Below are 144,179 nucleotides of genomic sequence, written 5' to 3'. Positions count from 1 at the left end.
TGCAGAACGTGAAAATCCGATAGTGGGACAATGTAAAAATGTTAAAAAAAAGTTGTAAAAATATTCTTAAAAAAATCACAAAATAATAATAAAAAAAAATATATATATATATATTTATAATTATATTAGTACCCATAAATAAATATTATTCGGAAAAAAAATAAACAATAAAAGTTCATATATTTGGTATCACTGCGTCCGGAACGACCCGACCTATAAAACTGTCCCACTAGCTAACCCCTTTAGTGAACACCGTAAAAAAAAAAAAAAAAAAAAAAGAGGCAAAAAACAATGCTTTATCATCATATCAGCGAACAAAAAGTGGAATAAAATGCGAACAAAAAGACAAATGTAAATAAAAATGGTACCACTGAATACGTCATCTTGCCCTGCAAAAAACTAGCCGCCATACAGCTCCATAAGCCGAAAAATAAAAAAGTTAAAGATCTCAGAATAAAGCAATGCAAAAATATTTTTTTTTTCTATAAAATTGTTTTTATTGTGTAAAAGCGCCAAAACATAAAAAAACGATATAAATGTGGTATTGCTGTAAACGTACTGACCCGAAGAATAAAGGTGCCTTATCAATTTTACTATACGTGGAACGGCATAAATAAACACAAAAAACAACTCCTGAATTGTTGGTTTTTATTTATTCTGCCTCCCAAAAATCGGAATAGAAAGCGATCAAAAAATGTCATGTGCCTGAAAATGGTACCAATAAAAACGTCAACCGGTCCTGCAAAAAACAAGCCCTCATATGATTCTGTTGGCCGAAATATGGAAAAATTATAGCTCTCAAAATATGGCGATACAAAAAACAGGTTTTGCAAAAAAAAGCGTCTTTTAGTGTGTGACAGCTGCCAAACATACCTGGTATTGCTGTAATCACACCGACCCAAAGAATAGTCGTCTAGTCACTTATACCGCATTAGGAACAACGTAAAAAATAAATAAAACCAATTCTTCACCTGCTGCTGATTTGTTCATTCTGCCTCCCAGAAATCTCAGTAAGGCTCGGCGCACATTTTTCCTGCGCTCTACGCTGAGCGCTTATACTGAGGTTTCCGTGTAAATTCCTTATAATGAGGCAGATGAAGGCACTGCGGACGCCATCTGGCATATGATCTGGCGGTGTCTGTCTTTTTAGGCGCATAAAAGTGTTGTTGGCTACAGTTTTGTGCACCTCGGAAAAAAAGGATACCGTTGAACAAAGGCCAGACGGATTCCAGAGTAACTCTGCTGCCTCATTATAGTGAATGGATCCCTCGGGGATTTCATCTCAATTACGTCACACAGAAATTTAAATGGAAACTCACCCATATATGTCCTCTCATCCTGTCCCCCACTTCTCCATCCTGCCCCCCCACATGTCTCCATCCTGCCCCCCCCACATGTCTCCCTCCTGCCTCTATATATGTCCTCTCATCCTGGCCCCACATGTCTCCATCCTGCCCCACCACATGTCTCCATCCTGCCCCACCACATGTCTCCATCCTGTCCATCTATAGGTCTTCTCCACCTGGCCCCACATGTCTCCATCCTGCCCCCCATATGTCTCCCTCCTGCCCCATATATGTCCTCTCATCCTGGCCCCACATGTCTTCATCATGCGCCCATATACAGTACAGACCAGAAGTTTGGACACACCTTCTCATTTAAAGATTTTTCTGTATTTTCATGACTTTGAAAATTGTACATTCACACTGAAGGCATCAAAACTATGAATTAACACATGTGGAATTATATACTTAACAAAAAAGTGTGAAACAACTGAAAATATGTCTTATATTCTAGGTTCTTCAAAGTAGCCACCTTTTGCTTTGATGACTGCTTTGCACACTCTTGGCATTCCTCTTGATGAGCTTCAAGAAGTAGTCACCGGAAATGGTTTTCACTTCACAGGTGTGCCCTGTCAGGTTTAATAAGTGGGATTTCTTGCCTTATAAATGGGGTTGGGACCATCAGTTGTGTTGTGCAGAAGTCAGGTGGATACACAGCTGATAGTCCTACTGAATAGACTGTTAGAATTTGTATTATGGCAAGAAAAAAGCAGCCAAGTAAAGAAAAACGAGTGGCCATCATTACTTTAAGAAATGAAGGTCAGTCAGTCCAAAAACTTGGGCAAATTTTGAATGTGTCCCCAAGTGCAGTTGCAAAAACCATCAAGCGCTACAAAGAAACTGGCTCATATGAGGACCGCCCCAGGAAAGGAAGACCAAGAGTCACCTTTGCTTCTGAGGACCAGGTCAATGCCACACAGAGTTCTAGCAGCAGAAACATCTCTATGTTATGCACACGCGCGGGCTGACTGGATTGTGCGTGATTTAGTGATTCCATTGTGCCATGAACCGGAGAGGGCCTGGAGGGACGTAACTAAGTATCAACCTGATCCAACCAAGGTCGCACGACGGCTAACGACGCCGTGCACCAGGGAGGAACCGAGCAGAGGGACCAGGTGCTACTCCAGGCCAGACCCCGGACACGGCTGTTGACCCACACCGGGGAATACAGGAACAGGCAGGTTAGGCTGGCACACAGACAGGAGGATACTGGCAGGCACGGCTGGTATGCAGACAGGAGGGTACTGACAAGTACGGCTGGCGTGCCGACGGGGAGGTACTAGCAGGTTGGAGCACAGGCTGGATAGGGTCCAGTACAGACTGGGATTCAGGAACAGAACCGCAGATGCGGTAGACAAGCAGAGCAGAGAGGAACCGCCGAAGCGGTGGGCAAGGCGGAGCAGGGAGAAACCGCCGGAGCGGTGAGCAAGGCAGAGCAGGCAGGAACCGCCGGAGCGGTGAGCAAGGCAGAGCAGGCAGGAACCGCCGGAGCGGTGAGCAAGGCAGAGCAGGCAGGAACCGCCGGAGCGGTGAGCAAGGCAGAGCAGGCAGGAACCGCCGGAGCGGTGAGCAAGGCAGAGCAGGCAGGAACCGCCGGAGCGGTGAGCAAGGCAGAGCGGGCAGGAACCACTGGAGCGGTGAGCAAGGCAGAGCGGGCAGGAACCGCCGGAGCGGTGAGCAAGGCTGAGCGGGCAGAAACCGCCGGGGCGGTGAGCAAAGGCAGAGCAGAGGGGACAGGGCTCTGTTCACACGGAACAGACTGTAAGGGAAAGGCAGAACCAGATACACACAAGATACTTGCAATGAAGTAGCGAGTGGACTCTAAACTCACAAACGGAAGTACAGCGACAACGAGTAGGAGTTAGGTGCAGGTTCAGACTCTGCAGAAAAAGGGAAGGTACGGACATAGAGAAAAACAGGTAACAGACTAGGAGAGTGTTCAGACAGGAACTGAGTGTTCAGACAGGAACTGACACTGCAGCGAGATACAGGAGCGGGTCTGGGTATGCGGCCCCCAGAAGGCGGGACGAACAGGCTAGGAGCGTGTTCAGACTGGCCTTGAAATACAGCCTCCAGGAAGGTGGACAGACAACAGGCTAGGAGATAGTTCAGACAGGCCTGGGAATACAGCCCCCAGGTTAGCGGACAGGCAAGAACAGAACAGGACCTGGCACATTCAGAGTAAAGGAGCACACTGAATGTTAGAGTTGCTCAGGCCTCAGCTCCAAGGTGGAGCTGGTTTAAATATCAAGTGACAGACAGCAATAGGCTGGGGACGCATTAGGGGTGTGCCCACAGCAGCTACAAGAAACAGTAAGTAACCGGGCCACCGCCCTAAGCAATCAGAACAGAGACAAACAGACAGGATGAATAGAAGCCAGGCTAGCAGACTGGACTGAAGATCAAGTTTGCGAACTTGCATGGTGAGAGATGGTGCACCATGCAAGCCCGCCACCAGGTATGTTACACTCTACAACAACTGTTAAGAGGAGACTTTGTGCAGCAGGCCTTCATTGTAAAATAGCTGCTAGGAAACCACTGCTAAGGACAGGCAACAAGCAGAAGAGACTTGTTTGTGATAAAGAACACAATGAATGGACATTAGACCAGTGGAAATCTGTGCTTTGGTGTGATGAGTCCAAATTTGCGATCTTTGGTTCCAACCACCGTGTCTTTGTGCGACGCAGAAAAGGTGAACGGATGGACTCTACATGCCTGGTTCCCACCGTGAAGCATGGAGGAGGAGGTGTGATGGTGTGGGGGTGCTTTGCTGGTGACACTGTTGGGGATTTATTCAAAATTGAAGGCATACTGAACCAGCATGGCTACCACAGCATCTTGCAGCGGCATGCTATTCCATCCGGTTTGCGTTTAGTTGGACCATCATTTATTTTTCAACAGGACAATGACCCCAAACACACCTTCAGGCTGTGTAAGGGCTATTTGACCAAGAGGGAGAGTGATGGAGTGCTACGCCAGATGACCTGGCCTCCACAGTCACCAGACCTGAACCCAATCGAGATGGTTTGGGGTGAGCTGAACCGCAGAGTGAAGGCAAAAGGGCCAACAAGTGCTAAACATCTCTGGGAACTCCTTCAAGATTGTTGGAAGACCATTTCCGGTGACTACCTCTTGAAGCTCATCAAGAGAATGCCAAGAGTGTGCAAAGCAGTCATCAAAGCAAAAGGTGGCTACTTTGAAGAACCTAGAATATAAGACATATTTTCAGTTGTTTCACGCTTTTTTGTTAAGTATATAATTCCACATGTGTTAATTCATATTTTGATGCCTTCAGTGTGAATGTACAATTTTCAAAGTCATGAAAATACAGTAAAATCTTTAAATGAGAAGGTGTGTCCAAACTTTTAGTCTGAGCTGTATGTCCTCTCATACTGGCCCCAAATGTCTCCATCACCCCCCCCCCCCATATGTCTCGCCATATTGTGGATTTCAGAACCAAAAAAAGGTTGCTTCTTACCTGGTCCAGCAGCATCTTCTTCTTCAGCCATTTGAGGCGCAGTCTCGCAAGTGCATGACAGTGACGTCATACGCCAGTGACGTGCCCGCCAAAGTCAGCTGCCGGCCTCTGACTGGCGGCTCCTATTGGTGTAGAAGTCCTTGACTAGTATGTGGACACCATATACAGAGCCCCTAAGTTCTAGAATAGCAGAATCCCCCCTCAAGTGACCCGATTTTGCAAATTATACACTTTGGGAATTTATCTACAGGTGCAGTGACGATTTTGACTCCATGGGTCTTTTCTAGAAACAAGCAGCAGTGGATGTTGCTGAGTGAAAATTGCAAATCTGCCATTGTAGTGACCAGTATGTTATACTGACCAGTACGTTATGCCCAATTCATGCTTCTGGAGACATGCACCAGTAAATTAGGTGGGCTCTCATCGCTGCAGAAATGCCAAACATGTGGACGATAACTGCGGTTTAGGCACACACTGGAGCTCAGAAGAGAGGGGCGCAATTGGATTTGGGAGCTCAGAAGTTGCTGAATTTCTTTTGGGAGACGAGGAGCCAGGGGCATACATAGAAATCATGGGGCCCCATAGCAGAAGCTCTAATTGGGCCCCCCTCACCTACGCCTCCACAAAAAATAAATATTTGTCTTTTTTACAGAAGAGCAGATCTCACAATTTTCCAGCCTTTACATAGTAATTTTCCTCCTGCTGAAGTCCTAGATTCCTCTTTCATTGCCCCCATAAAGTATGATGCCAATAAAAGTGCCCCCCAAACACATTCCTCCACATGAGCCTCATGGTGCATTCCTCCACATTAGCCTCCACATGCACAGTATAATGACTCTACTGTGCCCCACCTCAACTCCCAAGGCAAAGTATGGTGACCCCAACACAGTATGATCCCCCAACTGTGTCTCCCACACAGCCCTCCATACAGTATAATGGCATGCACTAGCCCTCCATACAGTATAATGGCCCCACACAGCCCTCTAAACAGTATGATGGACTGCACACAAACCTTCACACCGTATAATTGCCTTCACACAGTATAATGGCTCCCCACATAGCCCTCAAAATATTATAATGGCCCCACATAGCCTTCTATATAGTATAATACGCCCCCATAATCCTCCATATAGTATAATGCACCCCCCATAATCATCCATATAGTAAAATGCGCCCCCCATAATCCTCAATATAGTATAATGAACTTCCCATTGTCCTCCATAGAATATAATTCACTCCCCATAGTCCTCCATACAGTATATTACACACCACATAGGGTAAAATGTAGCCCCCATATAGTATAATGCACCCCACAGTCCTACAGTATTATGGGCACCACGTACTCACTGTTTCTAAAATACTGTATATTTTAAATAAGCCGACCCGAGTATAAGCCGAGGCCCCTAATTTTACCACAAAAAAATGGGAAAACGTATTGACTCAAGTGTAAGCCTAGGGTGGGAAATGCAGCAGCTACTGGTAAATTTCCCCATGCTGGTACGCATGGCTCCCTCATCACCAATCCTGGTATGTAAGGCCCAGTCATCCCCCAATACTGGTACGTATGGCCCCCTCATCCCCCAATCCTGGAATGCTTTGCCTCCTCATCCCCCAATCCTGGTATGTGTGGCACCTTCATCCCCCAATTCTGGTATACATGGCTCAATCACTGCACACATAAAACAAATAAACACTTATACTCACCTTCCTTCCTCACCTCTGCTCCAGCGCTGCATCCTGTCTGCCAGCAGTTCATGTCAGCATCTGAGCAGTGCACACTCTCAGACGGTGATGTGAGCTGCCGGCATATTCACTCCTCTCCACGCCGGAACGATGTGCGTGGAGAGGAGCCGTGGCTCAGCGCTCCTCCGTGCCCGCTACTAAAGAGAATGAATATTCATTCTTCTCCACGCCCAATTGTAAAAATATTTTTTTAAAAATCACTAAATAATAACAAAAAATATATATATTCTATTCATAAATAAATATTTTTCTGAAAAATATAAAATAAAACAAAAGAAAAAAGTGCAAATATTTGGTATCGCCATGTCCGGAAAGACCGGACCTATAAAACTGTCCCACTAGTTAACCCCTTCAGTGAACTACATGAAACCGCCGAACAAAAAGTGGAATAAATTTAGAAGACGGAAATTAATATTTATTCCCTCTGCCTGCACTCTAAATGCTGAAATTGCAGAGATTGCAGCATTTAGTGGGTTAAAGTGCAGAGTGTCAGCTGTCAAATCCAGCTGACACCTGGCGGTGATTACCCGTGCACAGCCCCCTATGAACGAGCGACCGCCATGATGTATATATACTGCATAGTATTGTCCTTCCTGACAATGAAGTATATATATTACAAACTTCGGGAAGGGGTTAAAGAAAAATAAATAAAAATATACCTAAAAAAAGTATTGGGTATTTTTACAAATTTTTAATAGGCTTGAGTAGGATAGGGCCAAGAGAGTCTACCTTGTTGTGGTGGTGGCTTAAAATATCTTTTGGCCAAAACAAAAGCTGATTGCTATGTATGTGATATGGTGTTCGATAGGGACTGTTAATGTGTGATTGGTGAGGACGTGGTGCAGAAGTGGAGTTTTCCAAGAATGGGCGGAGGGACTGTGGAAAGTTTGATGGGTGGAGGCGGAGCTGGGGTGGAGCCTGGGTGGAGTCTCAAGGGGGCATGAAAATTTTGCCAGTATGGGGCTCTGAAATTCCTGGTGGCAGCCCTGTATACAGTGTCTATGAGTACAGGGGAGGAACCAGCGGGAGTAGGTGGAAGGTTCCTAGATATGAATTGTTCTGTATATTGCCTGCATACATTTTTTTGGCATTTGGTAACAGGCTTGATAAAGGCCTATTGTGGGCTGAAACATCACTATTTATTGTATTTTGCGGACTATAAGAAGCACCGGACCATAAGTTGCACCCCAAATTTTCGGTGGAAAACAGGAAAAAAAAAGTTAAATAAAATTGTGTGTCTTATAGTCCATTTTAACAGTAGCTTACGGGAGGGTGGCGGAGGAGGAGCAGGGTTACAGGAGACAGGGTCGCCGCTTCAGGAGGCCAGCGGCAGGAATGGGGCAATGTTGTGGGCCACGGGTTGGGAGGAGGGGGCGTCCAGGCAGTGCGAGGCTGCGGGCCCTGGGCTCTCATAAGATATCGGTGTCGGTGAGTGGAGTTCCCTTTCCCATTGATTACCCTATGGTGGGCTTTGGTAAAATGACCGCCGGACCTCTCCCGAGATCTCGTCTCCCGAGATGTCAATCTGCGCATGTGCTGCCTCTGGCGGCCATTTTCCTGAAGCTCACCTCAGAGAAATCAATGGAAAAGGGGGCTACACTCACCAGCACGATATCTTATGAGAGCCCAGGGCCTGCGGCATCACCCCACTCCTGCCGTTGCCAGCCTCCTGAAGCAGCGAGCCTGCCTCCTATGACCGCTCTTCAACGCAGCCGCCTCCCCCCCGTAAGCTACCTTTGGATTATAAGCCGCACCCCCAGTTTCTTCCCAAATTTGGGGGAAAAAAGTGTGTTTTATAATCCGAAAAGTACGGTATTTTGTTATGCATTCTGGACAATAAAGAAATAGAACAATCACTCTGGCGCCTTGAAAATATTTATTTTTTAAAAACACTGTGTTGGGTTTGAAGGAAGTGTTCAAGACTTATTTATTGATGACCCATCCTTAAGAAAGGTTATCAGTATCAGATCTGCCAGTACGCAATGTTCAGAGCCACGCTGTTCCCATTCCGTACACGGTGTACTTCTGAGGGAGGTGATCACAGCTAATCAATGGGGGTGCCAGGTGTTGGACCCCCATGATGTGATATTGATAAACGATCCTCAGGATAGGTCTGGACAACCTTGTCAAAGCCATGTCAGATGAAACTTGTTTTCCAAGTCCTAATTAGAAATGTGTCACAAAAAGGTAATAGAGTTCAGACTAGGTGAATAGAGTCCAGACTAGGTTTGCAATGTATTTATGCCATTATTTGTTCTTTTGAGCAGTCTGATAAGTGGACTAGTGGATTTTTTTTCTTATTCAGAAGTAAAGTCCTATTGACTCTGAGTAACCGTTAAATTCAATAATTTGCCTTCATTGTTCCGGAAGAACAACCATTTATGTGTCATTCTCTACTTTTTCGTTACTTGTTCAATAATTTACTCCTGTTGCTTGAAATCATTTACTGCAATTATCCATAAGAACGCACTTTACACATAGGCACTTTGAGGTAATTTTTGACAAGGTCATGTGGAGATTTTTTATGTTATTACTAGTAAATGGCTTAAGATTTCCTAGCTGTTTGACATCTACATAGCTGACTATATATTAGGCCTGTTTCCGTCAAGATAAAGCAGGGAAAAATTCTTATTTCCATTGTATTTTCTAATAACATTCTTAGCCAAGTGCTATACAAAGCTTAAATAATTAGATGTCACCAACCACAAAAATTTGCCTCAAGCAACATTCAGAATAAGTAATAAATTTCATTACCCTTGGTTTTCTCTAACTTACCTCAAATCTAATTCCCCTCCATTTTCCTGCTGCCTTTGCATAGGATAATTTCAACATGGAAAGTTCACATTTTATACCAAACAATAAAAATATGTTCATACATGGTAGATTTGCTGTGAAAAAAAAAATCTGCAGAAAATCTAAGTATCCCCAGGAAAATCAAATTGTGAGGATTTCCCTTCTGACTTCAGGGGTCTTTGTTTGCCATAGCTGTCAAATGAGACAGACGTCACCACAGGAGGCCAGAATGCATGGGAACCCTGCTAGAAGCAGAGAAATCACCAGCCATTCTTTTATGATTGTGGACTTGTGGATTTTGCCCCTGACCTGTAAGATTTTGACATTGAATTCAATATAGAGGTTTCACAAATAAACCCGATTTTTTTTTCTGCAGCATAATTTTACATGCTGCATATTAACAAAAAATCATGTAGTAAGTCAATTACTGGAGGGAAAATATTCGAAGATGTGAATGAGAATTTTAAATTCTTTTCCACTTTGCTGCTACATGAAAATTTTGTTCACAAAAATATACAATGAAAATCCAAACCATTTCTGGTACATAAACACAACCTGATTTTCTTGCATATCAAGTAAAATATTTCAAATAACCAGAATTACATAATCATGTACAATGGGTAAAACTTAACACATATCTCTTCACCGTCCTGGATCCAGCGGGACAGTTTCCAATTAGGGGAGATGTCCAGCTGTCCCATAAACTTAGGTCTATGTCTTGATTTAACCCCTTAACGACCGTCATAACTCATTTTTATGGTGATCATTAAAGAGACTTATTCCACAGCACCGTTAAAATGTGTCGCTGTGGAATAAGTGAATAGCGCCGCCCGGCGGTGGCAATTCCTGCGGGTGTCGGCTGTGTGTGACAAATTGGTCTTATCACTTTTACCGTATGGCGCAAAAAATAAAAAATAAAAACAATAACTGAATTGCTGTTTTTTGTTCATTCTCTGTCTGAAAAATCTGAAAAAAAAGTGATCAGAAAATTACTATGTGCCCCAAAATGGTACGAAAAAAAATCTGCAACTCGTCCCGCAACAAATAAGCCCTCATACAGCTCTGTTCACCAAAAAATAAAAAAAGTTACAGCTCTCAGAATATGGTAACGAAAATAACTACTTTTTATAAAAAAAAAAAAGCATTTTTACTGTGTGATAACAGCAAAACACATATAAATCTGGTGTCGCTGTAATCGAACCGACCCGAAGAATAAAGGAGCCTTATCACTTATACCGCACGGTGAACTGCGCAAAAATAAGGACTATTCTGGTACTGCTGTCTATTTCTTCATTCTGCCTCCAAAAAAATCAGAATAAGGCTCGGCTCCGCTGAGCGCTTACGTTGGGGTTTCCATGTAAATTCACCAAAACCGCAATTCAGACAAAAAACCCAGATGGAGCTACTCACTTATAAGGCTGATGGAGCCCCTTTGGACTGGTCTCTGTTCCGGCGGCGTACCATCATTTTAGGCTTTTTTTAGTGCACAAGTGTGGACGACCACAGATCTGTGTGCACTTAAAAAGATGGATGCCACCGGAGCAGACGTCAAACAGGCTCCAAAGTGTCTCCATCTGCCTCTTTGTGGTGGGTGGTCCCGTTGGGGGTTTTGCGTGAATCGCATTCTTGTGGGATTTACACGGAAACCCCGTCGTAAGCGCTCAGCGTAGACTGGCGATCCAGTCTTGTTCTGGAAGCAATCAAAAATTATGTACCCCAAAATGTTACCAATAAAACCCCTAATTTATCCCACACAAAACCAACCCCGTCTCACGTCCGTCATCTGTCACTGGGACTATAGGGGGTCCCACGTTACTGGTAGAACAAAGACTCTGGAAAAGTGACATGGCTCTCGCCCCTCAAATAAAACCCAGTGAATTCTGCGCTCCCAAATCCAAATGCCCCCTCCTTCTGAGCCCCACTCTGCCTAAACCGCAGTAAGCGGCCACTTGTTTGTCATTATTGTAGCGGGGAGAGCGCTTAATTTACAGGGTGTGTGTCACCAGGAGAAATGTATGGGGGCACAATGTATTGGCACTAAACTGGCATATTTGTAATTCTACAGAATATAGCCTGGCGTGGATGCTATATAATAGTCACTGCAGCAGTAAATTAATTCACTGAGATGTGTAGTTTCTACAATGGAGCCACTTTTGGGGTTTTTCTGCTGTTCTGGCACCTTAGGGGCTCCACAAATGTCACCCATAAACTATTCTACCAAAATCTATGCTCCAAAAGCCAAATAGTGCTCCTTCCTGCTCAGCCCTGACGTGTGGCCTAACAGTAATTTCTGATGACATATGGGGCATCATTGCGTTCGGGAGAAATAGCATTACAAATTATGGGGTCCGTTTTCTTCTATTATCCATTGCAAAAATTACAAATTTGGGGCTAAAACTACATTTTCGTGAAAAAATGAACATTTTCAGTATGACGACCTAATGTTATCAAATTCTGTGTAGTACCTGTGAGTTCAAAATGCTCACTATACCCCTGGATAAAATCCTTGAGGGGTGTAATTTCCAAAATTGGATAACTTGTCGGGGTTTTCCACTGTTTAGGCACATCAGGGGCTCTCCAAACGCGACATGACACCCGCAGACCAATCCATCAAAGTCTGTTTCCAAACATGACTCCTTCCTTTCCAAGCCCTGCCGTGTGCCCAAACAATAGTTTTCCCCTACTTATAGGGTATGTCCGTACTCAGGAGCAATTACACAACAAATTTTGGGGTCCATTTTCTCCTGTTACCCTTGTGAAAATAAAAAAATTGGGGCTAAAAGTGCATTTTTGTGGAAAAAAATATGATTTCACGGCTCTACTTTATAAAATTTTGTGAAGCACCTGGCGGTTAAAGGTGCTCACCACACATCTAGATAAGTTCCCTAAGAGGTCTAGTTTCCAAAATGGGGTCACTTGTGGGGGGTTTCCACTGTTTAGGCATATCAGGGGCTCCCCAAACACAACATGGCATCCGCTAATTATTCAAGCAAATTTTACATTCAAAAAGTTAAATGGTGCTCCTTCCCTTCTGAACCCTGCCGTGCACCCAGTGGTTTTTCCACACATATGGGGTATCAGCTTATTCAGGAGGAATTGCACAAGTGGTATGGGGCAATTTCTTTTGTTACCCTTATGAAAATGAAAAATTAAGGGCTGAAAAACATTTTTGTGGGAAAAATTTTAAAATTTTATTTTTACAGCTCAATGTTGCAAACTTCTGTGAAGCACCTGGGGGTTTAAGGCGTTCACTACACATCTAGATAAGTTCCCTGAGGGGTCTAGTTTCCAAAATGGTGTCACTTGTGGGGGGTTTCCACTGTTTAGGCACATCAGGGGCTCCCCAAACGCAACATAGCGTCTGCTAATTATTCAAGCAAATTTTACATGCAAAAAGTCAAATGGTGCTCCTTCCCTTCCGAACCCTGCCGTGCGCCCAAACAGGGGTTTCCCCCCACATATGGGATATCGGCATGCTCAGGAGAAATTGCACAACAAATTTTATGGTCCATTTTTTCTCTTTACTGTTGTGAAAATAAAAAATTGGGTCTGAAGTACACATTTTGTGAAAAAAAGTTAAATGTTCATTTTTTCCTTCCATGTTGCTTCAGTTCCTGTGAAGCACGTGAAGGGTTAATAAATTTCTTGAATGTGGTTTTGAGCACCGTGAGGGGTGCAGTTTTTAGAATGGTGTGACTTTTGGGTATTTTCTGTCATATAGACCCCTCAAAGTCACTTCAAATGTGATGTGGTCCCTAAAAAAATGGTTTTGTAAATTTTGTTGGAAAAATTAGAAAATTGCTGGTCAACTTTTAACCCTTGTAATTTCCGAACAAAAATTAATTTTGGTTCCAAAATTGTTCTGATATAAAGTAGACATGTGGGAAATGTTATTTATTAAATATTTTAGGTGACATATCTCTCTGATTTAAGGGCATGAAAATTTGAATTTTGCTACATTTTCAAAATTTTTGCCAAATTTCTGTTTTTTTCACAAGTAAATGCAAGTCTTATCGAAGAAATTTTACTACTATCATGAAGTACAATATGTCACGAAAAAACAATCTCAGAATCACTGGGATCCGTTGAAGCGTTCCAGAGTTATTACCTCATAAAGTGACACTGGTCAGAATTGTAAAATTTGGCCCTGTCATTAAGGACATAATTGGCTCCATCCTTAAGGAGTTAAGCCATTAACTAGTAATGTGTAATATATGTCAAACAGACAATGTTTTCCTGTCTCCTACAGGCACGGAGAGGTGGCAACTTTCTGTACTCTGTACAACATTACATACATATATTTATTCTATGCTTTTCTTGAAGTCTGATCTATTTTTGGATTTGAACTCACAACCTCATGCATGGCAGACAGCAGCTTTAGTACATTTGTCGTACAATGTGTTGAAAAATGGGGAAAAAAATCCAAATGTGATAAAATGCTGAAAATACTACCATGCAATTCTACCATGTTTTTTTGGGTTTTGTTTTTATTGGTATTCACTGAATGGTAAATGACCTGGAAACATGATTCCAAATATCAAATACCAAACTGGCATAGAATAAAGACCTAGGCAGGAGATGTGATGGGAAAAAAGGGGAAAGCGCTATTTGAGCGTAGTAAGTAGTGGCGTACTAAATATGAAAAAACAAGAGTAAAATCTGCTCACATGAGCTGGTTGTGCGATGTAGGCACAACACTATGAATCACTTTAAACAAGTGGAAATCCTTTCAACGGTATGCTGCTCATCAGAGGACCGTGGCATAAGAGCTTGTGAATGTCTGGTAAAAGAAAGGGATCCGAAGGCGCTTCCGTTGGTGAGGGGGATTCCACCTGATGAAGACTTTTATAGTTGAAACACGTTGTGCAAAGTTTTTTTAAACATTTTAAATTTAGCATGTTTTCATTATAGTATGATTTTACATTTCATCCCTTTCATGTGTATACTTCGTTTACTCTTTTATTGTCTGATCATTATTGCAGCAAATAAATACTAGAATCTTTCAAGTTTGCAGCTTTTCTTCACCTTAATTGTGGATTGGAATCCCCCTCACCAAAGGAAGCGCCTTCGGATCCCTTTCTTTTACCAGACTTACATAGATTATTTTTTATTCAATAGGTAGAAAAAACAGAAATTATTAAAAGAAAACATTAATAATTTGTGTCTCCATTTTCCGAGACCCATTAAGCTTTTATTTCTCCATCGATAGATCTGTGTGAGGGCTTTTTTTTGCGTGGTGAGCTGACAGTTTTATTGATACCAATTGGGGGTACTTATTTTTTTAATAGCAGCCTGAGGGCAGAGAAGAGTGATGAGAAGACTGCCGGAGGAAAGAGAGAAGCGCTGAGGAGATGGCCTGAGGGCAGACAGGAGTGCTGAGGAGATGACTAAGAGCAAAGGTGAGAGCTGAGGAAATGGCCAGAGGATAGAGAGAAATGCTGAGGAGAAAGCCTGAGGGCAGAGAGGAACACTGAGGAAATGGCCTGAGAGCAGAAAGGAGCACAGAGGTGCTAAGGATGTCTCCTCGGTGTTCCTCTCTGCCCTCAGCCAATGTCCTCAGCACTACTATCTGCCCCAAAGGCCGAGGAGACAACCTATGGGCAGTAAGAAGTCCAAAGGAAATGGCCTGAGAGCAGAGACGAATGCTAAGGAGACAGCCTTAGGGCAAAGAGGAATGTGGAAGAGATGGCCTTGGGGCATAAAGGAACACTGATAAAACAGCCTGGAGGTATATAGGAATGCTGAGGAGACAGGCTCGAGGCAGAGAGGAATGCTGAGGTGACTGTTTGAGAGCAGAGAGGAGTGCTAAAGAGATGGTCTGAGGGCAGAAAAAGATGCTGAGGACAGAGATAAATGCTGAGGAAACAGCCTCAAGGTGCACTTATAAGAACAAGAATTTTGGTTTGAAATCTTGACAGAAAGTTAACTGAGCTTATTATATCCAGTGGTGACAGTTGGTCTCCGCTGGTGTGCATCTTAAGATGAATCAGTTTCCAGCCTATTTTCTGTTGCTCTGTTCCTATACTGGGGCAGGACAACGGAATGGTTTACTAACAGTGTGAACACAGACTGAAAGGGGTTGTCCATCACTTTAACATTGTTTTTATGTGAGTAGAGGAGCATGAAATGGTAAATGGGTATAGCTAAAAGTGTGGTTAAGGACATGGCCTGAAATTTTGCAGTGGAGCACTATGTGCACAGCATAGTATTTCCATATTAATCTTCTTTGAAAGGTGACAAGTATGTACAACAGCTACCGTAGTAGTGCGGAATAATGGCAGAGCAGGATCTTCAGGAGGGGAATACATGGCATTACCATGCATTTGCTATTCCTCTCCTGCAGGGGTTAATTGGTGAGAAATTAGCTTTTCCCATCAAGCTCTCCCTGCATATAGAGATGATGGTGGTTGGCTGGGGTGTGTAGCCAGTCAGCTGAACGTCGCAGACGAAGATTCAGTTTCTTCCTTGGTGATGTCTGCTGATAGGTTAAACTATTGATAAATAGTGGAAGCATGGGGATAAAAGATGGCGACGCTGAGGACCTGTGTCAGTCTTCGACGCCGCATTAGCTGGAGCTGCTGTACCGTGCTGGAAGATGGAAGCCGTGTTGGAGGAACTCTGAAGGAAGATGGTGCCCTCTGCAGCGATGCCTGGACCACCTTCCGGACGACGCTGCTCAGACAAGCATGGATTATCAAATCGGCAGGGACCCTGAAGCGCTGAAGGAAGTTATCATCGGAGCAGTGCCAGAAGTCGTGCGGCGCCAGCATGCACAGTGGGTCCTGGAACAAGAAGAGGAAAATATTCTACTCTCCGTCTCAGGTGCGTGGATCCAGGACATCAGGAAGACGGTGAGGACGTAGGGGTTAGGCCTGCACCCTACCACAGCAAAGGACCAGGTCAGGATCAGTTGACCACAGGCTGGACGAAGCCTGCAGAAACCGGTAGGTCAGTAATAAAATCCATGGACAAGTGTTTCCATGGCCTACTAGGGATAGGTAGCGGAGGAGAGTACCAGACGGACGAGTATGCAAAACCTTAGAACGCGCGCAAATACTACAAGCAGATACGTGTTCAATCACATCCCGATGCAACCCCGGCCACCAAAAACGACGAGAGAAGACGTCCGCGATTGCCTTACCACCTGGATGACCAGCAAGCACTGAGTTATGATGTTCTTTAATAACCTAACAGCGCAGATTGAATGGTACAATTAAACCTTCCTGGAGGGCAGGAGGCAGGGGCGTCCCCCTGAGCATCCAACACCTCACCCTCCAGTTCAGAATATAATGCCGAAATGACTACTTCCTTCTTTAATATAGGGGCAGGGTTCTCATGATCACCACCACCAGGGAAGCTGCGGGACAAAGCATCAGCCTTGACATTTTTGACCCCTGGACAAAAAGTGACAAAAAAATTTAACCTAGTAAAAAACAGGGACCATCTAGCTTGCCTATGGTTGAGATGTTTAGCTGACTGGAGATATGACAGGTTCTTATGGTCAGTAATAACAGTAATAGGATGGACAGCCCCCTCCAACCAATGTCGCCATTCTTCGAACGCCAATTTGATCGCCAAAAGTTCCCTATTACCCACGTCATAATTTCTCTGAGCCAAAGACAATTTTTTAGAAAAGAAGGCGCATGGACGCCATTTAAAAGGGGACGGACCCTAAGACAACAGAGCACCAACCCCCACTTCCAACGCATCAACTTCCACAATAAAGGGCTGGGAAACATTGGGTTGACTGAATATACAGTACAGACCAAAAGTTTGGACACACCGTCTCATTGAAAGATTTTTCTGCATTTTCATGACTATGAAAATTGTACATTCACACTGAAGGCATCAAAACTATGAATTAACACATGTGGAATTATATACTTAACAAAAAAGTGTGAAACAACTGAAAATATGTATTATATTCTAGGTTCTTCAAAGTAGCCACCTTTTGCTTTGATGACTGCTTTGCACACTCTTGGCATTCTCTTGATGAGCTTCAAGAGGTAGTCACCGGAAATGGTTTTCACTTCACAGGTATGCCCTGTCAGGTTTAATATGTGGCATTTCTTGCCTTATAAATGGGGTTGGGGCCATCAGTTGTGTTGTGCAGAAGTCAGGTGGATACACAGCTGATAGTCTTACTGAATAGACTGTTAGAATTTGTATTATGGCAAGAAAAAAGCAGCTAAGTAAAGAAAAATGAGTGGCCATCATTATTTTAAGAAATGAAGGTCAGTCAGTCCGATAAATTGGGCAAACTTTGAAAGTGTCTCCAAGTGCAGTTGCAAAAACAATCAAGCGCTACAAAGAAACTGGCTCACATGAGGACCGCCCCAGGAAAGAAAGACCAAGAGTCACCTCTGCTTCTGAGGATAAGTTTATCCGAGTCACCAGCCTCAGAAATCGCAGGTTAACAGCAGTTCAGATTAGAGACCAGGTCAATGCCACATAGAGTTCTAGCAGCAGACACATCTCTACAGCAACTGTTAAGAGGAGACTTTGTGCAGCAGGCCTTCATGGTAAAATAGCTGCTAGGAAACCACTGCTAAGGACAGGCAACAAGCAGAAGACTTGTTTGGGCTAAAGAACACAAGGAATGGACATTAGACCAGTGGAAATCTGTGCTTTGGTCTGATGAGTCCAAATTTGAGATCTTTGGTTCCAACCACCGTGTCTTTGTGCGACGCAGAAAAGGTGAACGGATGGACTCTACATGCCTGGTTCCCACCGTGAAGCATGGAGGAGGAGGTGTGATGGTGTGGGGGTGCTTTGCTGGTGACACTGTTGGGTATTTATTCAAAACTGAAGGCATACTGAACCAGCATGGCTACCACAGCATCTTGCAGCGGCATGCTATTCCATCCGGTTTGCGTTTAGTTGGACCATCATTTATTTTTCAACAGGACAATGACCCCAAACACACCTCCAGGCTGTGTAAGGGCTATTTGACCAAGTAGGAGAGTGATGGGGTGCTACGCCAGATGACCTGGCCTCCACAGTCACCAGACCTGAACCCAATCGAGATGGTTTGGGGTGAGCTGGACCGCAGAGTGAAGGCAAAAGGGCCAACAAGTGGTAAGCATCTCTGGGAACTCCTTCAAGATTGTTGGAAGACCATTTCCGGTGACTACCTCTTGAAGTTCATCAAGAGAATGCCAAGAGTGTGCAAAGCAGTCATCAAAGCAAAAGGTGGCTACTTTGAAGAACCTAGAATATATGACATATTTTCAGTTGTTTCACACTCTTTTGTTATGTATATAATTCCACATGTGTTAATTCATAGTTTTGATGCCTTCAGTGTGAATGTACAATTTTCATAGTCATGAAAATACAGAAAAATCATTAAATGAGACGGTGTGTCCAAACTTTTGGTCTGTACTGTAGGTGCAGTGGCAAAATGATTATTTAAGGAAGAAAAAGCCTGGAGGGAAGCATCCGACCATTTGGAAACATCAGACCCCTTCTTAGTCATGTCAGTGAGGGGTTTCACAATTACTGAGTCATTTTGGATAAATTTCCGGTAAAAATTAGTAAAGCCCAGAAAACGCTGTAGAGCCTTCAGGTTCTCGGGACGGTCTCAATCAAGGAATGCACGTATCTTCTCCGGATCCATCCGAAAACCTGAAAAAGACAACAAGTACCCCAAAAACTGCACCTCCTGAACAGCGAAAACAAATTTTTCCAGTTTGACATAAAGTTTATTATCCCTTAATATCTGGAGCACCTGCTTGACATGCCCCCGATGTGTCGCAATATCAGGTGAGTAAACCAAAATATCATCCAGATAGACCACCACAAACCTCCCCACCAAATGATGGAAAATATCATTTATGAAATGCTGGAATACCGCAGGTGCATTGGTCAACCCGAAAGGCATAACCAGACTGTCGAGATGCCCTTCAGAGTTATTGAACGCTGTTTTCCATTATGTCCCCTTCTCTGATTCTAACCAGATTGTAGGGTCACCTTAAATCCAACTTGGAGAATACCTTAGCTCCTACAATCTGGCTGAACAAATCAGGAATCAGAGGAAGAGGGTATGGATCACGGATGGTAATTTGATTTAATTCCTGAAAAGCTAAACAGGGACGTAGACCGCCATCTTTTTTCTCCACAAAGAAAAACCCTGCCGCTATGGGCGAAGATGAGGGTCTGATGTGTCCCTTCTCCAGACTTTCCGCAATGAAATTCTTCATGGCTTGTCTCTAAGGGACAGAAAGATTATACAGTCTGGACTTCGGTAGTTTAGCTCCGGAGGTCAGGTTAATAGGACGGTCATATGCACGATGATAAGGCAATTCCTGACACCCCTGCTCAGAAAAAGCGTCCTCAAAACTAGACAGAAAAGCTGGTAATATTTCTGTAGAGACAGTAGCAAGGGAAATATCTAAACAGTTCTCATGGCAGTAATCTCCCCATTCAATGATCTCCATGTGTTGCCAATCCACTAACGGATTATGTTTCACCAGCTGCGGAAGACCCAGTACAATTGGTGTGGGAAGACTGTCCAGGACATAGCAAGGGATTATTTCACAATGAACCGACCCCACCCTCAGTTTTACATTATGTACAATCTGAGAATTCTTTCTGTGCAAGTGGTGCTGAGTCGATGGTGAAGATGGAAATACAGTAGGTTTAGCTAAAGAATAGCAAGCAAGGCCATGAGCTTTTGCAAACTCAGGATCAATCATACTGACACCCGCACCACTGTCAACAAGCACAGAAATTTTCTCGGTTTTGCTCTCTAACACCACCTCTGCTGTCAGGACAAAACGGGAACTGCAGGTTGGCAACAAATGCACCCCTTGCTTATCCAACTCCAGGCTACCAACAGTTAATCGAGTCTCCTTTTGTTTAGGAATTGAAGGACAGGTCCCAATAAAATGTCCCCTTTTCACACAAAAAAACATACACCTTTTTTTCTTGCGAATCTCCGGGGAAATGAATGATGTAAAGGCACCCCCTAACTGCATGGGTTCCTCCACCTCACCCAGTACTGGTTCACCACCAGACCGCTCCCCCGGCAGAGGTACATCACCCATGGCCACCGACATGGCTGCCTCCAAGGACTGAGAGGTTTCATATACTGCCAAGGCATCTTTTGAACCTTTCAGAAAGACCCTCACAAAATTGGCTTCTAAGGGCTGAGTCATTCCATTTAGAATCCGTTGCCAATCTACGGAATTCAGAACTGTACGTCTCCACTGACTGATTCCCCTGCTGAAGGCGACGTGGCCTAGACTCAGCTAAGGCGATTTGGTCAGGGGCATCAAAGATGAGGACAAGAGTCACAAAAAAAACCTCTACAGATTGGAGACAAACCAAATCCTGCGGTAAAGAAAACGCCCACAATTGAGGATCTCCCTGCAGTAGAGAGATCACAATTCCAACCCGCTGTTCCTCATTTCCAGAGGAATAGGGACGAAGTTTAAAATACAGTTCGCAGGCCTCCTTGAATATAAAAATCTTGTCCCTAACTCCTGAAAACCTGTCCGGGAGGGCAATCTTGGGTTCAGGCTGGACAGGCCTACCTGCAGAGACCCCCATATTGGCAATCTGTAGCCGCTGCTGAACCTCACAGCGGAGGTCATTCACCTCCAGAGACAGACTGCGCAGCCGCTCTGTGAGCTCTGCAACTGAACGCATGCCAAGGAGAAAGGAAAAAAAACACGCCCAAAAAACACACACAAAAAAAAAAGTGTCCGTTTTGTTTGTTTTTTTTTCTTTTTAAAATGTGCTCGGCCGGCGATAATGTCACGCAAGGTGTGGGAAAGACTAGTGCAAAACAAAGGGAAGAGGGAAAGGGAGCCCAGACACTAGGGAAAGGGGGAAGTGGAGACCTCCTAGGTTAATCTGAATTCACCCTGTTTCCACTAACGTCCCTATATTGGTTTTTCACCAATCGCCGCACGTGAATCTCACCCTCTCTTTCCCTGGCGTTAAGCCCTGGCTAGGGAAGGAAAGGGATGAGCGCTAGTCAATCCCCACTGACAGCTAATGACAACAAAGGGGGAACAGACAAGGGAAGATAGCTTAGCTTTTATTCGACTTCAGAGAGATGAACACCCGTCTGCACAGATTCCAGAGAGGAAGAAGTAATGCACTTGCTCTGAGTTTTCACAAGGGGTAAATGTGAGTATCGCCGGCACCTCCCTCTAGCACACAGCAGGTATTTATACTCCCAGGTCAGGGTGTTAATTAGCCAGAGGAAGGTAGCCGCTGGGTCCTAGAGAGACAGCTTCGAAGAAGTTGTCTGTAATGTCAAATGAAGAGATCTCCTGCAACCAATTGCAGGGTTACTGTCTGTCACTTGTGACAGATAGCCCTTGATGGGGCGGAGCCATGCTTGCCTAATGTATTAGACAAGATGGCCAGTTGAGGTTAGTTGCTTAGGTAACTGAATGGACCGCAGGTATTTTTGGGTTAACGGGCTTGAGCTTTGGCCAAGTTGCAGTTTTGGTGTAAGGAAATAAATTAATTCATGAGTTTTTTTATGAAGTTTGGTTAAGTCTGCACTTTAATGGATTTTAAATAAAGGCTGTGGCCAAAAAATGTATCCACTAAGTCAACGTGAGGTGTGTATTCATTTATCTAGGGGTATGTAATAAGGGTTAAGGGAATATGCTGTATAGTTGCCATGGCAGATCCAGACCTTCAGGAGGGGAATACATGGTATTACCATGCATTTGCTATTCCTCTCCTGAAGGGGTTAATTGGCGGGAAAAGAGCTTTTTCCGAAAAGTTCTCCCTGCACATACAGGGTAGAGATGATGGTTGTCGGCTGGCATTGTGTAGCCAGTCAATTGAGCATCGCAGGGGAAGATTAAGTTTCTTCTTCGGCGACGTATGCTGATAGGTTGCACTACTGATAAATAGTGGGAGCATGAGGATATAAGATTGTGACACCAAGGACCTGTGTCAGTCTTCGACGCCGCATTAGCTGGAGCTGTCCCACCCTCCCTCACTAAATTGATACCTCACGGCCTCGGGGTCAGTCGTTCAGGTAACTGAATGGACATCAGGTATTTTTGGGTTAATGGGCTTGAGCTTTGGCTAAGCTGCGGTTTTGGTGTAAGAAAATAAATTGATACATGAGGTTTTGATGAAGTTCGGTTATTTTTGTACTTTAATGGATTTTAAATATAGGCAGTGGCAAGAAAATGTATCCACTAAAAAGTCAATGTGTCGTGTGTATTTATTAATCTAGGCGTATGTTATAAGGGTTAAGGGAATATGCTGTATAATGCCATAGAATAACATGAATGCCTGACATACAGTATTGGACCAAATGTCAAACAACAACTACTCTTGTGGCATGGTGCATTATCCTGTTCAGAGTGTCCTGCCATGAAGGAATAAACTTGGTCGGCCCAAAGCATGGGTAAGCAATTGAACATGGTGCTCACCAGTATCACTAAATTCGAGTGTGGTGGATATAGACCGTGACTGAACTTTCCAATCCTGCTGGCTTGCAGATAAATATCCAAGAAAACAAAAAGTTGCTTGTAAAAAGCTCTGTCGTTAAAAAATACTTTTTTTCATTTATGTTAAAAAATCACAACATGGCAGTCATTTCTTATCTGATGAGTTTCAACAATATTGGTCTTTCTCATAGCATACAATACTATGCTATGAGAAAGAACCATATGGTCCATTCACAGGTACCAGGGGATCCCAGGGTGTGCCAAGAAAACAAAAACATTCCTCATACCATTACTCCACCTCCACCAGCCTGGACTGCTGATACCTTACAGCAAGGGTTTATCCATTCATGCTGTTTGCAACAAATGCTAACCTTCCTACCAGCATTGTGTAGCAGAAACCTGGATTTATCTGCATTGAATCAAATTTCATAGGAAGACGAAATTAAACATAATTTTGTGCTGCTGGACAACCTCTTTAACTGACCATGAAGACATCAGAAGATAATGAACAGTGTTTAGGGAGGTAGAGGGGGTCCACTCGTGAAAACGTTGCAACTGGGCCTAACACTGTGTTAATACAATGTTAATCACAGGGTGCCCTCTTCTTTTTAATATGTTTTTAATGACCTTGTTAAGAGTACTTTAAAATTGCGTTTAGGCACCCGTTCAGTGGCTCACTTCGGGGCTTACGTCATAACCGCCCGTAATACGGGATTCGGACATATGCGCCTACAGGGCCATAAACTATAATGGTGCCAACAAAGCGAACATGTGCTCTGTCATGCATCATTTTCGGGCTTGTACGTCTACTGGAGGTGGACACTCAGACAGTCTACCACATCTGAGCCTCCGCCTCCATTAGGTGTACACGCCCAAAAATGCTCTGTCGGCACCATTATAGTGTTGACTTTCAATATTTGTAGATGAGACTAAACTCTGTAGGGTAATCATCACAGAGGAGGATAATATATTACAGAGAGACTTAAATAAGCTGGAGGCTTGGGCTGAGAAATAGCATTTGAAGTCAAATGTGGATAAATGTAAGGTCATGCACTTGGGCAGAGGAGATAAAATGTACAATTATGTACTAAATGGTAAAACACTGGATAAAACTGTCACTGAAAAAGACTTTGGCATATGAGAGGACTGCAAACTCAACTCAATTGACCACTGCCAGGCAGCTGCTGCAAAGGCTAATAAAATCATGGGATGCATTAAGCACTTAACGACCACCGATAAGCATTAAACGGCGGATGTTAAGGGGCCTTATTCCCTCATTGCCATTTTAAAATGGCGATCGGGAAAAAAGCTGTAGTGCCCCCCCCCTAGAGTCGGAAATTCTCCGGGGTCTCAGCTACCGGTAGCTGAGACCATGGAGAACATGATCAGGGCCGTTTTTGCTGGTCCCTGATTACATGATCGCTGTTATTCAGAGAATAACTGTGATCATGAAAAAAAAGTGTGCCCACGGTTACAATGATTTCTCTCTCCTCTGACATGATATACATGTCAGAGGAGAGAAAAATTATGCTCTCTGAGCCTACCCGGTACCTCCGCCGTCTCACGGATCTCATGATCCGTCTCCCGGCCATCCATCATCTTCCTTTAAAAAAAATGGCGTGGGCATGCGCAGTGCGCTCACCGAGATCTGCCTGGCCGGTACCCGGCAACAATAGGGAGTTTTTCCTATTGGTTCCTTTTGCTCACTGTGATAGGGTCTATCACACTGATTAAAAGCAAAACAAAAATAGTAAATCAAACCCCCCTTTGTCACCCCTTTAGTTAGATAAAAATGATAAAATAAAAAATATATTATTTTCCATTCTTTGCCGTTAGGGTTAGGACTGGGGTTAGGTTATGGTTGTGTTAGAGTTAGGGTTGGGTTAAGATTGAGGTTGTGTTAGGGTTGGAGTTACGGTTGTGTCGGGATTGATTTTTTCAAAAGTAAAGAAAAAAAAATGATGACGATATGACAACTAGTGTTGAGTGCAAGTGCTCGCTACTTGAGTTTGCATCAGGTGCTCATGTATACACCGAGTATGGTGGGTGACTGAGTCCCCTACCCACATGTTTCACGGCTGTTATACAGCCAGAAAAAACACGCAGGTATTGCCTGCCATACACGGGCAATCACCGCATGGTTTTTTTGGGTGTCTAACAGCCGCAAAACATGCAGGACGGGGTGTTCTTGAGCACCCGCAATAATCCGTGCATATCCAAGCAAGCAATGCAAACTCAAGTGGTGAGCACTTGCGCTCAACACTAATGACAACATATTCAGTATGATGACCTAATGTTATCAAATTCTGTGTCATACCTCAGGGTACAAAATGCTCACTATAATCCTGTCTGGTTTCCAAAATGGGATCCCTTGTGGGGGCTTACCACTGTTTAGGCACATCAGGGGTTCTCCAAACGCGATATGGCGTCCACTCTCGATTCCAGCCAATTTTGCGTTCAAAAAGTCACACGGTACTCCTTCCCTTCCGAGCCTTGCTGTGCGCCCAAACAGCGTTTTTCCCCCACATATAAGGTATCAGCGTATTCAGGAGAAATTGCACAACAAATTTTGGGGTCCATTTTCTCATGTTACCCTTGTGTAAATAAAAAATTTGGGGCAAACAGATCATTTTTGTGGAAAAAGTTAGATTTTTTTATTTTCATGGCTCTACGTTATAAACTTCTGTGAAGCATCTGAGGGTTCAAGGTTCTTGCCACACATCTATATAAGTTCCTTGAGGGGTCTAGTTTCCAAAATGCGGTCTCTTTTGAGGGTTTCCACTGTTTAGGCACATCAGGGGCTCCCCAAACGCGACATGGTGTCCGCCCTAGATTCCAGACAATTTTGCGTTCAAAAAGACAAACGGTGCTCCTTCCCTTCTGAGCCCTGCCGTGTGTCCAAACAGTGGTTTTGCCCCCACATATGGGGTATCGGCATGCTCTGGAGAAATTCCACAACAAATTTAAAGGACCATTTTAACTCTTGTTACCCTTGTGAAAATAAAAAAATGGAGTCTGAATTTAAATCTTTGAGAAAAAAGTTAAATGTTAATTTTTTCCTTCACGTTGCTTCAGTTCCTGTGAAGCATGTGAAGGGTTAATAAACTTCTTGAATGTGGTTTTGACCAACTTGAGGGGTGCAGCTTTTAGAATGGTGTCACTTTTAGGTATCTTCTGTCATATAGACCCCTCAAAGTCAATTCAAATGTGATGTGGTCCCAAAAACAAAAATGGTCTTGTAAATTTTGTTGGAAAACTGAGAATTTTTTGCAAAAATTGTGTTGATGTAAAGTAGACATGTGAGAAATTGTATTTATGAACTATTTTGTGTGACATACTTCTCTGGTTTAAGGGCATAAGAATTCAAAGTTTGCAAATTGCAAAATTTTCACAATTTTCTCCAAATTTCCGTTAATTTCACAAATAAACGCACGTGATATCGAAGAAATGTTACCATTATCATGAAGTACAATATAGAACGAAAAAACTGTCTCAGAATCAGCGGGATCTGTTGAAGTGTTCCAGAGTTATTACCTCATAGAGTGACACTGGTCAGAATTGCAAAATTTGGCTCCTTCACTAAGGGGTTAAAGGAGGCATATATGCTCATGACAAAATATTGTTTTGCCCCTATACGTGTGACCAGGAAGTCCAAACATGTAATACTATGTACAGTTTTTAACACCTGTGTATAGGACATTGCTGAACTAGATAAGCTGCAGAGAAAAGGGACCAAAGGTTCATGGTACTAGCAAGACAATTTATTAAACCTACCCACATGCATTCAAATACTTAAATAAAAAAAAACATACTGGCCATCAAGCCTTCTACACCTTAAAGGGAACCTGATAGCTGATACATGCATGCTGCGGCGTTTCAGAAAAAAACATAGTTTAATAACCAACCACAGAGGACTGAGCTGTATGGGAGCCTAGTTGGACAGGTGGGTCCACGGTGACTTTCCCCCTCCCGCTTCCCTGGCATGGCACGGCTCTCCCTATATATGCATGCAGGGAGATACTTGGAAGGCATTCTCTGTTGTCCATACATATTAGTTTAATTTAGTCAAAAATGCTAGGATCTGACAACAATCTAATTTGTATAAGAAGACCTATAGACTCAGATCCAACAGTACACATGGGGAAAAGTCAAGATTGGCAGGTTGGATTTCAGCATCCACTCGTGCCAGGAGATAAACTGCTAAAAGTGTTTAAATTGCTTGTCTGCCTATCTCCAGTTGACATAAACATGACCTAAAGTTTCTGGGGGGTTGGGAAAGAAAGTAGTCATCAGCTATATTACATGACTATCCAGTCGACCAGTTTTCAAAAGATAACCACTGCTATCAATGACTACAATGGAAATAGCCAAGTCCTGTTCTCAACCACGAGCTGTACCTGGCTGGTAGCTAAGACAAGATCAGAGATCAGGAAATCTGCCTCAAATTGTTTTCATTTAATTGCATTTTAAGACGATGAACACTTTTGGAGTTGAAGAACTTAGGCTACGGTCACACACTGCGTATTTTTGCGCGTGCTTTTTCAAAATACGCAATATGCCTTGTGTCTGCCGTTCAGACACGGTGTAATTTTACGCAGCGCGAAAGCGCAGCTGCGTAAAGAATTGACAGGATGTGACGTCATGGACACCTTCAACAGAATGTCCATCAATGTCGGCGTCCTCATCGAGGCGGTAAGTATATGTATGTGTAATGTATGTGTCTGTGTGTCGTGTGTGTACTGTCTGTGTCTATGTGTCGTGTGTGTGAGTGTCCCCCTAGCAGTGTATGTACAGACAGCTTCTGGCTGCAGTACATACACTGCTAGTTAAAAGAAAAAAACTATGGATACTCACCTATCCGATGGATGAGAGAGGCGTCCTGTCCGGTTGAAGGATGAAAAGCTGGATGGCAGCGCTCAGCTGCGATCCAGCCTGTCATCTCAATGCCATCCCAGCGTGGGAGAATTCTCCTGCTCAAGCGGTGACGTCATTTGCCGGCACCGCATGCGCAGGAGAATTCTCTCACGCTGTCAGTGACGTGCATGAGGTGAGCTGAGTTCATTGAACATGACCTCGGCTCATCTGGATGCCGTCACAGCCAGACACTGAGGAGCGCAAGCATGCCTGTGCTTCTCAGTGTCTGCGGCATGGCAAGCTAGATGGCAGCTTTCGGCTGCGATCCAGCCTGTCATGTGAATGTAGCAGAGCTGGAGCCGTCCTGGGAACCATGGAAAGGTAAGGATGATGTTGCTTCATTATTTTACTTTTATTGCAGAAGACATTGGCTTCAGCTGGAATGGGCTTGACGGTAAGTAAAGTTTAATTTAGAACATTAAAGAATTGTGTCTTTATTTCAATTAAAGGGCTTTATTCTGAGTACTGAGATGCTCGGGCGAGTACCGAGCAGTGGCGAGCATGCTCGCTCATCACTACTTGGCACCTGTCCACACTGCCTAAAGTACCAATACCTGGTTTAAAAACAACAGTATCACTGTGCTTGATTGGCCAGGAAACTCGCCTGACCTTAACCCCATAGAGAATCTATGGGGTATTGTCAAGAGGAAGATGAGAGACACCAGACCCAACAATGCAGATGAGCTGAAGGCTGCTATCGAAACAACCTGGGCTTCCATAACACCTCAGCAGTGCCACAGGCTGATCACCTCCATGCCACACCACATTGATGCAAAAGGAGCCCCGACCAAGTATTGAGTGCATTTACTGAACATACATTTCAGCAGGCCAACATTTCGGATTTTAAAAACATTTTTCAAGCTAGTGTTATAAAGTATTCTAATTTACTGAGATAATGACTTAATCATAGAATCATAGAATGGTAGAGTTGGAAGGGACCTCCTGGGTCATCTGGTCCAACCCCCTGCTCAAAGCAGGATTCACTAGATCATCTCAGACAGATGTCTGTCCAGCCTCTGTTTGAAGACGTCCATTGAAGGGGAACTCACCACCTCTCGTGGCAGCCTGTTCCACTCATTAATCACCCTAACTGTCAAAAAGTTTTTTCTAATATCTAATCTGTGTCTCCTCCCATTTAGTTTCATCCCATTGCTTCTAGTCTTTCCTTGTGCAAATGAGAATAAAGATGATCCTTCTACAATGTGACAGCCCTTGACATATTTGTAGACAGCTATTAAGTCTCCTCTCAGTCTTCTTTTTTGCAAGCTAAACATTCCCAAATCCTGCAACCGTTCCTCATAGGACATGGTTTGCAGACCAGTCACCATTCTGGTCGCTCTTCTCTGAACTTGCTCCAGTTTGTCTATGTCGTTTTTAAAATGTGGTGCCCAAAACTGTACACAGTATTCCAGATGAGGTCTGACCAAAGAGGAGTAAAGACCGATAATGACTTCACGTGATCTAGACTGTATGCTTCTGTTAATACATCCCAGAATTGTATTTGCCTTTTTTGCTGCTGCATCACACTGTTGACTCATGTTCAGTCTATGATCTATTAGTATACCTAAGTCTTTTTCACATGTACTGTTGCTTAGCTCTATTCCTCCCATTCTGTATATGCTTTTTTCATTTTTATTGCCCAGATGTAGTACTTTGCATTTTTCCCTGTTAAAAACCATTCTGTTGGTTGCTGCCCACTGCTCCAGTTTATTTAGGTCTTTTTGAATCCTCTCTCTCTCTTCTCTAGTATTAGCTATCCCTCCTAGCTTTGTGTCATCAGCAAATTTAATCAGTTTACCCTCAATTCCTTCATCTAAATCATTGATAAAGATGTTGAACAATACAGGTCCCAGGACGGAGCCCTGTGGTACCCCACTTGAGACATTCATCCAGCTGGATGTGAAGCCATTTACAACCACCCTTTGAGTCCGATCACTAAGCCAGTTATGAATCCACCTAACAGTTGCCTGGTCCATTGCATACTTGGTCATTTTTTCAATAAGGATGGTGTGAGATACTTTGTCAAATGCTTTGCTGAAGTCAAGATATACTATATCTACAGCATTTCCCTGATCCACCCAGTCAGTGATTCTGTCATAGAAGGAAATTAAGTTAGTCTGACATGACTTGTTAGTTACAAACCCATGCTGACTCTGGTTAATCACTTCATTCTTATCCATGTACTTACATACATGTTGTTTAATAATTTGTTCAAAGATCTTTCCTGGTATAGAAGTCAGACTCACCGGCCTATAGTTCCCTGGGTCCACCTTCTTCCCCTTTTTGAAGATAGGAACAACATTTGCTCTTCTCCAGTCTTCTGGGACTTCTCCTGTTCTCCAAGAATTTTCAAAGATTATGGAGAGTGGTTCTAAAATTTCTTCTACGATCTCCTTCAGTACTCTGGGGTGTAATTCATCTGGACCTGGAGACTTGAACTCATTTATGTTAGCTAAATATTCCCTCACAATCTTTCTGTTTACAGATAACTTGGATTCCTCTATTCCTTTAAAAGGACAGTGAAGATCAGTTGATGTTACATTTTCTTTCTGAGAGAAAACAGATGCAAAATAGGAATTAAAAAGTTCGGCCTTCTCAACATCCTCTCTTACCATTTCTCCATTTTCATCCTGTAAAAATCCTATAGCATCTTTGACTTTTCTTTTACTTTTGACATACCCCCAAAATCCTTTTCTATTGCTTTTGACATCTCTTGCAAGCCTTAATTCATTGTCAGCTTTAGCTAACCTGATACGTGCCCTGCAGGATCTGCAGACTGCATTATAATCTTTTTTAGATATGCCTCCCTCTTTCCATTTAATAAACATTTCTTTCTTTCTTTTTAGCATGTGTTTAAGTTCTGTGTTCATCCATCCTGGTTTCCTTAAATGCTTCCCATTCTTTCTACTTTTCGGGATTGTTAACGATTGTGCTTTGAGAATCTCATTTTTAAAAATTTCCCATCCTTCCTGGACATTTTTGTCCTTAAGGACATCCAGCCATTGGATCCCTCCTATTCTCTTTCTGAGTCTCTTAAAATCTGCCTTTCTAAAATCTAACCTTGAAGTTTGAGTCTTCACATGTCTTCCTCCTCTAGTTATCCAAAATTCTATAATAGCATGGTCGCTGCCTCCTAGGGTCCCAGTCACTTTTACCTCCTCAACCATTTCCTCCCTGTTTATAAGGATTAGATCCAAAGTAGCAGATCCCCTTGTTTTCTCCCCTACCTTTTGGAAGATAAAGTTGTCAGCAAGAGAGGATAAGAATTTGATTGACCTGTTAGTTTTACTTGAGAGAGATTCCCAACAAATGTCTGGATAGTTGAAATCTCCCATGACCACTACGTCGTATTTTTTGGAGAACTTGGTCATTTGATACATAAAGAGTTCATCCATATCTTCAGCTTGCCCAGGTGGCCTGTAGTAAATGCCTACAATGGTGTCCTTTCCGTTGTTCTCTCCTTGTATTCTTACCCAAACAGTTTCCACAGAACTCCCAGTCTCTGAAGCTTCAATCTCTGTGCAGATATACGCTTTTCTAACATACAATGCAACACCTCCTCCTCCTCGTTTCTTGCAAATAAGTTGTATCCTTTTAGCCTTTTATTCCAATCATGTGTATCGTCCCACCAAGTTTCAGTGATTCCAATGACATCATATTCCTTTTCCTGCATTAGTAGTTCCAATTCTCCTTGTTTGTTGCCCATGCTTTGTGCATTTGTATAAAAACATTTTAATTTGTGATTGGTTTCTCTTCCTCCCATATTTTTATTATTTAAATTGTTTTGTCTTTGTTCTTCCTTTCCACTTCCAGTAGCAGAGATCTCAATAGTATTTGTCAGCTGTATGGCTTTTTCTGGCCTTTTGTTTCCCTTCCCACATTGTTCTAGTTTAAAGCTCTTCTGATGAGTGTAGCAAGGCGACTTCCAAATACATGTTTTCCAGTCTTCGTAAGGTGCACCCCATCTCTAGCAAGTAGTCCATCGTATAGGCAATTCATTCCGTGATCCAGAAATCCAAATCCTTGTTGACGGCACCATCGACGTAGCCAGTTGTTCACCTGTAGAATCTTATTCCACCTCATTGTTCCATGGCCATCCACTGGGAGGATGGATGAGAAGACCACCTGCGCTCCCAATTCTTTCACTTTCTTGCCTAAGTCTTCAAAGTCACTGCAGATGGTTTCCAGGTCCTTTCTTGCGGTGTCATTTGTCCCCACATGTATTAGCAGGAATGGGTAGTGATCTGTAGGTCTGAAGAGTCTTGATATCCTGTCAGACACATCTTTAATTTTTGCTCCTGGAAGACAGCACATTTCTCTTGAGGTTATGTCTGGTCTGCAGATAGCGGCCTCTGTTCCTCTTAACAGGGAATCCCCCATGACCACCACTCTCCGTTTTTTCTTCACAACATTCTTCTTTCTCCATCCAGGAGGATTCTGAGGGCTTACAAGGTTATTCATTGCTGGCAAAGTCTTATTTTGCTGTATTTCTTCCTGGTTCTCCTGCGTGAGAGCCTGGTACTGGTTCCTGAGCAGTATGGGTGCTGACTGCCTCTCGATCCTCCTGCTTCTGTGGGTCACATACTTCCATTCCTCTGTTTCGTCAGGTGCAGTTCGAATTTCTTCTCTTTCTGAATCATGAAGAGATAATTCTGCTCTGTCTAAGAACTCTTCACCTTCCTTAATGATTTTCAAGGTAGTTAACCTCTCTTCTAGATTTCGCAACTTTTCCTCCAACAGGGACACAAGCTTGCATTTCTGGCATGTGAAGTTTGGCTTTTCTACTGGCAAGTCTGTGAACATGTAGCAGGATATGCAGCTCACCAAATGGCTCCTGGACTCTTCCATGTTCTTACTGTTAATGTTCTGAAAACAGTGAAAAAAGCTTAAAAAAAAAAGCTTCAAAATGGGCGCGCCGACAGGCGCGCGGCTTACCGATGTCCTCTTTTCAGCTCCAACAGCCAAAATCCAGTGTTCTTTGAGCTCGCGGAGACTCTTCACTTACCCCAAAATGCAGTGGGAATATGCAAATTATCTCCTCAGGACTCCTCCCCTGGTTTTCATTGGCTGTAAGCCATAATCATCAACATTAACAGAAATAAACACTTGAAATAGATCGCTCTGTTTGTAATGACTCTATATAATATGAGTTTCACTTTTTGTATTGAAGAACTAAATTAACTTTTTGATGACATTCTAATTTAGTGAGAAGCACTTGTGTATGTCATTGCCGGAAGTCTTACAAATTGACAAACATTTATGTTAGAAGCAGCGAGCGAATGCCATGTCTAAAGACAGTGTCTAGGGCCCAACTGAAGATGGCTGCTGCCCTTTAAAAGAAACCATCTATACTATTCACTGAGAGGCGCCATGCTGCCCTCCCGTGCTGAAGATAGCTGTGACTTGCCGGTCAAATCTGACCAGCCAGTTTCAGTGCTTAACCCCTTTACCCCCGAGGGTGGTTTGCACGCTAATGACTGGGCCAATTTTTACAATTCTGACCACTGTCACTTTATGAGGTAATACCTCTGGAACGCTTCAATGGATACCGCTGATTCTGAGACTGTTTTTTCGTGACATATTGTACTTTATGATAGTGGTAAAATTTCTTCAATATCATTTGCATTTATTTGTGAAAAAATCAGAAAATGTTGAAAATTTTGCAATTTTCAAAATTTGAATTTTTATACACTTAAATTAGAGAGATTTGTTACACAATATAATTAATAAACAACATTTCCCAAATGTGTACTTTACATCAGCACAATTTTGGAACTAAATTTTTATTAGGTAGCTATAAAGGTTAAAAGTTGACCAGCGATTTCTCATTTTTACAACAAAATTTACAAAACCATTTTTTTAGGGACCACATCACATTTGAAGTCACTTTGAGGGGCCTTTTTGACAGAACATACCCAAAAGTGACACCATTCTAAAAACTGCAACCCTCAAGGTGCTCAAAACCACATTCAAGAAGTTTATTAACCCTTCACGTGCTTCACAAAAAATTTTGGAAAGTGGAAGAAAAAATGAACATTTAACTTTTTTCACAAAAATGTTACTTTAGACCCCAATTTTTTTTATTTTTGCAAGGGTAACAGGAAAAAAATGGACCCCAAAATTTGTTGTCCAATTTTTCTTGAGCACGCCAATAACCCATATGTGGGAGCAAACCACTGTTTGGGCGCACAGCAGGGTTCAGAAGGGAAGGAGCGCCATTTGACTTTTTGAATGTAAAATTTGTTTGAATAAGTAGCGGACGCCATGTTGCGTTTGGAGAGTCCCTGATGTGTCTCAACAGTGGAAACCTCCATAAGTGACCTCATTTTGGAAACTAGACCCCCCAGGGAACTTATCTAGGTTTGGGGTGAGCACCTTGGACCACCATGTGCTTCACAGAAGTTTATAACATTGAGCCGTAAAAATAAAATATTCACATTTTTATCACAAAAATGTTTTTCAGCCCCCAATTTTGCATTTTCATAAGGGTAACAGGAGAAATTGCACCATACCATTTGTTGTGCAATTTCTCCTGAGTACGCTAATACCCCATATTTGGGGAAAACCACTGTTTGGGCGCACGGCAGGGTTCAGAAGGGAAGGAGCGCCATTTGACTTTTTGAATGTAAAATTTACTTGAATAATTAGCGGATACCATGTTGCGTTTGGAGAGCCCGTGATGTGCCTAAACAGTGGAAACCCCTCACAAGTGACACCATTTTGAAAACTAGACCCCTCAGGGAACTTATCTAGATGTGTGGTGAACACCCTGAACCCCCAGATGCTTCACAGAAGTTTATAACATGGAGCCGGGAAAATAAAAAAATCTAACTTTTTCCACAAAAATGATGTTTTAGCCCCAAATTTTTTATTTACACAAGGGTAAGAGGAGAAAATGGACCCAAAAACTTTTGTGCAATTTCTCCTGAGTACGCCGATATCCCATATGTGGGGAAAATACACTGTTTGGGTGCACGGCAGGGTTCAGAAGGGAAGGAGCACTGTGTGACTTTTTGAACGCAAAATTGGCTGGAATTGAGAGCGGACGTCATGTCGCGTTTGGAGAGCCCCTGATGTGTCTAAATAGAGGAAACCCCCCCACAAGTGACCCCATTTTGGAAACTAGACCCCTCAAGGATTTTACGAAGGGGTATAGTAAAAGTTTTGAACCCAGAGGTACGAAACAGAAATTGATAACATTAGGTCATCATATTGAATAAGTTATCATTAGTCTTGAGTGCAAGTGCTCGCTACTTGAGTTTGCATCGGGTACTCAGGTATGCACCATGTATCACGGGTGCTTGAGTCCCCACCCCGCATGTTTCACAGTTGTTAGACACCCATAAAGAAACATGTGGGGATCGCTCGTGCATGGCAGGCAATCACCGCCAGTTTTTTTTGGCCGCGAAGCATATGGGGCGGAGACTCGAGCTTGTCACTCACGCTCAACACTAGTTGCCATATCGTCACTTTTTTTTCCTTTACTTTTGAAAAAATCCCAACCCCAACACAACCATAAACCTAGCACAACTCTAACCCTAGCACAACCCTAACCCTAGCACAAGCCTCACCGTTTCACAACCCTAACCCTAGCACAACCCTAACCCTAGAGTTTATTTTTTACACCTTTCCTCGTGCCATATAAGTGATTAGATGACTTTATTCTTCGGGTCGGTGTAATTATAGCGATACCAGATTTATAGCAGGTCTTTACTATTGACAGCTGTCACACACTAGAAGACGCTTTTTTTTGCAAAGACTAGTTTTTGCATCATCATATTTTGAGAGCTATAATTTTTCCATATTTTGGCCAACAGAGTCATGTGATGACTTGTTTTTTGCGGGACAAGTTGGCGTTTTTAATGGTACCATTTTCAGGCACGTGACATTTTTTGATCGCTTTCTTTTCCAATTTTTGGGAGGCAGAAAAAACAGAAACCAACAATTCAGGAATAGTTTTTTTGTTTTATTTTATGCCATTCTGCATGTGGTAAAATTGATAAGGCAGCTTTATTCTTCTGGTCAGTATGTTTACAGCGGTACCACATTTATATAGTTTTTTTATGTTTTGGCGCTTTTACACAATATAAACTATTTTCTAGAAAAAAATATTTTTTGCATCGCTTTATTCTGAGAGCTATAACTTTTTTATTTTTCGGCCGTTGGAGCTGTATCGTGGCTTGTTTTTTGCGGGACAAGATCACGTTTTCAGCGGTACCATTTTTATTTACATTCGTCTTTTTGATCGCGTTTTATTCCATTTTTTGTTTGGCGGTATGATGATAAAGCATCGTTTTTTGCCTCGTTTTTTTTTTTTTTCTTTTACCGTGTTCACTAAAGGGGTTAACTAGCAGGACAGTTTTATAGGTCAGGTCATTCCCGACGCAACGATATCAAATATGTGTACTTTTATTGTTTTTTTTCATAATACTATTTATTGATGGTACAATATACTTTTATTTTCTGGGGATTATTTTTTTCATTTTTTTTTTAATATTTTTACAATTTTTTTCTTTTTTTTCACTTTCTGATTCCTTTTTAACTTTTACACATTGTCCCATTATGGGACTTTCACTTTTTACATTCTGATCTCCTGTATAGCACAGGAATGCAGCAGCATCCCTGTGCTATACAGGCTGCCACAGCTGCAGAGGGAGAAGATCCTGTGATCGTGCACTGCACATGATCAAAGTATCTTCCTGGTGTCAGGTGACCTGGATGTCGTCATGACGACATCAGGGTCACATGACAACCACGGGACCCGGCCACAGACACCGCGGGACGCTGGAGAGGAGGTGAGTACCGGCGCTTACCTCCTCTTGACACCTGAATGCTGCGATCGACTTCGATGGCAGCATTTCGGGGGTTAATGTGCTGGGAGCGATGCATCGGGTATAGATAGAATATAATATAGTACATAGAATCGCCGATGCGTACTAATACGTATCTGGTCCATAAGGCCCAGGGCACAGATACGTATTAGTACGTACAGTGCCTACAAGTAGTATTCAACCCCCTGCAGATTTAGCTGGTTTGATAAGATGCAAATAAGTTAGAGCCTTCAAACTGCAAACGAGAGTAGGTTTTATGAACAGAAGCATAAATCTTACAAACCAAAAAGTTATGTTGCTCAGTTGAATTTTATTAAATTTTAAACATAAAAGTGTGGGTCAATTATTATACAACCCCTATGTTTAATATTTTGTGGAATAACCCTTGTTTGCAATTACAGCTAATAATCGTCTTTTATAAGACCTGATCAGGCCGGCACAGGTCTGTGGAGTTATCTTGGCCCACTCCTCCATGCAGATCTTCTCCAAGTTATCTAGGTTCTTTGCGTGTCTCATGTGGACTTTATTCTTGAACTGCTTCCACAAGTTTTCAATTAGGTTAAGGTCAGGAGACTGACTAGGCCACTCCAACACCTTGACTTTTTCCCTCTTGAACCAGGCCTTGGTTTTCTTGGCTGTGTGCTTTGGGTCGTTGTCTTGTTGGAAGATGAAATTACGACCCATCTTAAGATCCTTGATGGAGGAGCGGAGGTTCTTGGCCAAAATCTCCAGGTAGGCCGTGCTATCCATCTTCCCATGGATGCGGACCAGATGGCCAGGCCCCTTGGCTGAGAAACAGCCCCACAGCATGATGCTGCCACCACCATGCTTGACTGTAGGGATGGTATTCTTGGGGTCGTATGCAGTGCCATCCAGTCTCCAAACGTCACGTGTGTGGTTGGCACCAAAGATCTCGATCTTGGTCTCATCAGACCATAGAACCTTGAACCAATCTGTCTCAGAGTCCTCCAAGTGATCATGAGCAAACTGTAGACGAGCCTTGACATGACGCTTTGAAAGTAAAGGTACCTTACGGGCTCGTCTGGAACGGAGACCATTGCGGCGGAGTACGTTACTTATGGTATTGACTGAAACCAATGTCCCCACTGCCATGAGATCTTCCCGGAGCTCCTTCCTTGTTGTCCTTGGGTTAGCCTTGACTCTTCGGACAAGCCTGGCCTCGGCACGGAAGGACACTTTCAAAGGCTGTCCAGGCCGTGGAAGGCTAACAGTAGTTCCATAAGCCTTCCACTTACGGATGATGCTCCCAACAGTGGAGACAGGTAGGCCCAACTCCTTGGAAAGGGTTTTGTACCCCTTGCCAGCCTTGTGACCCTCCACGATCTTGTCTCTGATGGCCTTGGAATGCTCCTTTGTCTTTCCCATGTTGACCATGTCTGAGTGCTGTTCACAAGTTTGGGGAGGATCTTAAATAGTCAGAAAAGGCTGGCAAAAGATCTTTAATCCACACATGTGAAGCTCATTATTCTTGGTGCCTGAACTACTTCTTAATACTTTAGGGGGACCAAACAGAATTCTTGTGGTTTGAGGGGTTGAATAATAAATGACACTCTGAATTAACTTTTAACGTTTTAAAAAAAAAAAAAAAAAATTTGCTGCAGTGCATTTCCCACTTCCAGGCTGATCTACAGTACAAATGTCACAATGCCAAGTTAATTCCGCATGTGTCAACCAGCTAAATCTGCAGGGGGTTGAATACTACTTGTAGGCACTGTATCATGTCGGAAAGGGGTTAAACTACACTATTCAATCACAATGACCCCATATTTTGGTGGATAGTACTGAGTGGAGCTGTCTGGGACAGCAGCAATTATCCTAAAATTTGTCTGTGATGTGACAGTACAGACAGACCAATATTTATTTATTTTTTTATTTTACTCACTTATATAGCGCCATTAATTCCACAGCGCTTTACAGACATTATGGCCACTGTCCCCATCGGGGCTCACAATCTTAATTACCTATCAGTATGTTTATGGAGTGTGGGAGGAAACTGGAGAACCCGTGGGAAACCCACGCAAACACGGGGAGAACATACAAGCTCCTTGCAGATGTTGTCCTTGGTGGGATTTGAACCCAGGAGCCCAGCGCTGCGAGGCTGCAGTGCTAACCACTGAGCCACCGTGCTGCCCAGTCAACCAATAGCAGTCGAATGTCCTGACTGAAAATACTGTCAGGAATGACGAACAGTGGTACGTCTGTGTAGTTCTCTGTGTCATCATTGCTGATCTTTGTAGTCTTCCAGAGCGCCTTTGTGTGCTGACCTCCTGCTGTGCAGCAATATTATTGCTGTGTATGATCATCATCACTATTTTTGATGATATTCTCATCAACAGTATTCCCCAATCTTTCCCTAACCTCAAATCCACTGCCTCACCCCACCCCATGTGTCCTGCAGCTGCTGAGTAGTAAAGCACATCACTGATCAGCAGTCGTGATCAATTTTTGCCAATGGACATTGTATTCCTGTAATTTTTTCCATCACATCCCCTTCCTATGTGCGTCCTGTGAACTCTGAGTGCTGCTAAGTGACATACAGTAGTACATCACTGATTGATCCCAACTGGAGTGCTTCCCTCTGCTAAGCTCTGAGCCATTTCTATGACCAGGTTTAGTAATTCTTTTTCGTTATTCCTTTTTATTTTATGTAATTGTATATATTGTATTGTTTGTTCCCATTTTGTATGATCTTGTATATTTTTGCCTATCTTTCTGGAATAATTATATAAAATTTAATAGCTCTGTCCCTCTTGCTCTGTAAACTGCACTCCTGAAGCCATACGCTACTTGTAACGGGTGTCCATTTGGCATGTATAAATGATTATTGGTGGCAGCTAGTAGTTCTTTTGTTATTGCGGACCTAGCAGTGACCGTATATGGGGTATTTACACATATTCCATGCCTTGAAATCAGAGGTATACGAGCCATACGCTCACTGTTAGTTCCCCAATAATCAGCCTAGTAGTGAAAGCAGCCGGGCTTCATCCATCACTCATCAGCCAATTGCGTAATTGTCCTGACGATTAGAGGCAGCAGAGTTGCGTTCCCTTGACAACTGGTAGCAACGGTGGGATCTGTGTGACCCCCATCGGCTGTATATCCGTGACAAGGTCCATATCTTTGGTCCCAGGGATTGAGAGCATGTCCTATTCTAATAAGATGTAGTGGCTCAGACTTGGCCATTAAAGTACTGTATATGTGGATTTGTGACACACAAATGAAACTAGACAGACATACTTTGAATACCTTCAAAGTTCCTTCTGAGTTTAAAGAGGACCTTTCACAAAATTTTAGGATATGAACTAAACATTCCTACACATAGCAGCAGTAAGGTAGTTCATAATTTTTTTTATTTTTTTCCACTCCATTGTGGAGGTATAAGGCACCAAATTTATTGCTGCCTTAAGGGTTAGTTTATCGTTCAACAGGATGGTTTATTTCAGATAACTACATGGGTGTACACTTTCCACCCACTATGATGCTGCCCAATCATATCAAGGCAGAGTGATAACCTGTAGAAAGTGTACACCCACAGTTCTGACCTAAATAACCCGCCCAGAGCGGGAGCTTCAGAAGGGGATAGCTCCAGGTTTTCGTGGGCCCCAGGCGAAAGAGTCTCAGTGGGCCCCTTTAACACATATCACGATTCATGATGCACAAATACGGTGGAGAAATATAGGTATATAACACAGGGCCCACCCATCCTTCACATATGCAGACATGCACACATATACAGTACACAGACATGCACACACACACACACACAGTGCGAAAACATGCACACACACAGTATGCAGACATGCGCACGTACACAGTACGCAGACATGAAAACACACAGTACGAAGACATGCACACAGACAGTATGCAGACATGCACACACACAGTATGCAGACATGCACACACACAGTATGCAGACATTCACACACACAGTACGCTGACGTGCGCACACACGCAGACATGCACACATACAATATGCAGATACGCACATACACAAACATATACACAGATACGTACACATACAGTCATACGTACATATTTGAACATAAATTCATAAAAACACATATAAAACAGACATAAATATTAGTAATGAGCGAACGTACTTGCCACTACTCAGTACTGAGCATCAGCGCTCAGCGAGTATTTCCGGGTTGCTCGGGCCGGAACTCGGGTCCCCGCCCTGCAAGTTTGGCGCTCTTTAGAGAGCAAATGAACATGTAGGGATTGCTTGCCACGCACTGTAATGTCGTAGCCATGTTGGTTGTAGGCATTACAGTGATTGGCTGGCCGCACAGCTTCATCAGGTCTATATAAGACCTGGTGCCGCTATGCTCGTCACAGTCTACCCCGGAAACAGTAAGAGTAGGGAGAGCTGCTGCTGAGTCAGGGACAGATTTGCTTGTTTATAGTTAGTATAGGTATTCCACAACATATCTATATATCCATCTGAACTAACAGTCCTTCTGAGGACTAATCCAGCTGCATATATTCAGTGGTGATAGCAGGAGTTAGGCAGGCAGGCAGTGTATGTGGCAGACTGCAGTGCATATAGTGCAAGAGGGTCCATTGAACGTTCTGTCTGCTGCTGTTCTTACAGATATTTGTAGACATAGCCCCAGGTATCAGGGGCCAGGGCAAATTTTTTTTTTATCTGAATCCTGGTTATTTGCTTAAAAACCAAGGCAGGCAGGGTATGTGACAGCCTGCAGTGCATGATACACCAGAAGTGGGTCCATTGCATGTTCAACTTCTGACTGATCCTGCTGTGACAAATATTTGAAGACATAGCCCCAAGTATCAGGGGCCAGGGTAAATTTTTTTTATCTTAATCCCGGTTATTTGCTTAAAAAGCAATCCAGAGTACACAATTTTCTGCTCCATTTGCTTGTTAGCACTGTAGAATACAGCCAGATCTTTTCCATATTACAGCGATAAAAATCCAGAAATTTGTAGTGAACGTGGAAAATATTGGCCTCCATTTCCATTTTGTTGCAGAGGATCAGTGAAGCTATTCACACGAGGTTGCTGTGAAGAATAGTATTAGTAAACTACAGGTCCGCTGTTTAAAACCGTGATTCTCTGTCAGAGGTATCACATATAACTGCGTTCCAAAATTAGCCATTTATAGTGAATGTGGAAAATATTGTCCTCCATTTATAGATTGTAGCAGTGTGTCAGTGTACACCATTTTACAGCTCCATTTGCTTGTTCGCAGAATGCAGACAGATTTTTTTAAATTTTATTCATATTACGGTATTGCGGAAGCAGAGGAACTTTTTTCAATGATCAGACACACGTGATCCATATGACTTCCATAATAATACAGAAATTTTGTGGAGCTGTCAAATATTCCATTCCATTTAAAGTCAGACACCTGTTTTTTTGCTGAACCAATTGACACTTGATTGCTGACAAATACCATACTATTAAGCGACTGCCTGAAACTGTGGCCATCAGACGTTATCCCATATGACTGCCCTAATAATCCATCAATTTTTGTGAGCGTGTCAAATATTACACTCCATTCAAAGTATTGCAGTTGTGGGTTCAAACCTATTCACAGTTGGCAGCTGACAAATAGCGTATCTGTGAACAATGTTGTCAGAGTATTACGCCGCTTTTAATGAATGACCAAAAAAAAACCTTACAAGAAACAAGCTAAAATGGAAAAAATGTTAAGAAACATTCTTTCCAGGGTAATGACTTATATATGAGGCCAAAGAAATAAAAAAAAAATAAAGTTATGGATTGTGGAAGACATTTATACGACCAGAATGAACACTCATGTTTAGCTGGTCATGACACCACCTAGCAGCACCTGTCCCTATTGTAAATGCATCTAACAGCGTTATCGATAGGGAATAGAATAGATTTTACATTTTTTTAGGGCAGCACAAGCAGCATGCAATATAAGGCAATAATACCTGGCTGGATAGGTGTAATACGCTATCCATACTGCAATACCTCACCCATAAAAGAATTTCCGATAAGACAGTTAATATTCTAGCATATAGAATCTATCTGAATTGTCTTTACCATTATTAAGGAGTGTGTCTCCTATACTGTTATTGCGTATGCTGCAATTTCAAGGGCTGCCAAAAATTAGGATGAACTCCAATACACATTTGAAGAGACGTAAGAAAAAAATAAAAACACAGTAGGATCTTTCTTTAGTATAAAAACAAGACCCGCCAATGTAACTTTAACCCCTTTAAAGCCCATGACGTACTAATACTCGTCTGTGCCCTGGGACTTAAGAGCCTGACCCATATTAGTATGTCATCACGATCGCGCGCGCACACAGGCTGTGCAGGTGCGATCGCCGCCGGGTGTCAGCTGAATGTCACTGCTGACACCCAGTACTATGTGCAGGGAGCGGTCCCGCACTGCTCCCGGCATATTAACCCCCGCAATGCTGCGATCAAAGTCGATCGCAGCATTGCGGTGGCTAAGGGGAGGTGATCGCAATACTCACCTCCTCTTCCGGCCTCCTGCGCGGTCTGCCGCGGCTTCCCGGGTGTTGCCATGACGACCCGATGTCGTCATGGCAACATCCGGGTCACCAGACAGCAGGAAGATTTTTTGGTCATGCGCAGTGCATGACCAAACAATCTTCTCACTGTGCAGCGCTGACTGCCTGCATGGCACAGGGGTGCTCCATCCCAACGCTATGAAGGCGATCAGAATAAAAAAGTGAAAGTCCCATAGTGGGACAAAGTAAAAAAGTTAAAAAACTGTCAGAAATTGAACATTTTTTTAAAAAATATTGTAAAAATATAAAAAAAAATAAAAAAAATAATCCACCAAAAATAAAAATATAATGTACCCATCAATAAATGTTATTATGAAAAAAAAAATAAATAAATAAAAGTACACATATTTTGTATCGCCGCGTCCGGAACGACCTGACCTATAAAATTGTCCCACTAGTTAACCCCTTCAGTGAACATGGTAAAAAAAAAAAAAAAAAAACGAAGCAAAAAACAATGCTTTATCATCATACCGCCAAACAAAAAATGGAATAACACGCGATCAAAAAGACGAATATAAATAAAAATGGTACCGCTGAAAACGTCATCTTGTCCTGCAAAAAACAAGCTGCCATCATCCGAAAAATCAAAAAGTTATAGCTCTCAGAATAAAGCGATGCAAAAAAATATTTTTTTCTATAAAATAGCTTTTATTGTGTAAAAGCGCCAAAACATAGAAAAACTATATAAATGTGGTACCGCTGTAAACGTACTGACCCGAAGAATAAAGCTACCTTATCAATTTTACCACACGCGGAGTAGAGTAAAAAAATTAAAAAAAAAACAATTCCTGAATTATTGGTTTTTATTTATTCTGCCTCCCAAAAGCTGGAATAGAAAGCGATCAAAAAATGTCAGTGCCTGAAAATGGCACCAATAAAAACGTCTACTCATCCCGCAAAAAACAAGCCATCACATGACTCTGTCGGCCAAAATATGGAAAAATTATAGCTCTCAAAATCTGGCGATGCAAAAACTAGATTTTACAAAATATGTGTCTTAGTGTGTGACAGCTGTCAATCATAAAAATCCGATATCATTCTGGTATCTCTGTAGTCGCACCGACCCGAAGAATAAGGTCGTCTAATCACTTATACCGCACTAGGAACGGCGTAAAAAATAAACGCTAGGGCTGGGGTTAGGGTTGTGCTAATGTTAGGGTTGGGGTCAGGGTTGGGCTAGGGTAGGGTTAGGGTTGGGTTTGTTTTTTTTTTTCAAAAGTAAAAAAAAAAAAAAAAAAAAATGATGATATGGAGACCAGAGTTGAGCGCAAGTGCTCGCTACTTGAGTTTGCATCGGGTGCTCGGGTATGCATTGAGTATCGCGGGTGCTCGAGTCTCCGCCCCATATCCTTCGCGGCCAAAAAAAACTTTCGGGGATTGCCTGAAATGCACGAGCGATCCCCACATGTTTTCTTTGGGGTGTCTAATAACCGTGAAACATGCGGACGGGGACTCAAGCATTTCACTTGAGCACCCGTGATACATGGTGCATACCTGAGTACCCGATGCAAACTCAAGTAGCGAGCACTTGCGCTCAAGACTAATGACAACTTATTCAATATGATGACCTAATGTCATCAAATTCTGTGTCGTACCTCTGGGTTCAAAATGTACACTATACCCCTTGATAAAATCCTTGAGGGGTGTAGTTTCCAAAACGGGGTCACTTGTGGGGGGTTTCAACTATTTAGGCACATCAGTGGCTCTCCAAACGCGACATGGCGTCCGCTCTCGATTCCAGCCAATTTTGCGTTCAAAAAGTCACACAGTGCTCCTTCCCTTCTTAACTTTGCCGTGCGCCCAAACACTGTATTTTCCCCACATATGGGGTATTGGCGTACTCAGGAGAAATTGCACAAAAGTTTTTGGGGTCCATGTTCTCCTCTTACCCTTGTGAAAATAAAAAAATTGGGGCTAAAACATCATTTTTGTGGAAAAAGTTTGATTTTTTTATTTTCACGGCTCCATGTTATAAACTTCTGTAAAGGACTTGGGGGTTCAAGGTGCTCACCACACATCTAGATAAGTTCCCTGAGGAGTCTAGTTTCCAAAATGGTGTCACTTGTGGGGGGTTTCCACTGTTTAGGCACATCAGGGGCACATCCGCAAATTATTCAAGCAAATTTTACAATCAAAAAGTCAAATGGTGCTCTTTCCCTTCTGAACCCTGCCGCACGCCCACACAGTAGTTTTCCCCCACATATGGGGTATCTGCTAACTCAGGAGAAATTGCACAACAAACTGCATAGTGAAATTTCTTCTGTTACCCTTATGAAAATGCAAAAGTGGGGGCTGAAAAACATTTTTGTGGGAAAAATGTGAAAATTTTATTTTTATGGCTCAATGTTGTAAACTTCTGTGAAACACCTGGGGGTTCAAGGTGCTCACCACACATCAAAAAGTCAAATGGCGCTCCTTCCCTTCCGAACCCTGCCGTGCGCCCAAACAGTGGTTTTCCACCACATATGGGGTATCTGCTTACTCAGGAGAAATTGCACAACAAATTTTGGGGTCCATTTTTTCCTGTTACCCCTGCAAAAATAAAAAAATTTGGGTCTAAAGTAACATTTTTGTGAAAAAAGTTAAATGTTAATTTTTTTCTTCCACATTCCAAAAATTCCTGTGAAGCACCTGAAGGGTTAATAAAGTTCTTGAATGTGGTTTTGAGCACCTTGAGGGGTGCAGTTTTTAGAATGGTGTCACTTTTGGGTATTTTCTGTCATAAAGACCCCTCAAAGTGACTTTAAATATGATGTGGTCCCTAAAAAAATGGTTTTGTAAATTTTGTTGGAAAAATGAGAAATCGCTGGTCAACTTTTAACTCTTATAGCTCCCCAATAAAAAAAATTTTGGTTCCAAAATTGTGCTGATGTAAAGTAGACATGTGGGAAATGTTATTTATTAACTATTTTGTGTGAGATATCTCTCTGATTTAAGGGCATAAAAATTAAAATTTTGAAAATTGCAAAATTTTCAAAATTTTCGCCAAATTTTTTTGTTTTTTTCACAAATAAACGCAAGTGATATCGAAGAAATTTTACCACAATCATGAACTACAATATGTCACGAAAAAACAATCTCAGAATCAGGGGGATCCATTGAAGCGTTCCAGAGTAATTACTTCATTAAGTGACAGTGGTCAGAATTGTAAAAATTGGCCTGGTCATTAACCTTGGGTTGTAAAGGGGTTAATGTAATCACAATTTTTCAGCTCCTGGACCTCCTCCTCCTCCTCTTGTTCAGCCTCCATCTCCGAAATGACCACATCAGTCACAAGCTGGAAGCACTGCAGCACTGCCAAGCGGCAACAGGCTGTGCTAAAGATAATATGCTTAATGCTTAGGTGACAAACCGCCCACCGCTGCAGAGTTGTTGAAAGCTGTAATGCAGCAGCCTGATCTGTGGCTCTCACCGCTGAACATACAGCCAGGCATGGTCGTGTGTGACAATGGGCCGAACCTGGTGGCGGAGAAATGAAAGCCGCAGTAGATACGGTTTCCCTTTATGCTAGTCTTTTCACCGAGCTAAAGAATACAACTCTCACTCTCACCGAGAAGCAGTGTCAGACTGAAAAACATTGGGCCCACCTGAGGATTTGATTCTGAGGGCCCACCTTTCTCCCCTGCTCAAGAGCCCCATAGCACCTGCAATGTTTGCGCTATCATGAACTCTCCTGAGGGAGAAGCCAGGGCCCACCTGAGGATACCCTGGTGGGCCTGTCCAACCCTGCCGAGAAGCAGCCCTGGCTAAGAAAAGTCTGTGGGAAGGTTCCCAGACACTCTATGGCTGCTTTTTTTACAGAGGGGGAAACCCACGCAAACCCGGGGAGAACATACAAAATCCTTGCAGATGTTATCCTTGGTGGGATTTGAACCCAGGACCCCAGCGCTGTAAGGCTTCAGTGCTTACCACTGAGCCACAGTGCTGCCCTCTCTGTTCTCCCTCTGATATCTAACATGCTGGAGAAACTTGCACCTATTGCCACTCAGTATCTTCAAATCCTTTGTGAGAAACTAATGTATTTGGGCAGCTACTCAGTTTACCAAATAAAATTCCTGAGAAGGAAATTATGGATGGCTTCGCTACTTGTACTGGGGGCACTGCTAATACCATGTCATTGTGCCATAGTTCACTGTAAATATTCCAGGCTGGTTGGAGCCAAGCTGATTCCCATAGAAAAGTACCAGGAGCAAGCAAAGGAGATGGTGGCCTCTATCCTCATCACGACCTCGGCACTATGAACTCTCCTAAAGGAGAAATAGTGATGGCTGGGGACCGAGTATGGAGACCCGGCCCCCGCCGCCATGAGGTTGTGAAAAGATTCTGCCTCCACGAGCCTAAAAGGCAACATTTCAAGTGCAAGCAGCTGTCCAGAAATGTGGCAGTTTAGTATTGCGGCCTGTGGGTGGGTGGGTGGCTGGCAGCATACTTGCGCTTGCATTCCAAGTAACAGAAAACTAAGGAGATGGATGTCCTCATCATCATCACAACCTGCAAGGTTTGCACTATGAACTCTCCTGATGGAGAAGCCAGGGCCCACCGGAGGAGTCTCCGAATCTCTGGTGGGCCCGTCCAACCCTGCCGAAAAGCAGCCCTGGCTAAGAAAAGTCTGTGGGAAGGTTCCGGGACACTCTATGGCTGCTTTGTTACTGTGGACTGGCTCCAGCAATCTATAAGATTGCAATCTATGATCCCTTCACTGGCTCCCCATTGGCCAGAGACTTCAGTTCAAAACCGTAACCATGACATGCAAAGCCATCTATAACCTGTCTCCTCCATATATCTGTGACCTAGTCTCCTGGTACATGCCTGCACACAATCTCCGATCCTCACAAGATCTCCTTCTCTACTCCCGTCTTATCACCTCTTCCCACAATCGCATACAAGATTTTTCCCGTGCATCCCTTCTACTTTTGAACTCTGTACCCCAACATATCAGACTCTTGCCTACTGTTGAAACCTTTAAAAGGAAGTTGAAGACCCACCTCTTCCGACAAGCCTACAACCTGCAGTAACCCTCGCTCCACCATTACCAATGCACGACCAGCTGCACCTTCACCAACTGTATCCTCACCCATCCCATATAGACTGTTTGCGCGCCCTCACGGGCAGGGTCCTCTCTGTTATTGTACCAGTCAGTGACCTCTTTTCACATGTAAAGCGCAATGGAATAAATGGCGCTATAATAATAAATAATAATTATTATACTACTTGCACTCTGGGTCAATTGATGACACTTTCCTGATAACTGCCCCTAAATTAATGCGTTTTGGCAGCTTTTGGTCCCGTTTGAAGGTGTTGTGTATGCGTTTTGTTTCGGCACCCATTGAATGGCGTTCGGCAATGTTCAGCAAATATTCGACATTTACATTGGTGAATATTGCAAAAACGGCGATTGTACTCCGAAAAGAATATTGAAATATTCACTCGTCTCTTATCAGAAACACCCTTAAAAAAATTATGTGGGTGTTGCATCACGGTCACCCTGGTGATATGGTGGCGGAGGATGAGGAGAAGGAGGAGGGCGACATAAAATAGAACAATTCCTGAAAGGTATACCCATTTCTAGGTGTGAAGGGGTGCATGGGAATAGACCCCCAAAAAAATAACCACTGGATATGAGTTTGTTTGATGCAGTAATCTGGTGGTGTTGAGAGAAGTCTGGCCCAATCCAGCCCTTGTTCATTTTTATAAGAGTCAGCCTGTCAGCATTTTCAGTTGACAGGCGGATGCGCCTATCAGTTTTATCAATTATAATGCCCCCGGCGGCACTTAAAACCATCTCTGACAAAACACTAGCGGCCAGGACCTCCAAGGCATAGGAAGACAGTTCATGCCACGTGTCCAGCTTGGATTCCCAACAGTTGTAAGGCACAGAGACAGGGAGGAATCATGGAGGACGCTGGTCTGGTCGCCAAAATAGTCCTTCAGCATCTTCCAAAACATTTCCCTCCTTGTCAGAGTACCCCATGTATCAGGGCCTGGGAGTTGGGAGGGTCCGAGAAAACTATTTCAGACCTTTGAAAGCGTTCTCCTGCCTCTGCTGCATCTGGTTTGTGTTTCCCTCGCTTGTACTCCTTGGTTGTACTCCTTTGATTTCCTCCCTCTACTAACCTACCTATACCTGACTTTGCAATTTCCTTTAAGTGGTGCCACCATAACTCCCACTCAGCATGCCTGCTGTCTTGGAGTCATATATGACACACAACTTTCCTTTATTCAACGTGGAAAATCATTCACTCGCTCATGTCATCTGCACCTTAAAATCATCTCCACAATTGGACCTTTTCTCACCTTTGATACTGCAAAAACTCTTATTGTTGCTCTTATTCACTACTGCAACTCTTCTAATCGGTCTCCCTCTAAACAAAATGTCTCCTCTCCAATCCCTTCTGAATGCAGCAGCCAAGGTCGTATTTCTATCAAGCCGCTTCACTGACACCTCTACAGAAATGTGGCAGTTTAGTATTGCGGCCTGTGGGTTGGTGGGTGGTTGGCTGCATACTTGTGATTGCATTCCAAGGACTGGTGTAGGGACAACTGAACGCTGCGCTGGGACAAGAACGTGGACGGTGATGGTTGCAAGTCTGCAATGACAGGTGCAGGACGGGAGGAATCTTCGCATGCGCCATGGACAGGGGATTGGCGTGCACGCACAACAGTGGAAGAGGCAGTGGTGTCACCTGTAGACACCGTTTCTGGACCTTGGCGTTCGGCTCAGCTAGTCGGGTGCTTTTCTGTCATGTCCCTGAGCATGCTAGTGGTGGTCAGGCAGGTAGTTTTGGTGCTCTTGATGATGCTGGCCTGGCAGATGTTGCAAATGGCCTTTTTGCTGTTATCTAAACAATAGTCTTTAAAAAAGAACCAGACTCGGGAAGACCTAACAGTTGTACTGGCAACTTCCGTCGTGTTGGTGTTCCGGGGAACAGTTGCCCGCCTTGTGTCTGTGGCCACCACACTGCTTGTTTCTGCCTGTTGTGGTGCTAATCCTCCCTCCCCCTGTGTGCTGCTATCCTCACTGTGCATGTCTCCTTGTCAGGTTGGGTCAGTGACTTTATCGTCCACCGCTTCGTCTTCCACTTCTGCACCCAGGTCCTCCTCCTGACTTTCTGTCCATTGTGTCTCATCATTATCCACCTCTTGCGACAGTAATTGCACTTTCCCACCGTCACCTTTGGGTGACCATGGCTGCTCAAATCGCTACATGCGATCTTCTGTTGCCCTGCTTGAAGCTAGCCGGGCGAGTGGCCCGAATCAATCAATGGAAAAGTGAACAGCTCTTGGGGTAACCCTGGACTCTAATCTCTCCTTCAAACCACATATCCAAGCTCTTTCTACTTCCAAGCAGACTGACGAGAGGCCAGAATCTATGAATGGAAAGATGAACAAATCAGCTCTTCGGAGTGTCAAAGTGTGCGATCAGTTGTCTCAGGGCACTCGGAATGGTGGGAGGAAGGAGGATCAGGGTGAGGAGTATGCCGACTCTAAGTAAAAAAAAATCTCCCGGATCCGCACATTCCTCAACCACAAATCTACAAAAACACAAGTGCACGCCCTCATCATCACCCGTCTTTACGACTGCAACCTCCTGCTCTGTGGCCTCCCTTCTAACACTCTCGCATTCCTACAATCTATCCTAAACTCTGTTGCCCAACTAATCCACCTGTCTCCTCGCTATTCCCTGGCCTCTCCCCTCTGTCAATCCCTTCACTGGCTCCCCATTGCCCAGAGACTACAGTTCAGAACCCAAACATTGGCATGCAAAGCCATCCACAACCTGTCTCCTCCATACATCTGTGACCTAGTCTCCCGGTACTTACCTGCACGCAACCTCCGATCCTCACAAGATCTTCTGCTCTACTCTCCTCTTATTTCCTCTTCCCACAATCGCATACAAGATTTCTCCCGTGCATCCTCCCTTCTCTGGAACTCTCTACCCCACCATTTCTGACTCTCGCCTACTGTTGATACCTTCAAAAATCACCTGAAGACCCACCTCTTCCGACATGCGTACAAACTGCAGTAACCCTCGCTCCACCATGACCAGGTCTATCCTCACCTACTGTATCCTCACCTATCCCTTGTAGACTGTGATCCATTGCAGGCAGGGTCCTCTCGTCTCCTCTCCTGTACCAGTCACTGTCACATTTTTGTTCAAGATTATTGTAATTGTTTTTGCAAAGTATACCCCTTTTTCAAATGTAAAGCGTCATGGAATAAATGGCGATAAAGTAATAATAATAATGTGGTCCAGACTCACATCTACTGAGACTGGACCATGTGGAACACTGGGTAGTGGTGGTGGCAAACTGACTGGAAGCTTTATCTGCTATCCAACCAACAACCTTTTCACACTGTTCTGGCTTCATTAGTGGTTGTGCTCCCTCAGCAGACAGTTTCATCTTGCCCACGGCCTCTGCGTGCACTATCACCATCATCATAATGTCCACTTCCCTGTCCCTTGACAAACACCTTGCCCATTTTAAATGGAGTTTAATATTTGTCACGTTGCCAAAAATGTCTGTATTATTACCGCAGTAATATAGGATCACGTTTGATGAGATGACCACAGTTTTAGGCAGTGACCTGGGAGTCAGAGATGCTGACTCCCATGTCTTTTCAGCACTGTATGAATGTGTCTGATCATGTCTCACACACCACATGGCCAGATAAGGTAGTAAAGTGTTAAACTGACATTTCCCGGTGAATGCATTTGCATCAAAACATGACCCTGGGAAAGCACCTCTATTGTTGATAATAACATAATTTTTAGGGGGGAATGTAAAGGACATATTAATATTCATGCTATCCAAGTGTAAAGGACATATTGATACTCATGCTATAGCAACTCCATTTTGTCTGCTTGCTTTAAAATCATGTTATTATACTCCTTGCATAACATACATTCTTTCCTTCTTTTCTCATGCAACTTTCCCACACTAACCTTTTCTCACAAGAACATTTTGTGAGACACCCTGCTCCTGTTATCTAACTGGTCTGAGCCGGGATGTGTATAACCTTGTAAATTTCCACCATGCACCGAACTAACGATAATATGACCATATGTGTATTTCCGTAATAATTGTACTAACATTGGTTCAAGCCTGTAGTATGTCTGTAGGTGATTGGCTATTGATATACTCAAAACAATATAAAATGCTAAGTAGAAATAAACGGGATTAGAGATTCTCTGAATCCTCCCATACAAAGCATTGCCTCTGTCTGGTTTTCTGTTGGATTGCGCAATCAACATAATAATTTGACACTCACTTGGTCAACCGTGAAGGGACGTTGGTGCCCTCCCTCAACAATGTTGTGAACTGGGTCCTAATACTATTGCTGATTTTTTTTGTAAAAATCCCCCTACAGGTGTGGGTGTCCAAAGGGGGCGGAGTCTCAAAGGGGGCGGATTTTCAAAAGAGCAGGGAGTATAGAAAACCAAAATTTGTTACTGGTTGTGGGTTGGTACGGCCTAAAAATTACAATTTGATCGTTGATAACGGGGTAGCGCCAGTAGAAGGGGTTGACATCAAAGTGGGAGGTGACCTGTTAGTCCTCAACACCCTGGGGAGTGACACAGACCCCGTAGATGACGGTGACACTACGAAAGTAGAAGGAGAGTTCAGTCAGGAGGAGCTAGACGAGGAGAGAAAGTCCCCCTCTCGTCGTCGACGGGGCAAGGGCCACAAAAAGGTTGCTCCTGTAGTCTTTGCTGAAAGTGAAAATAAAGAAAATGTAATGCTGTGTGCCTTTGTTCCAAGTGTGGATCCTCCTTTAGAGGCAGGAGAGGAGGTGACGTTGCCAGTAGCAACCTCCGGTACAGTACTGAGACAGAAGGATCAGGATCTGACAGCCCTGAAAGAGGAGGTGGCCAGTCATGACCAAGAGCTGGAGCCTATCAGGCAGCAGTGTCAGAGTGACGTGCAGCAACTATGGGAAAACCTGGAGAACGTGTCCTCAGACCAGCGAAACCTGGAGTCTGAACGGCAGAAAATATACCAGGTTGTGAGGAACTTACAGCGAGAACTGGAGGGAAGCAGCGAGGAAGTTAACCAATGGAAGGAAATGTTCCAGGAAATTAAGGAGGACCGCCACAAAACCAAGGAGGAGGTTTTGCAGTTGAAGCTTGAGAAGGAGGCGCTGCAGGATGACGTTTCTGGGCATGAACAAAACCTAGAACGACTGCGCGAACAGTTCAACCGGGAGCTGTGTGAATCCAAGAAGGAATATGGTGAACGCAGTGGGAAACTGCAACAAATTAAGAGAGACTATGAGGATCTCCTCAAGGTTAAGGAAAAACTAGAGGATGATAAGGCGGATGCAGACCACATGCGCCAAGTGGTTGAGACCACTCTGCAGGACACCCGTGATGAAAATGATGATCTCCGCAGAAAGACCCTAGGTCTGGAAGCTCAGGTGAAGGAGCTGCAGACGTTCTGTGATAATCTCCAGAGGGCAGAGTTGTGCCTTAATGAAAGAGTCAGCAAGATGGAAGCTGAGTGGGAAAAGATGGAGAAGTCTATCAGAGAAGCCACAGACCAGGGCCAGGAGTTGGCCACTGGAGATGGGAGGTATGAAGCAAATACCTCCTTGAATAATGCGAGCTCGGATGATTCGGTGGATGTAAGAGCCGAGATCAAGGAGCTCAAGGAAACGCTACAAGCCCATTTGAAGCAAGTGAAGCTTGAGAGACTGGCTGTTGAGAGCCAAGTGGGCGCATTGGAGACAGAGAGGTCTGAGAGAACTCTACTGTTAAAGGAGCAGTTGAAGCAAGAAGAGCTTCAGAGATGGGCTGCTGAGAGGCGAGTAGCTGAGCTAGAGGAAGAAGTTTTCGAGCTCAAAGGTCGCCTGGCAAAGTATGCCAGTGAACGCGGCCTCCTTGAAGAAGGAAAAGGGAAAAAAAGTTGCATTTACTCCTTTATACCATGAGAAGGTGGACCTGAGGAGAGCTAAGAGAGTGTTAACAGAAGATAAGTATGAGCTGGAAGTGGTCAAGACGAAAATTCTTGAATTTGTAGCTGTGAGTCAGCTCAGGGGAAGCATACAGGGTGAAGAAGCTGAAAGTCAGTTGCCCCTGAAACCTGAGCTAGATGATCGTTTGGAGACCACGGGTGAGACAGAAACCTCTCGGTACAAGTGCCTCATAGATGTACCCGAGGATTTGAGAGAAGAATGCACCAGTGAGTCTGTGCATGAAGAGTTTAAGAAGGCCGTGGGAGCCTGTAAGGTGTACTCGACCTCAGAAGCTAAACAACTGGTGGTCCTGTCCACAACCGAAGTCACAGTGAAGAGGGTGGCTATCCTAAGTGACATGCACTGGCGATGTATTCGCACAAAGCGGTTTGTCCGGTTGAAGACGGAACAAGCCATTAGACAACTGGAGCTTATGAGAAAAGCTCAAAGTCTGTGTGAAGAGGTCATCCGGGTGCCTCAGGCTCTGGTAAGAAAGCTCATTGGGAGAAATGGCCAAGCCATGCAAATGATGGTAAAGAAGTCTGGCGTGATGAAAGTAAGCAGTCCACGTGATCGTCAGGACTGGATACCAGATGAAGACGGCATAGTGTCATTCTCCGCTGTAGGAACGGAAGAAAGTCTTGCATATATACTCATGCTGATGGAGTACTAAGTGACCTACCTGCGAGAGGTAGAACAGTTGAATCTCGACAGACTGCGAATGGAAAGGCAGCATCGCCTGAGCAACAGAAGGTGGCAGCCGTCTAGAAATTGTGAGACCAGACAGAGAAAGGGTCCCCTAAATAACAGAATAGCTACAGCTGAAGTCAGAGACCTTTCAAGATGTCCTGAGGATAGTGGGCGTGGGTTTAGAGGTAGTGAGACCTCCAGTAACTCAGGTCTGAGTGGCCCATACAAACGACCCAATAGAGTACGGGACAGTACGGAGTCGAACCGGACCTTACATACCAGGGCGTGTAAGTCACACTGCTGTATGGACCGCTGGGAGCGGGGGAGGTCTGACAAGGTTACGACTGACCGCTGGGAGTGGGGGAGGTCTGACAAGGTTACGACCCGGAAATGTGACTTGACGAAGTCAGTGACAATAACAGATGGTAGGTCCCTAAGGAATGGGCTAATGTCGTTGACTAATGTTCCAGGGGCTGAGCAGCACAATTGTCAAGTACATGGTCTCTGTGTGAACTATGGGTTATAATGTGATTGTGTATATTATGTGTTCAACCCCACAAGTTTGAACAGAGGGGGGGGGATATGTAATGCAGCGGCTTGCGGCATTACTGTAATGGTCCAGGGTGTGTTTTGGCTGACCATGTACCTCCCCCTCAGGTGACTGATCACATGACTGTGACATCAGCACAGGTCCTGTGCACACAGAAGGTCTGATCACATGACTGTGACATCAGCACAGGTCCTGTGTGTGCACTGGAGGATATATAAACCCTGGTAGTTTTGAGACAGGGTGAAAAAGGCGTGAGGCCTGTTCCCTGTGTGTGGGACACCGTTGGCCTGGTGAGGCCTAGAAAGAGAGGCCTGGTGAAGCCTGGAAGGCAGAGGCTGGTTCTCCCCTGTGCTTTGAGATACCAGTAGCCTTTGAAGGTATGTGGCCCGGAGGCCCCATCTGGGAAGCCGTAAAGCCACTGCGGTGGCAGAACCGAGCTGAGAGAGGCAGCTAAAACCCGGCAAAGGTAAAACGCGGCTTGATGTGGACATTTATATTGTTACCTTGCTGAAGGCTGTATCTGGAGCCAAGTGGGCCTGTCTGCCACTTGAAAGGCTCTTGGACATTATATGTGTAATATATCGGCGAGCCACTGAGATGGACTCGGTTATAAGCAGTTAGGAAGTGTAATAAACTGCTGGATTGTGAAATACCGGAAAGACGTTGCATGTGTGCTTTAATTGACCCCGTGAAGCGAGTGCCCCTCAGCATGATGAATAGCGCTGCCTTACAGTAGTGTACAGTGTATCAGGTTGGCATACGTTAGTTGTGTAGTGTTCGTCAGGTTGGCATACGTGAGTTGTGTAAGTCAGAAATTAATTTAGTAGTCCATGGCTGTATGGTACAGTCTGAAGCATTTTTTTTTTATATACAGGCCAGGTTAGTTTGGGCAGGTGTCGCATTGATAAGTGGTGTCCTTGCATATCCCCCTTCTGTAACACACTGGGCACCTCTCTTGCGAACTTCCTTTTTTTGTGCTTTAAGGGACCTCCCCGGGGAAACGTTGGCCTGGTACGATACGAGCACCTTCAGTTCTATAAGTACTGGGGCCCGCTCCTTCCTGATCTCCAAAGATTAGTGCCTTGATCACTAACTCCTGGAACTGAAGGTACGACATACTGGTCTGGCCTGCACATCGTGATAGCACGAAAGCGTTGTGCATTTCCATCTGTACGATGTGCACGGCCAGCTTCTTGTACCACACCTTGGCCTTTCTCATGGCACTGTCCGGCTGGAGGAGTTAATTAGAGAGATCAACTCCCGTCATGTTCTTGATGTACCCCAGTACACAGTGTGGTTTATGGACCTGTGTAGCGGTACCTCGTACAGTGCTGGGGGTGCTGCAATCACCATGTCTGGTGGTCAAGAAAAGGACATCCCTCTTGTCCTTGTACTTGACCACCAGCATGTTTTCGCTACATTGGGCTCTGCTCTCACCCTTTCTGAGCACCTGCTCAATTAGCATCTTAGGGAGGCCTCTCTGATTTTTGCGGACAGTACGGCAGGCTGCGGTAGCTCACGCAGAGAGGGACCTGAAGAGTGGGATGCTGGTATAAAAGTTATCTACATAGAGGTGATAACCTTGATCAAGCAGTGGGTGCACCAATTCCCACACAATTTTCCCACTTACTCCCAGGACATGGGGGCATTCAGGGGGGTCAATCCGGGAGTCCTTCCCTTCATAAACCCTAAACTTGTGGGTGTACCTTGAGGTACTCTCATACAGTCTGTACAACTTAATTCTGTAACTGTCCCTCTTACTGGACAGGTATTGCCAGAATTTGAGTCTCCCCTTGAAATGGATTAAGGGCTCATCAACACAGATGTCCCTTTGGGGCAAGTACACCTCAGCAAATTTGTTGCTGAAGTGATCAATGACTGGCCGAACTTTGAAAAGACAGTCAGAGTTGGGGTCATCTCAGGGACGACACCGTGCATTATCATTGTAATGCAGAAATTTTGGATGTCTTCAAAAAGTTTACGGGTCATGGCCTTTCGGAACACTGGAGTGTTGTATAAAACATCAACACTGCAATATTGCCGAAGTTCTGGCTTCTTCACTTTCCCCATGTGAAGGACCAGGCCCAAAAACGTTATTATTTCTACTGCGTCTACGGGTATCCAGTTAGAAAATGACGAAGGGCGGTTTTGTGCCAAAAATTGCTGGGCATACAAATTTGTTTGGGCCAGCACGAGGTTTACAAAATCCTCAGAGAAAAAGACTTTGAAAAATTAAATTTTTGTGAGGTCAGTGGTTTCAAATTTGATCCCTGATTACACCACAAAATCAGGAATCAGCGACTCATAATCTTTCGGGGGGTAAGGTCCATACGGGGCTAGTAACGGTGGGCGCTGGTTCAGTTTCTGTCCTGGGGCGTCTGCGTGGCAGTTCAGCATCACTTGAGGAGAAGGAAAAATAAAGGAAGGTGGGATCCTCTCCCTCTCTATCAGTGTCGGAGGCAAGGAAGGAGTATGCCTCCTTCGCTGAATACAATGATTGGGATGAGCGGGACATTTTTTTTTTTTACGTGTGTGGTGTTTGTGTGAGTACCAAATTTTATTCAGCTGTGTGTGTGTGTGTGTGTGTGAGTGCTTGGTGTAAACTTTTTTTATTTAGAAAAGAAAGAAAAAGATAAAAGAAAAAAAGCAACAATCGGAAGTTGATCACTGATGTGCATCAGTGATCAGCGCTCAACGGCTGTAGGACTGACGAACAGATGATTCTTTTTTTCCGCGCTGACACTAACTCAATTCAGTAAAAAATAGTGTGGTAGACAACGATTACTACGGTATATTTTATTGTCCCTAATCTAAATTATTTTTTTATTGTTTTTTCACAAAAAAAAAAAATTTACTACGGTATATTTTTACTCTTTATTATCTGACATTAACTCTAACTCAGTTCAGTAAAAAATACTGTAATAGACTAAGATTACTACGGTATATTTTTACTCTTTACTAACTAACTCAATTCAGTAAAAAATACTGACGACGATTACTATGGTGTATTTTTACTTTTTACTAACTGTAACGCAATTCAGTAAAAAATAGCATAGTACATGACAATTACTACGGTATATTTTTATTCTTTACTAACTCAATTCAGTAAAAAATACTGTAGTAGACGACGATTACTACAATATATTATTACTGTCCTTAATCTAATCCCATCAACTACTCTAAATCATTTTTTTTATTCTTTTTTCACAAAAAAAACAATAACCGGAGGCCTGTCAGTGATGTTCGTCACTGACCAGCGCTCAACGTCTGTAGTGCGCATGCACAGGTGTGGTGCAAAAAGGGGATTAAAAAAAAATAGGAAAAAAAAGTCCTTGCCAAAAACGAGCACGGGTGCTAATCAGTGGTATACATCTGATCAGCGGCTCGGCGGCTGTAGGATGCACACACAGAGTGGGGCAAAGAGGGAGGAGAAAAAAATGGTGGAAAAAAAAGTTGTGGAAAACAGCGAGCATGAGTGTGGATCAGTGATTTGTATCACTGATCAACGCTCGGCAGCTGCAGGATGCACGCACAGAGGTGGTACAAAGAGGGTTAGGAATGGACAGGGACAAAAAAAAGTCCTGAAAAACAGTGAGCACGCATGTTTATCAGTGATTTGTGTCACTGATCAAGGCTTGGCAGCTGCATGACGCACATAAAGGAAAAAAAACTCCAAAAAAATGGAGCGATCAAGTACTGATCAGTGCTCGGCAGCAGAAGGGGGTATTGGGGATGAGGGGGGGCGAGGGAGAGGGGGTTGGGGTGGATTAAGAAAGATCAGGTAAGGATCAGTGAGGGATCAGGAACTCCTCTTTCTTCTTCAGAAGGAGCACATACAGCAGTAAGATCTGTGATGGCACAGGCTTTTGTGGCACCATAAGGCCCAACATGGGGCACAGACAGACAGCTAGAATGAGGAACTACAGGGAGGTCACTGCCAATCTGATTGCCTGAAACACTGAGAAATGCAGCGGTTGGCTGTTTAGAATTGAATCCCCCGACCCCCAGGACGACGACTGCATGTGGCCATCTGCAAGTTGGCACCGGAACTTTAATGCGTTCACCGCAACTGCAGTCGTGGTGCTGCATTAAAGTTATCACATATCCATACGTCCAAGGTCGTTAAGTACCAGGGGACCTGGACGTATGGATATGTCCAAGGTCGTAAAGTGGTTAACCCTTCTAACTTCCTAACAAAAATAATTGTTTAAAAAATGATGCAGATGTAAAGACAGTAGACATATCAGAAATATTATTTAACTATTTTGAGTGACATATCTCTCTGGTTTAAGGGCATAAGAAATTGCCAAATTTTCGATATTTTCACAAATAAACGCAAGTCATATCATAGAAATTTTACCACAATCATGAAGTACAATATGTCACGAAAAAACAATCTCAGAATCAGGGGAATACGTTGAAGCGTTCCAGAGTAATTACCTCATAAAGTGACAGTAGTCAGAATTGTAAAAATTGGCCTGGTCATGAAGGTGAAAACAGACTTGGAGGACAAAGGGGTTAAGTGAGAAAAAAAAGACCACTTTAAGGTTAAAACTGGCTCTGTCACTAAGTGGTTAAAGAGACTTTTCAAAGTATGTATTTAAATACACATATACTTACATAGGTTATGAGAATTACATTTCCCATTAGTTATGCAATTAAGGTGCACATATAACTGGTAATTGCTAAGATGATTTTTACTTTATGTCATGACCAGAACAGTTAAGAATAGATTTCTGTAAAAAGTAATTTCGAGTTTCGTTATTGATGACTGTTATTAAATGTGAGGCATTGCATTTCCAGCACATTATAAAATATCAAACCTTTTTTTTTTTATCATGATTAGCCCTTGTTCCACTGAGTGGGTGGACTCCTGAGCTTGCTTTTTTTCAAGGTGACAAGAGCCTACAGTGTAAATCCCAGCTATGAATATTACTCCCCCTATTACTAAATATATGGAACTGTCTATGCATCATGTTGTGCCAATGTCAACTATTTGCATTCCTTAAATTCCACCTGCCAAATTCTATTGAGGTGACAACCAATGATGCAATGATGCGGTGTTCTGTCATTCCATAAAATGCACACTAAACTAAAAGACTATAAAAATATGGTTCATAAGGAGTGGTTGTAGACTCTAAATGCATTATGTGTCTAAATATCAATTCTTGGAACTTAAATTGTGCTTCCCTATAATTAAAGATACTCATTTTCCGTTGAGCCAGCACTGTACAATTGGTATGACGAGCAACTAAAAACTTCAAAGTGATTTTTGATGTAATGTTAGAACTGTTATTGACGTGTATTTTAGGTGTGACTAGGCCAGGTTTTCCATAGGCTGACTGTGGTTCCACAATAAATGATGGTTTCTTACTTCATTCCACTATGATTCCATTATATCACTACAAATAATTAAACAAGTAATTAAAAGGGCATACTCATATCAGCAAGTGGAGAAATATTGCTAAGATATGTCATCATTTAACTTTCACTTGGGGGCCAACTTCTGGGACTGCCACCACTCCTGAGAGTGAAGGGACTGCAGTTCTGCTTCAGCGTTTGTACCTCTGCACAAAGGGGATTCCAGCCACATGCAGCAACCCGGCTCTATGGAACAGGCTGCATAGCGAAGTGCATGGCGGTAACTCGCACGAATTGCCAGCGCAGTGCTACTCAGCATATTCGCCGCTTTGCTCCTTCCCATCAGGCTGCCGTGCTGAGTACCTCATAGAGCACTTCTAACTCTGCTGCATGTTCCTGCTGTCTCCACCTGGCTATAGGGAGGTGTGGCCAGATACTGCAGGAATTTAACCCTGTTGTGTCCTTCCCCAGCCTATCCCCTGCCAATAGGGGATACAGCTTGGGCAAAAATTAAGAGACCACTGCAAAATTTTCAGTTTCTCTGATTTTTCTCTTTATAAGTATATTTTTGAGTAAAATGTACATTGTTGTTTTAGTCTATAAACTACTGACAACATGTCTCCGAAATTCAAAACTAAAAATGTTGTATTTATTTGCAGCAAATTATAAAGCGTTAAAATACTGAAAAAGAAACAGTGCTTTCAGACCTCAAATTGCTCATGTTTTGAACTGTGAAATGAATATTTGGCAATATTTGGTAGAATAACCATGATTTTTAATCACAGCTTTCATTCGTCTTGCCATGCTTTCCAATAGAAAACTGTTCAGTGGTCTCTTAATTTTTGCCAGAGCTGTATATAGGCTGCTCCTCCTATTGTTCCCTGCCTGAACTTAGGTTCCTATCCGTTTCCATCGTTCAGTTTAGTGATTTTATCTCTCCTGTTACTGACCTGGCTCGTTTACCTGTTCCGACCTCAGACTGTCTTACTATGCTTCTGTCTTCGCTTCTATGTGCTCCGTTTTCCTGCTTTGGGTCAGCTTGTGCAAGTCCGGGGACTGCCCTGGAGTGGCACCTGGTCACTACCTGCGGCCAAGCCTATCCTCACCACCAGAGGCTCTAGCGAAAACCAGGTAGTCACTTAAACAAGAACCTGCAGGGTAACCCCGGCCCATGGCGCAGTGGGTCCACACCCACCATTGTCACAGCATTATTAAGTAGGGATATGTTAGCATTGCTTACTTGGGAAAGAGATAGCATCAGAATGCACTAGGCAAGCCGGTGGAGACAGTTTGATGAGCAATGTTGATGAGCAATATTCTGCTCCAAGTTCTTGTGTCCTGTCATTCATAAATATTACTTTGACATGTACCATCTACCCAAATATTGTTTCAGAACAAGTACACCCCTTCGTGCCCAATGGTAATCAATCTAGAGAGTGAACTCTCTACTAGAAAGCCACCAATAGACATCTCTGCCGGTGTTTAATCTCCTGGAGAACATAGTGACTGAAAGTCCAAAATCGGACATGATTGATAAACAACCTCCTATTTTATGTAAACAGCTTTAGATTTAATCAGTATATTGAGCTCTTCCTTGGAACGGAAGCTCAGCTCTTTTTGAGGTGAAGAGGAGCAAACCTGCAACATCTGAGAATGACCACTACCCATTGTACTTATACCATACATGTCAAATTCCTGCCTGTGGGCCAAATCTGGCCTGCAGGGTGGTTATATTTGGCCCCCAACACCAGAACTGGCACCCCTATGTACGGCCATTATACTGTATGGAGGACTATGTGGGCCCATTATTCTGTATGGAGGGCTATGTGGGGCCCATTATTCTGTATGAAGGACTATGTGGGGCCCATTATACTGTATGGAGGACTATGTGGGGACTATTATTCTGTATGGAGGACTACTGTATGGGGGGCCCCCATTATACTGTATGGAGGACTATTTAGGGGCCATTATAGTGTACACTAGTTGGCCTACGACTTTGTCCAAGTTTTTTTTTTCATTTTGGCCCTCTGTGTTTGAATTTGACATCCCTGCCTTATACTGTTTACATTAGGTTGCTGCCATAACTGATAAAGGCTGAGCAATAGGGGTGCTGGGTGTTAAGCCCCTGTCACACTAAGCAAGATCGCTAGCGAGATCGCTGCTGAGTCACAAGTTTTGTGACGCAACAGCGACCTCAGCAGCGATCTCGCTACGTTTGACACGTAGCAGCGACCAGGCCCCTGCTGTGAGATCGCTGGTCGTGTCGAAATGGCCTGGACCATTTTTTTGATCGTTGAGGTCCCGCTGGATAGCATGCATCGGTGTGTTTGACACCTTACCAACGACCTCGTTGGCGACTCAGAACTGAGAAGTCGTCCCTCATGGAGGTCTGAATCGTCAGAGTAGCTGCTATGTGACAGGGTCCCAACGACCGCCGACATAGTTATACAGGTCACTACGGGTCGCCGTATCGTTGCTGTGTCTTTGGGAAGATCTGACATTTCACCAGCGACCACATAGCGACGCAGCAACGATCCCTGCCAGGTCGTATCGATGTCGAGATTGCTGTAGCGTCGCTAAGTGTGACGGTACCTTTAGACTACCCACTATCTTATATCGATCACATCTTAAAAATATTTAAGTAGTGGACAATGCTTTTAATGACTATGGATAACGTTTGACATATGAAAATTACTTTTATATATATTAATGCAACAAGAAATCCCAAAGGCATATTGCCCTAGAGCACACAGTAAGAGCCACAGGCTGTGTGCAATTACAAGTACTAGACTCCAAAAACATATATACCACGAAAAGAGAAAATGGAGCTTTTGTTGGAAGATAAAAAATGTATAAATTTTATTAACAAGAAGTATAAGACAAAACAAGACACATAATAAAAAGACATGTGCAAGAGGGCTTGAATAGATAGCAGCGGGCACTGGCAGAGCTGGGGGGGGGATTACGGGGGATACATGCCAAAATAGTAATCACACATCAATAAGTGTAGCTCGCACCCATGAATCCCCTAGAACCCTCACTGTGGCAATTAGACTCGACTGGGTAGGGCTCTGCAGGTAAACTGTGGACTGTGGCAATATTATAATTGTTCAATCACTGATAGGTACTTCAGCCATAGTAGTCCAATAGACAGCAGAGAAAGACCCCCATTGGGGCATAAAAAGACCACAGTAGAGGAGGATGGCAAGTGACCGTGCTTACCCTAGGCCAATGTGCCAGAAGATAGAGGGGATGAGCCGCTTCCCAACGCGCGTTTCGCGTGTAATCTAATCGGCTTTCTCAAGTGCATGCCCCACTTTTCATTTTTTATTTGTTTTTAAAAGTTTAAAATATCCAATAAATTTCGTTCCACTTCACGATTGTGTCCCACTTGTTGTTGATTCTTCCCAAAGAAATTAGAATTTTATATTTTTATGTTTGAAGCCAGAAATGTGGCAAAAGGTAGAAAAGTTCAAGGGGGCCAAATACTTTCACAATGCACTGTAGTATGATGGTCCCACATACAGTCCTGCACATAGTATGATGGTCTCACATACAGTCCTGCACATAATATGATGATCCCACATACAGTCCTGCACATTGTATGATGGCTCCACATGCAGTCCTGCACATATAATCCCCCATGTAGTATGATGGCCCCACATATAATCCCCCATGTAGTATGATGGCCTCCATATGTAATCCCCCATGTAGTATGATGGCCCCACATATAATCCCCCATACAGTATGATGGCCCCACATATAATCCCCCATGTAGTATGATGGCCCCACATATAATCCCCCATGTAGTATGATGGCCTCCATATGTAATCCCCCATGTAGTATGATGGCCCCACATATAATCCCCCATACAGTATGATGGCCCCACATATAATCCCCCATGTAGTATGATTGCCCCACATATAATCCCCCATGTAGTATGATTGCCCCACATATAATCCCCCATGTAGTATGATTGCCCCACATATAATCCCCCATGTAGTATGATGGCCCCACATATAATCCCCCATGTAGTATGATGGTCCCACATATAATCCTCCATGTAGTATGATAGCCCCACATATAATCTCCCATGTAGTCTGATGGCCCCCCACAAAATACTGATACTCACCTCCCGGCTCCCCTCATTCACCGCTTTTCCGGCAGGGCTGCGGCTGCAGCTTTGATAGGGCAGGAGAGCACACTGCACTGACATATGACAGTGTCACTGTCAGTGCGCTCCCGGCTCCAGGCACCTGTGCGTTGCAACATTCAGTTGATGAACGCTGCGTGCGCGCACCCCGCCAAAGTGACACTAAGCCACCACTGCAAGGCACCGAGAAAATTAAAGGGGCCGGCACCCGGAAAATCGGGCTGGCGGCTCCACAAGCAGTACCACCCGGCGGCCCACCAGGAAAGTGTCCGCAAGGGCAGATTATCAGTCCAGGCCTGTGCATCACCAACTATGTAAAGCAAAAACACGGACTCCCTAGAAGTAAAAAAATAGTAGGAACTTTTAATGAAGATTATTCTCAAATTTGCCTAATTTTGCATCTAAGAAGCAAACAAACACTAAAAACCTGTAGCGGTGTATAATCTTTAAAAGACACACACTCATTTATTACAAGAGCTAGTTATTTTCCTGGCTGTGACCAGTTGAAAGATAACGTTTTAATTTTTATTTCATAAATCAATAGTACACATGGAAATTAGCAAATTCGTAATATATATTATCAGAGAAATCTGCTTTCTCCAAGAGAATTGATTTTTCATTATCAAAGTTCTCAATTCTCAGGTAAAATCTGTATTCAGTGAAGACAGATTGTTAGATTACTGAGATAGGAGATGGCAGTTAGGTGCTGATAAGATTCTATATTGATGGGAGAAGGGGGGGGGCTATAGGTAGAGCTCCTCCCTCATCCCATCTACATAGAATCTTATCAGTAGCAGTTCTTGCGGAGACAGCAAATTTTACTTTATGATACAGTACATACAGTATTACAAAGTTTCTTATTTTCACATGTACTATATATATATTTTTTTTTAAATAAAAAAATTAAAATGTTTACTCTTTAAGTGCATTCATAGTGTACAAGCATAGGTGTTGTATGACCTATTAAAAAGAGGAACATAGCAGAGTATAATTAACCAATTCCTAATTAACCCATTAAAAGCAATAACATACAGAAGAGCAAACAGTTTTAGTAACATCAAGTAGCTCCTGTCAGACTGGTCTAGGAAGATGACAGCAAGCCTCTATGAAACCAGGTTTATCTTTCCAACTTGTAATTATGCAGATCTTGCTCACTTGGTAATCCTTAGATGCTGCATAGCATACATTCTTACAATCTTTATTCCCTGAGTCAGTAAAGTTGCAGTCAATATTGAGGAAGGAAAATCAAACAATGATTTCATAGTAAAGAAAAGTTAGGCTGATTAGTATATTAGTATACAAATGAAAGCATGGGAAACAGCATTGCAATTCGGTGAGATTGCAGAATATAGCTTCTGCTAAGTGACACAGGAAGGTCGTATCCCTGCACTCCATGCGGGTTCTGGCGCTGAGCCCTCGTTTTCGGGCACAGGATGGCTGATCTGTACAGCTGACATGTGCCCCTAACAGCCATGGGTAGAATTGCGATCCACAGGCGGCTGTTAACATGTTAAATGCCACTGTCAATCTCCTAAAGCGCCATTTAACATGGCCACACCGGAAGCGCGTCACTAATCCCGCCCAGCGCTCATAGCAGATAAGCATTATTGCTACACACAGCAAGGCGGAAGCCCTGCTGTGTGTAGCACAGGCGATCGGATGATCACAGCTTCTAGTCTCCCATGTTTTTAAAAATAAAAAAAAAAATAGAAAAGTGCAAATCACCCCCATTTCGCCCTGTTAAAAATAAAACAATAAAAAAAAATCAAATATACACATATTTGGTATCGCCGCATTCAGAATAGCCTGAGCTATCAATATATAAGAATAATTAATCCGATCGTTAAACGGCGTAACGAAAAAAAAAATCAAAACCCAACAATTATGTTTTTTTGGTCACCGCAACATTGCAATAAAATACAACAACAGGCAATCAAAACATCGTATCTACCCCAAAATGGTATCAATGAAAACATCAGCTCGGCACGCACAAAATAAGCACTCACCCGGCGGCAGATCCGGAAAAAGGTGACTTTTTTTTTTGCAAACTTTGGAATTTTTTTTCACCACTTAAATAAAAAAAGAACCTACATATATTTGGTATCTACGAACTCATAATGACCTGGGGGTAACTCTGGACTCTGATCTCTCCTGCAAACCACATATCCAAGCCCTTTCCACTTCCTGCCGACTCCAACTCAAAAATATCTCACGCATCCACACATTCTTCAGCAAAGCCTCTGCAAAAACACTATTGCATGCCCTCATCATCTCCCGCCTCGACTACTGCAACCTCCTGCTCTGTGGCCTCCCCTCTTACAGTCTCGCACCCCTCCAATCTATCCTAAACTCTGCTGCCTGACTAATCCACCTGTCCCCCTGCAATTCCCCAGCCTCTCCCCTCTGTCAATCCCTTCACTGTCTCCCCATTGACCAGAGACTCCAGTTAAAAACCTTAACCATGGCATATACAGCTATCCACAACCTGTCTCCTCCATATATCTCTGACCTAGTCTCCCGGTACTTACCTGCACGCAACCTCCGATCCTCACAAGATCTCCTTCTCTACTCCCCTCTTATCTCCTCTTCCCACAATCACATACAAGATTTCTCTTGTGTATCCCCCCCTACTCTGGAACTCTCTATCCCAACATATCAGATTTTCGCCTACCGTGAAAACCTTCAAAAGAAACCTGAAGACCTACCTCTTCCGACAAGCCTACAACCTGCAGTAACCACCGCTCCACCATATCGCTGCATGACCAGCTCTTCCCTCACCTACTGTATCCTCACCCATCCACTGTAGATTGTGAGCCCTCACGGGCAGGGTTCTCTCTCCTCCTCCTCCTCATTTTGTTAAGATTACTGTAAGTGTTTTTGCTATGTATACCCCTTGTAAGGCAGCGCTTGTCATTATCCTGGGGGATACTCGCTTTGCTGCGTCAATCACTGCACACCAGCAACTACTTTGCCGTTTTTCACAAGCCACAGTTTATTACACGTCATAAACCGTATTTCCCATACAACATGTCCACGAGCCCAAGTGGCAGACCGGCCCACTTGGCTCTAATTACAGCCTCCCGCAAGGTAATAAAACAATGTCCATGAAAATGTCCATAACATAAAGAGTATTACCTTTATCGGCTTTCAGCTCATTTTAGTCCGCCACCACTGTGACTCTAAGGCTTGACCACACGTGGTCTCCAGCCCTCCACCCCTTAAGGCTTACTGGCGTATTTCACATACCCAGGCTTCACCCTCCAGGATGCTTGTGTGGCACTCCGAGGCTTACTGGCATCCCCCACACACACACACACACAGGGATCCAGGCTTCACCTCCACCGGAGTCCACCAGACCTCACCAGGCCTCACACGAGCGGTGTTCCCCCCATACACACAGGGAACAGCCTCGTGTCTCTCACACGGTGCCCACACAGGAGCTCCCAACACATAGGAACTCCTACACACCAGAACACACCCACACAGGAACACACAGGGTTTATATATACTGCAGCACACACACACACACCTGCAGATAGGACCTTAACTGTGTGCAAAAGGACCTGTGTGATGTCACGGTCATGTGACCAGTCAGTTAAAGGGGAAGGTACATGGTCATTCAAACTACACTGAACCATTAAAGGGATGTCTGCTACATCACATATTCCCCCCCTCTGTTCAAACTTGTGGGGTTGAACACATAATATACACAAACAGTCTATATCCCACAGTTCACACTGAGACCATGCACTTGACCCTTGCGTTGTCCAGCCCCTGGAACATTAGTCATTGACATTAGCCCACTCCTTAGGGACCTACCATCTGTCAATGTCATCGACTCCGTCAAGTCACATTTCCGGGTCGTAAACTTGTCAGACTTCCCTCGCTCCCAGCGGTCAGTCGTAACCTTGTCAGGTCTCCCCCGCTCCCAGCGGTCAGTCGAAACCCTGTCAGGTCTCCCCCGCTCCCAGCGGTCAAAACAACAGTGTGACTCTACATAGTTCCATCCTCTATTGGGTCGATTGTACGGGCCACTCAACCCTGAGTCACTGGAGGTCTCACTACCTCCAAACCCACTCCCAGGACATCTTGAAAGGTCCCTAACCTCAGCTGCTCTGATATTTAGGGAGCCCTTTCTCTGTCTGGTCTCACACTTTCTAGACGGCTGCCATCTTCCGCTGCTCAGATGATGCTGTCTATTCACTCGCAGTCTAGCGAGATTCAGCTTTTCCACCTCTCGCAGGTAGGTCACTCGGTACTCCACCAGCATGCTCATAACTGCAAGACTTTCTCCCGTTCCTACAGCGTAGAACGATACCATGCCGTCTTCATCCGGCATCCAATCCCGACGATCATGTGGACTGCTTAGTTTTACCACACCAGACTTTTTCACCATCATCTGCATGCCTCGGCCATTTCTCCCAATGAGCTCTCTCACCAGAACACGAGGCACCCGGATGACCTCTTCTCGCAGACTGTGAGCCTTTCTCATCAGCTCCAGTTGTCTAGCGGCTTGCTACGTCTTCAACCGGAGAAACCGCTTCGTGCGAATACATCGCCAATGTATGTCACTCAGGATCGCCACCCTCTTCACCGTGACTTCAGTCATGGACAGGACCACCAGCTGTCTAGCCTCTGAGGTCAAGTACACCTTACAGGCTCCCACGGCCTTCTTAAACTCCTCATGCACGAACTCACGGGTGCATTCTTCCCTCAAGTCCTTGGGTACATCTACGAGGCACTTGTACCGAGACATTTCGGTCTCACCAGTGGCTTCCAGACGATCAACCAGCTCAGGTTTCAGGGACAACTGACTTCCAGCTTCTTCACCCTGGATGCTTCCCCTGAGCTGACTCACAACTACAACTTTACAACTTTTCGTCTTGACCACCTTCACTTCACCTTTATCTTCCAACACCATACTCTTAGCTCTCCTCAGGTCCACCTTCTCATGGTCTAAGGGAGTAAGTGCAACTTGTTTGCCTTTTCCCTTCTCCAAGGAGACCTCGTTCACCGCGTGACACTTTGCTAGGTGACCTTTGAGCTCTAAAACTTCTCCTTCCAGCTCAGTTACTCGCCTCTCAGCAGTCCATCTCTGAAGCTCTTCCTGCTTCAACTGCTCTTCCAGCAGCAGAGCTCTCTCAGACCTCTCCGTCTCCAATGCGCCCACTCGGCTCTCAATAGCCAGTCTCTCACGCTTCTCTTGCGTCCACTGGGCTTGTAGCAACTCCTTGAGCTGCTTGATCTCGGCTCCGACATCCACCGAATCATCCGAGCTCACATCACTCGAGGAGGTATCTGCTTCATACCTCCCATTACCAGCGGTCAACTCCTGGCCCTGGTCTGTGGCTTTTCCGATGGACTCCTCCATCCTCTCTCGCTCAGCTTCCATCTTGCTGACTGTTTCCTTAAGGTACGTCTCCGCCTTCTGGAGAGTATCACAGGACATCTGTAGCTCCTTCACCTGAGCTTCCAGATCTAGGGTCTTTCCCCAGAGATCATCATTCTCCTCACGGATATCTTGCAGAGTGGTCTCAACCACTTGGCGCTCTTGCTCTGCACCCGCCTTATCCTCCTCTAGTTTTTCTTTCACCTTGAGGAGATCCTCATAATCTCTCTTACTCTGTTGCAGTTCCCTACTGCGTTCACCACACTCCTTCCTGGAGTCACACAGCTCCTGGTTATGCTGTTTGCGCAGTCGTTCTAGGATTTGTTCACGTCCAGAAACACCATCCTGCCGCGCCTCCTTCTCAAGCTTCAACTGCAAAACCTCTTCCTTGATTTTGCGGCGGTCCTCCTTAATTGCGTGGAACATCTCCTTCCACTGGACAACTTCCTCGTTGCTTTCCTTTAGACTTCGCTGTAAGTCCTTCACAACCTGGTATACCCTCTGCCGTTCAGACTCCAGGCACAGCTGGTCTGAGGACACGTTCTCCAGGTCTGTCACCTCCTCTTCTGCCTCTGAAGGAGGATCCACACTTGAAACAATGGCACACACCATTACATTTTCTTTACTTTCACTTTCAGCAAAGAGTACAGGAGCAACCTTTTTGTGGCCCCTGCGCCGTCTACGACGAGAGGTGGACTCTCTCCCCTCGTCTAGCCCCTCCTGACTGACCTCTCCTTCTACTTCCGTAGTGTCAACATCAGCTATCGGGTCTGTGTCACTCCCCATGATGTTGTGGACTACCAGGTCACCTCCCACTTTGACTTCACCCCCTTCCACTGGAGCTACCCCGTTCTCAACGGTCAAATTGTCACTTCTAGGAGGTACCAAACCACCATCATCAACAATTTCGAGTTTTCCACACTCCACACTCTTGTGAAAATCCGCCCCCTTTTTAGACTCCGCCCCCTTTTTAACAACCACACCTGTAAGGGAATTTTTACACAAAAAATCAGCGACAGTCTTAGGACTCAGTTCACAAGACCTCTTACCACCTCCCCGGGCACTCTGGGACAACACGGGCGCCCCCGGAGAGTCCATAGAATGGTCCACTGCCGCCATTCTATATGGTGCCCACAGCTCCTGCGGTTTCCGCACCATGTCCTCTAAGAGTTTCTCAAATACCTGCTCCGGTCCCAACCGGCCCTTCAAACGCTCAATAGCTCCAGACACCTCTGTTGCTTTGCTCACAGCCATCACGGTACACTGTTCACACTTGAACTTCACCGCTCTCCCCGAAAAAATTTTCGTGGCCCCGCCGAGCCACCGCAACACAGGATTCGAGTGCGACGTCAATCTTCGCAACCCCGCCGAGTTGCAGCAAGATGCTTTAACTTCGTGAGCCCCGCCGAGCCACAGCAAACCAGGTTTGAGTGCGACGACGACCTTCACAACCCCGCCGAGTTGTAGCCAGATGCTTTGACCTTCGTGAGCCCCGCCGAGCCACAGCAAACCAGGTTTGAGTGCGACGACGACCTTCACAACCCCGCCGAGTTGTAGCCAGATGCTTTACCACACTCGTCGACCTGTACAGTTGCTCCCAGCAACCAGACTGCAGATGCTCCCAGCACCCAGACTGCAGATGCTCCCAGCACCCAGACTGCAGCTGCCCGCATTCTCCACCACATGTAAGGCAGCGCTTGTCATTATCCTGGGGGATACTCGCTTTGCTGCGTCAATCACTGCACACCAGCAACTACTTTGCCGTTTTTCACAATCCACAGTTTATTACACGTCATAAACCGTATTTCCCATACAAAATGTCCACGAGCCAAAGTGGCAGACCGGCCCACTTGGCTCTAAATACAGCCTCCCGCAAGGTAATAAAACAATGTCCATGAAAATGTCCATAACATAAAGAGTATTACCTTTATCGGCTTTCAGCTGCTTTTAGTCCGCCACCACTGTGACTCTAAGGCTTGACCACACGTGGTCTCCAGCCCTCCACCCCTTAAGGCTTACTGGCGTATTTCACATACCCAGGCTTCACCCTCCAGGATGCTTGTGTGGCACTCCGAGGCTTACTGGCATCCCACACACACACACACACAGGGATCCAGGCTTCACCTCCACCGGAGTCCACCAGACCTCACCAGGCCTCACACGAGCGGTGTTTCCCCCATACACACAGGGAACAGCCTCGTGTCTCTCACACGGTGCCCACACAGGAGCTCCCAACACATAGGAACTCCTACACACCAGAACACACCCACACAGGAACACACAGGGTTTATATATACTGCAGCACACACACACACACCTGCAGATAGGACCTTAACTGTGTGCAAAAGGACCTGTGTGATGTCACGGTCATGTGACCAGTCAGTTAAAGGGGAAGGTACATGGTCATTCAAACTACACTGAACCATTAAAGGGATGTCTGCTACATCACACCCTTTTTCACATGTAAAGCGCCATGGAATAAATGGCACTATAATAAAAAATAATAATAATCTGCCCTTTTTTCCTTTTTGCCATTTTTAAAATGTAAAAGATGATTATTTGCCTAAAATACAAAAAAGTGTCATCTTTAATTTTAGCCCTTTTAGAGATCATTTCATCTTCAACTTGCTTAATTGTTCACATAATTTTGACCAGGGTGCCCAAATTTTTACATGCCACTGTATGCACCTATAATTAAGGCTGGGTTCAGACAGCCATATCAAAAACCAGGCCAGTCGTGTTTACAAAATGTGTGCAGCTTCATGTACCTGTCCACATTTCAGTCAGGTTCTAGAACTACCTTCACATTGCACACACTATATCTTTCCTGTACTGTGGGATATTAAAGGCACTCCCCGGGTCACTGACGGCCATCTTTTAAGCAGGAAGACAGGAGTGCAATCTGAGCTAAAGAGGCATGCCCCGTCTCATGCTGCACATAACACATCTGCATCTCTGGCTGCTGTGGGCATAAAAGGGGACAAACTTATGGTGTGGCCCCCATGCTCCCCTGACCTCAACCCCATTGAGAACCTCTGGAGCATCATCAAAAGGAGTGTCTATGATGGGGGGAGGCAGTTCACATCTAAGCAACAGCTCTGGGAGGGTATTCTGTCCTCATGCAAAACAATTGAAGCAGAAACTATCCAAAACCTGAAAAATTCAATGGACGAGAGAGTTCAGAAGCTCCTTTCGAACAAGGGGTCCTATGTGCAAATGTTACATCACCTAGAATATAGTTTTGAGTTGAAAACTGTTTGATTTCAGTTTGTAATAACCTGCTAATGCTTATAATTTCAAAAATGACCATTTTTTTTTTTTTTATTAAAATGAAAAGGTTGAAAACTCTGCTGTGCATAATAATTTGGAACATGCATTTTGAGTGCAGTTTGAGTGTTTTATTTTTAAAAAAATATACTGTTATCATAGGCAGTTTGTACAAAAACCTTTTTGTAAGATGCAGTACCTGTATGTAATACTGTATTATCGTGCGGAACAACATTCGCATGTTTGGTGCACATTTAGTAAATCTATTAGGCTATGTGCCCACGATGCAGAAATGCTCAGGATTTTTTCCTGAGCGTTTCTGAATCTCCCTGGCAGAAAAAAACGCATGCGGATTGTACATACGGATTGTACATGCGGATTGTACATGCAGATTGTACATGCGTTTTTCCTGCCAGGGACATGCGGGTTGTCAAGCGCTTTCCAAGCGATTTTAGCATCACTTGGAAAGTGCTTGACAACTTGGTCACACTATATAAATCCATGCAAAAGGCATGGATTTATATAGTGTGACCCGAGAGAATGTCAAAAAAGAAAAAAATAAATATATACTTACCCTCCGATGGCCCGTGCTGTCTTGCTTCGCTCGGTCCCGGCTGCCGGCAGCCGTAGAGTGAAGGACCTGCCGACTTCAGCGTCGCGTGACCCGTCACATGACTCTGACGTCAGCGCAGGTCCTTCATTCCATCGCGAAGTGCCGGGAAGCAAGGAGGAGCGCAGCGCGGGCCGCCGGAAGGTAAATATACATTTATTTTATCTTTTTTTTACTGCTCTTTTAATGGTACCTGGGTGTGGATGAGACTCTGGTCTCCTCTACACCCGGGTACCATCCGCACATTAGAACGCGCCAATTACGCAAGTACAGATGCAGTCTTACGGAATTGGCGCGTTCTAATGCAAGTCAATGGCGGCGAAAACGCAGCATTTCCGCAAAATAATTGGTAGTGCTGCGTTTTTTTCCGCAATGATAATCTGCAGCGGAAATTTCCGCAGCATGTGCACAGCACATGTGGATTATAATTGGGGAACGTGGCAGGCCTTCTACCATGCATTTTTAAGCGTTTCTGCAACGTTTTTGCCGCTGCGGAAACGCTTAAAAAACGCATCGTGGGCACACAGCCTTAGTATTGGTTCACATCTGTGTTACAGATTTCCTTTTGTCTTTCCAAGTTTAGGAACAGACAAGTGAAATGAACCCCTTTGTGCACTTTGACATAACTATGTCACCAAAGGGATGTGCTTGTATGTAGCGGTTTCCTGAGCTGAGCCATATCAGGCAGATGTCAGCTGTGATACATAGCTGATGTCTGCGTAACAACAGTGATCAAAGCTCACTTTAACCCCTTAAGGACCGAGCCACTTTGTAGGTTAATGACTAGGCCTCATTTTTTAAATTTGACCACTGTCGCTTTATGAGGTAATAACTCTGGAACGCTTCAATGGATCCCGCTGATTCTGAGAATGTTTTTTCGTGACATATTGTACTTCATGATAGTGGTAAAAGTTTTTCGATAAGACTTGTGTTTATTTGTGAAAAAATTGGAAATTTGGCAAAAATTTAGAAAATGTCACAATTTTCTAAATTTTAATTTTTATGCCCTTAAACCAGAGAGATATATCACACAAAATAGTTAATAAATAACATATCCCACATGTCTAATTTGCATCAGCATAATTTTTGAAACATCATTTTTTTTTGTTAGGAAGTTATAAGGGTTAAAAGTTGCCCAGCGATTTCTCATTTTTCCAACAAAATTTTCAAAACCATTTTTTTCAGTGACTACATCACATTTGAACTGACTTTGAGGGGTCTATATGACAGAAAATACCCAAAAGTGACATCATTCTAAAAACTGCACCCCTCAAGGTGCTCAAAACCACAAGCAAGAAGTTTATTAACCCTTCAGGTGCTTCACAGGAACTGAAGCAATGTGGGGGGAAAAAATGAACATTTAACTTTTTTAACAATAATTTTACTTTAGACCCATTTTTTTTTATTTTCACGAGGGTATCAAGAGAAAATGGACCCCCAAATTTGTTGTGCAATTTCTCGTGAGTACGCCGATACCCCATATGTGGGGAAATACCATTGTTTGGGCGAACGGCAAGGCTCGGAAGGGAAGGAGCACTGTTTGACTTTTTGAACTCAAAATTGTCTGGAATCGAGAGCGGATGCCATGTTGCATTTGGAGAGCCCCTGATGTGCTTAAACAGTGGAAAGTGACCCCATTTTGGAAACTAGACCCCTCAAGGAACATATTTAGATGTGTGGTGAACACCTTGAACCCCCAGGTGCTTCACAAAAGTTTATAACGTAGAGCTGTGAAAATAAAAAATATTTTTTTTTCCACAAAAATTATCTTTTAGTTCAAAATTTTTTATTTTCGCAAAGGTAACAGGAGAAAATGGACCTCAAAATTTGTTGTGCAATTTCTTACGCCAATACACAATGTGTGGTCGAAAACTACTTTTGATGCACAGTGCAAAGCTCAGAAGGGAAGAGGTGCCATATTGGAGTTCAAATTTAGCTGGAAAGGTTTGAGTGTGCCATGTCACATTGGCAGAGCCCCTGAGGTGCCAAAACAGCAGAATCTCTCATAAGTGACCCCATTTTACAAACTATACCTCTCAATGAATTCATCTATGGGTGCAGTGTTTACATTGACACCACGGATGTGTCACACAATTTCATACCATTGGGAAGTGAAGAATTTTTTTTTACCACAAATATTTCGTTTTAGCCCCAGAATTTACATTTTCACATGGGAAAATTGGTAAAAAAAAAAATGGCACCAAAATGTGTCACACAATTTCTGCTGAACGTGGCAATACCCCACATGTGGTTGTACTGCTTAGCCACACGGTGAGACTCGGGAGGGACGGTGCGCTATTTGCCTGCTGGAGCACAGATTTTCCTATAATAGTTTGCGGACTCCATATACAGAGCCCATAAGTGCTAGAAGAGCAGAACCCCCCCCCTCAAGTGACCCCATTTTGGAAATCATACCCCTGCCAAACATGTGGACACTAAATGTGGTTTAAACACACTGTGGGGCTCAGACGGGAGGGGGATTTGAATTTGGGAGCGCAGAATTTGCTGAATTTCTTTTGGGGGCGAGGAGCCATTTCGCTTTTCCAGAGACTTTGTACTACCAGTAACGTGGAAGCCCCCTATATTTACATTAACACATGACAGACCTGAGTGGGGGCTTTTTATGTGAAGTTTTTATTGGGAACATTTTACATAACATTTTGGATCACATTTATCCGGCGCCCTACGCTGAGCACTTACTTTGGGGTTTCCAGCTAAATCTCCGAATGACGTGATTCATATAAACCCCCGAGGGATCCATTCACTATAATGAGATGAGGCACCAGAGTTACTCTAGACTCCGTCTGGCCTCTGTTCAGCGTTGTCCTTTTCAGAGGTTTAAAAAAAAAGGTGGCCGACACGCTTTTATCTACGCCTAAAAGGAAGGACACCGCTGGATCAAAGGTCAGACGGCGTCCACAGTGCCTCCATCTGCTTCATTATAGGGAATCTTACGCCGGGGGTTCCATCTGAATCACGTATTTCAGAGATTTACACAGAAACCCCGGTGTAAGCGCTCAGCGCAGAGCACAAGATAAATGTGAGCAGAGCCACATCTTAGGGATGCAGAATGAACAAATAAACAGCAGGTGAAGAATTGGTTTTATTTATATTTTACGTTGTTTCTCGTGCGGTATACAGTACAGACCAAAAGTTTAGACACACCTTCTCATTTAAAGATTTTTCTGTATTTTCATGACTATGAAAATTGTACATTCACACTGAAGGCATCAAAACTATGAATTAACACATGTGGAATTATATACTTAACAAAAAAGTGTGAAACAACTGAAAATATGTCTTATATTCTAGGTTCTTCAAAGTAGCCACCTTTTGCTTTGATGACTGCTTTGCACACTCTTGGCATTCTCTTGATGAGCTTCAAGAGGTAGTCACCGGAAATGGTCTTCCAACAATCTTGAAGGAGTTCCCAGAGATGGTTAGCACTTGTTGTCCCTTTAGCCTTCACTCTGTGGTCCAGCTCACCCCAAACCATCTCGATTGGGTTCAGGTCTGGTGACTGTGGAGGCCAGGTCATCTGGCGTGGCACCCCATCACTCTCCTTCTTGGTCAAATAGCCCTTACACAGCCTGAAGGTGTGTTTGGGGTCATTGTCCTGTTGAAAAATAAATGATGGTCCAACTAAACGCAAACCGGATGGAATAGCATGCCGCTGCAAGATGCTGTGGTAGCCATGCTGGTTCAGTATGCCTTCAATTTTGAATAAATCCCCAACAGTGTCACCAGCAAAGCACCCCCACACTATCACACCTCCTCCTCCATGCTTCACGGGGGGAGCCAGGCATGTAGAGTCCATCTGTTCATCTTTTCTGCATCGCACAAAGACACGGTGGTTGGAACCAAAGATCTCAAATTTGGACTCATCAGACCAAAGCACAGATTTCCACTGGTCTAATGTCCATTCCTTGCGTTCTTTAGCCCAAACAAGTCTCTTCTGTTTGTTGCCTGTCCTTAGCAGTGGTTTCCTAGCAGCTATTTTAACATGAAGGCCTGCTGCACAAAGTCTCCTCTTAACAGTTGTTGAAGAGATGTGTCTACTGCTAGAACTCTGTGTGGCATTGACTTGGTCTTTAATCTGAGCTGCTTTTAACCTGCGATTTCTGAGGCTGGTGACTCGGATAAACTTATCCTCAGAAGCAGAGGTGACTCTTGGTCTTCCTTTCCTGGGGCGGTCCTCATGTGAGCCAGTTTCTTTGTAGCGCTTGATGGTTTTTGCAACTGCACTTGGGGACACTTTTTCAAAGTTTTCCCAATTTTTCGGACTGACTGACCTTCATTTCTTAAAGTAATGATGGCCACTCGTTTTTCTTTACATAGCTGCTTTTTTCTTGCCATAATACAAATTCTAACAGTCTATTTAGTAGGACTATCAGCTGTGTATCCACCAGACTTCGGCATAACACAACTGATGGTCCTAACCCCATTTATAAGGCTAGAAATCCCACTTATTAAACCTGACAGGGCACACCTGTGAAGTGAAAACCATTTCCGGTGACTGCCTCTTGAAGCTCATCAAGAGAATGCCAAGAGTGTGCAAAGCAGTCATCAAAGCAAAAGGTGGCTACTTTGAAGAACCTAGAATATAAGACATATTTTCAGTTGTTTCACATTTTTTTGTTAAGTATATAATTCCACATGTGTTAATTCATAGTTTTGATGCCTTCAGTGTGAATGTACAATTTTCATAGTCATGAAAATACAGAACTGTACTGTAAGTTGTTAGATGACTTTATTCTTCGGGTCGGTGTGATTACAGCGATGCCAGATTTATAGCGGGTTTGTATGATTGACAGCTGTCACACACTAAAAAAAGCTTTTTTTGCAAAAACTAGTTTTTGCCTCGCCATATTTTGAGAGCTATAATTTTTCCATATTTCGGCCAACAGAGTCATGTAAGTGCTTGTTTTTTGCGGGACAAGTTGATGTTTTTATTGGTACCATTTTCAGGCACGTGACGTTTTTTGATCGCTTTCTAATCCGATTTGTGAGAGGCAGAATAAATAAAAACCAACAATTCAGGAATTGTTTATTTTTATGCCGTTCTGCGTGTGGTAAAATTGATAGGGTAGCTTTATTCTTCGGGTCAGTGCGATTATAGCGATACCTCATTTACGTAATTTTTTTAATGGTTTTGCGCTTTTACATAATAAAAACTTTTATAGAAAAACTAATTATCTTTGCATCGCTTTATTCTGAGAGCTATAATTTTTTTATTTTTCAACTGTTGGAGCTGTATTGTGGCTTGTTTTTTGCGGGACAAGATGACGTTTTTAGCGGTACCATTTTTTATTTACATTCGTCTTTTTGATCGCGTTTTATTCCACTTTTTTCTAGCAGTATGATGAAAAGGCATAGTTTCCCATGGTTTTTTTTACGCTGTTCACTGAAGGGGTTAACTAGTGTGACACATTTATAGATCGGGTCGTTCCGGCGATACTAAATATGTGTACTTTTTTTGTTTGTTTTTATTTTACATAAAAATGTATATTTATTAGTGTAATATATTTTATTATTTTTTAACTTTTTTTATTTTTTTACAATTTTTTTTTACTTTTTTATTTAGGCCCACTATGGGACTTTTTTCACAAGTATAATGTATTGCAATGCACTAGCATTGCAGTACATTATACCTATAGTGAAAGCTCCTGAGACCATGCTGTGAGCATGGCAATGGTCGGGCCCCAGCGTTAACGTTGCGGGGGCGCTGATCTGAAGGCAGAGGGAGCTCCTGTCCCTCTGCCTGCCTCCTGAACACTGCGATCGCGCTCAATCGCAGCATTCAGGGGGTTAACAGCCAGGGGCGGCGCTGACACCGCTCCTGGCTGTTTAGTGCCGGAGCTCAGCCACTGGCAGTGCTGAGCTCCGGCACTGATCGGGCAGGAAACTGACCAATCACAGCGATCTGGGTCCGGGGGCCACCGGCATGGGTCCCTGCACCCCTTCCCCTGCTGCTCAGCTGTCTGTGACAGCAGTCGGCACTGAACTGTCACTGCGTGTTTACACGCAGTGACAGTTCAAAGTCATGACAGAGATAACCTGTCATGGTGCGCGAACTAGCATCATGCCATGACGGGTTATCCCCGTCATTGGGCGTCATGGGGTTAACTGCTGCTGTTTTAAGTATTAAAATGCCCTTGTCAATCACTGTCAGCAGCATTTAGATATCAGGATGGCCGGTGCATTAACTTACCAGCTCCCATCAGCCCCCTATGGTGCAGTTGCAAGTTTCTGATGGATTGCCATGTGTTGCTGCCATTTTGATCATTCTATAAAGCCCAGCCTGTGATTGAATCCTCGGAAGATGTCACAAGGTGCCGGGACATTATTACAGCAGACTCACGTTGTAGTGAGCGGTGACTGTAACAGCTCCTTGCACCGTCCCTATGACAGGAAACGGAGTGGGGTCTGGGGGAATAAAACTTATTTTTTTCCCTGTAGCCAACACTTTTCCAGTACGCAGGCTAACCAGGCTTTAAACACTATTTACCTGCAGATAAACCCAATATCTGCAGATAAATAACATTTCTCAAGGTGACAAGTTTCTTTTAAAGAGTTGTCCAGTACAGTTGTAGGATTTCTCTCTGACTCTTAACATTGTGTAATGTACTATTAGGATTGGGATATTTTCACGCTCTCTGTGCTTGTCACATTACCGCTCGATGTGCAATGTGCATAGAGACAATCACTTGCCACCCAGTTTCTTTTATGCTTCTCTCATTGTTTTAATTAAGAAAAGTAGAAGAGAAAGGTTGGCACATGATTGGCAAACTGAATAAGGATCAATGATGTGACGAGCGCAGAGTGTGAAAACTGCTGAATACAAAAACAAAATCAGAATATATTTTTTAAAGGTGAAAAAGTTTCCAATATTATTTTTTAAAGGGCCTTACTATATAACTTTATTATAGTGTTCAGTTTTTGTCAACACAATTTGCTGTTTGATGAATTAGGCAAAACTATGAGAATAATTTGCAATTACAAATCCACAGACTTTTTATTTCGAGCTGTTCCCACATCACAGTAGTAAGCTTGGTTTTGCTCATGTATCTATGTTGTAAGCTCAGCTCTGGTACTTTACTTATGTAGTAGGTGGCTCAATTCTGTTTCATATCTATGTAGTAAGCTCGGTTCTGTTCCTGGATCTATGTAGTAAGCTCGGTTCTGTTCCTGGATCTATGTAGTAAGCTCGGTTCTGTTCCTGGATCTATGTAGAAAGCTCGGTTCTGTTCCTGGATCTATGTAGTAAGCTCGGTTCTGTTCCTGGATCTATGTAGTAAGCTCGGTTCTGTTCCTGGATCTATGTAGTAAGCTTGGTTCTGTTCCTGGATCTATGTAGTAAGCTCGGTTCTGTTCCTGGATCTATGTAGTAAGCTCGGTTCTGTTCCTGGATCTATGTAGTAAGCTCGGTTCTGTTCCTGGATCTATGTAGTAAGCTCGGTTCTGTTCCTGGATCTACTGTATGTAGTAAGCTCGGTTCTGTTCCTGGATCTATGCAGTAAGCTCGGTTCTGTTCCTGGATCTATGCAGTAAGCTCGGTTCTGTTCCATATCTATGTAGTAAGCTCGGTTCTGTTTCTGGATCTATGTAGTAAGCTTGGTTCTGTTCCATATCTATGTAGTAAGCTCGGTTCTGTTCCTGGATCTATGTAGTAAGCTCGGTTCTGTTCCTGGATCTATGCAGTAAGCTCGGTTCTGTTCCTGGATCTATGTAGTAAGCTCGGTTCTGTACTATATCTATGTAGTAAGCTCGGTTCTGTTTCTGGATCTATGTAGTAAGCTTGGTTCTGTTCCATATCTATGTAGTAAGCTCGGTTCTGTTCCTGGATCTATGTAGTAAGCTCGGTTCTGTTCCTGGATCTATGCAGTAAGCTCGATTCTGTTCCTGGATCTATGTAGTAAGCTCGGTTCTGTTCCTGGATCTATGTAGTAAGCTCGGTTGTGTTCCTGGATCTATGTAGTAAGCTCGGTTCTGTTCCTGGATCTATGCAGTAAGCTCGGTTCTGTTCCTGGATCTATGTTGTAAGCTCGGTTCTGTTCCTGGATCTATGTAGTAAGCTCGGTTCTGTTCCTGGATCTATGTAGTAAGCTCGGTTCTGTTCCTGGATCTATGTAGTAAGCTCGGTTCTGTTCCTGGATCTATGTAGTAAGCTCGGTTCTGTTCCTGGATCTATGTTGTAAGCCCGGTTCTGTTCCTGGATCTATGTAGTAATCTCGGTTCTGTTCCTGGATCTATGCAGTAAGCTCGGTTCTGTTCCTGGATCTATGCAGTAAGCTCGGTTCTGTTCCTGGATCTATGTAGTAAGCTCGGTTCTGTTCCTGGATCTATGTAGTAAGCTCGGTTCTGTTCCTGGATCTACTGTATGTAGTAAGCTCGGTTCTGTTCCTGGATCTATGCAGTAAGCTCGGTTCTGTTCCTGGATCTATGCAGTAAGCTCGGTTCTGTTCCTGGATCTATGTAGTAAGCTCGGTTCTGTTCCATATCTATGTAGTAAGCTCGGTTCTGTTTCTGGATCTATGTAGTAAGCTTGGTTCTGTTCCATATCTATGTAGTAAGCTCGGTTCTGTTCCTGGATCTATGTAGTAAGCTCGGTTCTGTTCCTGGATCTATGCAGTAAGCTCGATTCTGTTCCTGGATCTATGTAGTAAGCTCGGTTCTGTTCCTGGATCTATGTTGTAAGCTCGGTTCTGTTCCTGGATCTATGTAGTAAGCTCGGTTCTGTTCCTGGATCTATGTAGTAAGCTCGGTTCTGTTCCTGGATCTATGTAGTAAGCTCGGTTCTGTTCCTGGATCTATGTAGTAAGCTCGGTTCTGTTCCTGGATCTATGTTGTAAGCCCGGTTCTGTTCCTGGATCTATGTAGTAATCTCGGTTCTGTTCCTGGATCTATGCAGTAAGCTCGGTTCTGTTCCTGGATCTATGTAGTAAGCTCGGTTCTGTTCCTGGATCTATGTAGTAAGCTCGGTTCTGTTCCTGGATCTATGTAGTAAGCTCGGTTCTGTTCCTGGATCTATGCAGTAAGCTCGATTCTGTTCCTGGATCTATGTAGTAAGCTCGGTTCTGTTCCTGGATCTATGTAGTAAGCTCGGTTGTGTTCCTGGATCTATGTAGTAAGCTCGGTGCTGTTCCGGGATCTATGCAGTAAGCTCGGTTCTGTTCCTGGATCTATGTTGTAAGCTCGGTTCTGTTCCTGGATCTATGTAGTAAGCTCGGTTCTGTTCCTGGATCTATGTAGTAAGCTTGGTTCTGTTCCTGGATCTATGTAGTAAGCTCGGTTCTGTTCCTGGATCTATGTAGTAAGCTCGGTTCTGTTCCTGGATCTATGTAGTAAGCTCGGTTCTGTTCCTGGATCTATGTTGTAAGCTCGGTTCTGTTCCTGGATCTATGCAGTAAGCTCGGTTCTGTTCCTGGATCTATGTAGTAAGCTCGGTTCTGTTCCTGGATCTATGTAGTAAGCTCGGTTCTGTTCCTGGATCTATGTAGTAAGCTCGGTTCTGTTCCTGGATCTATGTAGTAAGCTCGGTTCTGTTCCTGGATCTATGTAGTAAGCTCGGTTCTGTTCCTGGATCTATGCAGTAAGCTCGATTCTGTTCCTGGATCTATGTAGTAAGCTCGGTTCTGTTCCTGGATCTATGTTGTAAGCTCGGTTCTGTTCCTGGATCTATGTAGTAAGCTCGGTTCTGTTCCTGGATCTATGTAGTAAGCTCGGTTCTGTTCCTGGATCTATGTAGTAAGCTCGGTTCTGTTCCTGGATCTATGTAGTAAGCTCGGTTCTGTTCCTGGATCTATGTTGTAAGCCCGGTTCTGTTCCTGGATCTATGTAGTAATCTCGGTTCTGTTCCTGGATCTATGCAGTAAGCTCGGTTCTGTTCCTGGATCTATGTAGTAAGCTCGGTTCTGTTCCTGGATCTATGTAGTAAGCTCGGTTCTGTTCCTGGATCTATGTAGTAAGCTCGGTTCTGTTCCTGGATCTATGCAGTAAGCTCGATTCTGTTCCTGGATCTATGTAGTAAGCTCGGTTCTGTTCCTGGATCTATGTAGTAAGCTCGGTTGTGTTCCTGGATCTATGTAGTAAGCTCGGTGCTGTTCCGGGATCTATGCAGTAAGCTCGGTTCTGTTCCTGGATCTATGTTGTAAGCTCGGTTCTGTTCCTGGATCTATGTAGTAAGCTCGGTTCTGTTCCTGGATCTATGTAGTAAGCTTGGTTCTGTTCCTGGATCTATGTAGTAAGCTCGGTTCTGTTCCTGGATCTATGTAGTAAGCTCGGTTCTGTTCCTGGATCTATGTAGTAAGCTCGGTTCTGTTCCTGGATCTATGTTGTAAGCTCGGTTCTGTTCCTGGATCTATGCAGTAAGCTCGGTTCTGTTCCTGGATCTATGTAGTAAGCTCGGTTCTGTTCCTGGATCTATGTAGTAAGCTCGGTTCTGTTCCTGGATCTATGTAGTAAGCTCGGTTCTGTTCCTGGATCTATGTAGTAAGCTCGGTTCTGTTCCTGGATCTATGTAGTAAGCTCGGTTCTGTTCCTGGATCTATGCAGTAAGCTCGATTCTGTTCCTGGATCTATGTAGTAAGCTTGGTTCTGTTCCTGGATCTATGTAGTAAGCTCGGTTCTGTTCCTGGATCTATGCAGTAAGCTTGGTTCTGTTCCTGGATCTATGTTGTAAGCTCGGTTCTGTTCCTGGATCTATGTAGTAAGCTCGGTTCTGTTCCTGGATCTATGTAGTAAGCTCGGTTCTGTTCCTGGATCTATGCAGTAAGCTCGGTTCTGTTCCTGGATCTATGTTGTAAGCTCGGTTCTGTTCCTGGATCTATGTAGTAAGCTCGGTTCTGTTCCTGGATCTATGTAGTAAGCTCGGTTCTGTTCCTGGATCTATGCAGTAAGCTCGGTTCTGTTCCTGGATCTATGTTGTAAGCTCGGTTCTGTTCCTGGATCTATGTTGTAAGCTCGGTTCTGTTCCTGGATCTATGTAGTAAGCTCGGTTCTGTTCCTGGATCTATGTAGTAAGCTCGGTTCTGTTCCTGGATCTATGTAGTAAGCTCGGTTCTGTTCCTGGATCTATGTAGTAAGCTCGGTTCTGTTCCTGGATCTATGTAGTAAGCTCGGTTCTGTTCCTGGATCTATGTAGTAAGCTCGGTTCTGTTCCTGGATCTATGTAGTAAGCTCGGTTCTGTTCCTGGATCTATGTAGTAAGCTCGGTTCTGTTCCTGGATCTATGTAGTAAGCTCGGTTCTGTTCCTGGATCTATGTAGTAAGCTCGGTTCTGTTCCTGGATCTATGCAGTAAGCTCGGTTCTGTTCCTGGATCTATGTTGTAAGCTCGGTTCTGTTCCTGGATCTATGTAGTAAGCTCGGTTCTGTTCCTGGATCTATGTAGTAAGCTCGGTTCTGTTCCTGGATCTATGCAGTAAGCTCGGTTCTGTTCCTGGATCTATGTTGTAAGCTCGGTTCTGTTCCTGGATCTATGTAGTAAGCTCGGTTCTGTTCCTGGATCTATGTAGTAAGCTCGGTTCTGTTCCTGGATCTATGCAGTAAGCTCGGTTCTGTTCCTGGATCTATGTTGTAAGCTCGGTTCTGTTCCTGGATCTATGTTGTAAGCTCGGTTCTGTTCCTGGATCTATGTAGTAAGCTCGGTTCTGTTCCTGGATCTATGTAGTAAGCTCGGTTCTGTTCCTGGATCTATGTAGTAAGCTCGGTTCTGTTCCTGGATCTATGTAGTAAGCTCGGTTCTGTTCCTGGATCTATGTAGTAAGCTCGGTTCTGTTCCTGGATCTATGTAGTAAGCTCGGTTCTGTTCCTGGATCTATGTAGTAAGCTCGGTTCTGTTCCTGGATCTATGTAGTAAGCTCGGTTCTGTTCCTGGATCTATGTAGTAAGCTCGGTTCTGTTCCTGGATCTATGTAGTAAGCTCGGTTCTGTTCCTGGATCTATGTAGTAAGCTCGGTTCTGTTCCTGGATCTATGTAGTAAGCTCGGTTCTGTTCCTGGATCTATGTAGTAAGCTCGGTTCTGTTCCTGGATCTATGTAGTAAGCTCGGTTCTGTTCCTGGATCTATGTAGTAAGCTCGGTTCTGTTCCTGTATCTAAAAAAACCCCTAAAATTGCCTGGTTAGGAGGGGATTAAAACCACCTGCCTAATATTGCAGCCAGAACACAGTACACCCCTGCCCTGAGGTGGCCTCACCAGCTGCTGGTTTTAATGTTGTGGCCGCTCACACACCGGTGTACAGCACTAGCCCGCCCTCTGATTCCATACTAGGACATAACGTGCCAGCTGTCGGGAACTTTGACTATTTGCAGGACACCACACTTGTGCCCTTCACCAGCCGCCAAGTCTCCCTCCCCTCTGACGTCAGCCATACTCGCAGGCTCTCCACTATGTTCCACAGGACGCGGCTGAACTACAGCTCCCGGCATGCAATGGGGCGGGGCTGCGCAAGCTCAGCAGTTGCCGGACGTCACGTGACACGCCTCAAACCAACCGTCTTTGAATATTTTTTTTTGTCGTCTCCTCTTCTTCCCTGCCAGCGGCTGCTGTGCAGTCACATCTATCTAAAATGGCGACCGTGGAACCGGTGAGTGGACCCGTGAGCAGGATAATGAGCCCATAAAGCGCAGCTTGGCGGTGCCGATGGCTCTCTGAGGAGTGAGACTCGCCGTCAGCGGTAGTGTCTGCTCGCTGGGAGGGGAGAGCGGCGGTGATCTGGGGGAGGAGCCCGGAGCAGCGTGTCTCTTAGCGGAGTAGCAGGCGGCTTGTGCTGCTGCTGTGCCGGCACCGCGTTTCTCCGGCCGCGCCTGCGACGTGTGTGTAGCGCTGTGTGAGGCGGAGGAGTCGGCAGAGGGGAAGGGGGCGCTAGTGCGCGCGGCTGAAGCTGTGGTGGGGGCGCGTGCAAGCGGGCGCGAGGAGAGGCCGCGTGGCGGGAGGTGAGGAGAGCCCGGGCCCGCTCCTCTCCGCTCACACCCAGGCGGCGGCTGCGCGGGGTCTCCCGGCCTCTCAGCGGTGGCGGCCCGGAGACGTCCTATCAGGGCTGTCAGCGCTTCTCTCCCGGGCTCAGGCCGAGGGACATGTGCTGGCGGCTTCCATAGACTACTGTACACACATGGAGGTCACTGCACCCTCAGGAGGCGGCTGACAGCAAGCAGAGGTCCTGCCAGCGGGGAATAGTGGGGTCAGTGTAGTGTCAGCAGCCCGGGTGTTCATGGTGGGCTGTATGGCCCTGCTGGTGTCCATGGTGGGTTGTCAGTCACCGGTGGGCTGTATGGCCCTGCTGGTGTCCATGGTGGGTTGTCAGTCACCGGTGGGCTGTATGGCCCTGCTGGTGTCCATGGTGGGGTGTCAGTCACCGGTGGGCTGTATGGCCCTGCTGGTGTCCATGGTGGGGTGTCAGTCACCGGTGGGCTGTATGGCCCTGCTGGTGTCCATGGTGGGGTGTCAGTCACCGGTGGGCTGTGTGGCCCCGCTGGTGGGTGTCCATGGTGGGGTGTCAGTCACCAGTGGACTGTAGGTGTCCATGGTGGGGTGTCAGTTGCCAGTGCGCTGTGTGGCCCCGCTGGTGGCGGTCTCTGGTGGGGTGTCAGTCGCCAGTGGGCTGTGTAGCCCCGCTGGTGGCGGTCTCTGGTGGGGTGTCAGTCGCCAGTGGGCTGTGTAGCCCCGCTGGTGGCGGTCTCTGGTGGGGTGTCAGTCGCCAGTGGGCTGTGTGGCCCCGCTGGTGGCGGTCCATGGTGGGGTGTCAGTCACCAGTGGACTGTGGGTGTCCATGGTGGGGTGTCAGTCGCCAGTGGACTGTGGGTGTCCATGGTGGGGTGTCAGTCACCAGTGGACTGTGGGTGTCCATGGTGGGGTGTCAGTCGCCAGTGGACTGTGGGTGTCCATGGTGGGGTGTCAGTCGCCAGTGGACTGTGGGTGTCCATGGTGGGGTGTCAGTCGCCAGTGGACTGTGGGTGTCCATGGTGGGGTGTCAGTCGCCAGTGGACTGTGGGTGTCCATGGTGGGGTGTCAGTCGCCAGTGGACTGTGGGTGTCCATGGTGGGGTGTCAGTCGCCAGTGCGCTGTGTGGCCCCGCTGGTGGCGGTCCATCTTGGGGTGTCAGTCGCCAGTGGGCTGTGTGGCCCCGCTGGTGGCGGTCCATGGTGGGGTGTCAGTCGCCAGTGGGCTGTGTGGCCCCGCTGGTGGCGGTCCATGGTGGGGTGTCAGTCGCCAGTGGGCTGTGTGGCCCCGCTGGTGGCGGTCCATGGTGGGGTGTCAGTCGCCAGTGGGCTGTGTGGCCCCGCTGGTGGCGGTCCATGGTGGGGTGTCAGTCGCCAGTGGGCTGTGTGGCCCCGCTGGTGGCGGTCCATGGTGGGGTGTCAGTCGCCAGTGGGCTGTGTGGCCCCGCTGGTGGCGGTCCATGGTGGGGTGTCAGTCGCCAGTGGGCTGTGTGGCCCCGCTGGTGGCGGTCCATGGTGGGGTGTCAGTCACATCTGTGTCCATACTCTGCCCCCTCTGAGATGCCACATGTGGTCCGGGTAGCGCTATAGGGCACACTCCTGGGGCAGTTGGTTGGGGCACAGTGGTAGGATCATGCCCACTAGTCATGGGTAACATAATCCTGGTACAGCTTTGTGCTCCCCTCCCTATAATTACTGGACCACTCAGAAAACCGTAACTTTTTTCCCTGTTGTAAAAAAATGTCTGAGTTTTATTTTTTGTGATGCATGAAACGTTTGTAAATTGCACACTTCCAGGGGTACAAGTCTTATCCATGGCTGCGTAAAGGTACTTATCAATCGGGGTGCTCATCATCTGGCACCCCATGGATCCAGCACAGATTACTTTGGTGGATGGCACCGACTCCAGAAGTGAAGGCTGCACAGTTCTGATGTCACAAGACCACTGAAGCCTGTGATTGGCTGCTGTGGTCAGCTGACCGGATGTTCTTTGGAGTTGCGCTGTTCTAGTCACTTTATCGCTGCAGCCAATCACAGGCTCCTAACGTCAGTGCTGCCGTCGCTTCGGCAGCCTTTGTCTGTTGCCAGAGTGGCCTGCACTGGATCCATGGGGGTGTCGGGTGAGAATCGCTGTGATAATTTTAACAAACTATTGGTAGAACACTTTTATTGGTAAATGTTTTTGTAACCACATAATTTTTTTTTTTTTTTACTTATAACTCTATTCATTTACAAACTTTAGTTTTTTCATGTGAGTTGAGTATTTTTTTTTTTTGGTGGGCGTTATATTGACCAAGGGAGACTTCCGACCAAAGCCATAGATGCCCTGGAGCTGTTGACTTTAAGGGATTAAAAAAATGTAGTGGCTCTCGCATTGTAGCTACTGCTGTATAACAGCTTCTGTACAGCCAGAGCTATAAGTGGTTGCGCAGTACTGATAAGTTCATGTTCATCTCTTCAATGTCTGAAATATTGGTTCTGGTCCCTGTGTTTGGCTGTGTGCCCACGATGCAGAAATGAAGCAGAAAATTTCTGCATCTCCCTGGCAGAAAAAACGCATGCGGATTGTACATGCTTTTTTCCTGCTAAGGCTGTGTGCCCACGATGTGTTTTTAATGCGTTTCTTCAGCTGCAGAAACGCATTAAAAACGCATGGTAGAAGGGCAGCAATGTTCCCCAATGATAATCCGCATGTGCTGTGCACATGCTGCGGATTATCATTGCGGAAAAAAACGCAGCACTACCAATTATTTTGCGGAAGTGCTGCGTCTTCGCCGCCATTGACTTGCATTAGACCGCATGGATTACGCATCACTGTATATGTAGATGCGCATTCCATGCGTTCTAATGTGCGGATGGTACCCGGGTGTAGATGAGAGAAGAGTTTCCTCCACACCCAGGTATCATTAAAAATTCTGTAAAAAAAAAAATAAAAAATAAATGTATACTTACCTTCTGGCGGGCCGCGCTGCGCACCTACTTGCTTCACGGCACTTTGCAGTGAATTGAAGGACCTGCGCTGACGTCAGAGTCATGTGACGCTGACATCGGCAGGTCTTTCAATTCATTGCTGCCGGCAGCCGGGACGGAACGAAACAAGCCAGCGCGGGCCATCAGAAGGTAAGTATACATTTATTTTTTTATTTTTACCACTCTCTCAGGTCACACTATATAAATCCATGCTGTTTGCATGGATTTATATAGTGTGACCTAGTTGTCACAAGCACTTTCCAAGTGATGCTAAAATCGTCTGGATAGCGCTTGTCAATCCACATGCGGAAATGTCAGTGGGTAACCGCTCCATTTCCGCATGTCCATGGCAGGAAAACGCATGTACAATCCACATGCGTTTTTTTTTCTGCCAGGGAGATGCAGAAATGCTCAGGAAAAAATCCTGAGCATTTCTGCATCGTGGGCACATAGCCTAATACATGCGGATTGACAAGTGCTTTCAAAGCGATTTTAGCATCACTTTGAAAGTGCTTGACAACTAGGTCACACTATATAAATCCATGCAAACAGCATGGATTTATATAGTGTGTCCATAGAATGGTTAAAAATAAACCTTGATACTTGCCTTCCGATGGCCCGGCGTGTGTTGCTGCGCTCCTTCCTGGCTGCCAGCTGATCGCGGGACACTGCACTGAAAGACCTGCCGTCACATGACTGTGACGTCAGCGCAGGTCCTTCAGTCTGCTGGCAAGCACAGGGAAGGAGACCTTGGGCCGTCGGAAGGTGAATATAATCTTTATTTTTTATTTTATTTTTTTTACAGCTTTTAGGGTACCTGGGTGTGGAGGAGAGTCTCCTGTCCTCCACACCCGGGTACCATCCGCACATTAGAACGTGCCAATTAAGCAAGTATAGATGCAGTCTTGCGGAATTGGCGCGTTCTAATGCAAGTCAATGGTGGCGAAAACGCAGCGCTTCCGCAAAATTAATGGACATGCTGCGGATTTTTGAGCGCAGCATAAACGCTGCGGAAAAATCCGCAGCATGGGCATTGAAAGTGTGGAATTGCATAGGGGACCATGGCAGGAGGCTTACCATGCGTTTCCCAAGCGCTTGCGCTGCGGAAAATTCCGCAGCAAAAAAACGCTTGAAAAACGCATCGTGGGCACACAGCCTTACACACAGTAACCTACAAATTCCAGGCAGCACCCTTGTAGATAAATGCTTGCAAGATGAACTCCTCCAATACCTCCACTGTGTGATGTTCCATGAACTACAATAACGCCCGTAGATATCAAATCTGGTGGCCACTCAACTGTCGCCCCGTCCAACGCTGTGGATGTGTTGTCATAGTAGGTTACTCTTTGCCTGTGCAATAAAGAGAAAAATATCTAGGTGGTGATGTGATCAGTACTGTGTACCTGCTTTAAGCGAGACTGTGTACTAATATGAACCTATGCATACAATTGCTGTTATATGCCCATTGTGAGCATAGGTGAATTACCTGGATTGTATGGGGACCTCTGTGCTGTTGGCCTCTCCCCACCCCCTTCCTTCTGCTAGTTTCATAAGATGACCTAGCCATTTACTCAGTCCTACTTGGGCATTACCTAACATTGATATTGACCGTCATTAATTTATATGGTATGTACTGCTTCTCTCTGTATGTTTCCCCTATCACTGAACTGTTGCAGTATATTTTGTGTAAGTGACCAAACAATTCTAGGTACAAGTCCCCTTGCAAGGCTAAAACATAAGAAAAAATAAATTAAATCGAACCTGTCACCAGTTTTTTGTCCTATATGAACTAAAACTCGCCTTATGCAACTCCTATGCTGCATTTCATAAATGCTTATGTAAACCCCTGGCTCCCCCTGTAGATCCCCACAAACCTTTTTAAATTCTCCCGCGCTGCATGGTTGTCCGGTCATATGGGCGTTGTTTCGGGCCTCTCCATCCCTCCCTCCGACTGCTGCTCGCCGTCCTCCACACTGCTGGGCGAAATCTTACGCCTGCGCACTATGCTTTGCCCTATTGTGGGCGGAGCCAAAAAACATGTGCACATGTTCCCGCAGTAGGGCAAAGCATAGTACGCGGACCACAATTTCTGTGCGCAGGTGCAAGATTTCGCCTAGGCGAATTAAGAGGAGGACAGCAAGCAGCAGCTGGGGGAAGGGATGGAGAAGACTAAAACCACGCACATCAGACCGGACCAACCGCATTACCATGCAGCACGGGACAATTTAAAAAGTTTTTGGGGAGGTCTACAGGGAGTTATATAAGCAGTTATAGAATGCAGCACAGGTGCTGCATATGGTGATGGTTTTAGTTCATATAGGACAAAACTGCTGACATGTTCCCTTTTAAGCTTAAAAGTTCAAATCGCCCCCTTTCTCAATTTTGAAAATGAAAAGTATATCTGGTATTGTGCATACTTAAAAGTGCGAATTTTCAAAATCGAAAATTATTTGCCCTTTTTGTTAAATGTAGTGAAAAGATAGAAAATAAACATTTTGGCATTTTTATTTTCATCACCTGGCTCGCCAAAAAATTAGCTTTTATTCAATTTTCTAACAGTCATTTGTACCCCAAAATGATGCCAATAAAAACTGTCAATGGAAAAAGTGTCCTACAAAATTGCAACATAAAATTGGATTTGAGTACTGAGTATCAGTAAAACACTCAACTTTTTTTTTTTTTTTTTTGTGGTAATTCTACAGACTTGAAGAATCAAATTACTGCTTCATTTGAAGCAAAAGAGACAAAAGTACCCTGAAAACGCAGCTACACCTGCTTTTTGAAAGCAGCTTAAAATTTTCATTAAAAAACGCTTCAAAAATGCAACATGTGAACATAGCCTTAGGGTGCTTTCACATTAATAATAATAATCTTTTTATTTATATAGCGCCAACATATTCAGCAGTGCTTTACAATTCAGACAACTTACAGTCGGCACTGTCCCCATTGGGGCTCACAATCTAGATTTCCTATCAGTATGTCTCTGGAGTGTGGGAGGAAACCGGAGAACCCGGAGGAAACCCACGCGAACACAGGGAGAACATGCAAACTCCTTGCAGATGTTGTCCAATTGCAATCTTGTCCACGTTTTTTGGTCCCATCGGGGCTTGCGTCTGAATCCCCTACTAAACGGGATTTGGACGTATGTGACGCCTGAAAATGATACACGTCAGAGCATACATTGACTCAGTCAGCACCATTATAATCAATGGCCCCTTCGGATCCCTTTTTGAGGGGGGTTTGGATGCAAGCCTTGAAAGAACCAACAAGCGTGGGCAAGAACGCAATGTGAAAGGGGCCTTAATAGTTTGTCAACAATAAAATTCAAGGTGAATGAACAAAAGAGAATTCTAAATCAAATCAATATTTGATGTGACCACGCTTTGCCTTCATCACAGCATTGATTTTTAGGTACTCAAGAGTTTTTGGAGGAACTTGGCACAGAGGTTGTTCCAAACATATTGGAGAACTAACCCCAGATCTTCAGTGGTTGTAGGTTTGTTCAAATCGTTCTGTCTATTCATTGTATCCAATACAGACTCAGTGATGACACCAGGGCGCTGTGGGGACCATATCATCTCCAGGACTCCTTGTTCTTCTATACAGTGAAGATAGTTCTTATTGACATTGGCTGTTTGTGGTCGCCCCACTGCAAAATAAATTTCGAGTCAATCAGTTGCCTGCCTGATAGAATTGCATAATGGATAAGCATCTGCCTGTATTTCTCAGCATTAAGGACACAATCTTGACCAAATCAGCAATTCAATTTACTGAAATGCGCCCTACACTTGTAAGGAACCTCCACCATGCTTCAGTGTTTGCAGACATTCATTAATGTACCACTCTACAGACTCTTATTACAGCCAAATGCTTTGCATTTTGACTCAATCCTGAGCACGTGCTGCCATTTTTCTGCACCCCAACTACTATGTTTTTTGTGCATAGTTTAGTCACATGGCTTTGCTTGCATGCTGAAGGTATGTGTTTTGTTTTTTTTTGCCAACAATTTTTCCATGAAGACCACTTTAGCCAGACTTCTCCAAAGTAGATGGTCCCACTGATTGCTGCTAGTTTTGAGCTGATGCCACCAGGGCTGTGGATTCGGTAAGCCAAACCTCTGACTCCTCAATTTCCACGATTCCGACTCCCTCATACATGGCTCATGTTTAAGTGATAAATTTACTGTAGCACAGATTCATCTCAGCTAAGTCTAGACCCTTAGATCAGGAATAGGACAGACATTTATAGGACATTTCATAACTTTCCCAAATTCTTATGAAAAAATATTCCCCACAAACTGCATTGAACTACTGTACCCAATTTATTATATATTTTAGGAGTCAGAGCTGGTCCATTTTATACTGACTGCACCAAAATGGGCTCCGACTCCACAGCCTTGGATACCACTGCTGTACATCCTACAATTTTGAAGGAACATTAACATGGTGTGTCTTATGCTATACTAAGTTTCCTTGTCACCACTGTGTCTACGGTCTTTAATGATGCCTATTTGTGTGAATAGCGCATCATGAAACCTCAGTCTGCTTGAAATATTTGCCTGGGAGATTCCTTGCTGATGCAGTATAACGAACTTGTGTCTTGTTGCTGACCCCAGTCTTGCCATGGTGTATGACCTATATACATGAAATGGTTTTCTAAAACTTCTCCTTTTGTAGCCCTCACGGCTGTTAATGATTGTTTCAGCGTACATTTGAAAAAGTTAAATTTTCACCTTTTTGGTGTGATTGGTTATTCCTACGCTTAATTATAATTCTACAAAATCCTTGACTTAGTGCAAGTGTACCTTTTTTTTTTTTTTTTTTTTTTTTTTTTTAAATGTATTCTTTGCAGTATTTTTTTCAACACTCGCCAAAAACGTTAACGTTTGCACTGTACTGTATAGGTTAAAGTGAATAGCGTTATTCAAAACTACAATCAATGGAGGGGAAAAAAAAAAAAGTTATGGCTCTTGAAAGAAGAGGAGGACAAACAAGTGTTAAAAAAGAAAATTGCTTGGTCAGTAAGGGGTTTAATGTACATAGCAGAGATTTGTAAATCTGTATAAAAAAAATCCCTATAAAGAGTTTTCTTTAAAGGGCTATTCCCATCTCCAAGATGCTGTAGGTGCAAAAATAAAAAAATCACACAATGGTTGAAAGAATACTATTTTGGGAATACCCCTTTATCTACTATCTATAGCAGGGTGCCACCAACACATCATGTTTTCAGGACTTCCCTAGTATTGCACAGGTGATGGAATGATTTCCTGTGTAGGTGATGGAATTATCAGCTGTGTAATACTAAGGAAATCTTGAAAACATGACCTGTTGGTGGCCTTGAGGACTGGAGTTGGGGAACCCTGATCTATAGAATATGAGATGCACCGCAGAGCCCCCCAGCAATCCTGAGACTGCCGCTCTGGAACTCTGTAAAGCCTCATCTTGAATGAAACGCAGGATCTCGTGCCCCGCCTTCCCTCCCTCAATTCATTGTCTTAGAGACTACCAAAACTAACCAAGCGCTGGACTCTGCATAGCGTGATTTAAGAAGTAACTAGTTTTTGGTACATTTTGTTAGGGCTTCTGCTTATCTGTATAGTCACCACTTACGTGACAGGCCAACCGTTTAACATTCCACTCATACTTTTCCATCTCTTTAATTTATCCATCATTTTGTTGTCAGTGCCACTTATCCATGAGTAGTTTAGAATTTACAGTCCTTATAGAAGAGCAGGTAAATTTGAGCAAAGGGCCCTCACTCTGTGTTTTGCAGTCTGTGGCCAGTGGGAGGACTAAATGACTGAAGCCCAAGTTCACATGACCGTATTTTCGGCCTGAGTGCTTTTTTCTTTTTCTTTCATGGACGAAATCTACGCGTTAATAAAATCCCAGCATGCAGTAGTTTCTTCCATGTCAAATAAGACTCACCAATTCAGGTCTTTGTGTGCGTTAAAAAAAAAAAAAAAAAAAGTACCATATACCAGCCCATTTTTACAGCTACATGGCAGTTCTTCAACATAGTAAACTGCTTAGTCTTGTACATTTTTAATAACTACTATATAAAACTGATTGAACATGGATGACAAGTTTAGAAAGTGTCGAGGTTTCTGGCTAAAACTTTAAACAATTTTTTTTCATTTATATGTATGTTTTGGTGAATTTAGATTGGAAAATTCCCTTTAAGGCTTAAAAATAAAAACCTGTCACCTTGCGACTGCAGACTGCTGAATCATGACATACGCAATGTGCACATTCATGATTGCCAATATTCCCTGTGCGCAAAATGCGGTCACATGACCACAAGTGTGCGATTTGCATAGTTATGCTTATGTGCCTCTGCAGCATTGGAGGAACACGGCTGCACTGAGCTGACTGTATTGGACTGTAACAGTGTACAGCAGCGATTCGGACAGCTTATAGAGAACCTGTCGCCTGAAAAAAAAGCTCTTAACCTGCAGATATGGGGTTAATAGCGTTCTGAACTTGCCCGGCGCCGGCACTTAGCCCCACTGCTGGAAGAAATTAACTTTATTCCTGCTGTCAGCGCTCTGTGTTCAGTCATAGGGGTGCTATTGGTGCGGGTTGTCACCGCTCAGTGTATAGAAAGCGGCGGTTATAACGGCGCCCTCGGCCCTGACTGACAGTTGACACTAATGCGGAGCTGCTGTCAGTCAGTACTGGGGGTGCGGTTACAACAGTCTCTCTGTACACAGGGCAGTAACTGACCCTCAGAACAGGATTATTGTTCATAACAATCAGCATATTGTTGCTTCCTTTACAAGGTAAGGCTGCATTTACTGTCCTACCACCTGTTTAGACAGGCCGACTACACTTCTATAACCTTGTTCTCGGCAGCAGATACTGGTTACACAGGGGGATGAGCTGCTGAGAAGGTGATATTTAAGCAAGGTTAAAAATGATTAATTCTGACAAACGAGCCTTATGTTTGTTCGCCTGGTGATTGGCGACTTAGACAGGCCAATAATTGGGAAGCGCTCATTCTGCTATGTGGTTATTTGACCAACTGATTCCAGCGTCAGCAGTTTTATTAATTTACTTAATTAACATTTGCTTATACTAAACTCATAATATTCAGTTTTCTCAATGTGGCGTTTCATTAATTTTAAGGTTTCTTTAGATTATTATTCTCCTGTGTTACCCCTCATTGCTTGGCAACCAGCCACTGCTGCTCCCTGCCCCGCACGCTTCATGTGTCAGGACCTAAGGGTATGTGCATACGATGCAGAAATGAAGCAGAAAATTTCTGCATCATTTCTGCATCTCCCTGGCTGAAAAAAACGTATGCAGATTGTGCATGCGTTTTTCCTGCGGATTCACATGCATTTCCGCATGTGGATTGACAAGCGCTTTCCAGGCGATTTTAGCATCACTTGGAAAGTGCTTGTGACAACTAGGTCACACTATATAAATCCATGCAAACAGCATGGATTTATATAGTGTGACCCGAGAGAGTGTATATACTTACCTCCGATGGCCCGCGCTGTCCTGCTCACTCCGTTCTCCCGGCAACTTTGAATTGAAAGACCTGCCGACGTCAGCGTCACCTGACTCTGACGTCATCGCAGGTCCTACAACTCACTGCAAGTGCCGGGAACCAAGCAGGAGCGCTGCGTGGGCCGACAGAAGGTAAGAATACATTTATTTTTTATTTTATTCTAGTTTTACAGCTTTTTTTAATGGTACCTGGGTGTGGATGAGACTCTCCTCTTCTCCACACTCGGGTACCATCCGCACATTAGAACGCGCCAATAACGCAAGTACAGATGCAGTCTTGCGGAATTGGCGCGTTCTAATGCAAGTCAATGGCGGCGAAAACGCCGCGTTTACGCAAAATTAATTGACATGCTGCGGATTTTTGAGCGCAGCGTTTACGCTGCGGAAAAATCCGCATCATGGGCACAGCACATGCGGATTTCTATTGGGGAACATTGCTGCCCTTCTAGCATGCGTTTTTAATGCGTTTCCGCGGCGTTTACGCAACTGCAAAAACGCCGCGGAAACGCATTAAATACGCATCGTGTGAACTCAGCCTAAAGATGCAGATTCTCTAGTTTTTCTTTGAACTGGTAAGAAGTGTTCGTTTTGCAGCTGTAGCATTGTCAGGGCATACAAGAAGTATACACGGTGCGTCCATAGAATATAATGAGCCTTTTTTTTTTTTTCTAACTACCCACATACGTTCAGCAAGCAAGTCAGGTGAGTTTTCCTAGTGTAAGCTGTGACCTGCACTAGTTAGTAATGTTCCTCTTCTGTTGCTCCAGAAGCTTGTGGCATTCTAAGGCTATGTGCACACAATGCTGAATTGATGCAGATTTTTCCCGAGCATTTCTGCCTTTTTTTCAAGTGCTTTTCCAAGCAATTTTGAGCATCACTTAGAAAAGTGCTTGACAAATTGGTCACACAATATAAACCCATGCAACCGGCATGGATTTATATTGTGTGACCAACTTATGCTGCTTTTAAATGCAGCATCAATAGTAAAAAAAACAAAACTATTAAAACGTAAAAAATAAAAACATTATAGTTACCTCTCCGGCGGCCCCTGGTCTCCTCAACGGTGGTGTCATCTGACCTCGGCCTCCCGTGGTGTTCTGAAAGGACCTGCGGTGACATCATTTAGTCAGCAGAAGGGTCACGCGACCATCACATGACTAAATGATGTCACCGCCGGTCCTTTCAGAGGACAGAGGGGGCCGCCGGAGAGGTAAGTATAATGTGTTTTTTTTTTATTTTTTTACGTTTTAATTCTTTTTTTACTAATGGTACCCGGGTCTGGAGGAGAGTCTCCTCTTCTCCAGACCCGTGTACCATCCGCGCATTGAACCGCTTAACATCCGCATGCATGCATGTATACATGCGAATGTTATGCAGTTCAATGCAAGTCAATGGTGGCGATTTCGCCGCAGAAATGGCTGTGCTGCGGAGCATTCCGCAGCATGTTCACACTACATGCAGATTATCATTGGGAAACATGGCAGAAAACTTAACAAGCGTTTTTAATGCGTTTTCCCGGCGGAAATGCATTAAATCTGCATCGTGGGCACAAAGCCTAAATCCAATTTTTATTAAAAACAGGTGGACATCATTCTAGTTTAGAGAGTATGTTCAATATCTTTCTTTACATAGATTGTTGGAAAATATTTGCTGGCCTAGTAGATTTGAGGGCCTACTGTCCTTTTTAGGGATGGAGATTTTCACCTTGCAATTCTTTTTAAATAGTTACTCTTTTAATCTTAACCCCTTAGTGACCATGCCAATTTTTTCAAATCTGACCAGTGTCACTTTATGGTAATAACTGGAACGCTTCAACCTATCCCAGTGATTTTGAGATTGTTTGTTTTTTCCTGACTCATTATATTTTGATAGTGGTAAATTTAAGTCGATGTGTTTATAAAAATATCAGAAAATTTACAAATTTCAAAATATTTGCTATTTTTAAACTTTGAATGATTATCCCTTAAATCCAGACATTTCCCTCATGTCTGCTTTATGCTATGTGCCCACGACGCAGAAATGCTCTGGATTTTTCCTGAGCGTTTCTGCATTTCCCTGGCAGAGAAAAAAAAACGCATGCGGATTGTACATGCGTTTTTTTTCAGCCCGGGACAAGCGTTTGTGAAGCGTTTTGATCATGCAATTTCACATGCGGGTTGTCAAGCACTTTTCAAGCGATTTTAGCATCACTTGGAAAGTGCTTGACAACTTGGTCACACTATATAAATCCATGCAAACGGAAATTTCCGCATCATGTGCACAGCACATGCGGATTATCATTGGGGGACATAGCAGACCTTCTACCTAGCGTTTTTTTAAGCGTTTCTGCAGCGGAATTGCCGCTGCGGAAGCGCTTAAAAAATGCATAGTGGGCACACAGTCTTACATCAGCACCGTTTTGTAACATGTTTTTATTTTGTTAGCGTTTTAGAAGGTTTAGAAATGTAGCAGTAATTTTTCATTTTTTTTTTCAAGGAAATTTACCCCCCAAAAAAATTTAGGGACCTATTCAGTTTCAAAATGACTTTGGGGTCTTATACAGCTCTGGCAAAAATTGAGACCACTGCAAAATTTTCATTTTCTCTGATTTTTCTCTTTATAGGTATATTTTTGAGTAAAATGTACATTGTTGTTTTATTCTATAAACTACTGACAACAAGTCTCCGAAATTCAAAGCTAAAAATGTTGTATTTATTTGCAGCAAATGATAAAGCGTCAAAATACTAAAAAAGAAACAGTGCTTTCAGACCTCAAATTACTCATGTTTATCCCCGGAAGAGTTCAGAAATCAATATATGGTGGACTAACCATGATTTTTAATCACAGCGTTCATTCGTCTTGCCATGCTTTCCGCCAGTGTTTCCATGCTTTCCAATAGAAAACTGTTCAGTGGTCTCTTAATTTTTGCCAGAGCTGTATATTGGAAAACCTGCAAAAGTGATACCATTTTAAAAGAGCGCCCCTCAATATCTCCAAAACTGCCATCAGGTAGTTTATTAACCCTTCAGGTGCTTTTGAGGAATTAATGCAAAGTGGCATGACTGGAATGAAAAATGTTTTTACCTCCTAAATGCTTCTATAGTCGGCGGACTCTAAGGCTGTTAAATGCCATTACAAATATCAGGACCACACAATCCATGCCGATGGGGTTAAAGAGGGAGCCCCCACGCTGTTAACCATTTAGATGCTGTAGTCACTGACAGCCGCATCTAAGGGGTTAATAATAATAATGCGCCAACTTATTCCACAGCACTTTACAATTAAGTGGGAAAATATACAGACAATATAAACAATACAATGTATCACATTTCAACAGTTACAGGAGAATTGAGGGCCCTGCTCGCAAGCTTACAATCTATAAGGAAAAGGGGGGACACAATAGGTAGAACATGCTCGTCAGCCAGTATCCATCTAATACCGTGTGCTATTGGGTGCATGGAGGATGTGGAGACAGATGAATACGCAGGGGTAGATTAAGATTAACATTTAGGAGGGGACGGGAGAATTAGGTTGGTGAGTTGAGGTGAAAGGCTTGTCTAAACAGATGAATTTTTAAAGCATGTTTGAAGTCAGGGGGGCTAGATATCAGTCGGATCGTTTGGGGCAGTGCATTTCAGAAAACTGGTGCGGGACGAGAGAAGTCTTGGAGACGCAGGTGTGAGGTTCGGATTATGGAGAATGTTAGTCTTAGATCAGTTGCAGAACGGAGGGCACGGGAGGGGTGATACACAGAAATGAGGGATGAGCTGTAGGGTGGTGCAGAACTGTGGAGAGCTTGGTGAGTGAGAAAGATGAGTTTGTATTGTATTCTGTGGTGAATGGGTAACCAGTGCAATGACTGGCACAGGGTAGAGGCGTTGGTGAATCAGTCTGATAGAAATATGACCCTGGCTGCTGCATTCTGGATGGATTGGAGAGGAGAGAGATTGTTTACAGGGAGACCGATTAGAAGAGAGTTGCCATAGTCCAGACAAGAGTGAATAAGAGCGACAGTAAGCATTTAAACTGCAATGGTCGGTGCCGGCAGTGATCATGGCTGATGCAGTAAGTTGTCAGTTATAGTGTACAGCTGCTTGATTATCACCTTATATCTCAGGTCAGTAAAAATACGTATTGGTGGTCACTAAGTGGTTAAATGGGTAAAATTGCAAAGTGCTGTTCTCAAGAGAAAGTGATACATTTACTTACAGCTTGTTGCTTAGACTGCAGCAGTGGTTCCCTATCAGCTGTAGATAAACTTGTGAAGTGTCTACAAGCTCGTCCCAATAGAGGGTGTAAGCACTGGTCTCAAGCTGTCTGGGCTGGTGCGTCTGGTCAGTGTGAGTCCCTGCGCACCAGTGCCCAGCTGCTGCTGGATTGACCCTTCGGACCAGCTGCATTGATGCACTGCTGGCTAGAACTGTACGCTCTGATGCTGCAATATGAAGCGGCGTTGTCAGGCTTGTCATTTACAAGAAATTCAGGATGAAAACTATCAGCTGTAAAATTGACAGGAAAGGAAGCTGTAATGACAACAGTAGATCAAAAGGATCTTTATCTTCCAATCCATCAGTTTCCTCAACAATTTCTTCTTGTGCCCTGAAGGCAAGACTAGGGATTCTCCACTGTAAGGGCTTGTGCACATCACACTCTGACCAATGTGATAGTTGGACTGCTTCACTTTTTCTCTTTCAATAAATTGAACTGATCTTTGGCCCTTATAGAATTGATTAAAAATTAGTTTATTCAATTTGTGGGGTATAAACAAGGGGAAAAAGGCATCCAAAAGTTAGGTTCTAGAATTCCTGGTTTCACTTGGCCATCTGTGAAGCCTATACATTTTTTTTTTAAAACCCTTTTCCATGAAAACTTCAAAGTTGATTCTGCGAAGCCCATTTCTGTTTCCTGGCCGAGAGAGCTTTCTGGCTCTGGAACAAATTTGCAAAGCTGCAACATTACAAAATACTACAGAGCGGATGTTTTCTCTTCTGAAGACATGGCTTTGGGCAGGAAAGTCTTTAATGCTGGTGTCTATACCTAATTATTTAATATTTTATATATATTATAGGATCGTAAATCGGAAACATTGAAATGGAGTCGTAAAATATTTAGTATAGCATGTTGCTTTTACGTCCAACAGAGAGATAGATAATTTATATGTATATCTCTCAGATAGGGCAATGCTGGCGCTGTTGATAGTTGTGCCCATCAGGCAGGCATGGTGGCAGCCTTTACCCTGTGACCCCTGCAGGCCTTTATTCTGCACAGGTCACTAAAGAGGTCGGCACTTGCTGTCAGGTGTGACAATGGAGCCGCTCATGTTAGGGATTGCTAGTTATGCAATTCCCTAATACAGAGGGAATGTGACAGGAGTGGGTGCAGAGGAGGAGTGGGTGATCCGCCTGATATGCCCTGGGGCTGTACCGGCCAGATCACAGCGTCGATTGCGCAGTGAGATTTGCAGTTACTCGCTATCTGCCCACTGCTGCGAGGCTCGGGCCCAGCTCATCGCCCAGAGCGTATGGTGCGACCTGCGCCTCTGTGCAGCCTCCCCCCGCTTGTTGCACAGTCGGGAAAAAAACCTCACCTGTCGGAGAAGAAGCAGCCGCAGCGGTGCCAGAGAGCAGAGGCGGCCGACTCTCAGGCGGTGGTTTTGATGAGCAGCAGTGTCTTTCGGCCTTGAACAGACTGTCTCGTCACCCCCCCCCCCCCCCAAACCCCTTGGGGGACACGAAAGGAGCAGAGCATAGGCAGCAGCTGGGGCGAATGAAGAAGAGGGAGAAGGGTTTATGAATGAGATGTCACTAAGAGGGGGGAGAGTCAGCCTGGGACTGAGCTCATAACACCCCCCTCACTGTTGCTTTTACGTCCAACAGCTGGTATATAAAAACGTGTGTATTCGAATGCAACGTTGTAACAAAATTTCAAAGCAATCGGTGAAGAACTTTAGGAGATATACGATTTTGAACATGCGAACATGTATACATGCACTTAGCACTCCAGCAATTTTTATGTGTACAAATAAAGCTACAGGAGCATTTCCTCCAGTTTGGTAGTTTGTTCATTTTCTGATATAATCTTAGAATTTATTGTTTTGTCATTTGGGGTATAGTTAAACTTACGATATCTGAGTGTCCACTTCCCGTAGGCTTACACTCCTGAAAATGATGCACGACAAAGCGCACTATTATAGTCTATGGCTCGTCGGCGCATATGCCCAATTCCTGTTTTGCGGGGGGGTTTAGATGCAAGCCTCGACAGGGCCAACGAACAGGTATAAGAACACAGTGTAAAAGCACCCTTAGGCTATGTGCCCACGATGCAGAAATGCTCAGGATTTTTTCCTGAGCGTTTCTGCATCTCACTGGCAGAAAAAAAACGCGTGCGGATTGTACATGCGTTTTCCTGCCAGGGACATGCGGAAATGGAGCGTTATTCACTGACCTTTCCGCATGCGGATTGACAAGCGCTTTCCAAGAGATTAGTATCACTTGGAAAGTGCTTGTGACAACTAGGTCACACTATATAAATCCATGCAAACGGCATGGATTTATATAGTGTGACCCGAGAGTGGTTAAAAGTAAAAAAATAAATATATACTTACCCTCCGATGGCCCGCGCTGTCTTGCTTCGCTCGGTGCCCGCAGCGGTGGATTGAAAGACCTGCCGACGTCAGCATCGCGTGACCTGTCACATGACTCTGACGTCAGTGCAGATCCTTCAATCCACTGCGAAGTGCCGGGAAGCAAGGAGGAGCGCAGCGCGGGCCGCCGGAAGGTAAATATACATTTATTTTTTATTTTATTCTTTTTTTTTTTTTACAGATTTTTTAATGGTACCTGGTTGTGAAGGAGACTCTCCTCTCCTCTACACCTGGGTACCATCCGCACATTAGAATGCTTGGATTCCGCATCTACATATACAGTGATGCGGAATTGGCGCGTTCTAATGCAAATCAATGGCGGCGAAAACACAGCATTTCCGCAAAATAATTGGTAGTGCTGCGTTTTTTCCCACAATGATAAACTGCAGCGGAAATTTCCGCAGCATGTGCATAGCACATGCGGATTATCATTGAGGAACATTGCTGCCCTTCTACCATGCGTTTTTAATGTGTTTCCGCAGCTGCAGAAACGCATTAAAAACGCATCGTGGGCACACAGCCTTAGGATTTCATCCTTCTGTTTGGTTCACCTGACCCCAGTAACACCGAGGTCAGCATTCTGCCTTATGTCCTAATTCTAGAAGTCTCGTTTTTAGGAAATAGGTATACATTTAATGGTTACCTGGGTGGTTCATGCTGATATATATTTGGGCTTCTCTTCATGTTTAGTCAGTTCGTTGCCATGCTCCTCTGTTAGGACTATTAGCAGCTGATGGCATCAAAAGGTCGTTCTAGAGTTTTTCAAAAGTGGCCTAGGTAAAGCATTGTGTGGAAATCGTAAAGTCTGCAACTTTAGATGCTGCCAAGCAAGTCATTTGTGTTTTGGTATTGTCATGTACGGCCTTGTAAACGTTTTTGCTTATGTGTTGGAGCCTCCTTTGCATTGTATAAAAAAGTAACTTTTTTAGCTGTAACTGCGAATCTCGATTCAGACCAACATTGGCTCCAAAGTAGTGCTGCAGCAATTTTTGTGTGTACAAATAAAGCTAGTCTAGGCTTGCTGTGAGCTCCACCATTAAACTACATGCTCTCCTGTGTAGACAAGATGACCATCTCTGACTTCCAGTGACTTGCAGGATAACATCCCCTATTAAAGGGAACCTGTCAGCAGGACTTCACCCTCACCCACTCTCCCCCAAAACTATTTATATACACATTTAGTTCTTTCAAGTCCAGCAATACTTTTACATTGCCCGTCCATTACGGAGAAATCAGCATTTGAATCAATATGCAAATGAGGCTCCAGTGCTTTTGGCACATGGATGCTTTCTGAGCCTCTGTCATTCCGACTCTATTCCCTCCCAGCTCCACCGCCTCCTGCTTGTTCTTTTGCGTAAAGTTGCACAATCTGTGCAAGCTTGTTATAGCCATAATCATACTGACCTTGAGAATCATGTTTGTAATTTTTCCTATAGAATAAACGATAACGACAAAAGGCAGATTTGCATTCCCTTCCCTCCGCCCACCATGATTTCATCCCACTTGTACATTTTTCCTGTACATTGAATGGTAAACTGAATGGTGTCACTCAGAACTGTAACTCGTCTCCTGATAAATATGAAAAAAAAAGGTATGGCTATTGGAATAAGAGGAGGAAAAGAACAAAAGCATGGAAGCGAAAATGGTTTTGTAAAAATGTTTTGATTTATAACTCTGGATATAATGGTATATCAATGAATTGACTGCAGAGGTGCTTGGGTGGGGTGGGGGGGCAGCAAACGAACAGTCTGCTTTATATAGCAAGGCCATATGTAATACACATACAATATAAAATACATAAAAAATAAAAATAACTTAAACATTCTCTTATTTTCTGATACACTCCCTTTAACCCCTTTTTGACAAGGCATCTTTTTGTTTTTTTTTCCTTTGCTTCTTCCAACTGTCATAACCATTAGTTTTCCATTCATATAGCTGTAGGAGGGCTCTTAAATTCATTTATTTTTTCAGAATGAGTTGTATGTATTAGACATGTATGACGTGTGGTTAAAGATGTAGCATCCTCTAATTCCAACTCACCTTCCAAAAATAAAAACACATGCAATCGTAGTATTTTAATTTGCTGTTTGCAGTGGAGATTAATTTTATATATTTTAAACAAAGTTTTTTAGGGCCGTGAATATTTTTTTTTTTAATGGGGAAGGGAAGTGGTGAATCCCCAGCTTAGGTCTAAGATGAAAACAAAGCCCAAATGTCAATGATGCAATTGCCTTTTTTACCCCATTTTTGGCACACTTAGAATTTTTATTCCCCTTTTTCAGTACCTTGTAATGAATAGTGACATTCAAAACTACAGCCTCTCCCAGAAAAAAAAGCCCTCATGCATTTAACAGAAAAATAAAAAAGATCACTCTTAAAAGATGAAGAGAAAACTAATGTGCAAAAATGAAAAATTCTATGGTCCTTTAAAGAGTTAAATACCAATTGAGTCTCCTGTTGACCTGTGACAAGACTGTTGTGTTTCTAGCAGGTGTGATCATTTGTTAGGCAGTGAGAAATGAAACTTAGTTGCTGGGATTTGGAGGTTTGTTTGAATCCTCCCTTTTTATATGGCTTCAAGTCAGTCCTCCCATGTGTTAGAGGAGGGGACTGAATAGGAAAGTAAACTCTGATCCATTGTCTCATTGCATGAGGGCAGGTCTACTGGTGTGCTGCACATCCGACACACCCTGAAGCAGTGAAGAGGTAACTGAACACTGCATTGAGCTATACTGGTGGGAACAAAAAAACACCCAAACTTTCAAAGATGTTTCCCAAGTTTGTACTCACTACTATTTTCGCAATGTGGCATTTAATTCTGATTTTTCACATATGGGTCTTGTCATAAATTTATAATCTTTTCCACGTGTCATACTGTACTGAACTCTCCTATAGCCTAATCACATGGTCCACACAGAGTACTGTACTGAACTCTCCTATAGCCTAATCACGTGGTCCACACAGAGTACTGTACTGAACTCTCCTATAGCCTAATCACGTGGTCCACACAGAGTACTGTACTGAACTCTCCTATAGCCTAATCATGTGGTCCACACGTAGTACTGTACTCTCCTATAGCCTAATCACGTGGTCCACGCGTACCGTACTCTCCTATAGCCTAATCACATGGTCCACACGTAGTACCGTACTGTACTCTCCTATAGCCTAATCACATGGTCCACACGTAGTACTGTACTGAACTCTCCTATAGCCTAATCACATGGTCCACACGTAGTACTGTACTGAACTCTCCTATAGCCTAATCACATGGTCCACACGTAGTACTGAACTCTCCTATAGCCTAATCACATGGTCCACACGTAGTACTGTACTGAACTCTCCTATAGCCTAATCACATGGTCCACACGTAGTACTGTACTGAACTCTCCTATAGCCTAATCACATGGTCCACACGTAGTACTGTACTGAACTCTCCTATAGCCTAATCACATGGTCCACACGTAGTACTGTACTGAACTCTCCTATAGCCTAATCACATGGTCCACACGTAGTACTGTACTGTACTCTCCTATAGCCTAATCACATGGTCCACACGTAGTACTGTACTGAACTCTCCTATAGCCTAATCATGTGGTCCACACGTAGTACTGTACTGAACTCTCCTATAGCCTAATCACGTGGTCCACACGTAGTACTGTACTGTACTGAACTCTCCTATAGCCTAATCATGTGGTCCACACGTAGTACTGTACTGAACTCTCCTATAGCCTAATCACATGGTCCACACGTAGTACTGAACTCTCCTATAGCCTAATCATGTGGTCCACACGTAGTACTGTACTGAACTCTCCTATAGCCTAATCACATGGTCCACACGTAGTACTGTACTGAACTCTCCTATAGCCTAATCACATGGTCCACACGTAGTACTGAACTCTCCTATAGCCTAATCATGTGGTCCACACGTAGTACTGTACTGAACTCTCCTATAGCCTAATCACATGGTCCACACGTAGTACTGTACTCTCCTATAGCCTAATCACATGGTCCACACGTAGTACTGTACTGAACTCTCCTATAGCCTAATCACATGGTCCACACGTAGTACCGTACTGTACTCTCCTATAGCCTAATCACATGGTCCACACGTAGTACTGTACTGAACTCTCCTATAGCCTAATCACATGGTCCACACGTAGTACTGTACTGAACTCTCCTATAGCCTAATCACATGGTCCACACGTAGTACTGTACTGAACTCTCCTATAGCCTAATCATGTGGTCCACACGTAGTACTGTACTGAACTCTCCTATAGCCTAATCATGTGGTCCACACGTAGTACTGTACTGAACTCTCCTATAGCCTAATCATGTGGTCCACACGTAGTACTGTACTGAACTCTCCTATAGCCTAATCATGTGGTCCACACGTAGTACTGTACTGAACTCTCCTATAGCCTAATCACATGGTCCACACGTAGTACTGAACTCTCCTATAGCCTAATCATGTGGTCCACACGTAGTACTGTACTGAACTCTCCTATAGCCTAATCATGTGGTCCACACGTAGTACTGTACTGAACTCTCCTATAGCCTAATCACATGGTCCACACGTAGTACTGTACTGAACTCTCCTATAGCCTAATCACGTGGTCCACACGTAGTACTGTACTGAACTCTCCTATAGCCTAATCACGTGGTCCACACGTAGTACTGTACTGAACTCTCCTATAGCCTAATCATGTGGTCCACACGTAGTACTGTACTGAACTCTCCTATAGCCTAATCATGTGGTCCACACGTAGTACTGTACTGAACTCTCCTATAGCCTAATCACATGGTCCACACGTAGTACTGTACTGAACTCTCCTATAGCCTAATCACGTGGTCCACACGTACCGTACTCTCCTATAGCCTAATCACATGGTCCACACGTAGTACCGTACTGTACTCTCCTATAGCCTAATCACATGGTCCACACGTAGTACTGTACTGAACTCTCCTATAGCCTAATCACATGGTCCACACGTAGTACTGTACTGAACTCACCTATAGCCTAATCACATGGTCCACACGTAGTACCGTACTGTACTCTCCTATAGCCTAATCACGTGGTCCACACGTAGTACCGTACTGAACTCTCCTGTAGCCTAATCATGTGGTCCACACGTAGTACTGTACTCTCCTATGGCCCTATTGGTGCTGTGACACTGATTTAAAACGATACCTGCGGTAAAGAAAATTTTTTTGTGGGTGTTGTGTAAGCAGGGTTTGATGTGTTCTTATAATCATAGCTCCTTGCGTCGGGGCTGGACTGTGGGCAGTGTCTTTGGCTCTGCCACAGTCACTTTGCTGCTCCTTTTGTCTTTATCATCCCCTTGGGTTAAACTTTGTGCAGTCCTAGCATAGGAAAATGGTAGCGACACATGAGCAAATTGACCTCCTTGCGGCCTTCAGTAAGGTAGCAACGCATGCGCAGGTTGAAATCTCGGCTCGTCATTTGCCAAGGTCTAAATTTGCGCACGTGCAGCTACCGGCACCATTTGCCTGAAGACCGCCAGATCAATGTGCGCTAGCGCTGCCCGTGGCTAGGATGGTGCCGGCATGAAACTTCGGCTATGTGCCCACGTAGCAGATTTGATGCAGAGCGTTTTTGCCTCTCTGGCAGAAAAAGCATGCAGATTTACAGGCGTTTTTTTCTGCCAGAGAGAAGCGTTTTTTGCATGCGTTTTTTCAAGCACTTTTCCAAGCGATTTTGAGCATCACTTGGAAAAGTGCTTGACAAGTTGGTCACACCATATAAATCCATGCAACCAGCATGGATTTATATTGTGTGCCCAACTTAGATGCTCTAAATGTTGCATCTGTAGTAAAAAAAAAAAAAAAAAAAAAGTTAAAAAGAAAAAAAAAACCTGTATACTCACCTCTCCGGCGGTGATCCTCTCTCCTCGGCGTCCTGCTGTGTACTGGCCGGACCTGCGGTGATTTAATTTAGTCAGCTGATGGTCACCTGACCGCTGATGTCAGCGGTCGCGTGACCATCAGCTGACTAAATGACGTCAACGCAGGTCCTGCCAGAACACCGCGGGACGCCGCCGAGAGAAGACCGGAGAGGCTAGTATACAGGTTGTTTTTATTAACTTTATTTTTTTTTCACCGCGTGGTAGCCAGGATGAAGAGTAGTTGTAGTCTCCTCTTCATCCCAGGTACCACAAGCACCGCGATTATTCTGCAAATTTGCAGCCATTGAATTTAATTGAAACGCAGCAAATCCACATATACCTGCAGGTTTGCTGCCTTTCAATGTTCCTCAATGGCCGCGAATTTGCAGCGTAATCCCGGTAGAAATGGTCATGCTGTGTTTTGCAACGCAATGCGAATTCGGCATGCTAATTAGCGAATCATGTGCACAGCACATCCGAATTCACATTGCTTTGCATGGCAGACTGTTTTACAAGTGTTTTCGCGGCCGTAAAAATGCCGCAAAAACGCTACGTGGGCACATGGCCTTAAACCAGGAGGATGATAACGACAACAATAGCAGCAGAGAGGCTGACTGGATTATTTGTGCTGGAATTAAAATCATTGTTGTCAACTGTACATCAGCCTATGTAAGCAGGGACTGTGCATGCGATGGGGGAGAGTATGATTGTGTTACCGATCGCTAAGCCAAATGCATCCTCTGTAGAATGGAGGAAGGCCATTATCTGGTAATACTTCTTCCCTAGTCCTTATCTGTATATACAATGCGAAGCATGCTAATGTAGTGTCAACACTTGGATCGTTCTCAGGATATATTCTAGGGCGGAGATTGGAAGAGCTGAAGGATTTTTTTGTAACATCGATATTTTGAGGGACTCATCTGATCCCATTTAATGTGGTAGCAGTATACACGAGGAGAGGACAAAGCATTAGGACGTCATCCCCAACAGTCCGTGTATTTCTGCAAATGGCGTTCATGCTTAATACTGTATAAATCGAGATTTTCAAAATGTTGTATCCATTTTTTTCATCATACCATCTATCCTATGATTATCTTAATTCCACAACTTTTCCTTCTTGACTTTCCAGTTTCAATGATGAGTGTATATGTGCTAATTTTAGGTTTTACTGACATTGATGGTGACAAGTCTGTGGATATAAATTATTTTCATTTATGTAAAATTGTTACTTTCTTTGTAGGAAACTGTCAGTACTCAAGAAGAAGAAAAAACAGAGACTAGTCAGGAGATTGTAAACCCTGAGCACTACATTAAGCATCCACTACAGAACAGGTATGCAATAAGTCACATTAAGGCAGGAATAACACTTTCAGGTGCTGTCTTTTGAGCCCAACACAGAAATGGATCCCAAAACATGGAAAAATTGACTCTTCTATTATTAATATCCATTCCTAAGCTTGGCCTCATAAACTGCTTCGTGTTTTTTCAGGCCTATGACGTACTATTAAGACTAAATAGTTATGCCTTCCCTCCAACCTAATGTCACTCTGAAGGAACATCTCTTCTGGGTACTGAATGATATAACACACACCCTGCACTAATAAATGAAAGGTAGTCACCCTCTGATATGCTGTGGTCTGTGCTGATCACAGCATCTAAGTAGTTGGACAGAGGGTGGAGGTCTTCCTCTGTCAGCCCAATGACCTAACAATGGCACCCAGAATCATCAGGGCCTTAATTGGCTTCCTGTCACTATTGTACTGACAGGCATATGCATTCCAATGCAAAAGTATCCCAGCGTACTATACAAGCAGTCAGGATCATATCTGCAAGTTACCTACTCAGACAAAATAAGGTTTTAGAAATGAAAATTTTTTTTCTGAAGGACAAAATTGACGTGGTCATTAAAAGGACCTTGTTACCAGATTTTCCCAATATAAACTAAAGCCACCACCTTTAACTCCTCTTGTACCGCAGTCCAACAATCTGTATATAAGCCCACCTGGATGTCCAAAAAAATTTTATAATATAGTTATAATTCTGCCACGCTATAGGCTAATTGGTGCTCTGCGGCCCAATGAGTGTTGCTGGTCTTTGCTTTGTAACAAAAAGTGATGACAGATTCTCTTTTAAAAAAAGAATCTGTTACCAATGTCGTCCCCTTCCAGACCCGTGCTCTCCACCTGGACTGGAAGTGATGACATCCCGACTGCCAGTCCTGAAGTGTGCTGTTAAATACATGGTCAATGGTTTTTCTCTTCATAGTTTGAGTTGCAAAAGACACTTGGCACTCATGAAATGTGTTCAAAATGATTTTTTTTATATTATAGTGGAAACTCCAGAAAATAATAAGAGAAGTTTCGGTCAATACAAGACCTTCATCAGTCTTCTGGATGGTGAAGTGCTGCCTATAACAGCGCTGAGTACACGTCTGTGGTGTCCAAAGCTCAGACAGGAAGCACACCCTGAGGAAGGTCTTGTATTGACTGAAACATCTTATTTTCTGGAGATTCCACTATAATAAAAAAAAAAAAAAATCATTTTGAACACATTTCATGAGTGCCAAGTGTCTTTTGCAACTCAAACTACGGATTGGGATCCTACTGGGTCCAGAAGTGCCGTGCTTTTTTTCAGACCATGTTTTTCACTTCAGATGCCTAAAATTTTATTTGCAAAATGTTGAGAGCCCTCTAACAGTGCAGTAACAGACATGAATTTATTGACGGCCATCACTTTTTGTGGTACCTAGAGTTTTGGAAAGTGATGCCTATATTTGTGTGCCTATCATTGACTGTGCCCTCATTCTCTGCTTTTCTCCTGTATGCGCCATGTTTTCTCTATGCTTTGGCAGTATTTCATCTTGAGATTTGTTGGATTATCTAGAGATCTCATGATAGACTACCTCTTGTTGGTTGCAGTTTTTCTAAGATTTCATTACCTGGAAGACTCTCATTCCCTCTTGGAACTCTTTATTCCACTGGTTCCACCAGTAAATATTTCATTTATTGTACAGATCATGAAAAACTGACCACTAATGTTTGTGCTTTACAAAATGATGCAATAAAGTTCTTACCTTTTTAGTTTCATAGTCTGGCACCACCTCTTGTTCAGTGAGTATATTTCTGTGCACCTCCACCCGCTGAGCTGAGCGCTGACGGACCCACACACTTGGTGTATATATCACCCATCTCGGCTGTGGTTTTCAAGTTTAGAAATGTATTTTGCACTTTTAATTGATTGCATTAACCTTTAACACGACACTCGCACTGCCCTATTTCATTAACATTTCACTGTTACAGATGGGCCTTGTGGTTCTTCAAAAATGACAAAAGCAAAACCTGGCAAGCCAACCTTCGCCTAATTTCAAAGTTTGACACAGTTGAAGATTTTTGGGCGTAAGTATCCACATATTTGGTTAAGACTTCCTACTTTTCTGAATGTCTTTGCTATTGTGGTAAAAAACTAGCCGCTCCTCAGATTATGGAAAACAAAGTATAACATGGCTAACAGTGCAGCTGATGTCCTTCATTTATAGTGTTGCCTGGCGTTACACTTTCTGCCACATATAGGCACTGTACAGATCCTACCTGGCAATGTGTCCCATTTGTTCCAGTAGTTCAGTGCCCATGTGACGAGGCAAAGGGTGAAAGCCATTGGTTGGCTTGTCGGAGAAAAACTGATAAAACAGGTAAAAAGTCATGTTAGCCCAAATAAATAAGGTAATTAACCGCTTCCCACATTGAGACCATAGTAAACATCCTGGGCGGGGGTAGGGGTCTGCAAGTGTGCAGGAGGCTGAGGAGCTGAACTCCTTCCACATGCTGTTGATGTTGTCTAGGTTACATCTAAGGTTAGGCAGCTGCTGTTAATCCTTTAGATCAGGGCTCGACAAACCCAGGCGCCTGGTCGCCAGTGGCGCCTAGAAAATGTTGTCTGGCGCCTAGCCCACACACCCGCCCGCCCACTCACTGTCGGGGCCCGGGCCCACACACCCGCCCGCCCACTCACTGTCGGGGCCCGGGCCCACACACCCGCCCGCCCACTCACTGTCGGGGCCCGGGCCCACACACCCGCCCGCCCACTCACTGTCGGGGCCCGGGCCCACACACCCGCCCGCCCACTCACTGTCGGGGCCCGGGCCCACACACCCGCCCGCCCACTCACTGTCGGGGCCCGGGCCCACACACCCGCCCGCCCACTCACTGTCGGGGCCCGGGCCCACACACCCGCCCGCCCACTCACTGTCGGGGCCCGGGCCCACACACCCGCCCGCCCACTCACTGTCGGGGCCCTGGCAGCTTCCTCGGCACCTGTTCAGGGACGCAGGCGCTGCTTGATTGCCGGCACTCCCCCCAGACATGGCCGCGCGCTGTCCGGCTGTGTCTGCTAGTAATGACACGGCAGGGTCGACGGCACTGCACCTTTTAATTGTGCTTGTGTGTCGCTCCTGCCGCGTCATTACTAGCAGACACAACCGCACAGTGCGCGGCCATGTCTGGGGGAAGTGCCGGCAATCAAACATCGTCGGAGCGGAGGTCCTGCACAGATGGGCAGGAGGGGCCCGGACCCGACCGCAAGTGGGCCCCTCTGATGTTCCAGGGCCATGAAGTCTGTGACACGCCGGGGGCCCTGCACTGCCCCATACCCGAGGAGCTGCTGGACAGGACACTGGACCGGGGACAGGTGAGTGAGGCTTCCCCAATCCCCATATTAAAAATATTAGTCATGGGTCTGTGTGAGTGCATGTATGTGAATGTCAGTGTATATGACTGTGTATATATATTTGTCTGTTTTATCTGTGTATGTCTGTGTGTGCGCACGCATATGTCTGCGTACCGTGTGTGCGCACGCATATGTCTGCGTACCGTGTGTGCGCACGCATATGTCTGCGTACCGTGTGTGCGCACGCATATGTCTGCGTACCGTGTGTGCGCACGCATATGTCTGCGTACCGTGTGTGCGCACGCATATGTCTGCGTACCGTGTGTGCGCACGCATATGTCTGCGTACCGTGTGTGCGCACGCATATGTCTGCGTACCGTGTGTGCGCACGCATATGTCTGCGTATGTGAAGGATGAGGGGGCAGGCTGGGCCATGTGTAAAATAAATATATATATATATATATATAATATATTTTATTTATTTATTTCTCCGCCGTATCTGTGCATCATGAATCGTGTATGTGTTAAAAGGGCCCACTGAGACTCTTTCGCCCGGGGCCCAGAAAAACCTGGAGCCGGCCCTGGGGGGAAGGATCGCTGTGGCCGGGGGCCCGTTCTCATCTCCCGCTACCTGTGTAAGTACATACAAAGGCCGTGCTCCCCGGGGAGACGCCGTGTGTGAGGGGGTCTATATGTACAGTTTGTCAACAAAAAAAATTCTGGCTCCTAGATTCTGAACAACTTTGTCGACCCCTGCTTTAGATGCCGCTGCCTATCTCTGAAGGGGTACCATGGCAGTTGGGGGGCCTGCTAAAGGGTCCCCATGGCTGTCATCCTGCTACCCCTGTGAAGATCAGCCATAGGAGAGAATGATTTCACCTACATGCTGCAATAATGTGGTACAAGCCATGGAGACTAATAATGTAAAAAAATGAAATCACAGTATAAAAATAACCTCAAAACACTGTAAATGATAAAAACCATAGAACTGCAGATTTTTTTCCCCCAGAATTGCGTGTTTTTGGCCACCGCGACATTTCAATAAAAGGCGACGAAAATGTATCTACCCCAAAATGTTATTAATAAAAACGTCCGCTCAGGGCTCAAAATATAAGCTCTCACACAGCCACAGATCCCAAAAAATGGAAATGTTACGGGTCTTGAGAAAATGGTAACAAACGGAAAAAAAAAACCATTTCTATACAAATTTTGGAATTTATTTTCACCACTTATATAAAAAATAAACTATATATGTTTGATATCTGCGTACTCATACTGACCTGGGGAATCCTATTGCCAGGACAGTTTTACCATATACGGGTGCATCTCATTAAATTAGAATATCATCAAAAAGTTTTAATTATTTCCGTTCTTCAATACAAAAAGTGAAACTCCTATATTATAAAGAGTCGTTACAAACAGTGATCTATTTCAAGTGTTTATTTCTGTTAACCCCTTTCCGACCTTGTCAGTAATAGTACGTAGCTGAGCCCTGGGACTTATGGACCAGCTACGAATTATTACGCGCGCTGCGATCGCGCCCGCACACTCGGTGTGGGACGATCGCCGCGGGGTATCAGCTGATTGTTATAGCAGACACCCGGTGCTATGTGCAGGGAGCGGTCCCGCACAGCTCCCTGCACATTAACCCCCGCAATGCTGCGATCGAAGTCTATCGCAGCATTGCGGTGGCAAGGGGGGAGGTGATCATTATACTCACCTCTCCTGCCGGCGTCGTCATGACAACATCCGGGTCTCCAGGAGGCAGGATGTTACTTTGGACATGCGCAGTGCGCAGCCAAAGTAATGTCTCCCCTGTGTGCAGCGCTGACAGGCTGCATGACATGGGGAGCTGCTGCTCTCTATGCAGTACAGCCGATCAGGCTGCAAAAAATGAAAGTCCCATAGTGGGACAATGTGTAAGAGGAAAAAAAAAAAAAAAAAAAATTGTAAAAATAAAAATAAATAAAATAAAAAAATGAAAAAAATAATCCCCAAAAAATATATTGAACCCATAATATTTATTTATTATGAAATAAAAAAAATAAACCAATAAAAGTACATATATTTGGTATCACCGCGTCCGGAACGACCTGACCTATAAAACTGTCCCACTAGTTAACCCCTTTAGTGAACATGGTAAAAGAATAAAAATAAACGAAGCAAAAAAACATGCTTTATCATACCGCCAAACAAAAAAATGCAATAACACGCGATCAAAAAGACTAATATAAATAAAAATGGTACCGCTGAAAACCTCATCTTGTCCCGCAAAAAACAAGCCACCATACAGCTCCATCAGAAAAATAAGTTATAGCTCTCAGAATAAAGCGATACAAAAAAATTATTTTTTCTAGAAAATCGTTTTTATTGTGTAAAAGCGCCAAAACATAAAAAAATGATATAAATGCGGTACCGCTGTAAACGTACTGACCCAAAGAATAACGCTGCATTATCAATTTTACCACACGCGGAACGGCATAAAAAAAACCTCAAAAATCCTGAATTGTTGGTTTTTGTTTATTCTGCCTCCCAAAAATCAGAATAGATTTGTCCCGCAAAAAATAAACCATCACGTGACTGTCGGCCAAAATATGGAAAAATTATAGCTCTCGAAATATGGTGATGCAAAAACTAGTCTTTGCAAAAAAAAGCGTCTTTTAGTGTGTGACAGCTGTCAATCATAAAAACCCGATATGAATCTCCTATTGCTGTAATCACTCCGACCCGAAGAATATAGTCTAATCACTTATACCACGCGAGGAATGGTGTAAAAAAATAAACTCTAGGGTTCGGGTTAGGGTTGTATTAGAGTTGGGGTTGGGATTTTTTCAAAAGTAAAGAAAAAAAAAATGATGACTATGGCGATCAGTGTTGAGCGCAAGTGCTCGCTACTTGAATTTGCATCGGGTGCTCTGGTATGCACTGAGCATCGCGGGTGTTCGAGTGACATGCTAGAGTCTCTGCCCCATATGCTTAACGGCCAAAAAAACTTTGCTGGGATCGCCTGCCATGCACGAGCGATCCCCGCATGTTTTTTTTTTGGGTGTCAAACAACCGTGAAACATGCGGGGCAGGGAGTCGAGCACCCGCGATACTTGGTGAGTACCTGATGCAAACTCAAGTAGCGAGCACTTGCACTCGACTAATGACAACTTAGTCAATATGATGACCTAATGTTGTCAAATTCTGTCGTACATTTGGGTTCAAAATGTACACTATACCCCTTGATAAAATCCTTGAGGGGTCTGGTTTCCAAAACTTGAGTCAATTGTGGGGGGGTTTCCACTATTTCGGCACATCAGGGGCTCACGAAATGCGACATGGCGTCCGCTCTTGATTCCATCCAATTTTGCGTTCAAAAAGTCACACAGTGCGCCTTCCCTTCTGGACCCTGACGTGCGCCCAAACAGTGTATTTTCCCCACATATGGGGTTTTGGCGTACTCTGGAGAAATTGCACAACAGTTTTTGGGGTCCATTTTCTCCTCTTACCCTTGTGAAACTAAAAAATTTGGGCAAAAATCATTTTTGTGGAAAAAGTTAATTTTTTTTATTTTCACGGCTTCATGTTCTAAACTTCTGTGAAGCACCTGGGGGTTAAGGGTGCTCACCGCACATCTAGATAAGTTCCCTCAGGGGTCTAGTTTCCAAAATGGTGTCACTTGTGGGAGTTTTCCACTGTTTAGGCACATCCGCTAATTATTCAAGCAAATTTTACATTCAAAAAGTCAAATGTTGCTCCTTCCCTTCCGAACCCTGCCGTGCGCCCAAACAGTGGTTTTCCCCCACGTATGGGTTATCTGCTTACTCAGGAGAGATTGCTCAACAAGTTGCATGGTGCAATGTCTCCTGTTACCCTTATGAAAATGCAAAACTGGGGGCTGAAAAACATTTTTGTGGGAAAAATGTGAAAATTTTATTTTCACAGCTCCATGTTATAAACTTCTGTGAAGCACCTGAGGGTTCAAGGTGCTCACCATACATCTAGATAAGTTCCCTGAGGGGTCTAGTTTCCAAAATGGTGTCACTTGTGGGGGGTTTCCACTGTTTAGACACATCAGGGGCTCTCCAAACGCAACATGGCGTCCGCTAATTATTCAAGCAAATTTTACATTCAAAAAGTCAAATGTCACTCCTTCCCTTCTGAGCCCTGCTGTGCGCCCAAACAGTGTTTTTTCCCCACATATGGGGTATCTGCGTGCTCAGGGGAAATTGCTCAACAAATTTTGGGGTCCATTTTTTTTCCTGTTACCCCTGCAAAAATAAAAAAATTGGGGTCTAAAGTAACATTTTTGTGAAAAAAGTTAAATGTTCATTTTTTTCTTCCCCATTCCAAAAATTCCTGTGAAGCACGTGAAGGGTTAATAAACTTCTTGAATGTGGTTTTGAGCACCTTGAGGGGTGCAGTTTATAGAATGGTGTCACTTTTGCATATTTTCTGTCATAAAGGCCCCTCAAAGTCACTTCAAATGTGATGTGGTCCCTAAAAACAAATGTTTTTGTAAATTTTGTTGGAAAAATGAGAAATCGCTGATCAACTTTTAACCCTTATAGCACACTAATAAAAAAAAAAAATTTGGGTTCCAAAATTGTGGGAAATGTTAAGTATTTTGTGTAACATATCTCTGACTTAATGGAATAAAAATTAAAATTTTGAAAATTGTGAAGTTTTCGCCAAATTTCCAATTTTTTTCACAAATAAACGCAAGTGATATCAAAGATATTTTACCACAATCATGAAGTACGATATGTCATGAAAAAGCAGTCTCAGAATCAGGGGGATCCGTTGAAGCGTTCCAGAGTAATTACCTCATAAAGTGACAGTGGTCAGAATTGTAAAAATTGGCCTGGTCATTAACGTGCAAACCACCCTAGGGGGTAAAGGGGTTAATGTTGATGATTATGGCTTACAGCCACTGAAAACACAGAAGTCATTATCTCAGTAAATTAGAATACTTTATAACAGCTTGAAAATGTTTTTAAAATCTGAAATGTATGTTCAGTAAATGCACTCAATACTTGGTCGAGGCTTTTTTTGCATCAATTACTGCATCAATGTAGCGTGGCATAGAGGCGATCAGCCTGTGGCACTGCTGAGGTGTTATGGAAGCCCAGGTTGCTGTGATAGCAGCCTTCAGCTCGTCTGCATTGTTGGGTCTGGTGTCTCTCATCTTCCTCTTGACAATACCCCATAGATTCAGGCGAGTTTGCTGGCCAATCAAGTACAGTGATACTGTTGTTTTTAAACCAGGTATTGGTACTTTTGGCAGTGTGGACAGGTGCCAAGTCCTGCTGGAGAATGACATTTCCATCTCCAAAAAGCTTGTCGGCAGAGGGAAGCATGAAGTGCTCTAAAATTTCTTTGTAGGCGGCTGCGCTGACTTTGGTCTTGATAAAACACAGTGGACCTACATCAGCAGATGACATGGCTCCCCAAACCATCACTGATTGTGGAAACTTCACACTAGACCTCAAGCAGCTTGGATTGTGGCCTCTCCACTCTTCCTCCAGACTCTGGACCTTGATTTTCAAATGAGAATTGGAACTCTGGGACCTTGTGGAGTGTGTCAATGACTGCCTTCTGGACATCTGTCAAGTCAGCAGTCTTCCCCATGATTGTGGAGCCTACTGAAAGAGACTAAGGGACCTTTTTAAACGCTTAGGAAGCCTTTGCAGGTGTTTTTTGTTAATTATTTCAATTTACTGAGATAATGGCTTTTGTGTTTTCATTGGCTGTAAGCCATAATCACCAACATTAACAGAAATAAACACTTGAAATAGGTCACTCTGTGTGTAATGACTCTATATAATGAGTTTCATTTTTTGTATTGAAGAACTGAAATTAACTTTTTGATATTCTAATTTAGTGAGAAGCACTTGTAGTGAACATGGTAAATTAATTGTGGAATTGCACTTTTTTTTTTTGTTGCAATTTCTCCTCACTTGAAATTTTTAATTTTTTCCTGTCTTCCAGTACACTGTTGTAAAATTAACTGTAATTCAAAAGTGCATGTTGTCCAGCAAAAACAAGCCATCATACGGCTATGTGGACGGAAATGTAAAAAAAAAAAATTCTCTCTTGAAGGAAGGGGAGTTAAAAAAACGGAAAATGGCCCGGTGGTGAAGGAGTTAAACAACTGCCTATTGGTAAAGGTTTACCGATTGGAAGTCATTTAGTGCTGCCCATTGATCATATTCTTGGTCTGTGTGCACACTTTAAGTATTTGCTGCTTTTTTGTCATGCTTGTTTTGCACATTTGTCATAAAAAGTGAAGGATTTCTAGTAGCAGCAACGTGAGTGAATGAGCTTTCTGAAGGCTTATGTACATGTTGCTTATTTTTTCCTCGTAGATTGAAGCAGCAACATGTCATTTTGTAACTTTTGTCGCCTATTCTAATGAATGGTAAAAATACATGCCAAAAAGCGCTTATTTTATGTTGCATTTTCCTGCCAACACAAGTATTTGCAGCAGATTTTTCTGCTGTAAATACTGAACATGTGCACATACCCTTAGTCTATACTTGTTTCTTGTCTATGCAATAATTATCACAACCAGAACTTGCTGGGAACAACACCTTTGTGCTTTGCCACGGTCTTCCCTTAATCTATTGATATAGATTAGCGTTTTTATGAATGGCCTCCATAGCTCTTGTTCTTTTTTCCTTTCTGATATTAACTTATGGGAAAAGCACAGTGGTCCTAATTATGCAGGTGAAGCGTGCAGCACGGTGGCTCAGTGGTTAGCACTGCAGCCTCGCAGCGCTGGGGTCCTGAGTTCAAATCCCACCAAGGACAACATCTGCAAGGAGTTTGTATGTTCTCCCTGTGTCTGCGTGGGTTTCCTCCGGGTTCTCCGGTTTCCTCCCATACTCCACATACTGATAGGGAATGTAGATTGTGAGCCCCAATGGGGACAGTGCCGATAATGTCTGTAAAGTGCTGTGGAATTAATGGTGCTATATAAGTGAGTAAAATAAGAAGCATATTCTAGGTTCGTCATTGTAGTCCTGACTACCAGATTTCTGCTGATTCTTCATGACTTTTTTTTTTTATCCCCCTCTCAGGCTATACAATCACATTCAGTTGTCTAGTAACTTAATGTCAGGTTGTGACTACTCCCTCTTTAAGGTAAGTCTTACACTATATATCAGATGGCTGATTACTGATAGCGATTTTGTGTGTAGCATATAATTGTTTAAAATATCAGCATTTTTGCGGTGGGCGGTATGAACCAGCTGACGAATTCCATTTTAAATGGCAACTTTCATTTTTAGTTATGGGTGATCAGTGCCCTCCATTGTTATTTTAAATTACTCAGAATTAGAACTTCTGCTATGGGGCCCCATGATTTTTATATACTACCCTGCCTGCGAGGAAATACCCAATTCTCCGGCCATGTGATCTGACTCTTAAGGTCTGTTAGTTACAATGGAGGACAACCCCTTTTAAGTTTGTTTCCACATGAAAACGTTTATTATGTTTCATAAGGAAAAACTTCCTCAATTGTAGACATTTTTTAAATAAATATCAAGGTTGGCCTGTGACTTTGTCTAAGTTTTAAATGTTGTCCCTCTGTGTATTTTAATTGGACATCCATGCTTTAAAGGGAACCTGTCGCCCCCAAAACTGAAGTTGAACTATTTGACATTCATATAGGGAGCTTAACCCAGTTTCATTTGATATGTAAATTAGGGCCCTTTGGTGCACCCTTGGCGTGGCCAAGTCTCGGCACACCTTTCTGACACCTCACTTACCATCCTTCTATCCCTTCTGTTATGGTGCTTGACTGTGGTTACTATAAAGCACTGCCTGATCTAAATCCCCAGCCCTGCATGCACTGACATTTGTGGCCTGAGAGTAGACTGTGTCAGCGTGTACATGTTCTCATCTCCCCTCCTGGCAGCACCTGCTGAGTGATGCTTTGTGCAGCGAGCACACAGGAGAGGTATAAGAAGGCACCTGCACCACTGACACTGTGTGCGCTCTAGGATTCAGAAGTGTCAGTGTGTACAGGGCTGTACTGACCTAGATCTGGCAGCCCTTCATGGCAAATGCTGTCAATCACCATAAGTTATGCCTGGTGAGCCTTACAGGCAATCAGCTGCTGTTCTTGTGCTGATTCACTCTTATTACTCTTGGACGTATGTTCGAGAAATGGAAGTGAAGCTGCAAGGCTTATCTAGCATAATGTCATCATACCCAGCAGGTGATACTTTTATTTTAAAAGTGGGGCTATGTCATTTAAAAAAGGGTTTGTTCGTACTATGGACAGCCCCTTCAAGCTCTTCATCCATCTATTACATTCTTATGAGCTGTATGAACCTTAACCAGGAAGATCTGCCTCTTGGGCTGCTATAATAAGGTTGAAGACCAGTCATGTCTTGTTTTAGCTCACTGTATGATGTTAACCTGAAATTGACCTTTTTTTTCCCATCTAGGATGGAATTGAGCCCATGTGGGAGGATGAGAAGAATAAGCGTGGAGGAAGATGGCTAATTACCCTGAATAAGCAGCAAAGAAGAAACGACTTAGATCGCTTTTGGTTAGAAACGGTAGGTTTTTATTCCATCATACCTTACACTGAAGTAGTTTGGAGGAAACTCTACATTCACCAAACAAGGCACAGTTGAGTCACAACAAAACTGCCTTTGAATGACCTTCCCAATTTGCCAAAGAATAGAAAGATTCATTACTTACACCCTTCTGGCTAATGGCCAGATCCTATTATTTATTCATACCTGTAACCCTATATATTGAGTTTAGAAAAGGGGTTGTTTCTTAACGTCTCTCTAGAAAGCAGAGGACTTCATCTGCTCTCTTATGCTGCCTCTGAGAAGGGTAACGATGTTGTCAGTAGTTTGCCTTGGATGAGAATTTGTGCACACGTATGTGTACAACCTTTCCTCATAGTTAAAATCTGACATATCCCTTTAAAAGGGGTGTCTAGTGAACAACAAGTCATCAGCTATCCACAGGAATGGTGGGTGAGCCACCAATGGGGGTCCTTCACCAATCGGCAGACCGAGGAATTTTTATTCTCAACAGGAAACTTTATCCCCGTTACACCTAACTGCTGGTCCATCCATTGTCTGAGGCTTCCAGCAAAAGCCAAGCACAGCTCGGCAATGCCATTGGAAACAAATGAAGGTGCAGGTCAACATCCACACTGCCGCTCCATTTTAACGAGGATAAAAGTCCCACCTTATGCCGATGGCTGCAGGTCCCATCTGTCAGACCCCCCCCCCCCAATCTGTCCTGTGGATAGGTGGTAACTTGTTTTCAGCCGACAACCCTTTTAACAACTTTGTTTCCACTTTTGATGCACTAAACACATGTAAAAAGTATCATGGTACTGGCAGCTGCAAATCTATAATGAAAAACTGTACTTGGATTTTTCACCTTGGCCTGACCTTTACTGCCAACTTTTACAAATGTTTTTAAGATCTTTGTAAACTGTAGTTATATTTTTGCCTAATGTGTTATCTTATGCGCGGATTGGAGGACTAAGAAAGTAAAGCTAAAGCAGTTGTATGGCTTTTACTGATACTATCCTCCTATAAAAAACAAAATGGTAGAGGAACAGGCATGGTTCCAAGACTGACTCTGAGCCTACTTAATCTACCAACATTATTTTACGAGCATTGGTACATTAATGTATTTTAATATCAAGTGTTTTGATGAATATGAAGCATTTAAAAAAAAAAAAATACATATTAAATACCCCCCACCCCTTTTCCCCCTTGCCAAATTTCTGTTGTATCCTAAAAAGTCGCATCAAAATATATTATGTAAACTGTATGTTAAACTCCAAAAAGAAAGGGAAAAAAACAAAGCCAAAATTGCCATTTTTCAGTCACCGCACTACCAAAAATAAATATGCAGTACTCGCAAAAAGTTAGGGATATTTGGCATTTGGGTGAAATTACAGAAAATATAAAAGGTTCACATTAGGGTATGTGCCCACGTAGCGTTTTACAAGCGTATTTGATGTGGAATTTCCGCAGCGGAAACGCTTGTAAAACGCTTACTAATCCGCACCCCGTGGTCCCTAATGAGAATCCGCAAGTTCTATGCCCATGCTGCGGATTTTTCCGCAGCGTTTTTGATGCGCACAAAAATCCGCACCATGTCATTTAATTTTGCGTTTCCGCATGTGGAATTGCCATTTCAATGCAATAAAAAACACGCGATAAACGCTTGCATAATTCCGCATGCGTTTTTCCAGGAAAGGACATGCGGAAATGAAGCACAAATTTTCCACAACGTGGGCACATGAAAGTAGGGCATTTAAGTAGAAGCGTGCAATGGTTATTTTCTCCTCTCGAACAATATATTGAAACAAAAGCCAACAACCTTGGTGGATATATCCCCAAAAAAAGTCAATGTTTCAATAACTTGTCATGTAGCCTTGAGCATCAAATACAGCTTGACAACATTGTCTCATGCTGTTCACAAGTCAAGTTGTCTGCTGAGGCATGGCATCCCACTCTTCTCAAAAGGCTGCCCTCAGGTCATTGAGGTTCTGGGGTACAGAGTTACGAGCCTCTACACGGCGACTCAGCTCATCCCATAGGTTTTCTATGGGATTCAAGTCTGGTGGAAGTGCAGGCCACTCCAGCAGACGTTCCCTAATGATGTGACCTCGATGAGCTGGAGCATGGTCATCCATGAAGATGAAATTAGGCCTGTGTTGTTCGTGCAGAGGTACAATGACTGGATTAATGATATTCGATAGTAGTAGTAGCTTCTCACTGTATCATTCACAAAGTGCAGGGCAGTTCTGTATTGACTAGACACAACTGCCCACAATGTAACACCACCAGGACTGGTGACAACAGTGGCTGATGCACAGCTCTCCTTGACGTGTCCAACATCTCCAATAGCTGACTATTAATAACAGCTCACAACTGTTTGGTTAGCCATTACTGGCTAGATTACAGGGGGATCCCAGAAAAAAATTACTGTAGGGACCCCTATAAAATCTAACCAGCAAAGGCTAAACCGACAGCTGTGGGATGATATTAATAGCCAGGGAAGGGGCCATGTATACTGGCCCCCTCCGAGGCCAATATCAGCTCTCAGCCGCCCCAGATATGGCGCATCAATAAAATGCGCCAAATCTGTCACTTAGCCTCTCTTCCCACTTGCCTTGATGCGGTGGTGTGAAGATCCAGGGTCTTCTGTGGGCGTAAAACTATTTAGACAACACAGGGTGAGGATAAAACAGCGTGGTAATACTTTATTGAACCACCAAACGGACAATAAACACATAGAACAATCTCGGCAAATACCCAAGATGGTACAACATTACACAGTCTCACCCTTCCTCTGGCCCACCTGGGATAGAACAGCTGCGACTTTGGGACTTCCAGGGCCAACTACCTTAACCAGTGGCCCCCTGCTTCTGGCGGGCACCCACAGAGAGGAGGTAGTGGCAAGCTTGGGAAGCTAGCAGTCCATCTAGGTACAAGGCCAGGAGACCCGAGGATCCCACCCTGACCTGTCCGAGAGTTTCCATGGGGCCAGATGACTGGCTGGTCCCAATATGGCTTCTCTGAATGTCTCCATGGGTTCCAGGCGACCGGGGGGTCCCACTTGGCAACCCCAAACAACATATCCATGGGGCCAGGTGACTTCATCGTCCCAACCTGGTTTCCCCAAATGTATGCATGGGCACTCTGATGGTCAAAGGAGCAGATCCGTAACTTTCCAGTCAGGGCCATATACTCATAGGCTGGAATCATTTAGAATCCAAATTTGTGTCTCTTTGGTTAAAGCCATGCTTCCAAGCTGATGGTCTGAGAGAGTCTGATCTTTGATTCTCCTTGTAAGGTCTTTCAGTTCTCCTTGCAGCAAGATAGAAAAACCCTTTTTATATTTGCATATGTGGCTAAAGTTATCAGTCACAGGTCAGAGGTGCAGGGCTCACTCGGGTCTCATTGTTTTTGAGCTAATCAATTTACATGGTTGGTATACCAGGGGACTCTTTAAACATCTATCTGCCTTTAGTATAATATGCAATTAGCATAGTAACAAACATCATTGTTCATAGACCAATAGAAGGCAACAATCAGGGTTATACAAATACTGGTCTGTCCTTCTTGACCAGCCACAGAAATACATTTACACGTAAACATGAACACAATACTGTATTTCTCCTGGCTTAACAAATCTAATTGTCTGGCTGATTAAGATTAGAAGCTGTGCTGTCACAGGTGGCAAGTAGGTTAATAGGGTTGGGGTTCATGTCAGCCTTGTATTGGCAGCTGACATGAAGGCTAGGTTAGTAATGTGGGCATCTACAAGACACCCCCATTACTAACCGTATAGTAAAAGTTTTGAAATACACTGCCTGAAAAAATCCTTCATTTGAAATTAAAGTCAACACAGTTTTAGTCATTTATTTAAAAATAAAAAAAACCAGTATACTTGCCTAATCCCCTGAAGCCATTGTCACCTGTAAAAATTTTAAAAAACAAACAAAAAACTATCGCTCATCTATCCAAAGTGATGAAATAATCCAGAGTGTCCCACGGCGATCGGATCATTTGTAGAACAGTCACATCAGCAGTCACTGATTTGACTGCTGTACATAACAGCAGACTGACACAGGAGTGGAATTTCTCGATGTGACTGTTCTGCAACTGATCCGATCGCTGTGAGATACTCTGGATTACAGGAGACAGGTGAGGGATGTAGTGGTTTATTTTGATTTTTTTACGGTTGACATGGGCATCGGGGATTTGGTGTTGGGTGAGTATAATGTGTTTTTTTTTTTTGTTTGTTTTTTTTTCTTGTCCGCGGGTCACAGGCACCGGCTGATGAGACTACTTTTCCCACCAGCGGTAACTGTTCACGCTGTTATCAGCGGCAGCAGCAGTAGGCTGATGGGAGTACTAGACTCTCATCAGTCGACGCCTGTGACCTGTGGTCAATTCTTTGTGTTTTTGCTTTGTTTTTGACCCATTAACTTCAATTGAGTCAGTCAAATATGCAGCAAAAATCCACAGCAAATCTGCAAACCTTTTTATACCTGTGGATTTGACTGATTGTCTTAGGCAGTATTTCGGAGTGAATGATAGTGGTTGCTAAGGAAAGTTAGAAAAAAAAAAAAAAAAATCCTTTTATCTCTTGTACAACTGTTTTAAGAATAAATTTAAACTGTAGTTAATATTTCAATGTATATATATATTTTTTTAGCTCATGTGCCTTATTGGAGAGTCCTTTGATGACTACAGTGATGATATATGTGGAGCTGTTGTAAATGTTAGAGCAAAAGGAGATAAAATAGCAATTTGGACTACTGAATGTGAAAACAGGGACGCTGTTACACATATAGGGTAAGTTATAACATTTAAGTAATAGATAAAAGCGTTGTTATAGTAAATGTAATGTATACTATAGTGTTTAGGTTTTTTTTTCAAGTATAAGATCAATAATCTTTGTAAAGCTGGAAAAGTTGAAAAAATGTGTTTGCGTGTATATATGTATGCACATACGCGCTTGTTTAGTGGTTGGTATACAGCGATGGAGAAGGCACAGAAAGACAGAACGCAGAGTTTATTACTATGGGCACTCCGGCTGTCGCTGACAGCTGGATCCTTACTCCCGCTGCTACACGATCATGTAGCTGCACTGCGCTACTATGCCTTAATGTTTTAGACTGTGTCACTGCAGAGCTGGAGCTAGACCGCCCGGATGTTTAAAGTCTATGGGTGGTTTGGAAGCTCTTAAGGGAGGAAGGCTGGAGTCCAATGGACTGTCTACAGGTAACGGTAAAGTCTCACTATTTTGACAGACCTGTAAGACTAGATGCTTCTGAGCTGGGATGCATTACTGATAGTGGGGAAACTGAATGTGCAGCATGTAAACACAAGGGGTGATCTGGGCTGCTGTTATATACACAGCAATGTAAGAAGAATACTTTGTAGCAGCAACAACAGAGGTAAAGTCTGGAACAGCCAGCCTTCAATGAGGGGTGGCTGCTTCTGGCTTTCTTTTGTAACAGAATTGGTCTATTTAGCTTTCTCCATACAGAAAGCACAGCACAACCTCATACAATACCAGCGAAGCAGATGAGATTTCAGCAAATGTTATCTACACATTGCTGTGTAGAAATTGACCCTTTGAGAAAATTTGCAGCATGTCAATTCGTTGTGCAAAATTCAGTGCAGGTTCCACCCTTTTCCATTGGAAAGCGCAAAATCTAAGACAATTTTGCAGCAACATCCACCCCAAAGGTGCAACTTGTGAGCGGTTTACCGGGATTTACAAAGCTTGACCAAGAGTAGGAATCTTCTAAAATATAATGACCACTACTTGCCCTTTGAATCCTGTCCCTCATAAGCCCCCATCTCAAATAGCGAGATCCCTAGCGAGATCGCTGCTGAGTCACGGTTTTGGTGACGCAACAGCGACCTCACCAGCGATGTCGCTATGTGTGACACTTTGCAGCTATCAGGCCCCTGCTGTGAGGTCGCTGATCGCTGCAGAATGTCCTGGACCATTGTTTGGTCTTTGCCCTCCCGCTGGTCAGCACACATCGCTGTGTGTGACCAGCGGGAGCAGCGATCAGGCTTTTAACCATGATAAACAGCGGGTTACTAGGGGCACACGCGCACTTAGTAACCCGCTGTTTATCATGGTTACCACTCTGCTACGGTAAACGGTAACCTCCCGCTCACCGTAGAAGGCTCGTAACCATGATAAACAGCGGGTTACTAAGTGCGCGTGTGCCCCTAGTAACCCACTGTTTATCATGGTTACCAACCTGCTCCTGCTTCAGCAGGCTGGAAACCAGGATCAGGACATTGTGGAAAGATTCTTTCCACGATGTCGCTGCTCCCCTGATCGCTGGTGAGCCTGCCTGTTTGACAGCTCACCAACGATCACATAGCGACGCAGCAACGATCCCTGACAGGTCATATCGTTGTCGGGATCGCTGTAGTGTTGCTAAGTGTGACTGGGCCTATAGTTATGTTAATCATTTCATTGTTTAACGCCAGTTGTTGATATGCATGAAAAAGGCACCGCTGAGCCCAAACATTGTCTGCAGAGGTCACATGAATAATATGCAGCCTCATCTTGCAGAATAACCATTTAGAAGCTGCTATGTTCTCTCCCATTAGCTTGGCTGCGTAATCCAAGAAGGTATGTCAAAGATGGCAACTAACTTGGCTATGGTTGCTGTTTCTAAATATATCATGGCAAATATCAAGTAATGCATATCTATAGATAGTTTTATATATCAGTATAACAAAGAACTGTTTTTTTTTTAAAACAATTTCTAAGAAAAATATATATATATATATATATATATATATATATATATATATATATATATATATATATATATATATATATATATATATTATATTATATTATAATATAATATAATATAATATAATATAATTATTTTTTTTTTTTTTTTACAGGAGAGTTTACAAGGAAAGGTTAGGACTTCCCCCAAAAGTAGTGCTTGGATACCAGTCCCATGGAGACACGGCTACTAAGAGCGGCTCCACCACTAAGAATAGATTTGTTGTTTAAGAAGACGCCTTCTGAGTAGGAGACTGCGTCAAGCAATCACAACTTGGGAGCTGTACCAAAGCCTCTACAAAAGCAGAGTGGACTGCATAAAAAAATATGATTTCCACCTCAATATTGCTAAGAATTGTGAAGTCATTCGCCTTTTGTCTTGTGCTATGTTCAAATTTCCTCACATTTTATTTTTTTTATCTTATTTTTCATAAAATAAGTTGCCCAATCAGAACATTTCAACGCGCAAATGCCCTTCCTCCCAGTTATCTCATAGGTTGCCCAGGTTAACGCTGTAATAGTCATTATTTTTGCCTCTCTACTATTACAGACATATTTATCCAGAGTGTGCACTTGCAACTCCCACAGGAAAATGAATCTTTACATTTGCATTGTATGCAGTTACAATAGTTTGCTGATTTGCAAGGCGGAGGATTAAAATGCATTCAAACTTATCTAGCGATTCATGGTTTGTTTTATTTTATTTTTTTCTCATTTTAACAGCATTGTTCTGGCTGTATTTTGTGCTGATGTTGGCTGCTAGGTTTAATTTATTTGTTCCCTCCTTGATAACATTAGTAATATTCTGATTTTTTTTTTTTTTTTTTTTAAGTTCATGTAACATTTGGTGATGGATCTGGGGGATAAAAAAAAAGCAAATTGGTTGAATAAAAGTGTTATTTTTTTTGTGCGTTTAGAAACCTTCTTTAATTTAATTTTTTATTTTGTATGCCATTACAAAGCTTTGCTGCAAGTTTATGCATTTCAGTAGAATCCGTGATCTGTTTCTGTGATTTCTTAAACATAATTGTGGAATTTTTTTTTAATGTACATCATAATGACATTCCTTAATCTTTACTAGAAATAGTATGCCTTTGTTTTCGTCTTTTTTTTTTTTTTTTTTCTTTCTTTTTTTTTTTTTTTTTGTATCCTATTGCGTATTTTAACACATTGTATTAGACTATATTTTGCTTTGGTTATACAAGAAAAAAAAAATGGCTCAAGTAGCAAAGCAGTCACCATTCATATTAAGACAGTGTACAAAACTGTAAATAAAAGATGTACAGTGAATTGTCTTTTAGACAACTAGATTTGTCATTTTTTTTCCTTTCTATAAGAGGAATCACTCCCTTCAAAATGGCAACAGCCTATCCTCATATTTCTAACCTTTTATACACACTGGCATACAGCAGGTAAAATAAGTATTGAATACTTCACTAATTTATATTATATTTCTAAAGGTACTATTGGCATGAAATTCTAACCAGATGTCTGTAACAACCCATCCAATCCACACAGGCAAAGAAATCACACTATAGATGTCCATAAATTGTGTAATAATGAGAAATGACACAACGAATAAGTAATGAACACGCTTACTGAAATGTATTTAATACTTTGTACCAAAGCCTTTGTTGGTGATTACAGCTTCAAGACTCCTCCTGTATGGAGAAACTAGTCGCATGCATTGCTCAGGTGTCATTTTAGCCCATTCTTCCATACAAACACTCTTCAAATTTATATCATCAGATTTTTTTCTAGAATGTCTCATTACATTTGTCCATTCATCCTTCCTTCAATTACATGAAGTTTGCCACTGCCATATGCTGAAAAACAACTTCACTGTTGGTATGGTATTTTTGGGATGATATGCAGTGCCTTTTGGCCTCCAAACATGGTGTGTATTACAGCATCCAAAGAGTTCAATTGTGGTCTCATCTGACTAGACTATATTCTCCCAGTATTTCACAAGCTTATCTAAATGTTGTCTAGCAAACTTTAAATGTGCTTGAACATGCTTTTTGTACAGCAATGGAGTATTGCATAGTGAGCCTGCATACAGGCCATCGAGGTTTAGTGCATTACTTGGAATCAGCAGGTACAATTGTTTTAAAGTCTTTTTGTAGGTCTCCACAGGTGGTCATTGGCTCTTGGACAACTCTTCTGATAATTTTTTTTTTCACTCTGTCTGAAATCTTGCAGGGAGAGCACCTGGTTGTGGCTGGTTTATTGTGAAATTATATGTTTCTTCACTCCCAGATTATGGCCCCAACAGTACTCATTGGAACCTTCAGCAGTTTAAAAAAATCTTTTGTAATAAATGCCATCAGTATGTCTTGCAACAGTAAGGTTGTGAAAGTCTTGAGACAACTCACTGGTTTCATCCATCACAAGATGTTTCTTGTGTGGCGCCTTGGTAATGAGACACCTTTTTTTTTTTTTTTTTTTTTTTTTTTTTTTTTTTTTTTTATAGGCCATCAGTTGAACTAGCTAATATAATTTTTCACTAAGTGGCAGGATTGCTTTCTATCTGATAGAGATGAGCGAACCTGAACTTAAACGTTCAAGGTCCCGAACACTGACTTCTGGAAGTCCGTTTTAATGTTCGCAAGTCTGGGAGGAGGGAGAAAATTTTCAAGCTCCAAAGTTCGGGTCATTAATTTCAATGGGGTCTGGGTACAGTTCTGCGAACCAAACTATGTAATAAAGTTTGATCAGGTACCAGAACCTGAACTTCCATGGGTCCGCTTATTCTACTGATAGATTTCAGCTGATGTCATGACTTTTGTCTTCATGTGTTCAATTCGATTTCCTTGTGCTATTTCTCATTATTAAAACTTAGTTTATAGACCCCTATGGTTTGATTTCTTTGCCTGTATGGATTGGATGGGTTGTTACTGACATTTGATGAGAAGTTCATGTCAATAGCACCTTTAGAAATAGATTTACTTAGAAAATTAGTGACATGTTCAATACTTCACCCGCTGTAGAAATCTAACATAGTGTTCGTCTAAATATGGCAAGAATGTATTTGACTCTGGTGCCTGCATATCTGCAACTTTAAAAAAAAAAAAAAAAAAAAAGTCCTTTCATCTGGTACCTACTGCTGTTCTTAAAGGGGTTTTCCATTACGGTTTGTCCCCCTTTAAAAAGCACTAACCTTTCACAATCGCTTTTTTAAAAAAAAAAAAAAATTAAAATATGCTTTTATTACCTGCGCAGCTTCAATGAGCGCATTCTTTGTGGGTCACATAACCCTTTTGGTGTCATGTAGACACTTCTTCCTGCTGTTACTTCTTTGGGCACCTTAATTAGACAAAATGACAAGCGCATGTCCCTGATTCGGGTGGAGCTGGCCTTTAGTGATTGCCAGAAGTCTGACTTCATTGTCCTTCTTTGCACAGATCCTGCCGATTGTTTTGGGGCACCAACCCTGTGAGCATGGCAAGCGATGTGCTGATTGTTGTTCGCATATTACCGTTTTTGTCAGCTGAAAGTTCTCTGTTGCATTGTGCACCACGCATCTCCAAGCTCCGATCAGGCTTCACGGTACTCTGCACGGTTCCTGCCGATGCTTTGGATAGTCTGGATCTGTGCAGAGGACCGTGAAGTCAATGATCTGAACATGAGTGCACAGACTCCTGTGAATGATTGAAAAGCTTCTGTGCCCACATCAGTAAGGTCCTCTAGTCATTTCTTCTGATTCCGGTGCCCAGATTGGAAGTGACCGCAGCAAGTTGTGTTTCAAGACACTAGAGGGTTATGTGACCCACATAGAGCTGTGCTCATAGGACAGCACAGGTATAAAGTTTTATTAGCAAAATGATTGTTAGGAAAAAGGGTCAAATAGTGGAAAATCCCTGGCTTGTCAGACATCTGTCATAACATTCATTAAAACATACTTTAAAAGCGGTCAGGGACTAAGTCGCACGAGTCACTAGTCGGACAGCCAAGTTCCCAGCAGATTCTCACTGCCGGCTTCCCTTGAGTGATGAGTCCCTGTTCTGCATGTGCATATAGGGAGAGATCTGTCACTCATTGGCAGCTGGTAGGGAGAAACTGCCGGCGAGTTGTCTGTCCCACTAGTCTCCCCAGCCTCGGTCCTCAGCAGCTCTTAAAGTCTTTTTCTTAGAAACACCGCACCGTTGGGAGTCAAACCATATCTGACTGAGTTTATTCAGCTGATGTGATACATGGTGTATGTGGATTGGGCAGCAGGTATCCGCTGTCAGGTTCCCTTTTATCTCTTCAGGACCACATAGGAAAGGGCAGATGTCCTTCCAGCGATGGGTTTCATGACCTCATAAGACTGGTGCACCATTTAATTTTTCCATCCACTCTGACAGAATATTGATGAGCAGTCATGTGACACAACAATACATATAAATTTTGTTTTTATTCCTTGTGGCTATAAATTGATTTTGCAGGGATTGCTCAGTAGTAGACAACCCCTGTAACCTATTCTGAATGTGACTATAAATTTGTGTTCCCACCGCTGGTGCTGTGTGCCTGGAGAATTGTCATGCTATGAAGACTTCTTTAAATTGTAGGAAAACCTTTTTATTGCTGTGATTTTATTACGATAGCTTGATATATTGTATTAGGAATGAAGAGACGAAACTGTTGCTTTGGGAGTGAAACAAGGATATTTAAATAGATTTTTTACAATTTAGACAAATAACGCTGTTCTATATATTTTCAAAAGTTGTCGGGTTCAGTTATGAAATGAGCCATTTCTTAATGATTTTGACCTCCTGAATTCAAATCTGACCATAAATTTTTTAGTTGGCTCTTGTTTCTATGATATCAAATAGTTTTCCTTTTTACTGCTACATATAATTAATGCATACAAGTTTCAGCACTTTGAGACATTATTTTTGCAAATCTAAAGATGCAGAATTTTGTGATGCCAATATATTTAGTGGAAAAATGGCAACAATTCAACTAACTAAAACATTTCTAAACACCATTGCGAATTATAGACAGTTACAGAAATTGCACTACAAAATTTGGTCCTCATTCAGTGACACCTTTTTTTTTTTTTTTTTTTTTTTTTTTTTGGCTTTCTCTTGTACTTCTGCAGTGGATCGTCTATTACAATTGTCCCACAGTAATCTGCAAGCATTGATGGATTCCATTATCCGTGATCTTTCTCCATAGCTGCAATATCTTGGTGAAATCTCTCACCATGATCGTCGTTCACTGCTCCGCAGTTTGGTGTAAAAAAGTCGATATGTGAATGTAAGAAATTAATCTTTCAGGACATGTTACAGCCAAGATCCTTCTGTATTGAGGAGATTTACCACCAACTCTTCATAGTTATATGCGCTTGAGTTTTCCCAAAAAAATTAGATGCTACCCATGCAGCCTTTTCCTTGTCCTGCATCAAACTGTGAAACACTTAAAGGGGTATTCCCATCTCCAAGATCCTATCCCAATATGTAGTAGGTTTAATAATAGTAATATTAGCAAATATCTCCGATTAGAAATGTATTTTTTCTGACTTGCTATCTCTCTTACATCATGTGCAGGTATAGCAGGACCTTAGGTATCCATGGTTACGTCCACTGATAGTCACAGTTGCTGCTAGCTAGCTGCTTGTGGTCGTAACCATGGACACCTAAGGTCCTGCGATCCCTGCACATGAGGTAAGAGAGATAGCGAATCAAAAATACTATACTACATTTCTAATTGAAGATATTTGCTAATATTATTATTACACCTACTACATATTGGAATGGGATCTTGGAGATGCGAATACCCCTTTAATCTTGAAGAAGATTATGAAACAGGTCCAATAAAGACTCCATCCTTTATCTTTGCTTCACCTAACCTTGGAAATTCATCAATGAGATACTTGAATGCTTTTGCATTTTTCTCTATTGTCTTTACAAAGTTCTTCATTAGGCCCAACTTGATATGCAATGGTGGTACCAAAATCTTATGTGGGTCAAGTGCTGGATGCAGGACATTTTTTCTCCCTGGCTTAATTGAATGTCAGAGAGGCCAGTATCTTTTATTGTAGTGATACTCTCTTGCTCAACTGTCCCACTCACACAGAAAACAGCAGTACTTTGTGAATCCACACTGCAGACCAAGTAAGAGGGGCCACATATGTTGGTCATAGTTCAGGCACCTCAACAGCTGTTTCATGTTGTCATAGGTTTCTTTCATGTGGACTGCAGAACCAACTGGAATTGAAGGTAATGCATTGCCATTATCCAGCAGGACTGCTTTTAGGCTTGTTTTGAACAAATCAATGAAGAGTCTCCATTCCTCTGGATTATGACTTCTCTTCAGAGCTTCCATTAAACGGTTGATGATGTTGAGTGCCACAAGATCGCCCTTCGTGAAGTATTGGACAAGATCTTTATCACAGTTGCGTAACAAAGAAATCTGAGCATTGCCCGCTAAGAGATTCCACTGCTGTAGCTGGAACCTAAGAACTCAGCCTTACTCTTGGGCAGATCAAAATCTCTTCACAAGCTCGTTCAGTCCACTTTGTGTTATAAGGTGTGGTTCAGTTGAGGTTGCTGATGAAGTCTGGGTCATGAGAGGAAGATGCTTCATAACACCAAGCGTCCTCTTCTTCCTCACTTGACTCGACTGAAAATGTTTCTTGTGCTTTTGGAACCGGCAGTTCTTCTGTATGTGGTACTGGGCGTATTGTAGATTAAACTTTTGGATACTGTAAAATCCACTTCTTCCCTGAAACTCCTTTTCGAATGGGGGGCACCATGCAGAAATAGCAATTGGTAGTTGACTGGTTGCTCTCTCCAGATCATTGAAACTGCAAACGGCATAGATTGCCTCTTCCCATGCAACCACTAGGTAAGCTGTAATGTACATCTATTGCCGCATATGTGTGGAGCCCAACTTTTATCCTGATCTCCTATTTTTCAGCCACAATACAGGTTACATGCTTTCCTTATCACAGTAGTCAAGTTTCGCCTTTGTGATGCAAAAGTAACTTCTCCGCATATGTAACCAAAACTATCTGCTTTGTTAATGCAACAACAAGGCATATCTTAAAAAACATATCAATATACTAAGAAATCCTAAAACTATACCTTACACAAAGAGCATTTATAAAAGTAGGTAATGCAACTGTAATTAGAGTTACGTCATCGGAGCTGAGTTGGCGTTTTTTGATTGATCACTCTCAGATGATAGAATACTGAAGGCTCAATAGATTAAATATATGATGTAATGGACTAGCTACTAACAATGCAATAATGATGATGATATAAAGATGCAATTTTTCTATAACCCTGCATGAAAGGTGTAACAGCCTGCTCTGGATCTTAAAAATTAGAGCCTAACTACAAAGTTAGTTTAAGATCAACTGTTTTCGTCTGTGAACTAATTTGGCTGTAGAACAGTGTACTTAAGAGACTGTGCGGGAGGAATTTTATTTTTTAATCCAAAAGCTAGTGTAGCAGTTCTAGCACATTATTTCACTGTGTGTTCTTCAAGAACATGTTTTGGCATTCATACCTTTGACTACAGCTGTGCAACAGGTGTAAAACTGGAGCCAAAAGCTAAATGGGTTGTCCACTCTCAGGACTAGCCTTTTTTTAAATGAATTAGTCACCCTTGTCAAATAAAAATAACACATACTCCCCTTTGCCACTGGCGTCGGAATTAATATAACTTGTTATGCCACGTGAGCCCTGCAGCCAATCGCCTGCCACTATTGGGTTGCTACGTTTTAACTACTTCCACTTGTCTGAAATTTGTCTGAGGGAAGTGAGAGCACAGCAGCCTAATGGTGACCACTGGTTGGCTAGAGGGCTCACCTGGCATAACCGTGCTATGTCTAACCGGCGCTGACGTTGCTGGAAGAACGCTGGTGATGGAGATGAGCATATGTTATTTTACAAGGGGGGTTCCTATATTTAAAAATAGGTTGTTTAGGTAGTGAAATCCAAATGGGAATAGAGGAAATACTTTCCCAAAGTGTGTTTGTGGATTTTTCCTCTTTTCACGATTTCTGTTTTATGGCACTAAATATCCTGAAGCTCTTATAGAGGTTTCACTGTAGCTTTAGGGGACAATATGAGGAAACATTAAATGTTTCTCAAAACCTAGATTACAATTCACCCCATTCCCTCTCCTGAGTGATCATTAGGGCTACTTTCAGTCAGTAGTAAGGGGGTAAATTTTAGCATCTATTGTCTTTAGTACCCAGACCTCCCATAGTTATACTCTGTAGAACTCCATATGCATCCCCATGACGATCTAGATATGGTTCCATGTTACATAGTTAGAAAAATGGCTAGGCTTAAAGGGGCTGTCCAATACTTAGACAACCACTTCTCATTCCCAGTGTTTGGCCCCATTAAAATAAAAAGTCTTATACTCTCCTACCGTGTTGGTGCCGATCTAGCGATGTCGGCATTTGCGTTTCTGGGGCTCACATGAGGTTATGTCACGTGATCACTGTGCCCAGTCAGTGCTGATGTTACTTTCCCCGCCTTCAGACATATAAGTAATCAAGAAGATGTGAGAGCTGCGGCTGGCCTACTGGCATGTAGTACCACATATTCATGAGATCTGTATAACTCCACCCCCACCACTGATTGGCAGCTTTCTGCCTATACACAGTGTACTCAGAAAGCTGCCAATCAGTGGTGTGGGTGGGGTTATACAGAGCTCATCATTCAGAGAACTGGTAGGTCTGCAGCAGATAAAGCAGTGATTTTATCAAAACTGCAACAAGCAGCCCAGAAATTGATACATCACTGGATTTGGGTTCTCTACCACTACATCATGCTGCTCTCAGATGGAGTAGCGAAAACCTGATGACAGATTCTCTTTAAGGGTTTGCTCACATTTGAGTATATAAACTAGCTGAGATTCTCAGCCAGAAAAGTTGTCATGCATTTTTTTCCTCACTTAGCATCCGTATGACATACGTATGCAATGTGTTTTTAATATCAGCTTTTACATACAGTAATTCTCTGTCATTTAAATCTAGTTTTCGAACTAATAAAACAATCTTATATACAGATCAAGATAGATGAAAGTAAAAGATGTGTCCCCCCGTTTTTTAATACCCAGCTGAGGGAAAGAAGACAGCTGGGGGCTGGTGTTATTATTCTGGGAAGAGGCCAATATCCATGAAGCTTCCCAGGCTATTAATATCAGCTCTAAGTTGTCTGCGTAGCCTTTACTGGTTATCAAAAAGGGGGGACCTAAAATAAAATGACTTGCGGTCCCCCATATTTTTAATAACCAGCAAAGGCTAAACAGATAATTGCGGGCTGATATTAATAGACTGGAAAGGGGCCATGGATATAGGCCCCTTCCCAGACTAATAACACCAGCCCTCAGCCGCCCCATAAATGGTGCGTTATCAAGCAGGGTAATGGTTTTGGGGTTGATGTCAGCTGTGTAATGTCCGCTAACATCAAGCCCAGGGGTTAGTATTAGAGATGCATCTATAAGACACCCACATTAATAACCCCGTAGTCAAAAGCAATAGAGACACAGAGAAAAGTCCTTTAATTGTAAAAAGCACTCACCGACCCTCTTTTACCCAATTATTACCTTTAAAAAAATCCCTCAGCTGGTTAATAAAAATAAGGGAGACCCCACGCTATTTTTTTTCTTTTTATTTATTAGCTAAATACATGTACAGTAAGCTACACACACACTGCACTAATTCTATATCTCACTGACCTCTTTCTATCTATTCTATGCATGTATCTATTCTACCCTGACGGGTCACGCTGTGAATTTACTGTACTCGGCTGGTGAAATGTTGGGTTTCCCTTGAGATGGGTGTGTAAAAATTGGACAGCACACGCATGGTCCGTGTGCCTTGTGATTTGTTTCTGACATCCATTGATTTGCATTGGTGAGTCTTGGCCATTTTACGCAGCCTTATGCAGCATGCTGCGATTTTTTCCTCACTCCAATTCCAGGTGAGGAAAAACTCGCAGATGAGCACTGCCTTATTGAGTAACATTGATGCCAGTGCAATGCGATTTTTTTTCCCACATTGCACTCGCCGATCTTATATGCAGATGTGAGCGAACCCTAAAAGAGTATATTAGGTTGTTTTATTGATGAAACTAAATGCATCCTCTCTTAGGCCACTCACCTTGGCAAGTGTATTTGAATATGGATCTAAGTCCTCATTCAAATGTCCATGATTTTTCACTTATGCAAAAAAAAAAAAACAGTCCAAGTTACATTAGTATTTTGTCAGTGTGTCTGTTTTTACTGTGAAAATAAATTGCAAAGCTTTTTCTGTCTGATGCCGTTCGTGTGTTGTCCAAAAATTTTCATGTCTCTGTGATTTTTTTTGTGGACAATTGGTATGCAAAAAAACTGAAATGTGAATAGCACCATACCCATTACAGTTTGTGTTCTCTGAACACTGATCGAACATATATGTGAATCATGGGCGTCTAAATGAAGTCTAATAACATTTGTGGTACAAACTAAGCCAGAATTCTGCGACATATCTCTTATTAACTCAGCCCCACTGAAAATCTGTCTGTAAAAAGAAAAAAAAATTGACAAGTAAGGATGGTTTCAAAAACAGAAGTATTAATAGTTAATTTTTATGAATTAACAAAATGCAAAGTCCATTTTGAAATGACCAAAAGAGAAATTTAAAACAAGTCAGTATTCGGTGTGATCAATCGTTACCTTGAAAACAGCATGAATTCTTCTAGGTACACTTGCAGAAAGTCAAGGATTTTGTATGATTATAGTCAGGTATATGAGTAACCAATTATACAAAAGATGCAATAATGATCATCATTTTCATATATAGGTTGAAACTGAAACAGAAAAAGCTGTGTATGAGGCTTAAAGGTAAGGGAGCAACAGCGAAACTCTGCTACTAAGTTGAGATGTAAGGAAAAGAATTTCATTTATGAAGGTCATGCACCATGGTGAGACAGAGCACAGTAACAAGACAGAGGGTAGTTATACTGCATCAGCAAGGTCTCTCAGGCAAAGTTTTCAAAGCAGACTGGAGTTTTACGATGTGCTGTTCAAGCTCTTTTAAAGAACCACCAAGAAATGGGCAACATTGAGGACCGTAGACGCAGTGGTTGGAAAAGGAAAGAAAACTTTGTGCTTACTTCCCTTCCAAAGCAGAAGATGTTCACCAGTGCCATCAGCTCGGAACCGGTAGAAACCAGTGGGGCCCAGCTACACTAATCTAGCTTTCGGAGAAGTCTGACCAGAAGTGACTTTTGTCGGATTGCGGCCAAAAAGCCATATCTTGACATGGAAAAAAGACCCCGTGATTCAACTATGCACAAAATCATGGGATCTGGATGGCAGAATAGGACAGCAGGTTATCTTGACTTATGAGTCAAAATTTGGTTGTAACAAGACAGTTTGTTCACCAAAAGGCTGAAGGATAGTGGCGCACCCTAGTTCCTACGTTTTGTGCATAGTTTAATAGCTTGGCTTTGTTTCCATGTCAAAGGATCGTTCACCTTTTGGCCGCAATTCTTCTATGAAGATCATTTATAGCCAGTCTTTTGTAGCTGGATCTTACTGATTGCTGGCAGTATCGAGCTGATGGCGCTGCTGGACATCTTCTGATTTCAAAGTGAACTATGCAAGATGTGCCATTTATCCGCTGCACTGAGTTTCCATGGCCGACAAATGCATCTACATTACTCATTTCTTTTTGTTTCTTCAAAAGAGCTTGAAAAACACTTGAAACCCCAGTTTGCTTTGAAATCTTTGCATGGGAGAGACCTTGCTGATTAAGTATAACTACCTTGTGTCTTGTTGCTGTGGTCAGCCTGGTCATGGAGTATGACCTTTTATACATGAAACGGTCTTCCACAACCTCGTCTAAAAGGTGAGCAGAGTTTGGCTGTTCCTCATCCAGTTTTAAGCCCCATAAACTGTTGTTTCTGTTTTATTTAAAGAGGATATCCGGGACTTTAAAAAAAAATGTGCCTAAGAACTAACAAGCTGGTACTTGCTATCTACCTGCCTGTTGTGCCCAACGCCATTCTCCGCCGCCACAGAGCGATAACAGACTTCCACTGACGTCATGTGAACAGAGTGGCAGTTTGTCTTCCTGTTGACAGGGCGTGACTACTGGTGTCATGATGATTGACAGTTGGCTCTCCACTGCCTAACTGGTGAAGCCAGCTGTCAATCAGCATGACACCAGTAGTCCCGCCCTGTCAAAAGGAAGACAAAGTGCTGCTCTATTGACAGGGAGCAGCTGAGTCTCTGGCAGGAGCGGTCAATGACCGGCGCCGCGTACAACAGTTAGGTAGTTGCCTCTAAGCAACTACATCCCTTTTTTTTTTAAAGTCCCGGATATTCCCTTTAATGACTATGTTCCAGCCTACATATGAAAATAATAATCACTATCCCCTGGGTGGTATAATTGGTTACTCATACATTTGACTATAATCCTACAAAATTCTGGGCTTTGTGCAACTGTCCCAAGAAGAGCTGATGCTGTTTTGATCGCATAACGTGGACACAACAAATATTGATTTGATTAAGATTTCTCTTTTGTTCGTTCACTTTTCATTTAGGTAATTGATAAAAATAAACTACAGTGGTGTGAAAAAGTGTTTGCCCCCTTCCAGATTTCTTATTCTTTTGCATGTTTGTCACACTTAAATGTTTCATACTTCAAAACAAATTTAAATATTAGACAAAGATAACACAAGTAAACAAAAAATGCAGTTTTTAAATGAAGATCTTTATTATTAAGGGAAAAAGAAATCCAAACCTACAGGGCCCTGTGTGAAAAAGTGATGGCCCCCTAAACCTAATAACTGGTTGGGCCACCCTTAGCAGTAACAACTGCAATCAAGCGTTTGCGATAACTGGCAATGAGTCTTTTACAACTCTCTGGAGGATTTTTGGGCCACTCATCTTTGCAAAATTGTTGTATTTCAGTCACATTGGAGGGTTTCCGAGCATGAACTGCCTCTTTAAGGTCATGCCACAGCATCTCAATCGGATTAAGGACAGGACTTTGACTAGGCCACTCAAAGTCTCAATTTTGTTTTTCTTAAGCCATTCAGTGGATTTTCTGGTGTGTTCTGAATCATTGTCCTGCTGCATGACCCAAGTGCGCTTCAGAACAGATGGCCAGGCATTCTCCTTTAGGATTTTTTGGTAGACAGCAGAATTCATGGTTCCATTTACCACAGCAAATCTTCCAGGTCCTAAAGCAGCAAAACAGCCCCAGACCATCACAATACCGCCACCATATTTTACTGTTGGTATGATGTAATGGGACATACACCTTCCAAAAAGTTCAACTTTTGTCTCGTTAGTCCACACAGTATTCTCTCAAAAGTCTTGGATGAGTCGTCGCTGCGCTGTTGGGGTAATTTTAGTCTGCATGCCACTCCTGGGAAGGTTCACCACTGTTCCATGTTTTTGCCATTTGTGGGTAATGGATCTCACTGTGATTCTCTGGAGTCCCAAAGCTTTAGAAATGGCTTTATAACCTTTTCCAGACTGATAGATCTCAATTACTTTGTTTCTCATTTGTTACTGAATTTCTTTGGATTGCAGCATGATGTCTAGTTTTTGAGGATCTTTTGGTCTACCTCACTTTGTCAGGCAGGTCCTATTTAAGTGATTTCTTGATTGAGAACAGGTGTGGCAGTAATCAGGCCTGTGTGTGGCTAGGGAAATTGAACTCAGCTTCCCAAAGATGTGATAAACCACAGTTAATTTATGTTTTAAGGGGAAGGGTGCAATCACTTTTTCATACATGGCCATGTAGGTTTGGATTTATATTTCCCTTAACCACTTCGTGCCAGAGCCTGTTTTCGCCTTCGTGACCAGGCTAATTTTTTCAATTCTGACCACTGTCACTTTATGAAGTAATTACTCTGGAACGCTTCAACGGATTCCCCTGATTCTGAGACTGTTTTTTTGTGACATATTGTACTTCATGATAGTGGTAAAATTTCTTCGATATCACTTGCGTTTATTTGTGAAAAAATTAGAATTTTGAAAATTTTCCAATTTTCAAACTTTGAATTTTCATGCCCTTAAATCAGAGAGATATGTCACACAAAATAGTTAATAAATAACATTTCTCACATGTCTACTTTACATCAGCACAATTTTGGAACCAACATTTTTTTTTGTTAGGAAGTTCTAAGGGTTAAAAGTAGACCAGCAATTTCTCATTTTTCCAACAAAATTTACCAAAAACATTTTTTTAG

At 43.5% G+C, this 144,179-nt stretch overlaps 1 protein-coding gene across 2 annotated transcripts; it reads left to right on the top strand.

The window, feature by feature from the left end:
* The first annotated feature begins 86,428 nt into the window (after window positions 1-86,428).
* On the top strand, window positions 86,429-130,658 carry LOC141153528 (eukaryotic translation initiation factor 4E). 2 transcript variants are annotated; one of them, XM_073638417.1, is made up of 7 exons: window positions 86,492-86,640; window positions 111,242-111,333; window positions 113,301-113,396; window positions 121,731-121,794; window positions 123,105-123,218; window positions 127,867-128,006; window positions 130,101-130,658. In XM_073638417.1, exons 1-7 carry the CDS (start codon window positions 86,623-86,625, stop codon window positions 130,213-130,215), a joined length of 639 nt encoding a protein of 212 aa, XP_073494518.1. In that variant the 5' UTR covers window positions 86,492-86,622; the 3' UTR covers window positions 130,216-130,658. The 2 variants fall into 2 exon arrangements, with proteins under 2 accessions (XP_073494529.1, XP_073494518.1); XM_073638428.1 differs by lacking the exons at window positions 111,242-111,333; window positions 113,301-113,396 and having other exon boundaries at window positions 86,429-86,640.
* Window positions 130,659-144,179: the final 13,521 nt, after the last annotated feature.

This window comes from Phyllobates terribilis, unplaced genomic scaffold, assembly GCF_046119375.1.
Source record: "Phyllobates terribilis strain yellow unplaced genomic scaffold, ASM4611937v1 Scaffold_1__5_contigs__length_1240528914, whole genome shotgun sequence".
Lineage (NCBI taxonomy): Eukaryota > Metazoa > Chordata > Amphibia > Anura > Dendrobatidae > Phyllobates > Phyllobates terribilis.
Note: the sequence above shows the minus strand (reverse complement) of the source record. Positions and strands in the feature narration are given on the sequence as shown.

Coding starts and splice junctions, on each gene's coding strand:
- LOC141153528 (XM_073638417.1), top strand. Junction 111,334..113,300: donor AAGCATCCACTACAGAACAG/GTATGCAATAAG, acceptor TCACTGTTACAG/ATGGGCCTTGTGGTTCTTCA. Junction 113,397..121,730: donor ACAGTTGAAGATTTTTGGGC/GTAAGTATCCAC, acceptor TCCCCCTCTCAG/GCTATACAATCACATTCAGT.